Genomic DNA, 144,179 nt, shown 5'->3' with positions numbered 1-144,179 from the left:
AAGAAAATCGGATCAGCCGCCTGATGCCGAAGACTTTCAAGCGTATGGTTGAAATATCAAGTTGCAAACAATCCATACCAATACCGTGCGTACGGGCTGCTGCGTCGATCAAAGCTCAGATCGCAGAAGACAGACAGCTGATATGCGGCGCCAAAAAGGCGACATCACGGCGATTTTTGTGCATGTCATCGCCATCTGATTCCATCTAGCATTTTTATGCATTCTGCAATACTTGTTCATTATAATGCTTAAACTACGTTTTGTTATTTTTTAATTATTTTTTAAATAATTCTTGATAACTGTCAAATAGCCTTTCTTATATAATTTTCTCCACATAAAAACGAAGAAAAACAAGAACTAATTCGATGCCACAGCTAGATCTACACACAATTGGAAAGTGTCATTTCAGTATCTTTGACAGCTTTCCTGTGGTCTCCTTGTTTATGCCTGCATGGTGAACATTCTATTATGGTGCACATGCAGGCAATTTCATTGGGTTTTATCAATATAGGTACGCAAAGCAAGGATTTAAACCGTAACCGAAACCGAAAACCATTTAGGAACTAAAATTTTCAGTAACCGTAACATTAACGAAATTGTTATTTGAAATTAAAAAAAAAACGTAACCGTAGGCGTAACCGTAAAGTATTTACCGGTAACTGGTTTTAACCAATATTAGACGAAAAAAAATTTCTCAGGTATGACTTGGAGGACGGATCTTGAAATATTGTGGCGATTTGACAGAGTTACTTTCAGCGAGTGGTGCATCTGGTAATACAATTTCCGTTCAATCTAACTTTGGGATTAAGGATACGTAGTTGGAATCAGTGGTCGCGCTTATAATAAAAAAAAAGTATTTCTAAATCTATCACACTCCCACATCGCTACATGTGTCAGTACGTGTCGCCTTCAGTGTAATAATTAATAAGTTAGAATTCTCAGATGTCCATCCAATTCGGTTCTATCAAAACCACCAATGTTCCTGACATGCGGTAGCCAGGATGAAGAAACGAGGTAAATTGACTGTCATGCAGAGCTGTCGGAAAAGAAAACCTGGTATTCATTTAGTCTGAAACGTCGCTAGTGACGATTTTGAGACAACACAGAAAGAAAAAACAATCTGACAAATTTGACATTGGCGTTAAGTGTATGTTTCATATTAACCGTGATCCAGAATTTATTTGAACAGAAAACAATCACAAAAATTAAAATTATTTTGTGAAGTGAAAGCTAATATGTCCTTTGATGGCCAGTATTTACACTGAAGTTCAGTGACTGGCCGGCATCGGCGCTTTGCTGTTCAAGCTGGTGAGCCCCGTCATGGAAGATCCGTTTACTGACCGGCATCGTTTTATTTTTTTTCGCCTTTTTCACTATGAAGTCAAGTCATTGAGATTCTGACAAACTGTGGCAATTCATGGATAGCGAGTGGAAATGTTTGCTTTGATTAATCCTTCCTAAATGACAGCCGACGCTAGGGTATTTTATCCCAGCATGGGATAAAACATCCTAGCGTCGTTTTTACTCGCGAAAACGCAAGGAAAAACAATACGGTCAAGAAAATTAGCTCCAGAGGATTTGAGAATATGACTGCCTATGCCACGAAAAATAAATTTTACAACGCCGAACATTACTTTTTTCAGGAAGCTAGTTTAATTTGATGTACTATACTTAAGGTCCGGTGGTATACGCAGGTGTTTGGCCCTGATAAAAATAAAAAGAAGTATAACGGAGCATAAAAATGAAAAAAAAAAAAAAAACGTGGCATGATTGAGCACACGCTTTGAGTTACAAAAATAATAAACATTACTTTCCAGAGACTAGAAAAGTAAGAGATGTGTTTATTGGTTATGACGCTACGAAATTGAGTGCGAAAATATGCTATTTCAGGCAGGAATCAACTGCTTTTTGTGGTAGTTACGATTATCTAACAGAAATATTTCGAATGTTCCCATAGCCAAACGATATCTGTCGCTTTGATAACTTATGTTATACGACATACCGTTCCAGAGGAACGCGAATATAAAAACTTTTTTTAACGCAAAAAAGCGAGAAACACCACTGCGTTGTGGATGTTCACACTGCCGGGTTTGTGAATGTGACCCCTTGACGCCTACGAAAAATAATTGTTACAACGTTGAACGATGCCATTTCTGAAAGCTAGTTTAATTATCCGTGCTGCACTTGAATCTCAGGAATAAAAACGTGTCTAGGCCTAATAAAAACGTAAAACTGCGGAGCGCAACCTGTATAAATAAAACCTGGCGGCACGCGGGGAATAGCACTGATCTACCAGAACAAATTAAATACTACTTTCCGGAGGTCAGAATATTAAGAGATGTGCTTAATACGTAGCGCGCTATGAGCTCAGCTAAATTGCTGCCTTAAAATGACGGTATTTTTGATTCGACAGTGGGTGAAGATGGCCGCTTTTAGACAAACTTCGACTGAATTACTGTGGCACTTTTACCACTTACACATTTTCCCATTTCGCTCACAATATGCTCATTATGATTACATTTCTTTCTTCTTTGAAAGGACTTGTACTGTTTGCCTACGGTTATGAATTATCCCGGCAAAACAAGAGGGCCACTGTTTGTGCTTTGCAACGATTCGAACTTAGGCTCGCACTTTTTGTTTTCAGCTTCTCCGTGATTATTACCCTAAAGAACGGTGCCGACGACTGCAAAAACATAGAAAATATTTAAAATAATAAAATATAATACAGAAAGGTGAGAAAAATATTTAAAAATATAAAAACAAATACAAGAAGGTGAGAAAAATATTTTAAATAGTAAAAACTAATACAAAAAGGCGAGAAAAGAAATATTAGAAATAATAAAACTAACACAAGTAGGCGAAAAAAATATTTAAAGTAATAAAAACTAATACAAAACGTAAAAGAAAATATTTAAAGTACTAACAACTAATACAAGAAAACATAAAAAGAAAAGAGTGTTTCCGGGATTCGAACCAACGTCCGCAAGCTCAGCAAGATAGCGCGTTAGCAAACTACACTAAAGTCCCTTTTTTTTTCCTTTATTGCCTGGAACAGGACAGTGACATTCACCATCACTCCGTACTTAAAACAACAGGGATAAAAACGAGGACATCAGTCAGCTCGGCTGGTGTCAGAAATGCTAAAAGTCTTTTAGGGTAGTTAGCTCCTCAAGAGCAGGCAACCAATCAGGTCGTGGTTCCTGCGCCTTGTACACTTCAATCAGAAAACAGATATTTTCAACGAAATACTTGCGAACAGGGCGTACATCAACATCTGCGTGGCGTACAGCCATACGGCACCGCCATATACTGTGCAGGCCCAGGAGCATTATCATGTCATACGGCACATCGTCCGCTCTTTCTGTGGGTAAAAACCTAATTCCCTGAGGCGTTATTGGGAGGTAATTTTTGAGAGTCCTCTGAAGGACGTCCCAAAAGAAAACCGCGTTTAACAGTCGATGAAGACGTGTTCAATAGTTTCTCGCTTTTTACACAAAAAACAGTTATTGGACCATGGGACCGGTATACCTTTCTCAGATAACCAAGCTTTAACGGGGAGTGTTTCGCTGTGTAACTTAAAGAAAAAAGTCTTGGTGTAGGCGGGAACCAGCATTCTTTTAACGAGCTTTAAAACATCTGCCCTGGGCCTGCACTGTACAACAAACGATACAAAGGCATGGGGAAAAGCGCATCCATCAGGTCTCTCGACAACCGTTTACGCGACACACCGGACAAATGCTGCAAAGAAAAACGTGCTGTTAAAAACCGATACGCACCAACAACCTCTTTCAAGTATCAGCGTAAACCAGGGCAGATGTCTACATTCGTCGCCACCACAAAATCTGGCAGGGCACTGCGCAGCCGCGTCTGAATAACTGTACGCAAAAAAGGGTCTTGCTGGTCTCTAAGAAACATAAACCTGCTAACCAGTTGTCTTATAAACAGGTGTGAAAGACCTATACCACCAGCTTTGACCCTACGAAAAAGATTTGTGCGGCTGGTTCGTTCCCAGGCCGAGCTCCAGATAAAAACGGCGAAAACACGATGGATCCGCTGAATGTTAATACGTGAACAATACAAAACCTGCAACACATACCAGACTTTTGCAGCCAGAAAGAAATTGCAAACAGTTGCCCGCGCAAAAACGGATAAACCTTTTTCCCCCCATTTCTCGGCCTTTGCACGCAGAACTTCAGTCTCATCCCTCCAGTACTGATCATTGACGCGGTATTGATCTAAGGGTACTCCAAGGTAACGCGCCGGCGTGTCGGACCAGACAATACGGTCAAAAATAGCGGGTGCTGAGGGCCAGTCACCGTTCCAAAAACCAATACACTTCTGCCAGTTTACTGCACTACACGTCTGGTCACAAAATAGTTCTGTTAACTGTACAGCCTTGCTCACGCTTTCGTGGTCAACACAAAAAATCGCTACATCGTCCGCGTAGGACAAAAGACGGACCTCAGTTTCCTGTAGTCTAAACCAACGTATCTGACTGCTATGAATGATGCTCAAACAAAAAGACTCCGGAAAGACACTAAAAAGTAGCGGTGAAAGCGGACATCCCTGCCGCACGGAAGAAAGTAGGGGAATGCGCTCACTAACAGATTTATTCACTACGAGACTGGTGGCGCAGTTCTTATACGCCATACGGATGCCGTTGTATAAGAGAGACCCTACATTAACGTGTTCTAAAATCGAAAAAAGAATCTCGTGCGACACACGGTCAAACGCTTTTTCTAAATCCACTTGTAGCACCGCGACCCTACGGTGCATGGCGTCACATCACTCTAGAATACTGCGCGCGACCTGCACATTTGTTACAATACTTCGGCCTCTAATGCCGCAAGTTTGGTGCGAACCGACGATGACGTTAATACCCATTTGTAGGCGTTCAGCCAATACCTTCATGAAAATTTTATAATCAACGTTGGTGAGCGTTATCGGTCTATACGCTCCAACAGAACGAAGTCGCTCGGGGTCCTCGCTCTTTGGAATAAAAATCGTATGCGTACACAAAAAGGAAGGAGGCAAACAACCAAGGTCGTACGCCTCAGCGAAAACGCGTTGCAATAAAGGTGCAACTTGATCTTTAAACGTTTTGTAAAAATCTCCTCCTAAACCATCTGGACCGGGCGACTTTCCAGGCTTTAAATTATCTATCGCTTTTTCAATCTCCCACAGCTCTACTGGTTGTTCTAACCTTTCTCTTGCTTCATCATCGAGTTTCGGCATTAACGGCAAAAAGGACGTTTGGAACTCTGCTATCTTTGAAGCACGATAATTGAAAATCCCTTTGTAATACTCAACAAAAGCACGCACGATGACTTGTCTTTCACTCGTCAAAGACCCTTGATACTGTATCTCGCTTATTTCATTCTTGCTAGCGTATCTCTTTTCTAACCCTAGGGCTCTTTTCGTGGGTAACTCCCCCCGTGATAAACGCTGTAAACGTGCTCGAACCATGGCCCCTTGATAACGTTCGGTGTCAAGGGCCTCAAGGCGTTTCTTTAAAACACTGATGTCATCGGAAAACAGCCCGGGTGATATGCTCTCCGCGTTAAGCAAATCTTGTAGCAGCCCCTTTAGCTCCGTAATTTCTTTTCTTTCCCCATGTTTTAAGGCAACAGATGTTTCAATGGCGCTCATCTTAACTTCTTGTTTTAACAGTTCCCATTTCGCCCCAACATTTTTTCCTTCTTTTACTTTATCTAGTTGTTCGAGACTTTTACGCACCTCACTCGCAAAATTATAGTCTTGTAAAAGCTTTGAATTTAATTTCGACAGATCCCAACTGAAATTATTGGCTTTTTCCTTTGAAGAGCCGAATGTAAAAGAAACAAGACAGTGGTCGCTGAAAGACACTGGGTCCACAGCATACGTTTTACAGGACCTGACGAGTTCCAAAGAAACATAAGCTCTATCCAACCGTGCGTGACCAGCACCTTGGAAGTGAGTAAAAAACCGGCAGGTAGGACTTGACCCACACTGACCTACGTCTTCCAATTCACACTTTTGGACCATATCGCTTAGAAAAATGGTACTCGTATCTCTATATTGCGTGCTGTTCGATCGGTCACGCGGCTCGCAAACGCAATTAAAGTCCCCTAACAAAATGACAAGCCTATCGGTTTGGACGAACTCGAAAATGTTTTAAAATAATACTAATCTTTCTTCCGCCTTGTTAGGGGCGTAAACGCACAAAATACGAAACAGTTTACTTGAAATGGTCAAATCGCACAGGACCAGGTGACCAGACTCGCAACTAACAACTCTGGTCACAGACCCAAGAGACTTCCTGATAAATAAAAGGCATCCCCCCGACTTTCCCACTGCGTGACTGACGCACACATTGTAACGTGACTCAAAGAGCCGCACCATACTCTCCGTCCGGTCTTCGCTCTCTATCTTCGACTCTTGCACGGCAATTATGTCGAGGTCTTTCTCAATAAACAAACGGCTCACTTGGCATTACCTACGCCTCGCGTTTAAACCTCGCACGTTTAAAGTACCTATTCTCAAAGGTCTTTGAAACATAAAGAAGGGCTAGAGAAAGACCAGGCGGGGAGCACGGTGCTTACAGTGTGAAACAGGCAGCAACGTGCCGAGACGACTCACTGTGGCTACTCCTTGTGGCGTACAGGAGACGCGGGCCGGCTCTTGAACCGTCCACCTTCCCGCACCACTCACGCTCGAGGCGTCTCAGCTGTCCTTCCCCACCCCTGGACGGCGCATCATCCAGACGGCGCTTCACTGTAGTGGTTTCGACGACCATAATGTGGTCGTTGTCGTCGTCGCCACCCTTTGCGACCGCGGGCTCCCTTCCTTGGACGGCATCCACTGGTGCTTCCGGAGTTGCTATTCCATCCCTCGCCGAAGCACCACTGGTTCTTTCGGGAGTCGTCTTGGGCGATGGCTCCGTCTGAGAAGCGGCGGTCTCCGTCTCGCTAGGGCCTCCCTTGGCTTCCTCCGAGTCGGGCTGCCCTTGAGGCACTGTCGGCGTCGCCGGTGCAGCTGCCTGTTCCGCCCCTTCTTCGTCCATCAGAAGCTCTGTGGACTCCGCATTGGTACTGCCGCCGGCTGCACGGGCGTACGTCTTGACGCAGTCCTTGGGCTCGTGTCCGAAGCCGTGGCACTCAGCACACCAGAATGCCCAGCAGTCACGGCGGATATGCCCAGTGCGACGGCACCGGAGACATTTCGCCGCACGCCCGGGCACCACGACCAAGACGTTTCCGCCGCAGAGACGGAGCTGGTGGGGCAGGCTCTCCAGCGAGACTCCCTCGTTGAGGGTGATCCTCACGACGAGGGTCGTGGACTCAACGTCGACGAAACCATCCACCTTCCACTTTTCCCTCACGACTTATTTGACGGTCCCAAATGGTTCGAAGGCGCGCCGAATAGAGTCCACCGGCGCGTAGAACGAGACCCAGTGAAGCTTAACGCGAAGCTCCCTCCGGTTCGGGTCGACGAGCTGGCACATCAAACCTTTCACCTGAAGACTCCCTGCTTCCAAAAGCTTTGCTTTCGCTTCCGGAGTTTTCAGTTTAAGCAGCCAGACGTGGCTCATCTGGTAGGCGCCCAGACCAGCCACGTCTGACAAAACGCCCACCTGTTGCAACGGCTGCTTGAAGTCTTCAATCTTGTACGGGCGCCCGTCGAGGTCAGCGTGCAAAACGACGCTGAGCTTTGCAGCATCACCGGTGGGCAGTGTCGGCAACTGCATACGATATTCCTTAGCAGCAAAAGACCTGTTATCACCGCGGCCGGGCACGGCCGCCACCGCTTGCAGGGAGCGATCCATATCACGTCCGTCCGCTATCGCGACCGGCAGTGCAATCCCAACTACACTAAAGTCGCCCGGTTATTGCAGTGCGTTTTCTGGAAGGATACATGTCTGCTGAATTCGTTTCGAACCGTTGTACACTTAGTTTCGGATTTAATATTTTGCTACGTGTTCAGCACTTATTCACAATATTATGGCAATGATGACGTCTGCAATAATTTATTATTGCTGTGTCTTTTATGAGCTTTATAATGCGGTTTGCTTATCCTTTTATTTGAAACTTTCTGAAGATACGAAAACAATCTCATCGAATCAACAGCCTATGTTTCGCACGGTTTGCCGGCCGTATCGGCCATATCGGCCGTGTGCGTTTGAATGCTTACGTTCACGACCGGCTAACGGTTAAATTTCCCGATTAGTCGTGATGCGTGGAGTTTGCCTTGGTTTCAAGCATGTCCAAAAAAGACGGAAGCGACTGTGAGACGTGGAACTTCGTCAAATCGGCTCAACAGCCAAGATCATGGCACGGGAACCGAAGTAAGTTTGTTTCTTTGTTCGTTAGGGCTAGCTTATTTCCTCCGTTCAGAAAGCTTGTTATTAGGGAGTCTTAGAATAACGTAAGCAATTTTAGCGCACGCTAGCGCTATATTTAGCGCTTGTATTAGCGCACGCGACGCAAGAGAGTTTCAGAATACCGTTTCTCCGTCGCGACGCAAAAGCCCAAGCAGCTCGAGCTTGCGACGCCACCAAGATAGACACAATTTTTATTTCATACACGAAATGCTGTAACTTTAGAAACAAACAAGCTTTTTGGTTCAGAGTACTGTTTTAGATTTGTTTACACATGAGAATGCGACGCGAACGGTTGACCGGTCCTGTCCGCTTGCGTCGCCTCGGCAAGAGAGGTCTCGTGTACTGACCTTCGCACATCGTACCTTCGCCGAGAAATGTTTGCGCGTTGCAAGCATCAAGTTGCCGGTGATCGCTGCCAAACCGAGTACAATGTCGTCCCGTACAGAATATCGCAGTCGCGAGGATGCCGCCGACGTCGCACTCAAGACGCCGCCAAAGCAGCCGCCGACAAAATCCTGGAAGCCGCAATTTTTTAACTCTGCTTGTCTTGGCTTTAGCCAATTTCTCATCACGAATCCTCCTTGGAGAAGTGCAAAGACCCTTTGCGCACGCACGCTATTTCCGCGAAATAGCGCACGCTAAAATAGCGCACGTAAAGCGCAAAACCTGGTTTGCGTTCGGAGCATGCGCAGTGGCGACGACGCTATTCTTTGCGTACGCAAAGCTTTCGCGTGCGCTATTCTAAAACTCCCTATTGTCTGTAGATCGCTTGCTTTTACCAGTATTATTAATTGTGCGCGAATGGTGTTATGCGAGGCTGTTTTTCTTCTTTTTTCCCCGATGCAGAGACTGTACTCGCTCAATGGTCATCAGTGGCGGCGGAACTCTGGGAGACGGGGGGTGCGGGGGTGGGGGTCAAAGCGGATGGGGGAGGATTGGCTCCCCAAAGGCCTCCCTCTGCCGTATTGTTTACTGGTAAACTAGAATGTCTGGAAGCGCGCGGTGCGGTGCTCTTCCATCGCCGACGCCATTGCATGCGGAGAGCTGGACCCGACAAAAAGCTGCGATTGATTGATCGAGCAAGCCCGTAGCTTCCACCGCCCAGTCGTCTCCAAACGATTTCTATTTTCACGATTCGTAATCAGAAAAGAATTGCCAAAAATTGGTGCCGCTATGAATTTACCTCATGGGTATTAATCCATAGCATACCACTTCCGATCGCAAAAATTTGTGCCCGCGAATTAATTTTTGACGCCGGCACTTATTCCTCGCGAAATTTCTAGCTCTAAATATCATTTGCTGTACACGTGTTTTGTATGATCCAACGCACGTGCAACGAATTTCACAGCTCCAGAAACACTCAGGCTGCTTTAAATGGTGAAGCATTTATTCTTTTCCTACTGCTGTTTTTAGAGGCTATCAAGTATTAATTACAAGCTTCTAGGGAAATTTATAAGCATGTCCTGAATTAAGGTAGTGTCTCGCCAGTGTTTGGTATCTATATTGTTTTCAGTGTAAGTATATAGTGTTAGACATACCTCACCAAATCCCTGTTTTTTCGTTTGGTATTGCCTTTAGCGAATGGTGCAAGTTGTAATTGTTTTTACTTGTTGCATGATTGTAGTAAGGTGGTGAGCTGGTACTAATTGAACATCTTGAAAAATAGTTCGCAAAAAATCAAGGAGACAGGGAAAGTAACACATAGACCTCATGCAAGCGCAAACTGAACTCGCATAAATCAGAGGAGGGAGAAATATAAATGCGGAAGGGCTCGAGCACAGGCCCAAGTGGAACGCGCTGATTTAGCTGTTAGCAAGAGCCGATTAAAAAAAACAAAATAACAAAACAAAAAAAAAACAACATAATTTTCATGTCAGTGAAGGTAACAGATAGATGGCTATTACATAAGGAGAGCCCAATCTCTCTCTAAAATCTACGATGGATTGTCACATACCAATGCACTGTTTACACAACTCGTGTATGTCATCCTTAGGAAAAACGTCAATAATTAGCAGATACTATAAAAACATAGAAGATAATTATTTAAGGCCTTTCTTATTCGTAGTATGGGGCAACCAGTGGTGTCCGCACATTCGTCGGTTACCTGAGCTGCCGAGGAAATGTTTACAGTATTATGCATATGGGTGAATTAGCACGGCCCACTTAGACCTGTTCGAGCTTTTGTTAAAGCTCCTAACGCATTCTTCTTTTTTCTTTTCTAATGTATGTGTGTTGGGAGTCTGCACTCGTATGTAGTGTAGGTATGCCTAGCCTTTATTCCTTGTTTTTTGGGTACTATATTTTAAGATGTTCAATCAGAATGAACTCACCACTTTACTACACGGAAAGGCTGTTGCTAGTTCTAGAGTGTCTGTAAAACAATCTACCTGGCATCTTTGCCTCACATCCCGGTTCCTGAAGCTCACATTCTCCGAGTACAGCCTTTCTGATTTCTCTCATCCTCTTATTTTCTTTTGTGTACAATCAATCGAGTTGTGAATGTACACCAGTCTGCGTCCTACGTGTTCCTGTCTTTTTGTCCTTGTTTTTTTGTGCACTTTTTTCAAGTTGGTCTATGATATTTTTTATCATATATTCTAATCTGTGTTTTCATCTTTGTACTTACTGCAGCCTTTCCCAATTAGATGTTGGCATTCACTTTCGCCATCCTGAAGTGAGTGACCTGAGACGACACAAAATGAGTCTCCCCTGCTGAAGTCCTGGCTTCATGGAAGACTGCCAAGGCTGTTCATGGTAAGGTTCTCTATATATTTAGCAATATAAGAGCAACTTATTGCTGCTAGGATTGTTTTTGACACAGACTGAATTTATGGGCTGGCTTTTAGCATTTCTGTTGCCACTCACGTGGGATGGAAGCCTTTAGGGAAACTGCGCATTTCATTCGTAAGCGGAATGCTGAGTTTACAACAGAAGTGCATTGCGTTGCCTTGCGTTGGGGGTCGGTGGCCGACTGGGCGAGCGGACACCATTTGGAGCACGTGGAACGAAAGCTTGCGCTGCAGAACCCTGGGATCCTGGGTTCAATCCGAACCCCTGCCCATTTCGATCTAGAAAGCATCGTACTGGCATGCGTATCACTACTGCTTGGTGCAGGTTGTAAATTCCAGGCTAGCAGTCATACTGCACTGGCTAAATTGCTCACCTACAGCGAGCAACTCATCGCAACTTTGAAATGGCTCACCAACTACACACTGTAAAAGTATCCACAGAACCCCAACAAAAGTGCGCCACTAATTGCATCCAGTATTGCTGTGTGTCGTATCTGTATTTTGTATTTGTTTATTTAGTGTTCCCAATAATGGCTGAAGCATTCCCATTGGTGCGCTTGTTAGTAGCAACACACAAACACAAACAAACGGCGGGAGTTGTGAACACCACCACTTTTACCGCTCGCCGCCGCGCCCATTGGTTTTCGGAGGAGTTTGCAGTGTTAGTCCTTGTGGCATTTGGTCATATATCGCATATGGACACAACCAGGGCACTGTACCTACAACTCAACACTTGCAAGACTTGCCTGAATACACCCTGTAGGTGCTCGCACTTTCAGAGTCATTTTAATGTTGCAGAAATGATAGATTGGATGCTTGGGCGAGTTGATGAACCATATTCTATGGTGACAGCGCAGAAAAACATTCGCACACCATATACTCAGGAAGACAAGCACACGCGCTGAACTTACAACTCTCCTGTATTCAACTACTTCGTTCTTCTCTTCAACGTCTAGATTGACTTTTCAGAGTGTGATAAGGATAATAGCACAAAATACAAGGAAAGAAGCAAAGAACAGAAAAAAAAAGAAACGGAGGAAAAACAAAAATAGGAAGCCCTTACAAGTCATCCCTCTCCCTCACTACTATCCTTAAGGTAGAAATTGGAGCTTTTTGGTCGACAGCACAATAAAAGGACTGCTTACACACTTGTTCTTCAGATGCTCTATTCTTTGCGCTTCCATTATTTCTCTTGGCAATGGGTCTCGACTCTTAACTATTACGGAACAATTTTCAAAATGTGCTACACAACCACACTCCGGACAGTGGGTTCCCAAATGTCCAGCGGCGACTCGGTGGGTGTTATAAAAATGCTCCTTTAAACCATTATTTAAACACCTGCCAGTCTGGTCTACATAAGTAGTGTGGTAAGACGTATGTAGGCCAGACAGGCAGGCGTTTGAATGATCGTTTAAGGGAACATTTTTATAATAACCACCGAGTCATCGCTGAGCATTTGGGAGTCTGCTGTCAAGATTGTGGTTGCATAGCTCATTTTGAAAATTGTTCCATGATAGATATGATTTGAGACTAATTGACAAGAGAAATAATGAAAGCGCAAAGAATAGAGCATCTGAAGGACAAGTGTGTAAGTAGTCCTTCTATAGCGCTGTCGACCAAAGAGCTTCAATTTCTATCTAAACAATAGCGGTGAGAGAGAATGGTGATTTATAAGGGTTTTCTTTCTTCTTTTGTCTTGTCTTTCGCATTTTTCCTTGTATTTTGTGCTATTTCTTCTGCTTATCACTTTTTGGAAAGTCAATCCAGACGTTGAAAAGAAGAATGAAGTAGTCGAATACACAAGAGCTGTAAGTTTAGCGCGTGTGCTTGTCTTTTTGAGTATCTGTTGTGTGATTGTTTCCCTGCACCTGTCACCGTAGAATATACAAAAATGAATAATGCCATTGGCATATTTGTCACGCCAAAGCCTGTCAAACTTCTTCCGAACTTCGATCTCCACGAGATCACAATACCATCGTTTCTGTTGTAGTGACACTGCAGACTCTTTACTTGTTTTCCATCAGTCTTTGTAAGGGGGACGCTGTAGTCCGATTCTACACATCTATGGTGTACTAGACAGCACCATATTTGCAGAGCTAGTCTTCGGTTTTTGTAGTTCCATCGAAATATATTTAGGCTTTTAAGTTATTTGTTATTTGGCATGTAAATTTACAAGCTTATCTAGATTGAAGGCAGCAAATATTTTGCCAGCACTCATGGTACGCGTTTGAAGTATATTGCGTTAACATAATTAACCCAACCTCTTACTTTTATTTGTCAGTGCCTCTAGCGAATTGTGCATGCTAGGATTGCTTTTGTTTGTTTGTTTCACATAATCTACGGCACATTTTTCACCTTTCTACTCGGTTCAGCCCTCGCCGAACAGAAGCTAGCATCGACCAGGCCGAGCTTCAGTCCATGGCAGTGTGCAAAGGTTGTTGATGGGTAAGCTGCCTTATATATACAGCTGTGTAAGAGCAGCTTGTCTTGGGCGACAATTTGAAATGCATTTTTATGTTCTAGAAAGTGAAATTTGCATGGGCATACTTGCAATCTGAAACCTTACGAAGCCTGTTCTGAACTTTCATCCTCTTGAGATTTCAATACAGCCGTTTGTGCTGCACACTCACTGGCTACTTCGGCCAGACAAAGACTTGGTCCATATGAAGGTAAACAGGCGAGTATCAACGGCTCAGTTCCGTGTGTGGTGACGTTCTCTCCTTATCAGTCGACTTACCACACTTGGTTCGCAAGGCATTTGAAAAGGGAGCAAGTCAGCTGCTGGATGATGCTCCCAGTACTGAGCAGTCGACGATTGCTTGTTCAACTTTGTATAGATCACGACTGTACTTCAAGCTCGGCAAGTGTGACACTTATCTGATTCAGCCTAGCAGTGGTGTGCTGAGCGGTATGTGTAGAGCTAGTTGACTTGTGTACAGACAGTGGCTGTGCGGTATAAAACAGACCCAATTGGGAACTTTAATGCATTTTTTTTTACTCCCATTGATGTTATGATTATGATTACACAACGTTTTATGGTGCAAAAAAAAAACGCCATGTAATTGTTTTTTGAGACTGCGTGTGCGACCTCCAAGCTTGTGTTCGTACGTTCTGTGCGGTGAAATGCCCTGTGTAAGCAAAATTAGAGAATCCTTGAGCTATATGCTGCAAGGAGTGAAAACAGCCGTCCGCCCGCATTCTCCCCTCTTCTGTATACTGTGCAAATGCAGACGGACGTGTACTTTGGATGCTTTGCACTTAAAGGCCCCACATAAAGCACACTGCTTAATACGCATCAATTATTGTGAAGTGTTCGCGGATTTGGCTTTTAAATGTCGTGCACATAGGAAGCAAAATGGTGATACAAAGTGTGCTGAAATCGTAATGGTGCACTTTAAGTTTTTACCGGGTATGTTCTGCAAAATGCAGGGCAAATTGTTTGTGTCAAAACTTTACATCGCCCAAAAAAAGGTCTTGTGTTGCCCTAGGCGAGGGGCCTAATTAGAAAAATTATTACAAAACAATGTAGCTAACAATGTGTATATCTGCTGATTATTGTTTTTTTTTCTTCCAATTACAGCATACACGGAGGGTATTTTTAAGGAGAAGGGGTGGGATTACGTAGAGAAGCTAGTGTTTGTCTCTATGGGTACAAAGCTGTCCGAAATAAAGTCAGAATGGAAAAAGCACCACCAAGTTCCGCCTGGTCCTGAGCAGTCACAATAATGAACACAGAAATCAGAAAAATAGTAATATGAAGCACCTAGGCAGGAAGCCACACGTTTTGAGTTCGCAATGACATTTGATTATGATCACAAATATTCCTGCTTTGCTCAAAGTCGCACAGTTTACACACCATATTAGTTATGGTAAGCGCAGCAGGAATGTTTTTTTTTATCAGACTTAAACGTCATTGTTAATTGAACAAATGTGGCTTTCTGTGTAAGTCCTTTGTTTGTTTTTTTTACTCTTTTTTATTTGTGTGTTCGTTATTTCATTTTTTTCTTATGATTTAGTCCGGGTTTCTGTTACTTATGTGTTCATTATTTATTTATTTTTTCTTTTATTAAGTTTTAGTTAAAATATGATGCCCTCATCATTTTCCAGTTTGGGAAACGGTGGTGACCTCGTCGTGTTCAAGGAGCAGTAATGAACTTTTTGCTTCCGGCGAACAAGGGTGTCTGTGCGTTTGTGTTGGTCACAAGGGATGATTTCGGGACTGAACGGAAAAACAAGGCCAGCGAGGAGCGACTGGGGGACTTTGAACATCGCACGGTGCAAAGAAGGACTTCAACGACGAGGCTAGCAAGCAAGCCCATGTCAAAACTGCTGTGCTCGACCGGAGAGTTGAATCAGAACTTTACCCTGTGAGTAAGGACCAACGACTTTGAAACTTTCGTATAGTTTACAGCTTAATTGTTGCCTTCCTTTTTTTTATTTTTATAGGAGTTTGTGTGCTATTACATTTTTAGTTTATTTTAATGGTTGTTCGTGTGATATTACTATTATTTTTTCTTGAACGGCAGAAGTGCTTGTTTGGATTGACGCTTTTATGTATAAAACTTTTTTGCAAACCATATTATCTGTCTGCTCCCTGGACAACCAATCCCGCCAAAGGGCTGTGACTTTCAGACTTCGAATAATATGTTACAATATTTGCTAACTAGCGATCGCCTGCATTTTATTTTTGTAGCATACATATTTGTCGGAATTACAAATTTCGAACCAGGCCAATGAAAATTGGTCAGTGGCCTATTCTGCCGATGTGTCTACGTAAACACACGTTTGGCAGTGTGGGATAGCTGTAAAATGTATATTTTACTGCTATCCCACACTGCCATGGCAATAATTTTAATGTGATGCTAGCATCACATGAAAATTGCTTTATATGAGGTGGGTACCCTATTTGCCAGGCGCAAACACGGGATCATATAAAGCAGTCTATATATGGTATATAAGGAATTGGGCAGATATGGCTATATCTATCCATATACGGCTTGATTATGGATATGTGGTCATATCTGCCCAATTCCTTATATATCAATATCTGTATTTTCATTATAAGTCTAGATATGACATTTTTGTAAGGGATGGCTTGTAGCATCAGCTGCAGTACATCGGAAGGTGAAACAGTAGGTGTGTCACTCTATTAAACTATTTCTATTATATTCAGGTGTTGCCTGATACGGTTTAATATACGGTTAGACCCACTCCGGTGAAGCTCTACGGATTGGCCAGAGACGGTTCAGCTTCCGCTTCGACCAATTACGGTTGGGTTTCTGGACTGGGTATTTCCGGTTCATTTACGGTTTCTAGAAATCCGGTTTGCTTAGGGGCCCATATGACGGAAAAAAATTCCGGATTCATTCCGGTTTATTTTTAAACCGTTTTTTTTTTGTAGGGTTGCATAGTATCCCAATGGCTGCAGGATCGTAGGCTGGAGTCTCACACTCCATTGTGCCAATTCGCAATGCAGGAGAGATCAGCTTAACTTATACAGTTCCACCGTATATATTATATAAAGAAAAAAAAAGTCACCCAAACTTTAAATCTTCGAGTTTATTTCTTCTCGAAAAAGTCTGAAGATCGTCGTTGTCGGATGGAAGAAAAAGAGAAGGAAGAAAAAGAAAAGCCGTTTTGAAGATGTTGCGGGCTCATTCATGCATCGCATTATGACAGAGGTGTTCACGTGTCGATAACTTCCTGAGGTGCATAATACCTTCTTCGTCAGTTTGAAATTTCTGCGTGTTTGTGTGTGTGTGTGTTTGGGGGGGGGGGGAGACCATTGGCGCTATGCCTTGCTACTTTGTCCTCATTCCAAGAGCGTCTTGAAGAAAGGCTTAGCTGGTGCGATGAAGCACGCCGGTCTCTGCACATCGCTCTTGCTAGGCTTTTTTCTTGTGGGGGAGGGGGATGGCTGTACTGTAGGCCTGAGGTGAAAGAGAGAGAGAAGAGGAGTTGCTGGGTGTGCGCAAATTTCTGCTTTTCTCCTGGAACTCAACATGATCGATATAAAGCAGTTTCCCGACGGTATCTACCTCTATCCGCAAAGATTAATGAGGATGACGAGAATTCCACTGAAGCTGACTAACTTCTGTCAAACAGGGCCGGCAAAACAGAAAAGAAATACAAACGAATGTTTCTTTTTTGTAAGTGTTGGCTGAGCGATGCTTTTTTTTAAGTGGCTTTATAGCGCACTCTCGGCTTCTTAAAGTCCTCGTCTGTCTCCACCGCTTTATACAGGGTGTTTGATTTTATTTCGAGCATACTTTTTAAGAAAATGAAGAGTGAGGCGAGTACCGTCCCACGCGAAGTTCGCTAATTAGCTGAACTGTTTTAATTACCTTCTTGACTTGTTGTTTAATGGGTCATGTTGCAATTGCAGTATTCTCAACAATTATACTGAGAGGGCAGACCAATAGAAACCATTTGCTATAATTTCTGTAGTTTTATATCATCCAGTTTTCACAGAATGTAGATCGATTTAAAAATTGGGCACAAAAGGCGCGCCGCAAGCTCTGTCCACAGTGACGCTAAAAAAAGTGACGTAGCAGATTCAATTTTGACGTCACTATCTCGGCATCGTGTCCTTGGTGAGTACCCAGACATCGCAAGATAAGATGTAACTGATTTGACTACGTCACTCTTCTAAATGTCTTCTAAACGTCATTGTGGACAGGACTTATGGCGCCCTTTTTGCGCGGCATTTCGAAATCGGGCTAAAAAAGCGCGAAAATGCGTCCAATATTACTTAGAACGATTTTATATTTTGTTAATTATTTCATTTGGTCTCGTCTTTACAATTATTTGCCGTCAATAGTGCAATTAAAACATGACACCTAAAACAGATCATTAAAAAGTTCATTAACAATTTTATTCGAATGGCCAGCTCATAATGACGATTGTCCTCTTACCTGATGTCCGCCGAATTTGATAAATGCACTGTGAAGACGGCATTCGTTTAACTCTTAACCCCATTTATAAAAAAAGAAAGACATGTTCGAATTAACATCAAAGACCCTCGATATTTAGTTTAGCACCGCCTTTAAGAAGTCTTGACAACCAATACGTACGACAAAGAACATGACTCCTTGAGCGAAGAGCAACTAACACTTTATTCATTTTGCTACTCGACGCAATTTTGAACACCAGAATAGTCATAATCTTTGGCTTCGTAAGAAAATAATATTGGGACTGGCTGATAAGCTCATAGGGCAGCTTTAGAAGCTTATAAGACAACGACTAGAAGGCGATCATCCTTGCAGCAAGATAATTATTGTGGCTGAGTCAAGCTTGTCTACCCCTTGGGCAGTCAGTATTACGCGTCAGCGGAAAAACGGATTCCTTAGTTGTACATTTAAATAACTATGTTCTAATGTAATGCGGATTGACTCTTTGCAAAACTTGCATTCGAGTGATTATGAAAAAAAAAACATTTATTTATACGTTTCAAGCGGTTTTACAACTATAACGAGCCTGAAACTTTGGAGCTTTCACATAGAACACTGAAACGTTCACCAAATGTGCACTGAGGAGTCCAGTCTTACCATGTGAAATCTCACGGTGTAGATATTTTCCTGTAAAAAAAGTAGAGCAAACATCTTTTGAGAGTACACGTTTAGGCGCGTTCACAGACGACCCAGTTAATGACGCTATTAACGTGTGGCGCCATCTCCTGATAGGCGCAGGGAGCAGACGACACACTCTGTGGCCTGCTCGCTACACCTAGCGGCGAATGGCGCCATAAGTTAATAGCGTCGGTAACTCGATCGTCTGCGAACTCTCCTAAGCTGGACTTTAACAAATTAACACGTTTTTCTTCTCTTACTTTTTAATAAAAACTACTGCGCCTTGAAATTTGATACTGTAAAACTAACCTGCTCAGTGCACATTCGTTGATATATTTCGCTTGCTATGTGAGGTCGCCAGTAGTTTTTTTTTTTATTCGTTTTACAGCGCAAAACTGGCTCGGACAATCTCGGCCATAGAACAAGCGTAGCACTCAACTTCTCACCTCCGCCCTGTCAAGCCAATCTCCGAGAGGCGTCGTCTCTGCAACGATGGCGACTAAAGAAACTGCTAAAGCAAATAGTGAGTATAAAAAAATAGATGGGCGACTTTGCTCAACAGTCACACGCCCGTAGAAGATTAGAAAGAATTGTTTACGCCACAGGGGTTTGAATAAAAGCGGAAGGCGGTTGCAACAGACTGTTTGCAAAACCTGTCAAAGTGACCAGAGTTGGCCGAAGTCGAGGTGCTTATGAAAGTTCGCTGTATCAAACAGACATAGACTCGCGCGTGCAGTGACGCAAGCGAGATTCTCTAGACGAGTAAGAAAATAAAAATAAGAGAAGAGAAGTGAGGAGGGTCATCTTCGATTTCCAATGCCCTCTCCAAATGCACTCAGCGACGGTGGCATCTCAAAGAGAGCTTGCCTTCAAGCACCTCCATCTCTCAGGGGAGGCTGTCAACGTGGAGCATATCACGGTACCAAGCAAAACAAAAAAAAATCAATGAAGCAACTTGGGTTGGCGGTCTGACTCTTCGCGGAGGAAACTAAATCAGGAGTAGGCAACGAAAACATAGAGGTGCAGTAGGACCCATCGGTTTTGAGTAGCATGTATCGGATAAAGACTGTCTGGTAAAAAAAAAAAGAAGTTAAACGCATTGTGTTTTTTTTTTTTTCTGCTACCTCGCATTTCTTTTTTGATAAGAATGTTTCTGTGTTTATCTATTTATAAACCCATGATTCCCACCGTCTTCTCCACTGTGTTAGCCTATCGTACCCTCAGGTCCTATATGATTATATTTATTTGGGTGACAAAGAAATGCGAGGAGAAACACCCTCAAGTAAAGACTTGACAAGCTCTTAGCCACATACATTGACAGCTTCAACGAAAATCTCACACATAAGCAAAATAACAAAGAGAATTACACTAAGAAAAACAGATCCGGAATAACAGAATGGCCGAGGCAGGAGGGAGAATACAATCCGCACTCTAAACTGGAGTTTATTCGCATTAAGGTGGATATTAGGGCCAATTGGATTATAAGAAAGGAAAACAGCAGCGGAGAACATTGACAATTATGACAACTACTGCATTTTTGGCGCTGTTATTTTTAGCTATGAACCAACTGGCACGAATAACTAACTACCATACCAAAGCATTACACAAACACTGTACATCGTTTCGCCATACATCGAAGCGCAGCCATTGCTATAGTAGCATGATTAGTCAATTAATTAGCGCTAAAAGTGCAACGTTACGGTGTTTGTAATGCTTATGCTCTTTTTTTTTTGTAGCTTAGTTAAATGCAGAAAGTGTTTTGTGAGGTGCCGGTTTTTTGTTTGCGAAAACTTTGTATATGTGTATAAAATTCACTCGGTTTAACTCCACGCAAAAGGGAATACATTTGGAGAAAAATTGACGAATTTATATAAACCTTCGTATATTTTTCTTTGTGGGAAACAAGGTATTCGGAAGTGAGGAAGGAGAAGTTACTGAAAGTAAGTGAGCTCCGTTAGCCCCTCCATAAGTAACAAACTGTGTTTGTTCGCGTGTCTAGAACATTAGTGGGTTACTTTACTTGAGGGGAAATTCATAGCATTTTAAATTGGATTATCTGGTGGCTGACATAAAGCCAGAAATAAAATGTGTTTAAAAATAATTCAATGTGCTTGCTTCAGCATGTAAGATGTCAAAGTACCCCCTTTCGCAAAGCTTACATTTAACAAGGGTAGTTCTCGATCACATACCCAATCGTTAGGCGTTTGTCGAATCTCTTAATTGAAAACTAGCGAAAAGTATTCTTAAACAAAAATAGGCTAGAAAGATGCGTTCCGCGATTCTGGGAGTTCAATATCCAAACGCGCAGTTTTACGATTTCACCGTATAAAGCGATAGTGGTTGGCAGGGGTGCAGGAGTGAGGAGTGACATAAACCTCGCGACATCGGGAAACATGTCACGCCAAGAAAAAATGCCCAAAGGAGGGAATTCTTTTAAGAGATTTGTTCAGATCAGCGACTGTGAGAATCCGAACCCGAGTACCGCATCAGAGGCGCTCAGTTTGAAAAGAACGCTTTGAGTAAGTTCATGCGTCAGTGTGATCTTGATGCATCATATTCTAAGGGGCCACCCATTGCGTCTCAAAACAAGGATGGTGCGCCCCCACCTTTGAAACAGTTTGAGTCATGTTTCCAATATATGGTACAAAACACATGAATAACATATACCCGCCCAAAAGGGGGAAAAAGGAAATTTGCTTATCGCGGCTCTCAGATGGTTTTTCTAGCTGCTTTCCTGGTCAATCTCTTATATCCCGATACCCTTCAAATTCTCAAAGGGGGATTTGAAGGATGAATGCCATAAATATGGCTAAACTTTTTAATCGCGCGGCGGTGTGCGCGGCCGAGCCAGTTTTGAATACTTCAACAATTCATGTCTTGTTTTTTTTACAACTTAAGCTGTGGACACGTTACTACTACATCATACAAAGGACAGCCTGCACACTGTCTTAAGCGTGTTTGCTTCCTTGTTTGAAGTTCCTGACAGATTGGTCATCAGACACTGTCTGCGGACATGTTCGAAGCATACATATATACGTGAAGCAAACCCGCTTATTTCGAACATGCCGGAGGTAAACCCGCTTAATTTGAACATGCCTTAGGCGTGCCCTTAGATAATTCTGCCATCGCGTCTGCCGAGAAACTCCTGTGTATTTTGCATGATGTATGAACAGGGCGACTGGGTTTTTAGGGGAGTGACAACGGATGCATGCAACTTGTCACACTGCGAAATAAAAAAAATAAAAATCTTTATTTGTGTTTTGATGCGTTCCAATCATTTGATAATATCTGTTTGGTTTTTTCTGCCCTTAAACTATCCGCTAGCTTCAATAATAATGAATCCGTCTCGGCTTTGGGTGCTATAGAGTGACGCAGACTTTCAAGTTCAGCGTGAAGAAAATGAAGCGACCTTTTTAAACAGTCGCAAAGAAACTCGATTTATCGCAACGCCCCCCCCCCCCTCCTCTCCCTCCTTTACCTCGAGCCATAGATAACAATCTTACCAAACCCAATATACACTTTAGAAAAAAAGTCAAAATTTTTGTTGATGCAAAAGGTAACAAATTTCGAATCCCATTTATTATTTTTTCTTTTGTTTTTGAGGAACGAATTCGCCGACATGGCAGGAGCGTGACATTATTTGTTAGAAATGAAGTGAAACTTATTAATAGGAAAATTCGTTCATGCAAGAAAATTTCGAACCTCGCTTGAGACAAAAATTGTGAATCAAAAATATTTTAGAGTGTGTCTTGCCTCTGTCTGAAAAGCTTGCCTTGCGCTATGGGCGTTATTACAAAAGGCTGCAATATAACCATAATAGTGCTGTGCGGATTTTGCGACCGTAAGCCACATCACCGCATTCTAAGATTGGCTTTCAGATGGAGCCTGGTACAGGCTTGTCATGTTTTTCTTCTCTGATTTTTTGTATAAATTTATTACTTCACCGATTTCTCTTGTTCAAATTAAATACAAGTGAAGAAATAAAAATGACCCATATATCACTACAATTTTACTCTCAGCTATCTATGCATTTTATTTATTTGCAGTGCCTTATATTTTTTTTTACTTTTTGAAATGTAATAAATGTATACTTTTTGCACTTTTTTCAGTAATCCAATTCTCAGAAATGGGTTTAGCTAAATTAGGGGAGCGCAACTTGATATAGAACAAACACGCTATGATAAAATTGTTTCCCTTGAAATGAAAAACGATTCGCTAAGCCTTAAACGTAGCAACACAAATTTTCAGGACTATTCTAAAGATGCGTATAAACTGAATCGAGGAAACTAATACAGTTGCAAATATTCTAGAAAAAAATTTTTATTTCGGAAAGAAAATACAAAAATAGTTATCAAAAGTCTTCGATCGACACTCCAGCAGTATACAGGGTGTCACAAAAAAAGTTTACGGGTATATTTTCAACGCAAAAATAAACTAGGCACCGCCGAACGCTCATTCTCCGCCCAAAGGTAGAGCTAGAGGTCACAACCAGATGCCAAAAGTTTCAGCCCGATCCGATACCTTATGCAAAGAATATAAGTGATTTTCTGAAAAGTTTAATCGGAAAATGGAGCCCATTTTCGCCACTTTTTGGTTTCTGGCGCCATAGAGCCCCATGTGTTTGAAAACTCCGACGGCCGCCGTTTCCCCATTGAACTTTTCAGAAAATCACTTATAACTTTTGAATAAGATATCGGATCGGGCTGAAATTTTGGCATCTGGTTGTGACCTCTAGCTCTACCTTTAAAACCCTGTACATTTTCTTTTGTGACACCCTGTACTATGGTTGTTCTGGCATTATTCCTCCAACGCAAAATGACGCTGCAACAGCCAACGTTGTATGTAGAAACTGGTATACTTATGCGAAACAAACCGCTGTTAAATATCCATATTTTAAGCCTCACTAAAATCAAATACGCTTTCAGGTTTCTTTTTATTTTTAAAACCAACAAAATAAATTCAGCTTTCGGTGTTACGCTCAATCGTGTGGGGAAATCTTTGAGTTTTCTTTCCTGTTGACGTTTTCAGCGCAAAATTAGCAGGATAAATACGGTAATATAGTGTGATAATATAGGTAATGTGAGGCCGCTCAAGTGTGTATGCTCCTCAGAAATTATTTCTATACCCGTAATAAAAAACAAACACACCCTACCTTATTTCCATAACAAATAACAAATTACATATTCACATTGGTGATCACACAATGTTTGGCGGTGTTTTCCGGCCAACAAAGTTAAGTGCAACAAAGAAACCCTGCACAAATGGAGAGATGACGCTGGACGAATGTCCCCTCTCGGAAAGCTAATTCCGAAACAGAAGCACTTCAACAATCAAACACAACACTCACGCATCCATGCCTTCTCAGACATCGTGCATTGTTCCCTCTTGCGTGAGAACAGCCATATGTTGCACCAGTCTGGTTAAAACCGACATTACGAAATTCTTTCGCCATCCCCAATCCCGACCCTACCACCGCCACAAGCCTTAGATCAAAAGAAGCAGCTTTCCTTCAATTTCCTTCCCACCCTTTCCCCAACTCGACGTTTACGAGTTCCCCACGCGGCGAACGGGCCAAAGATCTTCGCTACGCCCGACGCTCTCCCGATCAGATCCCTAATCATCCTTTGCTTCCCTATAACTCCGCGCGCTAACCCATTCAGGTGCAGCGCAGCCCATTACTCGCCCGTTGACACCACTTTGTTGACGCGTGAAATGTCGTGCTAGCTTCCGTAACTAAAGAAAGATAAAGAAAAGGGAATAGAAGGAGAGTGTAGAAAACAATATGGAACCGAGAGTGCGCGCGTTTGTGCCGACGATGCCGCGTCATAATACGGGCATGGCAGGGAGCGACTGTGCGGGTGGGTGGCACCGCTGATCTCGCGACCTAACAGCGCAAACGATGATCGTAAATTGTGCAGCCCTGTCTGGATCGCATCAAGCTTGGCCTCATAGTTACAAAGCGTTCGCCCAGGTGCCGTTTTTTTTTTTTCTTGTTTTTTTTTTTCTACATTAAACGCGTGAAGCAATACTTCCGCTTCGCGGGTATAGGCGAATGTTTTACCTTCCAGGTTATTTTCTATTTTTTTAGTCTCTCCAGTTTTGATGCGCATTTCTTCTTTATACGTTATGCCTTTAGACTGGAGTTACTTTATTTACAGCTTACGACCCCATAATGACGGCGTTTTATTCTTACGGAAGAGGATAACGGTGATCTGATAGTTAGCGGTGTCGGGCTTTGCAAGCTTCGTGGCGAATAATAAAGGCGCACAGAGTCAACATTTCGCTGACAATAATGTGAAATTAAACGTTAGTCGGGCTAATATGATATAGGTTGTTAATTTTATTTGATAAGTGCACTTACGCGGGTGATGATAACTGGGTGGTTTCATATGACATTGAACACGCGTGTTGGGGCGGGGGTGTTTTGGTTTGCCTGAAGAAATACTAGATTATCGTCCCCTTTCCGCAATAAACAAACATAGTTTTTTTTCTAGAAAACAAATTTATTCTTTTACAAAGGGGAGTCAGGTGGAAACTCTATTTTGGCTGCTGAAACCTGTAGCCAGTTCTCTCAGTGGTTATTAGAAGGTGAAAACGAGATCACTCACCGTAGTTGCCTGCGTCGTGTTCACAATTATGAGCCCGTGTATTATACTGACTGTTTTACCCCACTGCGCTGTCTATGACATACACGCCCAGCTTTTTTACTCCCACATCTTATTAGACCGTTCACCCTGCTAAACAAACGGGAATTTAAAATAAATGTATTTAGTTTGTACCGGAAGCGTTGAAACGAATCCTATAACAACAGGATGTTTCAGGAGGAGGGGGGGGGGGGGGGGAGAGGAAAAGTATGCACAAAGAAAGCATGGCGGACGACGATCATGGGCCAGAAGCGGCGAGGTGCCGATGCTTCATCGCACAGAAATCCAAAAAATACCAACCACAAAATACAAAATGCCTTTTTTTTATGTTTGTTTCGGGTTTCTTTTTTTTTTTTTTTTTTTTTTTCTAAAAGCACGAGTTCGACATAAGACTGAGAAACAATGGAAGGTTGAATTCACGGAGTTTTTCTCTCTGATTTGTTCCCTCGTGCTATTTTCGGGTCCCGATATGTTGACGAAATACCGAGACAATCTGGGAGTGGAGGAGACGAATGGTAATGTCAAGTGGCTTATGATAAAAACCGGGGTCTAACCTGTCCACCTCACCCCTCTTCCTATGGTTTGAACCCCCCCCCCCCTTTTTTTAAGGTGGTCCACGTCCCTTCTTCTATCATTTATAAGAATAAATAAAAAAAAATTATTAAAGCAAAGTATGAAGGACATATAGGATCCGTCCTTGTCACAAATTACTATTTGTTTCTCTTCCTCTATCACCCTTTCACCCTTATTCGCCTAGCGCAGCTTTTTCTTTTCCTTTTTTTCCTGCCGTGACACACGTACCATCAGCGCGTTTTTTTTTTTTTTTTTTTGTTACGAAATTGTACACTGTTATTAATATTACCCGAGAAAACCTACTTCTACCTTCTAAATAAATATGACAAATATTAATAAAGCTAATTTTACGCAAGCAAATAGGTCGCTATATCGTTCGTGGAAACGAAAGCAACATAAATGGGTAAAGTTCACCTTAGCAACTTCTAGCAGCATAAGAAAAAGTTTCCATACAAAATGTAAAGAACCGGAAATAAGGTTTTAATTAAATGGAGTTCTCTTTGACTCTCGTGGAAAGAAGCAACAGAATCTATTTGTTCGCCTACTTCGTAAGTCTCATTCAGTCGATTACTCAGGCGAGGACAGATCTGCTCTCTTTTGTTCTCTTATGTGAACAATAATATAAATAATAACAAATAGGTTTCTTTCGCGAAGAGTTCAATGTTTCGTACAGGGTCAGTCAAAGCCTGAGTTGGCCTGCATGACAGAAACCCAGCCGCCAGCGAAACTCTGGATAATTAACACAATATAGTTCAAACAAGATACAAGTGTCAGTTACACTTAAAGGTTTCGGTTATGGGTTACTGTGAAGGTCAACTTAAACAACAACCGTAAATCCAGAGGCGCGACATGCGCAGGGTTTCGGTACAGTGGCTGTAGTTTCGGTTTCGTCTTTCTTTTCGCTCAGTGATGACTTTAAAGTGAGCGACGCGGCTGTGACTCGAGCGAGACATAAAAAAAGAGGAAGAGAAGGAGACGCGTGAGGGCCGTGAAGAACGCCGGTCGGGCAGCGATTCGATCTCTACTGTAAATAGACGTTTCTTTTTTATATTTCTCTACTTGATGGAGTCCTGTCAGTCATTTTTATGATAATCAACATCCGCAGACCATCGGCGTTCTCAGTCATCGGGTCCCTGACGCAATCGTAAGAAAACAACGAACTTTCACTGGCGCAGTCGACAGGATTGCGTCAGCGGGCCCCGCCGGCTGGAACAACCCAGCAGATTCAGCGGACAGCGACTCCATTCAACAAGAAGAGAGGCGCAAGTTCCTGGGCCTCAGCAGCGTTTTCAACGAATAAGACTTGGAACGCCGAGACTTCGCGTCGACGCGGCTTCGGAAGTGCTGCGGACTCACACCCCTGCGAAGCGTCCACACTACTCGGACACCGTTATCGGGCCGGACTGTTCCGATCGACAGACTGCGCGTGCTTTCCATAGGGACTTGTCAACCTTCAGAGGTAAGGTCATTATTTTGACTGGTGCCCGCCATGGAGCTACGTAGTGGGGAACGGCGTACGCCGGTTACCTCGTTGGATCGGGATGGAGCTAATGATAACGATGTCGACGAGCGAGGTGAACCGTCACCTCAGAGTACACCAGCGGCGACCGTGCGGACGCACGAGGAAGGAATCCGGGATGGCCGTTCGAATGGCTCACTGATTGAAAGAGAGATTGAGCTCGTAAGAGAAAAAGAACGGCTAGTGCGTCTAGTGATTGAACTAGAGCGAGTTCGTGCGGAAAACAGACCCGGAACCAGTGGAGGCGGCGCAGAACTCAAGCTGAAGGAAGAGGTACTTCGCTTTTCCAGGCTCATGAGGGGTGTCTTAACACAAATGCCGTCGTCCGAATTGCTCGTACCAAGCTGGTTCGACGGTGTCGAAAATGTCTTTGCGACATATGAGGTGCCTGAGCGCCTGAGGGGCTCGCTTGAGCGACCTTATTTTACGGAGCGCATGCGGGCGCTGGTGAATAGGCTGCCTGTCGGCGAAGCAAGTGATTACGGTGCGGTTAAGGAGCGAGTTCTCTTGGAACTCAGACTGTCGCCGGCTGAGTACAGGAGGCTTTTTCTCAAAACCACTAGGATGGAGAAATAATCCTGGACTCAGTTTGCGACACGGGTTGAGAGCTGTTTTGAGTATTATGCTCGAAGTCGCTCGATCGACTCTCTTGAGGACTTGCTAGCATTAATGGTTTCTGATCGCATTAGATAATCCTTGCCCGTCGATATGCAGACCTGTGTAACGCTAAATGAGTCTAAAAAATGGCTCAAACCAGCAGAGGTGGCTGCGCTGGCTGACCGTTTTGAAGAGGGAGAACGATGCAAGCAACGCAACAATTACCCTGGATATGCGAAAAACCGCGAGTCTGAAAAGAAAAGAGGGTCCAGTCCTGTCGGGAAAAAGCATGATAAGGTAGGGCCGGGGTCAATGTCAAACCAATCCAGGGTGAAATGTTTCAATTTCAAGGGTATGGGACATTTTTCCCGTGACTGTCCTAGTAAACAAGCGCGGGACCGAGACTTGAAGAATAACTCCGTGGTGGATTACATCTCAACAAATTTAACACCATCCCAGCAGAGTATATCCCAGGACAAAAATGTCAATCAGAATGGTATGCGCTCTGATTTGCGGAGAGTGAAGGTGAAATGCGGACCGAGGATGGTGCAGGCAATCATCGATTCCGGAGCAGATGAGTGCCAACCCGCACGACTTGACGCTCAGCATCGAGTGCTACAAGAACGACTGGGACGTTCCGGGCAAGCTTTTGCTTGCCCGGAACGTCCCGTCATTTTGCAGGTTTGTTCTAATTTTTTACGTTAAATACCTCAAGCGTTGTCACCGTTGCTGCTGCCACAGCTGTTGAAAATTACGCCTGTCTGCTTTCTTTGTTTGTTTTTGAGTGATCCCTTATGACGAAGGAAATCTCCAAAATACTAAATGAACTTAAAGATGAACTTCGCCAGGAATGGAAGGCTTTTAGGGAGACACTGGAACGAGATATTAGAAGTGATATACGTGACTTGCGGAATGATGTTAAAGAGGCGAAGGAAAGTATGGATTTTATGAACCGCGAGTTTGAAGACATAAAGAAAAAGCTTGATACAGTACTTAAGGAAAACGCTCAGTTAAAGAAAGAGAACGGAAATCTCTCGCAAAAGTGCGATGAACTGGAAACATGCTTGAGGAACTGCCAGGATCGGCTTACGGGCGCTGAGCAGTACTCGAGGAACACCAATCTGGAAATTAAAGGAGTCCTCAAGCGTGATGCCGAAGTACTTCCAGATGTGATTCGAAAACTGGGAGAATCAATTGGGGAACAAATTACTCGAGCGGATATTGCCATCTGTCATCGTGTACCGACGCGGGACACTGAGACTACAAACATAATCCTGCAGCTTGTAAACCGCAGCAAGCGCTACGCAATACTTCAGAAAGCAAAAAAGAAGCGCCTTCCAAACTCGGATGTAGGCCTCGACACAAATACGCCGACATTTGTGAACGAGCATCTTTGCCCGTCATTAAAACGTATTCTTGGAAAAGCGATTGCTAAGAAGCGGCAGTTGAACTGGAAACATGTCTGGGTGAGCAATGGAAAAATATTTGCTCGTCAAGCCGATGGTTCCCCACTCGTTCCAATCAAAAATGAGGCGGACATCGTGAAGATTAGTTAGCTTATCTACTCGGTCTCTTTGTGTTTCTTTTTTTTAATTTGCAATGGGATACACGGAGTTAGTTTTGCCTGTGGACCTTGGTCATTGCTTGTCATCGAAAGATAACACTCTAATCTATCACCTAAATGCCCGTTCCGTAACAAATAAACATGACAGTGTCATATTACATTTAAATCAGTGCTGCGTTTCTTTTGACATAATAATGTTTACGGAAACCTGGTATCAGCATGAAGCTGACATGCTCATTGTACCAGGTTATAATCACTTCTGTTTGAACCGAACAGATAAACGTGGTGGTGGTGTTTCTATTCACGTAAAACGTTCTATTAAATGTGAGTTGCTACATGCGTTTTCTCAAATATCAAGCGATTGTGAGATACTAACTCTAAAATGTGGTAACACTATTTTTACTGTTATGTACCGCCCCCCTTCGGCAGATTTTGGAAACTTCATTTCTTTTCTTGAGCGCTTCTTTGACTATGTCTCGGTAAATAACTATCGCCTTGTTCTAGGCGGCGATTTCAATGTTAACATATTAGATGACTCCTTTCATTCAAACTCTCTCAGCAGTACACTCAACTCTAACGGCTTTGTAAATGTAATTACGTCTGCTACTAGAATCACCCAAACCACGTCAAATGCAATTGATCTTTTCATTACGAACGTTACAACCAAAGTTAAGGTATCTGGCACTATGAGCTGTTGTATCAGCGACCACATTCCCATTTTCTTGTCGATACAAAATTATGAAATACCGAAAAAAGTAAAAAAGTACCGCCACCTTCCGTAAAATGTCCGATGACTGCCTCCTGGCATTTAGGAATGCAGTTCTTAACTGTGACTGGAGCTTTGTTTATTCTAGCTTAAACGTCGATGTCTCTTATAATACTTTCTTGGACGTTTTTAAACAACTTTATCATTTGCATTTTCCTTTAAAAACCGTAACCGTAAACAAAAAGATAAGGAAACCCTGGGTGACCGCCGTACACATTAAAATGATGCATAAAAAAGACCGCCTATACACGGCTTTCCTAAAAACGAGAGACCCAAACAGGCTCGCATCTTTTAAGAAATTTAGGAATAATCTAACTTCTGAACTTAGAAAAGCAAAATCTTCATACTATAAGCAAATGTTCCATAATGTCACTAGAGAGCGCCCTGATGTGGTTTGGAAAACAATAAATGAAGTCATAAATCGTACAAAAGTGTCCCCCTCTATCGGTGAATTAGAAATAGACGGTCAAGTTATGTCCGATGAAAGTCTGGCGGAATGCTTTAACACTCACTTTTCGGTTGAACAACCCACTGCTTTTAATCCTAGTCCCCTTTCATATGTAAGGCATAATAACGATACTTTTTTTCTAAATCTAACTGACGAAATTGAGATATGTAATATATTCTTAGGACTAAAAAACAGCAAAAGTAGTGACGTTGATCAATTGCAAGTAAAGCCGGCTAAATATGTAATAGATATAATCGCCCCATGCTTAGCACACATATATAATTTGGCATTATCATCTGGCCAATTTCCAGCAAACATGAAGTTGGCAAACGTTTCTGCTATACACCTTTCCAAAAAACACTCGACCCCAGGGGCAACAAACCGTTTGTGAGCCCAGTCACTGAGTTTGAGGCTAGACTCTCACCGGCGTCCCTCCTAACCCTAACCGAGTGGACTGTGATTTCAATAGGCGCAGCCTGCGTAGGCGCAGCCTGCGTAGGTTCAGTTTCGAACGCTGCTGGCGGCTAAATTCTCGTCTTTTCCCGCTATATTTTGTGTTTCATGGTACATGTATTTTCCCGAGGACATTGAGAAAGCATTGTGCCACATTTAAAACAACAAAAACAGTAAAAAAATAATTAAACTATTCTTGTTGGGTACACGCGCGACGGAACGAATGCGACTGGAATGAATAGTTCTAGTTATTTGTTTTTTTCTTGCGATAAGTTTTGACGGCACCGCGGGATTCGCCGCATGTGAAACGACAAAGGGCTTTGCTGTCAAAAATAAATTGCAACAGAAGAGGGCCGAAAGGCATGCATTTTTCACGCTCACAAATAACGTGTTTACATTCGTACGTACCACACGATGCAGCGTTATCCGAATCGAATTTATTTGAGAAAGATCTCAAATAACACAGTCACAGTCGACGACAGTCACATCTTGACGATCGGACGGAATCCGGGATGACTTCGTTTTGGGGCACGTCTTGGGGAGAGCTTCCTTTTTTCACAACCGCACCAAGGCAAAGAAACAAACGTGACTGACCCGTTTCTCACCCCAACCCGGACAACTGTTTTTGGAGATGGCTGAGGATTTTACGCGGATTAGCTCTGGGAGGGGGGAGAACAATGTTCGCAAAATCGCGTCGAGGGTCGTTCGACGTCCTTCACGTCTTTCGTTTCCCGTGAATGTCGAGCAGAAAAGTTTGAATGGCAGGCACTTACCAGCCTTATTTCTCACAATGGAAGATAACACCGAAAGGGTACGCTGCACGCATAAAAAAAATTAAGTGGAAACTTTCAAGAAAGGCGAGAAAACGTCGAATGCAAAACCGCAAAAACGTATGTAGAGAACCGCGCTGAGCGGGTCTTCACAGTCCCAGAGAGTGGCAGAAAATTTCTAGCTGATAGAGGGCGTGAGAGTCGCACCAACCGCATCAGCATCAGCAACATGGCGGCGGCCTAGGAGCGGTTTTTGGAAAGGTGTATACATAAAGGAGGCGATAAGAACGTCCCGAATAATTACAGGCCTGTATCAGTATTACCTATCTTCTCTAAGGCACTTGAAAAAATTATACTCGCACGTCTAAATTCGTTTTTTACAAAACACTCTATACTATCGGACTGTCAATTTGGTTTCCGACAAGGTAAATCCACTGAAGCCGCCTTATTACTTCAAAAAGAAATTATATTGCAAAATATTGAAAAAAGGCTTCTTACGTTAGGTGTATTTATAGACTTCAGTAAAGCGTTCGATGTTCTCAATCACCACATTCTTCTTGCTAAACTTGGCAACTATGGTGTCCGCGGAGTACCCCTTGCTTAACTTACATCATATCTACAATGTAGGAAACAGTGTGCGGTAATTGACGGTCATTACTCTTCCTTTCATAATGTTAATATTGCTGGTGTGCCGCAAGGAAGCATACTTTGGCCTCTTCTATTTTATGTATACATAAATGATATTGTTAACATCGATCACCAAGTTCAGTTTGTCATTTATGCTGATGATACGAGCCTCTTTGCTTCTGCTACTGATGCTGATGTTCTGATATGTAAAGCGAATAATATCTTAAGTAAATTTGACATGTGGTCCAAAGTTAATGACCTTAAAGTAAACACCCAAAAATCTAAGGCCATTTTATTTTGATCTATTAATAAACCAGCTCTGGTTAAAAATGAAATCAAGCTTGGTGATTCACAAATTGAATTAGTTAGCCACCATAAAATTTTAGGAGTACTTTTTTCCGAGTATGTGATGTGGGACTGCCATGTTAACTATCTAATTGCTAAACTTTCCAGAGTTGTTGGCATTATTGCCCGCTGTCGTCATGTTCTACCAATCAGTATTAAGTTAAAACTTTACTACGCACTATTTGAGTCCAATTTAAATTACTGTAATCTTGTATGGGCTACGACAACTAAGACAAACCTTCAAAATATACTATTATTGCAAAAAAACGTTCTACGTTATATCGCGGGTGTCTCATATACAGACCATACAGAACCATTATTTTCTAGATATCAAATACTTCCCGTAGAACGCGTATATAATTATCGTTTACTCTGTACCCTTCGTTTCTCATCGCCAACACTCATAGAATTTTTGTATTTTATTTCTGAACTTGAGAAACGTGAAAGTAATCTAAACACACGCCGTGTCGACACTTGGCTCCTTCCTCGGTGCCACACAAATTACAACCTCCAATCACTGCATTACAAAGTACCGTACGTGTTAAATAAATGTTCCACGAACAACATAAACATCTACACAATTGGCAAAAAAGACTTACGTACCTACTGTTTTAACTATTCATAGCTAATTTTGTTCTTCTGCTACTCCAACGTTATTTGACCTTGTTTTATTTTTCTTATCACCCTGGTAAAGTGTTTTATATGTTTGTTGTACGAGCTGCTGCCATGTATAAGGGGGACCCAGACCCAGTCAAGCTGTTTTTAACAGCTTTTGTCTGGGGACCCCTCCAGTTTTTATGGAAAAATAAAGTTTATTGTATTGTATTGTATTGTAAGCTGAAACGGGAGACCTTCGAGACCATGTCCACCGAGCTGCTAGCGCGTGCCGAGCGTACCATGGCGTAGGCGCTGATGGTGGCCGGGCTGCGGCCGTCAAACGTGGAGTCGGTGGATCTAGTCGGGGGCGGTACCTAAGTGCCGGCGGTCAAGCAGCTGGTTTGCAAGGTGTTCCAACGGGAGCCCTCGACAACTCCGCACCAGGACGAGGTGATGGACTGGGGCTGTGCCCTGCAGTGTGTCTTTCTGTCACGCATCTTCAAGATGCGAGACTTTGCGGTGGTGGACGCCCAGCTTTACTCCATCGAGCTGTGCCACGACCCGGGCAAGGGAGAGGAAAGTCGGGCAGAGGTGTTTCCCCGCTGGCACCAGCTGCCCTTCAGCAAGATGCCCACCTTCTACCGGAGCAAGCCTTTCAACCTCGAGGCCAAGTACCTGCAGGAGGCGGCGGTGCCCCACGCGGACCTGCAGCCGGGCAGGTTCACGGTGAACAAGGTCGTCTCCGCGGCCGGGGGCGAGGCGTTCAGGATCAAGGAGAAATTGCGTCGCAACCTGCGGGACATCTTCTCGGTGGTGTCCGCCTCGGACCGCAAGCCCGACGGTCGACAGGCAAGTGCTGGGTGTGCAAACGATGGCGACCTAGCGGCGGCGGGGGCGGCGACTGGCGAAGAGGCACCCCCGAACCAGGGAGGAGACCCCGACAAAGTGGCCGAGGACGAACCTGTCAAGAAGGAGAATTGGCCCAGCCCAAAAGACAAGCAAGCCAAGGCCACAGAGCTCCCGGTGGAGGGCCGGGTGCCCCAGCTGAGCGCCTTCGAAATGGACCAGCTTGTGAAGAGCGAGGTCAAAATGGTCCACACGAACCGCATAGAGAAAGAGCGACTGATTTGTCAAGAAATGGGTTTTGGTTCGTCGCATACGCGAACCGAAGTTTTGGTATTTTTTAAATGGATTGTATATTTTAAGTTGGTGAGTTCTTTTGTTTTCTTGTTTTGGTATGACTGAACGGGCAGTTGCGTGATTGTGAAAGTAGCCTGGCCTAGAGAGAGCATATGTTCCGCATACGCCTTTGCTGATTTTTTAGATGCACGTTTCAGTTCATATGATGTAAGTGTTAAGGCACTTTTTTGTAGCAACGGGTGTTTAGAGCCTTGGCGGGCACATTCAAAATCACCTTACCAGAGCGAAAGTGACCAGCGTGTGACGGGCGGACATTTTTCTCTTTTTGTTTGTGTAATAATTTTTTGACATTGAGGCCCCAAAATTATACTTGTTGGGAGGTGTGAAGGTCAACGTAAACAACAACCGTAAATCCAGAGGCGCGACATGGGCAGGGTTTCGGTAGAGTGGCTGTAGTTTCGGTTTCGTCTTTCTTTTCGCTCAGTGATGACTTTAATATGAGCGACGCGACTGTGGCTCGAGCGAGACATAAAAAAAGAGGAAGAGAGGGAGACGCGTGAGGGCCGTGAGAACGCCGGTCGGGCAGCGATTCGATCTCTACTGTAAATCGACGTTTCTTTTTATATTTCTCTACTTGATGGAGTCTGCCAGTCATTTTTATGACCATCAACATCCGCAGACCATCGGCGTTCTCAGTCATCGGGTCCCTGACGCAATCGTAAGAAAACAACGAACCTTCACTGTTGCATTACACAATATAAATGAAAGAAAAAAAACATCTAACCCTGACTACAAAAGAAGCAGAAGAAAAATGTTATTGTACGGTTCCAAGCGTCCACTGGGAAAGGATGAAAGTAAATGTTGCTTGCATATCAGAGTCCCTATAACAGTCTGAGGGTTGTTTCCGTTTTCTTCTTGAGTAAAACTCGAACATGCTGTCAGATAGAGACTATTGAAAATGTCTGGCACATAAAATTTTAGCCCCAGACATTTCTGGCACGACGATTCTACACCAGTCTGAGTGTTCTAGGTGCAAAGTATGGAGTTTTGAAACTGGTGCTCTGAAATATTTTACGATATTCGCTTCAATAAAAAAGAGATGGACATAAAGGACGATCCAGTTCAGCAATTTTTCCTTGGTATGTTTCTGTGTCAGAGCTGTATACGACACTTTTAAATATTCCGTGCAAACTATTATCGATCTGTTTGTGCCATAATTCCGAACATCCTCCAAAGATTTTGAATCCATATTTGAGGTCACTGTATGCTAATGCGTTGATAGCTATTTTTTTCACTTTTCGAGGGGCAAAAGTTCATATATTATACATCACACTAGTGACATGCCTCAGTTATTTGCAAACCGTTGCTCTATGGGGGTTCTACGGCAAGTCACTGTCACATTTAATACCTAGTTACATCACATTTTGAACGTAGTTAACAGGGGCCCAGTTGCATAACAAACACTATGAAGAATGTACGAATAAAGCTATATTAAGCAAAACAATATTCAAAGGATTACGCAAAGCATACCGGACGTGTTTTCGAGTTGTTTATTTCTAAAGTATTTACTTTAAACAAGAAAATGAGATGTTTTGCTTCGTTCTGAAGAAGAAAAATGACTTTCTCCTATTCTGTATGACGTGATAATATTACAGTATCATTGACACGCTGGTAAAGTTTACAGCTCAATAAAGAGTTTGGCATATCATTTACAAATATCTTGAAAAGTAATGGCGACAAAATAAGACGTTGTGGAGCTCCGGATTTTAAGGTGACTTGAAAACTCCCCGTTTTTTTTAATGTAAACATGTTGAATGCCTTCATTTAAAAATTGTTTTGAGTAGTTCCAGAAACGGGCCGCGGAGGCCTTCGTAATAAAAGTTTTGTAAAAGAAGGGCGTGGCAAACACTATCAAATGCTTTTGACTTATCGACGAAGAGCGCAAAGTCAAATTCATTCTTCTCAAATGCATAACGCAACTCTGCTGTAAATTCTTCAAGCAATTTTTGTGTTCCTCTCCCCCTGACAAATCCACATTGGTTGTCAGATATTATCCAAAAGTTACCAAGAAACTGACTGATAACTTGAAAAATATGTTTTTAGAATACCTGACTTATGCAAATTAAAATTGTAGCATTGACAGTGCTATGACGACATTTGTTTTATAGGCTACTTTTTTTTCAGACAGCCCGTGCAGTGTGCAGTGGGTCCTACAAAAGCCTTAAGTTTAGAGCTGCTTGTTCACGCTGCGGCGAGGTTCCAATAAAAAAAAAATAAACGCTGCCGCGTGGCTCAATCGCTATAGCAAACGTTTTGGTCAGGGGTCGCCACCAACCTGGACAGCCGCGCTTCCCAATGCAAGTTTCTATATACCTTTCAATGTTTGCGAGGGCGACAGTTTGTAATATTTTTTAGCTTCAAAGATTTTGTACATTTTGACGAGCAATACACCCTTCCCGATCGAATGTCCTGAAGTTTGATGATATTTTCCCTTGGTTTATTTGGAGGTCAAGCTGGGCACCCCTGAGGAGTGATAACATTTTTCATCGGGTGCGCCATAGGGTACTAGAACTCTCACATTTGTTTATTAAGCAACTCGTTTCTCCGTTTCTTTTTTTCTGGGAGAACCGGTCCACCCTTTTATATCTGTGTCTATTTAACTCGAGCTGTCACCCCATTTCCCTTTTTTCTCCGTCTTTTCCTTGTGGAAGTTAGTTGAGCAGACTGTTTGGCTTCCAGAAAGAAGTCGCAGACGCAGTGAAGTTTTTGTCTGCCCGTTTTTTTGTTTTTTGTTTTGTTTTGTTTCCAAGTAGTCGTTTTTAGCCAGCAAGGAAGCGCCCACAAGATATTTGGTGGTCAATTTGTTCCCTACGCCCATTTATTGAAGTTTTGTTTTTTTCTGATGGCGGCCAAGATGTATTTTAGGCTCTGAAGCGTATGTGTGTACCACCGTCCTTCAAAACATTATTAAAAAAAATTACATACCAGTTGCCCATTAAATTGTGGCTGATAGAAAAAGTGTCTTGTTGTGCCTTGGACTGTTGACTGCGTATTGTGTAAGGCACCTGAGACAATCAAGCAGGCATTTATATTTTCTTTAGATGGCATGTTCTTCTGGGATGTGCCGAAACGCACGCTGAAGAAAGGGTATTTTATTCCCTCCTGGGGCATCTTTTTGTTTTTTAACGTGAAGAACGATGACGGTGTTCCCCATGATATTTTTTTTTCTTCTCGGCATTTGCAGCATCTGGAGGTCGCGTATGGCTGTCAGGTATGCCGACCGCAATACCCAAAAAGTACGCTCCTATTTTGTTTTGTAACTTGCTCGACAGGTGGAAAGTGTGTTTGCTCACCGTGAGCCCATGCTCGAGTGACTGGGCGTCTGTAAAGCTCTACTCGAGGTTCGAGTATATTATTAATTGCTGCAACAATTTTGCAGTTTTTCATGTGAACTGATAGTCCTTGTTGGTCTTGCAACAAAAAAAAAAAACTGTGGTGTGTTTTAGTGGAAACGCGCCAGCATCACATGTAGAGGACCCGGGTTTGTTTCTAGTGGCGAATGCCCTACATCGCTAACTACAACATCAACTACGACAAATGCTACAACGTCAAGAACGAACGTCATCTTCAGTGGTTGGAGAAGTCCATATCAGCCATCGCAGCAAAATCCATAGAGTTATTATGATACGCGCTAGAAGTTCAACTGGCGCTACGGTCGGTGACAGGTTAGTAGTACAGTGGAAGCTCCTCGCACCTCTTTCCATGTTAGTAGAGCGAACGCTGGAGAGGAGGTGACATCCTCTCCTGCGTTGGCTCTGCTAAACGAAAGAGAGGTGGCAGGAGCTTCCGCTTTACTCTTAACATGTCCCCGACTATAGTGTCTGTATGACTTACAAGAGGCAAAGTGAAGCAGATAGCGACCAGTGTACTTTCGCGGTGCTCCTGTGCATTCCTGTAAGAAAACGCACGTGCATTTTCTTCGCTTCTCCAAATATTAACAGAGATCACCTTTATTATTTGCATCCTAGCGAGGGGTATCTGCCTTTATCGACACTCTGAAGTGTAATTGCTTTAGTTACATCATTTTTCTTCCTCAGTGATCCAAGTTAAACGTCGCTATATTTAAGGCCCGACCCACCGTTGCAGGTGTGTAAAAACGAGCTGCCATTTCAAGTAAAATAACAATAAAAAATGACATGGAGTGTGTTCAGACTTCACCAGCACTCCGGTTACACTTATATATTGCTGATATGCCGGTTCTGTCACTACACGAAAATAATCCCCGTCATGCATTTTGATTAGCGCTAAAAGACGTTCAAAACGTAAAGAATAAAGTGGTTGATTAAAAGTTTTTATTTTTATATTTCTTACGCTGGACAGATTTTATCGGGCACCTGTTCCCTGGTTTCTCTTAGTTTTTAAGGATATCGAGCGTGGGAATGATGTTTTAAAACCAAAGCAAGCATCTTCGCGCATATGCAAGATCGGAATGTATAAACAAGTGCTTCTTTATTGCAAATTGAACTATATTATGTGGCCTTAACGTTATCTTGAACATCTCCATCCACAGGGAGTTACTGATCCAGTGCTACTGAGTAGTTCGTTCCAGCTCTTTTGGTTTTCCGGATGTCCTTTGTTCGTTTGGCACGTATATCCCCCAATGACCCCATGCTGAAAAGCACCGACGCCGTGTTCGCGCTAGTAGTGCTCGCTAGTACACATAAATGCATGCACGAAGCTGTATCCGCACTGTGTTAAATGCCGTGAATTTAAAAAAAAAGTAACGCCATAGCTGACCAATCCGTTCATCTGCGTGACTGAGAAAGTTTCCAAGCTACCTAGTACGTAAGAATTATTCGTGATATTTGCACTTATAATCGAGCGCCGGAAGAAAATGCATTCACATCTTCCTATAGAAATGACTTGCCGGAAGTTAATTTTAGACAGCTTGCTGTCTGCTTGAATGTGCATCAGCACACTAGCGCCAGTTGAACCTCTAGCATACATTACAACTAGGGCTCCGTGTTTTCGGATAAATCCGAAAAACTTTGAAAAACACCCGCCGGTAAAAGTTTTGGCAATTTATCCGATAAACTCCGAATTGTTATGTGCCCCTGCCACCCCCCCCCCCCTTTTTTTTCCCCACAAAAAAAAAGTTTTTCTTTTTTTTTTTTTACAATTTGAGCAGCGCAGGACCAATGGTCCTGGGAAAAAGACACCATAATTATCTTTCAAGCCTCTAACCGGTGTCAAAAGGGGTCTTACGGCTTGTCTCGTCAAGGTTGGTTCAGGGAAACAGGTCATTGTACCATTCGTGTCACGACAAAAGCCACTCTTTTGGTTTCCAGTTTGGGCCATGGGGTTTGGTATTTAAAGAAAGGAGAGGGTATGTTTCTGGGGGTAACTGTGAAAGCTATGGACCATAGAGATTGTATAATATAGGGAAGAGGGGCAGTTGAAACTTCTCTATTAAGTCCTTAACCACTCCACCTCGCGCGGCCGCGGGAAAGATTGATACGATGACTAAGAGCTTCCTTGCGGCTACCTCTGGCAGTTTATTGATTTTAAAGTATCGACATCTATCGAAGCCACACTTGTGTGCGACTTTTTTTTGTGGGACAAATTAGTTTTGCCAATGACACCAACACCAAATTCAACTGAAGAAATCTTAATTGATACAATCGCGTTTTATTTTTTATCTGGCTTAGGTTTATATCCGGTTATTTATTATTTTTTAAAAAAGAAACACTGCGAAATTCATCTCCGAATTTCGGAGAATTTCGGATTTACGAAAAATAAACTCAGATAAACACCGAATTTTCGCTAAAAAATAAACTCCGAAGAACACCCTCAGAGTTTCATGAAAAATAAACTCCGAAGAACACCCTCAGAGTTTCACGAAAAATAAACTCCGAAAACACGGAGCCGTTATTATAACTCTTTGGTAAAAAAAACAAAGCTGCCAAAACTACCAGCACTTACCTCCCACACGCGTTTCGTTGCCTTTCGGCGGGCTTGGCGACGTGTGCGCCGAGGATAACGCACTCTATGCTTCGTTCCCCCTTAAGCTGAGACTGCAGTCAAAGACAAGAGTTAGCCTGAGCACTTGGCTTTGAGACGTGCATTTCTAGCGTGAGTACTCGTTGTCCGAAATAACGCTTCAAAGCAGTGAACTCAAGCTCCCGTGCTTGTGGCACTGGCTGCAGTCTCAGCTTAAGGATAAACCGAGCATAGTAACAAATGTTAGATTAAACAAATCACCAAAAGCACGTCTAAAAATGAAGCCACTGCTGATGATAGATAGGTAAAAAACATGAACGACGTTTACAAATCTTTTTAATGCGAAATCAGAGCGCAGCTCTTGAGAAGGAAGAGGGGAGGGTACGGAGTGGAAAGAATGCCCCTCCTCCTCCTCCTCCGTACCCTCTCCTTCTCTCATCCTCCTTCTCTTCCGAAGTCTCCTCTTGCCTCCTCCTCCAATTCAGTTTCCCCGCTATATTTAACTGGTAAAATGACGTCACATGACTAGGTATCACGTCACCTAAGAACAAATTCAGTTTCTCCGCTAGATTTAGGGCGAATATTGACGTCACGTGACCTTAACACCAATTCAATTCTCCGCTATATTTAGCCGGCAAATGAATTGGTGTGGAGGTCACGTGACGTCAATTTTCCCTCTAAATATAGCGCGGTTACGCCGACGTCGCCGCCGCTGCCTCCACTGCCGCCGACGTGGACCCCGACGCCGACGCCGACGCCGACGCTGAGAGACACAGAAACGGGCGCCTGCGCTCTAAAATATTAACGGCGTTCTGCTCCTTGTGCTAGATGCATGCAGCGTGTTCCAAAAAAAAAAAAAAGGAAGTCTGCTCTTATTTTACGGCGGCACGTTTTCGCTCCCCTCACAACTGACGCAAATACCGCAAGTCGCGTTATCAATGACGTTGACGCCATCGTCGCCCGTGACCCACGAAGTGTTCGCAGCCGACACGACCCTAAACTGTCACGCCAGATATCACCTTCACCCCATTTCGAGCCCCCAGCACGTGTCGTTCATGGCGAGATGCCGACACGCTGGAACTGTCAGCCCAACGCGCTTACACATCGACGGACTCCCCCAGTGGTGTCCTTAAACTCCAACACAGGCCATGGAAAGATATCGACCCTTCTTGTCCCGCGTCGGGAGTCACGACAGTCGGCAATTTAGTTAAAAAACCGCGTAATGAACCAAGATGCAATAATGTGCACCCTTAGATTTGTAGGTTGCGTGCAGAGTGGCACAGTGTGAGGATCGCTCCAACGCTGAAATGAAGTTTGTCGCAACGAGTAAAGGGTGGAGTTATGTCTTCGTTTCAGCTGGAATTTGGACAAAGCCGACGCTACGAAATAATGGGATCTCTGAGGCAGCTCGAAAAGCTCGAGTCACGGGTTGTTTTATGCTTATAATTGGTTCAACGATGATTCTCTGTAAAAATACAAAAGTTGTATAAAAATAACAGAAATTGTCTGGCAGCTGGCCTGCCAGAAAATTTCTTTCAAGCTTTGTTCCCTGTTTTTATTTTTTTTCTTTTGTTATTTACCATGCTTATTTTCTTTCCAACTAACAGATAATATATGTAAAATCACATGTTCTGTGGAATCAGTTACAGAAAAATCCCAGCAAAGAAAGTTTATGTAAAATCAAAAGTACTGTTAAAGCGATTCAAGAAAATTCCCAGTACGGACTATCTATATAAAATAACAAGTTTCGTTAAATCACGTACAGAAAAATACGAGGGATGATAATTTCTGCAAATTACAAGTTTCGTAAGAGCAATTACGGTTAAAGCCCATGAACAGTTGTTGTTTGGTTTAGGTAAGTAATTTATATTTTCTTTCGTTTGAATCAATGGTATATTATGCTGTGCTTTCATTTATTTGTCACAAGTATTAGATGCAATATTCAAAGATGGAATAGGGAATAGGCAAAATATGACCGAACTGCAGAAACCTATTATGATAGGGCATTCTTTTAAAAGTTGAGCAAAACGTAATACAATGTTTGAAATTTGAGAAAAACTAAATTCAGCCATAATTCGAGTTTTGCGTGTGTGTAGATGTGTGTGTGTGGATGTGGATATCAATTGAATTTTATATGGGATTATTAACTAAAAGATACCAATCACTAGTCCCGGTATAGGGCTAAACGCGAACGGTATTTCGTAATGAACACGAACAATGTACCATTCTGAAGTAAAGCCAAAACCTACGGCAATTACCACTTTTGCAGACACACAAACACACACACACACGTACGCAAGCACGCACACACGGACACAAACAGACGCTCACACAGATTCCAGTGCCTGTGTTTGTTTAAAAGCTTCCTTACCACAATACAAGTGTTAGTATAAACCCATGGAAAGATAAGACGGTGGGCAAATATTGTAAAAATTATCAGCAAGACAAATGTTTTTTTTTAATAAAAGAGCCTCCATTCTCTACTTTAGATTTTTGAAAATTATTGAAATTAATAGTGCACGCTATTTTTTAATTCGAAAAACAGCATTAGTCAACATGCCACCCATAGCTCCATCTGTTTATAGCACTTAGTAAACCATGCTTATATGCATTACTTCGATTGGAAATATTTGAAAATTAAAACAACGCGAAGGATGATGGACCAGATGAAAAAGACAGACTGCGTGAACCAAACCAGCAAAAATCACTTTTTTCCCGATTCCAATGTCTGGGTATATGTTCGACCGCTTCTACAGAACACGCAACAAAAAGGGGAAATGAAAGTAACTCCAATAGGAAGGTAACACAATAAAAATAATGATGAATATTTGAATTGAAAAATATTTATTTACTGTTCTATACAAGCTCGTAAATGAGATACGAGCTGCGCTAGAGTCGGACCCTATGGACTCCAAGAGACGTGAAAGTTTGCGTGACATACTGCTCGCTAGCAACGAAAAGCTTCGGAAGGTCAATGAGGAGATAGAGCCCCTCATCGACGACAACGACTTGGAGGAGGACTACAACACCGTGGCTGGCTTCGAGGACGAGGTCGCAAGGATTATCAGTGAGGTTCGAGAACAGACGACACCGCAACCGCCACCCTCCGGAGGCGACAAAGGCAGCAGCTCCTACTTGACTGGAATCAAGCTCCCGAAACTACAACTGCTGCACTTCCAAGGTGAGCTTTCAGAATGGCAACCATTTTGGGAGCAATTTAACGTCGCTTTACACCGCAACACAAGTCTTTCTAAGCCGGAGAAGTTCCAGTACTTGCGCTCACTTCGCGTTGGACCAGCAGCCAGCATGATTTCTGGACTACAAGCCGCTGAGGCATGTTACCAAGATGCGGTAGAGATGCTGACTGAGCGGTTCGGTAATAAACAACGAATCAAACGCGAATATCTGGGAAGACTGCGTAGGCTACCAGCTGTGAAGTCTGAGCGTGACGTACAGGGACTACGGAACGTCTACGATCACGTGCAGACAAACATCCCTGGCTTGCGTTCCCTGGGTATTTCGAGTGATACATACGCAACTATGCTGGTTGATATACTTCTGAACAGCTTGCCATCACACATCGTAGTGGAGTACTACCGCATCAAGAGCTATATGCCACAACTGGCTCCTCCTACTCTCCCCAAACAGACTGCAGCCACTTCCAGTAGTGCGACGCGTTGTGAGACTATGGTTGATACATCGAGGAATACGGGAGAAGAGCTAGCTAAGCTGCTACAATTTCTACGGGTGGAAATCGAGAGCCGCGAGCGATCATCACGTGACGAGCGTCCATCGGCGAATCTTTCACCATGGGCTTCCAGACCTCGACAGGCTATCTCGATTCCTTCAACAATGGTGCTGCAAAACTCAAGTCATCTAGAGGATGCTTGTTTCTTCTGTGGAAAGGAGGATCATGCTGCCAGCACATGTTCTTCCGGGAGCTCCTTAGATGAGAAGCAAAGGCGCCTTGCACAGGACAGCCGATGTTTCCGATGCACGAAAAGAGGCCATCGCTCTAAGAATTGTCGCACCAAGGCTCGATGTACCACGTGCAGCGGGATACATGCCGTCTCTATGTGCAACCCAGAGTGGCGGTCAAACTCACCTCATCGCGGAGCTACGGCCAAGCGCGGAGAGGCCACCGACGTCTTAACGGCAGGTTCCACATCTTCACCTGGCGGCAACGGCGTTCTCCTGCAGACTTTCAGGGGCTGGATTGTGACTGACAAGAAACCTGCATACATCCGCGGCATCGTAGATGGTGGAAGCCAGAAAACATTCATCCGAGAAGATGTGGTCACAAAGTTTCAACTGGACACTATAGGGCACCTCGAGCTGAAATTTCACACTTTCGCAAGCACAGAAACAAACATTCCCAGCCAACACTTAAAGGTCGTGCGTCTCCATCTGCGAAGCCAGTACGCTACGGCGAGCCATATATTGGAGGCCGTGGTTGTCCCGTTCATATGTAAGGAGCTTGCAGAAACACCGGTCGACCACTCGTTCATACGAACCATCTCAGGCGAGCTCGCGGACGAGTTGATGTTCCCTTCAGTGAAATCAGAAGCTGGTATAAGCCTTCTGATAGGGGCTGACCAGATGTGGCGACTTCTTACGGGAGAGATCCGACGTGCTGAAATTGCCACCGAGCTGGTGGCCATTTCAACTGTGCTAGGATGGACCTTCCAAGGGCCGACCAGTGCAGCGCAGGTGCTATCATGTTCTATGAATGCGGTTGTGTGTGCTCTCAGCGTTAGGGCTAGTGAAGAAAATGATTCCATCGCTTTGCAAAAGTTTTGGGAATTAGACAGCCTTGGCATCATGGACGAGCCAACGACGACAATGCAGGACCATATATATATATATAGATATATATTTATCCACAACCCATTTTTTTTTCTCATAAAGGTCAGTGGTCGCGGTCGTTTGGCGGAGAGGAATTTGCTCGGTGGGCACTGGAAAGTTGTTTTCCTTACGGGCGGAGGTCCTCTGGTCCGGCCTAAATTCACTGTCTTCCCTACCTGCTAAGCGGACACGAACAAATACTAACATACAAGCGACCGAACCCTCAGAAGGCGATTGGCTACTCAGTCTACGTTGCTACGGAAATCGCCATTTAGGTCCATTCAAATCTTCGAAGCTTCCAGAGGGTCGTTCTAAACCAGTCGCGCAGAGATCACCATGGAACATCATCGTACTGGAAGCGTTCCTCGCCAATATAAGCGACTTTGGCACTGTGTATGCAATCGACTTATCAATCACGCCCATCTCCATGGATCTTTTACAGTTATATTGTTCTTGTGTATTTCAAAACAGTAAAACTATTTTCCAGTGCCTCCAAGCACCGACACAGCGTGAGGTGGTGGTACGAAGATGTACGCTTGTTTCGCCGGTGTGTGGATAGCAAAATTTCGGTATACGAGAACAGTCTCCATAAAGCTGCCCGCCACCAGCGAATTTAGATCGGCTTACCAAGAACGGAAAGGTCGTGAAGGAGAATTGGCTCATATCACGGACCAAAATGGCGACCATATGGGGAGCTTGGCGCTGCTCTCCCAGAATCAAGTGACTTTATCCGGGCTCACCAAGGACAGCGGGATATCTCGCAAGTGCTCGAAATAATTTGGAAGAACACGTGACCTGGAGACAAAAGGCTAAGGTTTACCTGTCCTCGTGGTAGGACCCTCGGATTCGTAGTATCAAGCGGCGCGTGGCGTCTGATATGCTGGAGCGTCTTGGCTCCACGTTTTCCCGCCAGTGTCACTGTGCATTTAGGTACCGCGGAAACCCATTTCGATTTCGTGCTTTAGTTTGTGCTGGGGCCCGTAAGGAGGCTATAAGCAAAACGGAACAAAGCAGTGCCTTCACTAAACCGATAAGAATGCGCAGCACCCACCTTACGTCAGAAATGATCCAATCGGGGAAAGCAACGTCCACAAACAACCGTTACCCGACATCCACCTTGGAAAATAAACTCCGCACCAAAATTAAGATCGAAGACAGAGCGCGCGTTGATCCTTGCACAATTACCACATGCAATATTACCATAAATAAGATTTTATTCTTGAAATACACAAACAAATTATTAATGTGTTAAATACGTTCTCATAACCGCTTTTCGTGAAGTGGGGAAAGACCTGATTATTCAAAAGGGTAAGAACAAAAAATGTATATATATATTTTTCTTGAACAGGGTTCGGTTAAAGACAATTAACAAATATTTTCTGTAAGACAACAGGAAATTTTGTAAAAATTCTTGTAATTTCACACATATTTTGTTACAGTGTAGAACTCGCACAGAAACACGACGAACACCAAGAGGGCGCGTCTTTGGTGCGTTCTGATTGGTCCCACCAGTTTGCAGCGTCGCCTGCGGCTGAACATACAGTGAAACGAAGTATACCTGCTTCAGTGACTCTCCCACGAGAAATCTGCGTGCCTGCAGCCGACGTGAAGGTGCTTGTTTTCTTAGGGGGTTTGCTATTCCATGCTGAACTAATCACGCAAAGAAAAAGGCGCAAGACCAAGGAACATTCGTTGTGCGTTATCGGCTTAGTTGGTGATAGAAAACGCACAAGGATGATGAGTCCCGTGACGACGCACTTTTGGCGCTGCTTGATCGGTTCCATCAGATAGTAGCGCCTTCCTCCGGCCGGACCAAAAGTGAAGCAGAGAAGAGCAGACGTGCTCATGGCTCTAGAAGATGGACTCCATGGAGCCAATATATGCGGCGAATGCCCGACGAAATTCACCTGGCGGCGTTCAGTCTTGCCCCAGCGTCAAAATACTGGTTGTTCGCCGCATATGTAGCAAGGCTAGATAGTGTTCCCTGGCGAACACCGCTAAAGGAAGCGGCCGGCGCGCGGTGAAGGACACGGGCTAATGCGGACTTGCGGAATGCGGAATGCGGTTTTGGCTTCCACGTGACTCCGGAGTTCGAAGGTACGAGCGCGCTTTGTGATTTTGTAAGCGTGTGTTTTATGGAGTCACAGCGCGTTTCGTCGATTTTTCGTTTTAAAGCTTTTTGTGAATATGATGCGTTTTAACGAAGCTTTGTAAGTGGTTGGTTTCGGTGGATATTCATTTTCTCCATTGGCGACGCTGACAGTCGCGCTGTTGTCGTCGGCGGCGTTCGCAGCTTTTTTTTCTCATGGAGTTCAGGGGTCAACGCATACGCGGCGGTGCGTCGTTGTAAATTTTTGCCGCGTGAATTTCGCCGTGAAATTTTCGCTTTTATGCCGGTCCTTCTTGGCAAGAAAGGCGCTGGTCGATGAGTAAAAGCTGAGGCTTAGATGTCATACGTAGTAAGTCTAGAAGAAAATGTCCGCCATTTTTTCCCACATTAAGGCTCCCGCAAGCGGCGGAGCGTGGAGCCAGACCTTTGGAGCCCCAAGAAATGGCCATCAATGAGCTTTACGTTTTATTAACTAGATCTGACGGTCTTTATAACAGCCATGGCAACATTTTTGCTGTCAAAACTGCATCAGGGCTTCGTCCGCTGCATACTTACCGGCGCAAAAAAATCGCGTTCCTATCCAAGTTTTTTTTTTTTTTTTTTTTTTTTTTTTTTTGCACAGCGAGCAGGTGTACGGCGTTCGTCAACGCCCCGAAAAAATGAAACCACGTAACCACCTTATTTCCGAGATTTCAAGGACTTGTCTCGTATAAAACTATACCAGAATGAATTGAGAGAGAAAGAAAGAAATTACTTTATTTTAGAGAAGAGACTGCAGTGTAGGGAGTAAATTAGTTTTCATTTCTTTTTTTTTATAAGCGTGAAAATAGCAAAACATTTAAACTACAACGTTAAGTTGTCACTGTAAGCTTTGCTTGAGAGTTTTCAACATTTACGATTATCATTGCGATTTGTTGCCCATCGCCTGGCAACATTGATTTCACTCTCGTGTATTCTGTCGCGCTATTCCCCATTTTTTACTCGGTACGCTAGATGCCAGTGCACGAGATTTGGCACTCTCCATTCACCTTTACTGTCCTGGGCTGAGAGCTTCATTTTTCGTGTGCTTTTTCCTGACTCATGTTAATTGGCAACAATAAATACGGGATTTTAGAGCATGTTTTACTTGAGTCTATTATTGTAAAAATAAGAATTGCTTCCAAAACACCGACCATTCCGGCGTTCTACTGTGATGTGGGGCAGCGGCAGGAAGGAACGTGATAACGCCGTTTCAGAATGCACCATCAGCCGGTCAATCTGCGGTGAGAGTTAGTATGTACAAGTGTCCGAAATCCTAGTCCCCAGCGATAAAAATAAGAAAATAATCTCAAACGCAGGATCTTGTAAAGAGAGGGGCTGTGCAGGGAACAAGATTTTTTTTTTTTTTTCAGCACACTTGACATCGTTGTTGTTCTTGGAGCTTCGTTATTTTGCATTTCCGAAGTTCTTCCACTACGATATGTGCGAAGGTTTCTACAAAAAACAGAGTCCTGTAGAAAGTGCAGCCCCCGTACTGTGTTTTGGCGTCAGCATAAATAAACATAGCGGCGCCAATGGAACAGAGCAGACAGGTCTATACGGCGAGCAATTGTTCTAAAATGCACCTTCGGCACATCGGACTGCAAAGATTCGCATGTCAGTCAGAGGGAAGTATGCAGAAAACGTAGCGAACTTGCGATGATGAGGGAAACGAACGTGAGCGCATTTGGGGTGTAAATAAAGGAACCACGCGCGCAAGGAGCAGAAGAACTTGAACGTTATATACGGCGTTCAAGTTGGTTTGCTTCTGGCTTACCTAGTGCCTTTGTTAACCCCCAAATCCGTCCATGTGCCTTTGTTTCCCCCGATCATAACCCATGGCGGCGCACGCTTGGTGCCTTGTCATCGTGCGTCCCCTGTGCGTTCCGATACACCAAAGGTGCATTTTGGAACACTCGCTCGCCGTATAGACCGTATTACTGAAAGACGTCGGGAGGGTCTGGGAGAGGGTTGCCGAGCGCTTTCCTTTTTACTGGGTTGGGGCCACTTGAGCCACGGTAAAGAAACACATTTAGGTGATGACTCTGGCCCACGGTGGAAGAAACACACTTAGGTGATGAGTCTGGCCGCTCTTCCTGCGTTGAACGAGCAACCAGACAGTGTTCGGAGCTGAGGTCTCTCCATGGCGGCCACGGTGTCGAAGGCGTAGCGTACTCGCCCTTTTCGCGGTGTGGTAGCGTGGTGTGGTGGTGATGTGGGGCCTGTGGCTGCCTTGTGTTTTGCTTTTGTGGAGTGTCGATCACAGGTGCCACAATCTTGCACGAAATTGAGCCTTAACCCCAAGAAGAAGAAGAAGGAAGAGAAAAAAAGATTTACGGACTCTAGCGACTTGGTGCCAGCGGGGCGGCGGTGAGGTACAACAAGAAGCGGTGAGCGAGGGAATGGCGGGACCACCGCTGGGAGAAACAACCGGAGCGGTCGGTTTGGGAGGGATCGCATTCTTGGGTGCCATTTATTCCCGTGCGAGTGAAGCGCTCGGCGCGCCGAACATAATGTGGTCGCCGCGTTAGACAGACAGTCATCGCCTAAATTTTCTCTCCACCGTAGTTTGGGCAAACGGGAAAAAGATCCGGATCAGGACCGGATGCGGTCATTAGACTATTTTATCGAAGACCGTCACTTTTGCACGTCAGTGGCATGTGAGAGAGGCAAGTTTCCGCTTACATCAGCAAAACGAAAGACACACGCAGAAATAATGCATTGCTTAGACTGCCTGCTCGACTTGCAAGTTACACAACACATGTGACGTCATCCCACTGGAATGCGCGGAATATGAATACTGGTTTTGGTGACCTTCATTTGTTGTTTTCAAAATGGTTATTTTGAATTGGAAAATACCAAAAAGCATGCCGGCAAAAAGAAAAAAAAGCAAAGCCTGGGTGTGCTGCATTTTGTCTTTAAAAATTAAGTAACAATAAGTATAAAAAAGAACACCTCGGCTTTTCTTGTTTTAATTTGCGTTTGGTGATCGATGTTTTCAAAAGTTTATATGCACATGCATAACATAGCGCTAAATCAGATTGCGATTATAAACTTTTGTTCGATTGATTACGATGGAACCAAAAACATAATAGAGATGGGGGATGGAGGACAATTTTCGTTCTCTTTTTGTAAGAACGACGAAAACAAAAATCAAGTTTTGAAGCGACTAATTGTTGCGCTCACAGAAATAATAATAAAAAATGTATTTTTTACTCTAACTGTAATTGATTATTCTATTTTTGATCTAACTGTCTAAATATTTGTGGGCAAATTAAAGTGTAGCATTTCGTTTGAAAATAAGGGAAGGTTCATTTTCCATCAAGTCGTTCTTCGTAATAAACGACCCCTGGAGTTGCTAATTATATTAAGCGCCTACAGGCACTCCAGCTCGTACGCAATATTGAACAACGTTGCGAACATTTCCGACGGTCATAAGTGCGGTATGGATCTGCCAGACGATGGTGGGATCCATTGCTCAAAATATTCGAGGATGTACCAAGAAACCAAACGACACATAGCGAAAAAAAACTCAATTCCTTAATTAGTCGTAGACCTGAACGGCCTCCCAGTATAACCAAGGCGCAAAAACCAAGACAGCTTGCGCAAGGAGTTGCTTCATACAAAATCAACGTAATTACCGAGGGTCATTAGGAAATCCGTATTATTTTTAGGTTTTTTCCTAATCGTTCTTCGGCGAGTTAAGTAACCAGGGTAGTCGACATCGACACCGCCCACGTGGTGAAACTAGGGAGAACATTTATTTCTCTAACTGGAGCTTTGATTGCTTCCGAGCACCTAATCAAAGCCAGGCCAATTTTTCTGCAGATTTTTTCATGCTTAAATAACGTGAGCGGTCTTTCAGCAATTTCGATCAATTTCAACCGTCATACTTAAAAACGCCAATAATGTTTTTTTTTTTTTTAGCCGGGAGTGTGTCGAGTCAGATATTATGCCCCCTAAATGTTAGGCAATATATAAGTTAATTGTAGTTGAAGCCGTAGTTGAAGTCGATATTAATCTTGGCACGGGGATGATCCAGGTGAAAGCGCGGACATTTACTGCGGGAGATATTCACAGCTGCAGAAACTCGGGTGCGTGGCTTCGTCCCGAGCATGTCATTATGACTCCACAGCGAATTAAATTTCAGCATTAATCAAAGGAACGCAGAACAACCCACCTACAAGAAAGAAGCCTTAACAAAATAAGCCGCAACTCGTGTTTCTTAAGCTGTCGGTGTCTGTACTACAAAGTAATCACCGGACACCACATTTGAGCCCGTGATTTGCAGCCCGTGGTCAGAATAACTATAGATCTATTATCAGGTAAAAAATTATAATTTTCTGAGAACGCTGCTTCGTTATGCATATTAATAATACCAGATTAGGAGTCCAACAGCACTGACCCAATTCTTTTTTTAATAATCTACAGTGGTATGAGAAAATGCCAAATTTCGAAGGCTGATTGAATTTGTGTTGTCTAAACACGTAGAACAACCTACAAAACTACACGGTAATTTCTTCTTTTCTTTTGTAGTTCGCGATTTGTGAATTACAAAATCAACTATGGCGGTCACGCATTTTTCCGCGATGCACGTCCTTCAAATTTAGTTTTTGTTTTGTGCAGGTGATAGCTGTCCCTTCCCGAAAGCAATACGCAATGCTAATATTACACTTTGTGGGGATATGGACACTCGAAGAACTTTGGCGTCGATGCAACAAGCGCGCGAGTCGGCACATGAGCATTTTACACTGGAACGTTACAGTTTAGTCAAAGCGGCCTAAGCCGCCGAACGTCGGGCTCGAAGTACAGAAAACTCTTCACCAATACTGTCACACTTTCTCCGGTTTAGCGATGAGCGAAAAAATACACGACTTTAATAAAAAAAAAAAGCTAAGTATACCGGGTGGTTCTGCGAAGACCTTCGGACGTCGTTAAAAATGTTGTTTTTAAACATCCGAACCACTCTCGAACCTCATCTTAGGCAACGTGACCTCTTTTCCAAACCAAAAAAACAAAATCCCCCCAAAGTTCCGGTGGTATGGTGTGCAATTTAAACTTTCTGGACTGTGTCGCGTCGTATATTGTGGCGACCGGCAGTAAGTGTTGCGCCCGAAGGAACTAAAACGGGATGTGGCGAAGGACACACATCCCAGGAAGGCAAAGGCGACTGACCATTGTTGAACAGCAGTTCACACTTTTGACTTCGAGAATGTTTCACCCTTGGCGCGTGTACAAGGCTAGTGCCCACGAAGATACTTAAACCCATGACACATCTGAGTGATTCATCGGCTTGCAACTGCAACCGCGGCCCCTTTCCCAAAGTGTACGCCAACCTCCTTAAACAGGACTATTGGTTGATGAGGTTTTTTTTCAATAATTACTGCAAAGTTGGCATCACTGGTGATGTATCCTGTATTCCAGACAAACCGTCCGATTAAATATTTAGTTTTGTTATGCAAAGTCACCATAGTTTGTTTCGTCATGATGAGTCCCTGCTTCTGGAACATTTTCGTTTATAACTCGTGATCTGTGGCGCTACACCCAATGAGCCGCAGAGAGCGCTTTTTTCAATACCCTTGACACAAATCGTACCCCAGAGGCTTCTGCCGCTCACCTCGCTGACAAAGCACGCTGTACCGCCGCTTCGTCGTCCGTCAAACGCGCCACATATTTCCTCCCTTTTACCTCATTTCTTACCAAAACACACGGGAAACTTCTCGCGTTCTATGCAAATACGTTCTCTCCCGCGAGCGCCACTTCGGAGGGATCACGCGCGCTTGGCTGGGAAGGGAACGTGGCTTAGAATTATCGCCCTCATTTGCATGCCGATGAGACGCTGTAACTTTCCTAGCTCACGTTCCTACGGAGTGCCACCACCGAGGACGAGACGAGTTCGCCATTTGAGGCCGTTACACAGACTCCCTTTGCATACGAGCACGCACTCCCTCTTTGTACTCGCTCTACATACACATTCTTGGAGTGGTGTCCGAGAAAAATGGTCCAGTGCATGAACGGGCGGCAACCATACAAATGACCGCGATTGTGAACTCGCCGCAGCTCGGATCACGTGGAACAAAACCTCGAGCTGCTGCAGAATCCAGGGACCCTAGTATCAATCTGCACCCATGCCCGTTTCGATCGGGATGGGCGTCGTACCGTTGCGCATTTGTGTACCACTGCTGCGTGATGTACGTTAAAGACCCCAGGCAAGCAGTGTTACTGCACTGGCCAAATATCTCATCTACAGCGATGGCATCAAAAACCCAATGAGGCTGACTCATATCATTCTGCGTAACATACACAGGTTTGTTCTCCACTCATCGCTCTCGCGCGAGTCAGACGTTCACAGCGCCTGGCGGTCAAAAAGCGAAGCCGTGAAAGGGGGCTCAAAAACACGCGATGAAAATCGCCAATATTCCACCGTTGAATTGAAGATCAGCAAGAGTAGCAGCACCTCGAAGACTCTGGGTTGTATTCCCAACAACCATCTTGCTTAAGTTATAAAAAAGCTACACAAAATGGAGCGGGCCCAATCCACTCGGTGCGTGAGAGCAGGCCCGCCTCATCTTCATTCGCACTTGATCAATTTTTGTCACGTATTTTCAGCGTCTCTCGCTTAATAAAACAATCTTCTTTTCTCGGCTAACAGCTTTCATTTGCGCAAGAGTATATTCTGACAGTGCGACTGTTATGCCCCCTCCCCTTCAATTTGCGACAATTAGTGGATGACGGGGACTTGGCGAAAAATTATAAATACACAAACAGTCGCCACACACATGAGTGCAAAAAAGTTATGAAATACATACGAAAACTGCACAGATGTCGAGCCCCGCGCGACAGTGCGATGTTTACGAGACGTGCCGCCATTTTTAAAGGTCATTACGGAAGTGGCGCACGTCTGTACAGCTTTTAGCGTACGGATTAATTAGAGCGTTCACAGGCCAAGAAATGTTTGTTCAATACGCCTTATTAAAGCGTAAGAATTGAAATGCAGGAATTTGAATTTTGTGTGTGAGACAAGCTGAGCACGCCGCGAAGACACTCCGAGTCATAAGGAAACAATCCCACACAATTGTTCCTAGCATTTGCCGTGTTGTCGGGTCACCCCCATTCAATGGATATTATATTTAATCTTCGCCAGTACATACACGGAAGGTCCAAGCAAGCAGCAGAAAAGACACTTTTCAAAAATGCGCGCCATCTAGTAACCTTTATGGCAACTTTCCGCGCCTGGTATTTCTCGTGCAAAGTCTGTTTTATTTCGAACATGAATGCTGCGTCAGTGCTCGGCGTAAATTTATCTTAAGCCGCATAAAGAAACGACATGTTTGGAGATAATTTGGATACAATCACACGCTTTGTGCTAAGTGGGAAGATAAATCTTCATTTTTTTTTTTATAAAGAGTTACAAAAGGTATTGAAAATGTGGTGCTTACGAAATGGCATTTAAAGTGTATCTTTTTCTTCACTTTAGAATGACGCATTTTATTTTTTCATCTTCATCGAGACCTTATGCTTACAACAGAAAGTGTGAATGTGTAAGCCAGTCTTGTAGGGACGTCGCTATTTGTAGATACGTTGAATACCATCCTTCTGCTTGACATTTATGTTTTTCGTATAACTGACGTTTTTTTTTCGTTTTTTTTTTTGCAAAGTTTGTTTGCTTAGAATTTTCGTATTGTTTTCTGTTGCAAAGTATCTTTTCATAAATTTGTTATTTTTTGTTACAAAATTGTTTGGGTGGAAGACCTACCCCTGGAAAGTATTTTTATGGCATGCACAATGAAGTTAACCTTCTTTGTATGCACTCTTTTAGCAGACGTATGCGTGTTGTATTGGTGATAACCTCTGTGTAAAAACAAAATGTTGTGTAGCCGAATTTTTAAATATCTTGCTTTGTAATTTTGACGATGAAGTAAGTCTTTTGCGAGTCTGTTAAATTAGTCAAAATACATACTTTACATGTCTCTTTTCTCGCTTAAGTGACATGTTTTATTAAAATTATATCTCTGGCGTCTGCAGGGCCACGTCATACAAGCCTTCAAGACTTTGACGGGCTCAAATATATATATTGAAAGTACGGAAACATAAAAAAATCATTATTATTATTATTATTATTATTATTATTAACATTCTGATTAATATTATTACCATTGTAATTTTTATTATTATTATTATCATTATTATTATTGAAATGGCAACTGCACTGTTGCTTGATGAACTTTTGAAAAGGATCTACTTGTCAGCGGTTGACTGTGTCATTCGAAGTACATATGTTTTCTAGCCAGACTTAGAATGCGTGGTGCGCCTCCTGCCAAGCTACTTTAGTTGCCCCTGCTTCATAGAGAACAGAGCTGTCTTGGCAGCTCGCGGTCGTATCTCGACGTAGCTCAGCAAAACAAGCGGTCGAACACTTTTGTGAATGAGTATTGATAGCCGATTCACGCGACGGACCGAATCACGATTTTCGTCCGCGGACAGTATATCACGCGATCGTCACGTGACAGCGTCTTGCGATGCGCGCCTCGTCCGCGGACCCGCGGACTGGTAAACTCGAGCGCCTTTGGAATCGCGGATTTTTGGCGGATGATTGACTTGAAAAGCGTTTAGACTGGCAACGGTGTAATTCTTTCTGTTTTTTTTTTTCCTTTTGCCGATAAAAAAAATAAAAATAAAAGTAGGATTGTTGTATTTTGCGCGTTTGCTGGTTCGCTTTATCACAGGATTCTTAGTTTTACGCGAAAAGAAACTGCATAATCTTTGCCTGGCTGATGCGACACACGCTCCGGAACTCCTACGAGTCCTTCTCGAGAAGATTCTGTCAAAACGCATCTTGAGCGGCGCAATATTTTTTTTGCACGCCCAATAGGCCTTTCACCCAGCAAGACCTTCCTTGTGGCCGTGGTATACCGATGTCTTTTGCGCTCGAGCGCGGGGTGCGTGGAAACATTTACAAACGCTCCTCCGCCGAGCTCAGGACTTCGTCGCTTCTACGCCGAAGCCTTCTTTTCGCAGAACCAAGCACTTGTACCTGTTTCACTGTCATGTATTGGGTTAGTAAAGCTAGTTGCGCTTTCGGGCTAAGCCTTACACGGTGTTCTTTCTTGCTCTGTACGAAACAGCGGCGCCTGATTCATTATCGCGATATGGTAATTCCATGAAAGATGAGGGGCGACAACTCTTTCATTGGCAACAGAAAGAATAAAAGAAACTAGGGACAAGGAATGTTCGCCGTTCCTTCTCACAAGTTTGTTTTATTCGTTATGTTGCCAGTCAATGTTATCAACACGCTCTTCAGTTAATATGAACTCTTTCATGTCTGAATTATATGCCAAAAATTAAGTTGGATAAAAAAGTTTCTGAACCCCAAAGAAACATATTATTGTAGAAAGGTACATTTTTATTATGCTGATTGGAGTTTCGGTGCTAGCTACAATACCCCTTTTCCGTTTGTTCTTATGGAATTGATCATTTAATTGTATGAGTTAGATGTTCAAAGTCTCGTTTGGTTGCATTTTAATTAAATAACGAAATCTCGAATGTATGCAGGTAAGGCCATATTAAGATTCAAATAAAAAAGCAATGTGGGCTGCGGTGCACGGAACTTTCGAAATAGCCAAAAGTTCTGTCCACCTAATCCATTTAACATACAAGAAAATTAGAAAAGTACTTTCGTTTTTCCTCAGAAATTATTTTTGTAAAGATGAGCCTTTCTGACCATGCCTCCAGGCACCCGCCTCGTAGGCGGGTGCGTGGAGGCATGTTCGGCAACGTGGTGTAAACGGTGCGAGACACCGCCCCAAGGTCTTCAACGCTCTCCTAAAAACACGTTGTATTGAGTTGATGTGGACATCATCCTGACTTCCATGCATCCGCGTCCTCTTAACATTACGTAGTGACTCTGGTGTCTTAATTTCACTCTACTGCCCAGGCAACTGCCGTCAAGCGCAGGATTGCGTCATCTACTTCCGGAGTTTGGGAATGCATAATGAGCGTCGGCCTCGTCTGTACTATATCCATATATAAAACAGTTCATTTCGGGTAGCTCTTCGCCGATGTGCGCGATATTGAAATCGGAAGTAGAAACGCAAAAAGCCGACCAATAAACATCTAAGAAACCGTTACCCTATCTCAAAATTTGTAAATTAGTCAAGCCTCAGATAGTAGTTGGCGTCAATAATACAACTGCAACATGAGCCATGAAACTAATAATTAAAATCTTAATCAACAATATGTTTCATGAACCGAATAACCGTGAGGATCATTACCTAATCTACAGTCCGCCTAGATTGGCACTCAGAGTGCGAAGACGGCACCCCAGTAACTCCCCCGTTTTATCAAACTCGCGTCCTCTATTAGCACTAGTGAGCTCAGAATTCAATACATGTTCTGCTGGCCCTCCGTGTATTCCGGAGCCTAAATTTCTGCACATGTACGGAACCTCATGGGTGTGAGGAGTCCGCCGCAAAGAGTGGAACGCTTTTCCCATCCATTACACAGCTTTTAGTAGCAGTTTATTTGCTACCAAAATACATTTATTAAGTGAAATGGAGAAGCAATATCACCGTTATAATTTCTCATCGGTGAAGAGCTATGTCTTTATATTTGGATATAAGACAAACAAGGGCGTCGCACAGTATAAGTTTCCAAACTCGAGAAGTGGAGGGTGCAGGCCTGCGTTCGTCTCCAATTACCTGCAGAGCAGAAAAGTAAACCCAAGGCGCCAGAATCACTACGTAACGTAAAGAGAATACAGATACATGGAAGTCATGATAACGTCTGCTTCAACCGAATAAAACGTCTTTTTAGGAGAGTTAAAGACCTTGTTGCGGCGTCTCAAAACGTTGACCCCTCACTGGCGAACCCCGGGGTGCGGGCGCTTGGAAGCATGGTGAAAGAGGTTCATTTAAATAAAACAAAAAATTTGAGCAACAACAAAAAGTAATTTTCTAATTTTGTTTATGTTAAACGGATGAGGCGGATTGAACTTCTGTCTATTTCTAAAGTTCTGATACCACCGCCCACCTCGCTTTTTTTTCTGGCTAAGAATTTTGTCATTTAATTAAAATGCATACAATCTAGACCTTGAAAATTTGACTCATGCAATTCAATTACCAATTATATAAGTTCAAACTCAAAAAGTATTGTAGCTAATTCCCAAATTCAAGCTGACTAAAATATATATATCTCATGAAGTCGCTTCTTTTTTAGAGCTCCTATTTGGGCACAAAATGGTTGCTTTCACTGTTTGTATTTTACTGCAAGATTGTGCATGTTGTTAAGTAATTATGCGCCCACCTAAAGTTGTTTCGTACGAAACCGTTTTTCTTTTTTGAACAACGTGGGTTTAAAGAAATTTCGAGAAATTTAGAGCATGATATCAGCGAAAATAAGATTTAATTTTTTCCATAATTTTTTTTTTTTTAGTTCAGAGGCGTTTTTACTTAAACTAACTTTTTCGTGGATATCCCCGACATGAAAAAAATTGATGTGTGTCCTTTGGCATGGAGTGACCCGGTTGCAAACGTCGATATCCCTCGTATACAACGGCGCCACAGTGCGATGTTTACGATTCGCGGCTTTTTGGGCTCGCGAACAGGTTCGGTCCTTCCTCGCCGTCGCCTACTCATCGTCTCCTTCGCGTGCAAGCGCTTGGGAGACGGACGATCCGCGAACGCGTCGTCAACGCGATCAATCCGTCCGCCGATCACTCCGTCGTGTGAATCGGCCATAAACAGACCATACTATACGGTGAGAAAGTGAGAGAGACGAGGAAATAAAAGCGCGTAAGGGCGCCAGAGGGCCGAGTCCTGATTGGAAGGATTAGCGGGTTCACGCAAATGCTGACTGCCTTTGTCTGTACTCGCTCTCTGAACGCGTTCAATGAGTTAGTTCCAACGGGTTTGATTGGAAGTAAAGGTGGTTACGTGCATGTGCAAATTACTTTCGGCCAATACTCGAGCCATGGCCTTGACACCTTTGACACAACCTGTATAAGAACAAGCCTTTTTTGACGGGCCAATGTGTATCAGACGTCATAAAAATCGAGAATACTGGCAACCATCTGGGAGTTTGAAGAAAATACCTACGAAGAAGCTGAGGCAAAACCGTCTCTACTCTTTGCTCTGTCATTTTGTAGCGCGTGCCCCATTGCATTAATTGCACCTTATCTTCTTTATGTTTACTGAAGATACGCTTTTCTTTTTTGTCCTCACAGCGTGCCTGCCACCAGATCGCTTATGGCGAGCGAAATTAGAGGAGCAAAAGGCTCGATCCATTGAAGGAAAGTCTCTTGATTTTGTGAACATGTCTTAATAATAATAATCAATCAATCAATCAATCAATCAATGTTTTTATTCGTGCCCGGGAACAACCTTGCGGTCTTGGTACAGGTGCACTGTGTTAACATGTAAGGCAGAACAGGGTATAAAGCAATAGTACGGACAACACAAACAACGGACAAGCCCTAGAAAAATACACTTAAAAATTATAAAAAGTAAACACAAAGTCACAACATACGATAAGCTTAAGGGTACTACCGCCAACACCAATTGCTAGAAAGAAAGAAAAAAAAAATGCATTCAAAGTGGGGAATTTCGGCGTGAACGCCGCAAGTTAGTGCATACAGTTCTAATTTAAGTGATGGCCTTTAACGTTTTTACAAACTGCAGCGTGTTATTGTTAAATATGTCGAGTGTTTCAGAAAAAGAAGAATTATAAGTATGCCCAAGTCTGGACACAGGATCGTGGAGGTTGAGTAGACGCCTGTTGCAGAAGGACGCATTTTGCCTTGTTGTTTTTAGAGGAATTTTTAAGAGTACTCTTGACGTCAATACCGTGCAATCAGTGACGGCGTGGACAAGTTTGTATAAAAATAAGATATCGGCAAGTTCTCTCCTACGAAGCAGGGTAGGTAGTGCCACGCTACGCTGAACAGGGACAGGGACATCAGTAGTGGTGGGTACAATGCGCGCTGAGCAACGATGTCTATAGATGGAAAGAAACTTGTTCTGAACCCGTTCTATTTTCAAGGAATTTGTGGCACAAATTCCATTCCATACAACAGAAGCGTATTCAAGCTGTGGTCGACACAATGCACTGTAGAGTATAAGAAATGTGCAGGGGTTAATAAACTCTTTAGTGATGCGGCACGCACTACCGAGCGTGCGTAGAGCTGCGTTCACGATGTGATCCACATGACTGGAGAAGATTAAGGTGCTGTCAAACACTACGCCAAGATCTTTGATTCTGTTCATACGTTCCAAAAGGTCTGTCTGAATAACATATGGGAATACAATGTTATGTGTCTTACGAGTGTACGACACGACTTTCGTTTTAGAGCTATTTATCTTTAGGTCATTCCCCCGGCACCATTCTTCAAAAGCATCAACATCTCTCTGTAGCAAAACACAGTCTCGGTCTTCTCGTACCTCCATAAACAAATAATAATATTAATATTAATAATAATAAAATAATAATAATAATAATAATAATAATAATAATAATAATAATGACCTCATTTCCATCGAACGTTGATGAACGATTAAGGGAAAAACCTTTATGGCACAGCTTGACAAGTCCTTGACCGCCTTCGGGAAGTTCCTTGCAAAAGACATGTTCACAAACAAGTAACGCGCATGACAACGCACATTTCTTTTCAGTAGAATAGAAGGGAATAAAATAAAATAGAATATAACAAAATAACATAAATAGTATTGAATAGAATACGGATATAAGTTTTTTTTTATTGGAAGCTTTGGTTTTCAATATACAAAATCGAGTCATCTTCGGCCTTAGGGGCTTCAGTGCCTTGCTTGGCGAATGACGTAAAAAGGCATTATGTAAATAAAACAAAACATTCACATTCACAAAACGACACTGTTAAAGATGCAGAATAAATTGAAAGCAACAGTAACAAAAGAAATATATATACAAGAATGTCAGAGAGAAAATCAAATGAATACAAAACAAGGTACCTGGGAAACAATTTTACTGTGCTAAGCTTCTTATCGCATTTTTAAGGTTTTGTTTTAAAGTAATATATATTGAAGGGTTTGATAGGTTCTTCAAAATATCATATACATAATATGCTCGCGTACGTTCACCATATTTGTTTTCAATACACGACCCATCAAATCAAAGTGCAATTTTAAGTCGTCGTTGGGTATGCGGCGTTTTAAAACTTCTATCCCAGTAGTGTCGTAGCATTCCCGTTTTTTTTCTTGTTTTTTTTAAAGCCCGCAAGAGAATAGTAGGCAAAGTGAACAACATATAAGTCCCTTTATATCTCAGGCCTATTAGATACATTACTTTTTCAAATGAATTTCAACAAAAAGGTAATTCTTGTGTGCCAAAACAGCAAAAAAAGACACCATAAAAAAAAAAAAAAAAAACGGTTGTGTTGTATCGCGACTACCAACACTCCACAACTTGTGTTAATATTTTCGTACCAGAGAAATGCGGGAACATTTTAATAGTACAGAGACTGCATAAAATGCTTCACAATTGCTAACGCAAATACGGCATGTTCGTAGACCATGGTAAAGCACTTTGCAAATAATAATTCCATGTATTTTACAGATTTTACATATTTAATGGGATTCCAATCGCACGCTCTTAAGCTTTAAATGTACCACGCCACTGGGCATAAGAGCCCGCCCGACTCGCCAGTGTGAACTTTGGAAACGAACAAGTTATTTCTTAAAAGCATTTACTTTTATCAAAGTTTGAATTAAGCCAATTCATCGCGCGATTGGTGTTGTTTTGAAGTTTTTGAACAGCAACGTTATAATCTGCGTCACACAATAACAGAAACGCAGCGTCAGGGTGCCAGAAAACTTTGCCTTTTGTATTAACAACAGGAAGGTCATTCACATTTAAATTAAGAAAGTAAAGGTAACGACAGAGAGATTTGCCGCACTCCAGCACTAAAGTCTCGATCACCCAGTGGCGTCGACTGCGTTGCGCTGCATTGCGTCGTGCAGCAGAGCGCCTCCGTACTGGCTCGTCGGAAGAGTTGCCATACAACAGCAACAACCATAGGAACACCATAGCAAGCGGTCTTAAAGACCGACGACCAGTTCGCGCTTTCCACTGTTCCGCCGCTCCCTCCTCTCCCCCCTTCTACCCTATCCACCGTTGCCTGTTTCCTCCCTCCCCATGGTGAGGAGGATCTTCCGCCTTGCAGAATCTCGGGTCTGGTCGTCGGCCTTTAAGGCCCGTTCACACACGTGCAACCGAGTACGACTGAGGATGGCAAGGCCGGTTTTTAAGCCTCTTGCGACGGCGTAGGACCAGATGCGCTCCTGCGGAGCAGGTCCTAAGCCGTCACAACATGCTTCAAAACCGGTCTTGACATATCCGGTGCTTCTCAGTTGCAAGTATGTGAACGAGCCTTTAAAGGGGCGGTGCAACGATAATAAATTGGAATATTTTTCACATTACACGAGCTTACTGGCACTTGTGGGACCCAAGCATAGTCGCACACAACGCCACTAACCAAAAAACGTCTTTGTTGCGGTGCAATTGCGAGGAGAAAAGCGAACGTTTCCTTACAATCTCTCCTTCGCTAAACTGAGCGATGTATCTTGCGGGTCGCAGTATCCCCCAGTGACGCCATTTGAATGCGGCTTATAGATTGAACCCGAGCATTGCGTGAGCACTCGGTTTGGGCTCGTGATATTCGATGGCTTGAGAAGCATTCGGGTAGTGCCCCGTGTCCAATCACGGCAACGACGACAATAGCCGAACCATAAGAATGTCTGGAACTCAGCGCGTGTCCTGCGCTTTGGCAACCCCAGCGCGTGGCTATGATTAACATTGGCGGTATATAATTGGCTCCAAATCACGTGGCCTGTTGTATTGGTTGCGAAATTGAGGAAGTGAATGCTGCTCTTTTTCTTTTTTATTATTTGTTTTGCGATTTCGATTCCGTGTGGTAAAAAAAGAAACACGTGTTTCATAAGTCACTTGCGTCAGAGATTTGTTCTAAGCGGTATGTGCGCTAAGTGTAAATACCGCTTCTTCGCTCATTTAACACGGTTAAACGCAGTCGAACGCACCTGTGTGAACGAGCTTAACGCAAGTTTTACTAATTTAATAATCTTTGAACACACAACCGGGGACGTCCTCAAAGTTACCCTTTTAGAAGCGAGAAAAATTGGCCCCTAATACCGAACCTGTTCAGCATAGTACAAGACATTTTATGATCTATACTGTCAAAAGCTTTTGGCACGTCCTGAGGCACTGCACAAGTAAATTTATTGTTATCGAATCACGAATATTGTTGCCTACCTCGATCTTCATTCTACTGTTGCGCGCCAACATTTTCTTTTTAAGTGTTTCCAATGTCGTGAAAGTCGGTTTAACGAAACTGTGTCTTCACGTTCAAGAAGCACATTATAAGTGTACCTTTTTTTCTGAAAAAAATGTAGGTAATACGCATTCATTTAAACGAAAACCTAATATGAACATTTCCGTTCACGTGGGTAGGTTTTACGGAACCAGATGTACAGTTCTCTGGTGCTTTGCGGAAAAGGACACTTGTGAAGTCTCTTAATTTCAACTTATTTGGACGCTTCCCCGAACGACGTCAGTCAGTTAAATCGTCCGCCCCTTTTGAAGCGAAAGCATACATCGGTTTCTTAATGTATTCCGCTAAGGTTTTGCACAGAGGTGGCCGTAGAGTGCGCATTGCTTCTCTGTGCCTACCTAAATGCTGTTCACTCTTTTCCGCGTTTTATTGCAACGACAACAAACAGGCTGAGTCCCGGTGGGCGGCCGCTTTTGTTCCGTGAATTCCTCTACAACCCGCGCCTTTCTTTTGCACGGCATTTTGAATCGGGAGAGGGGCTGCTCGATCGAGATGCTATCGTATTTAAAATCAAGCGACATCGAAACTAGAATCTCGAGAGCTTCTGACTCGTAATATAACTCTCCTTGAAACTCAATCCGAGTTCTATTCTTCCTGGAGAGCTAGAGCGCGTCTCCTCCGATTCTTTTCAGCGAGGGCGGACAATTGTAGATTGCTCCAAGCTCTATCGTCTAAGCCTCCCCTTACATTCATGTCGCTACATCAAAGGCACACCGCTTTTCTTGAAAAATCGGCCTCCTATTTTTTTTTTAATTTCTGAATAAGGAAAGCAAGCGTAGTAATACATAACAAAAGGACACAAATGAAAAATGGCGACGACACGGCAGGAAGTACAACGTCTAAAAGATTTTTTTTTTGGTTTGTCGCTTCTCTTTTTTTCTTTCTTTCTTTCGGTTTATTCGATTTTTTATACATTTATGTTTTTGTGTTAACTTCTCTAAAAATTTCGCTTCTTGTAGCTAGGTCTTTTTTTCTCCTTTTTGGGGGATCGGTGGCCGAGGACGTGAGCAGACCACAGCTCGAAGCGTGTGGAGCGAAAACTGGCCCTGCAGAGTCCGGGCATCCTGGGTTCAATCCCCACCCGTGCCTGTTTCGATCTGGATGAGCATCGCACTGGGGTGCGATCCTGTATCACTAGCCTAGTCCTCGTTAAATTCCCCAGGCTAACGGTTTTACTGCATCAACTAAATTTCTCATCTAGGGCTGAGACGCCACTGGTTCATTTCAGCTGTCTGAGTTCCAGTTGTATAAATATGACCAAAACACAATTAGAATTACAGCTACTCGCATCTTCTTTTTTTATGCTTGTTTTTCGTTTCTGCAGCTTCTTTCCTCTCGATTTTGGAATCGTACTTTTCGTCTGCACGTAATAGATTATCCGGACCTATTTATTTATTTTTTTTTTTACTGAGAGGAAAGCAACAGAGGGCAGCACAAAGCGGGATGACTCGTACGCAGTTATGCAGACGTAGCTGAATAAAAAGTAACGAAATACGTTACAGGTATACTTGCAAATAAAAGAAACGCATTAACGTTTTGCGCTACCTCAAAATAAATGGAACACGTTAGAGTTACCGTATCCGATAAAAAATAGCGTACTTTGATTATGCGTTACTGGTTCAATTATGAATTATGACGTTTTATTGGTTTTACGTACATATCTCACCCCATATTTCAAGAAACATTATATCCAAGAAACATTATATCCTTTACCCCATATTTCAAGAAACATTATATCCATGAAGAAACCGAACATAACTTTTTTATAGTTTGTATGGTTTCACCTAAAAGCTCAGGAGAAGAAGACGCGAAAATGAAAACGCGAAGGAAGTGTTTTATTTTGAGCGCGTTCTCTAGCTTCCAAAGCACGCGCCATGCTCTATTCTTTTTGGCACCGTGGTTGCTTATTTTGTTACGCAGCACAGAGACCTGATATTCAATCGCATCGAGCGAAACGCAAGTACTACCGATGGCTTATTTTTTGTGTTTTGCAGACCCTGGCACGATCGCTTTACCATAAAGGCCTGTTAACACATGCAGCAGAGAGCTACAAGCATAGCGCTAACCTAGCGGTAAGCGCGTGCTGACGGGAGCTTTCACCAACTTTGTATCGCACCGTCAAAACTGTTGCTCATGGCAGACGAAAAGCAGCTCACGACACGCGAGCAGCGCTACTTCAACGCTTCGCTGCGTGTGAGAACCTGCCCTAATGGAGACATTTATTCGATTGTACAGACTTTCGCGTTGATGGCGGAAGCTCGTTCCATCACTTCGAAGCATAGTTTGAGCACGCAGACGCTGGGTCTGTAATTCGCAGCGAACGGTTTACTAAAAATATAATATTGCGCTGGTCTGCTGTCAACAGATCGCATGTTAGATGTGAAACATTATAGCACGTTTGTAGCCTATTTGTTAGTTTAATATGTGTGTGTTATGTCTCATACTTTTGTTGAGCGATCGGGTAGTTCACGCTGCCCCTGTTAGTAATAATCCAAATTCCTCGCAAACAGGCCAGAAGCTGCAGGTGCCCCAATAAACAGTGCTTGGACCACAACCGGTTTGGACAGCCGTCCCAGTGTTCAAGCCATCGTCGAAGCAAGTGCATTCTTCGGAATTTGGCCTTATCGTGGAGTCTACCGCTCAGGAACTTCGACTTCAGTCATCCTTGAATGCGATGTGTATCTACGAAACAATAAAGCTACGTTTAGCCTGAACTGCACAATTTCGTTTTGGAGATTTGTGGCTCGGGATCAAATGCAAAGGATAAACCTTTAGTCCCAGGGGTCTAAATCCAAGGGCGCAACGTTTAGACCCAGGGGTCTAAGTGCAAGGGCCTAACAGTTGGTCCTCGTGGTTCATTTGAAACGGTGTAACAGTTAGTCCCAGGGGTCCAAGTGCAAGGGCCTAACAGTTCGTCCTCGGGGTGCTATTGAAACGGTGTAACAGTTAGTCCCAATGGTTCTAGTTCAAGAGACTAATCGAGGGGCGCAACTGTTACTCCCCTTCCCGGTAGTCATCGAGGGGACTAATGGTTGGGGTAACGCACTTGCTCCCTTCGGGGACTAAGTTGCGCTCCCCTTTTTCTTAGAGTGTAGAAATGCGACAAATGCTCTTACATACACGATTAGTGCATATGTGGCGTGGACGGCTTAACGCCCAGAAGAGCCTTCTCGGTGCGCAAAATCTTTCCCCACCAAGATACCGACGGGTACCCGGCGAACCTTGTTCCTAGGCTGAGGCACCGAGACAAAAAAGCTCTTCCAAAGGCGATAACATTTAGCTGCGTGTCTTTGAAACCAGGGTCACGCATATCGAAGAGAAAGCGATGAGATCGTACCCAATCAATTAGTCGCTCAGAGTCCATGACTCTGGATCGCCTGCCCGACTCTTTGCTTGGAGAGCGGCTCTGTTACTTCCTCTTTTTTCAATGCAGTAAAGTTGACATTTGGGCTAGTTGGTAGTCTAACATATTGAGGTATTAAGCGTACAAGGTAGAGAAACGAAGGACAGGACAGAAGGGAGCGCTCTTTTCTATCCTGACCTTCTTCTCTCCACCTTGTGCGCTAAATACCTCAATATGTTCTTTCAATGCCAAAGGAAAAACAACAACAAAGGAATCGCCGTGCACGCGCTATTCCGCAGCAGGAAGAACGGCACAAGGAGTGTGAGAGCGCTAACAAACCGCTTCTTTAGCGCTAGCAGAGAGCTAACAAAGCGCTTCTGAAGCGCTAACCGAGCGCTATATCACGCGCTAAAGCGCCACATGAGCGCTCCTTGGAGCGCTCACGCAGCGCTAACTTAGCACTCCGCTGTGTGTGAACCGGCCTTCATAGGGCCTTAGGGCGATAAACTTGCAGCTGAAGGTGAACCTAGATTGGCCGCCACCATGTTGCACATTTTTAACCACTAAACGCGTAGCCTTATAGCTTTACATCTAGATTTTAACGAAGTACTGCGCACAACTATTTTCTCATCGATATTTAATCACAGTACCACGAGATACGTTATGTTTAGGGCTCCGTGTTTTCGGATAAATCCAAAAAACTCCGAAAAACACCCGCCGGTAAAATTTTTGGCAATTTGGATTTATCCGATAAACTCCGAATTGTTATGTGCCCGACAACAACTTTTTTTTTTTCCTCTTTTACAAGTTGAGCAGCGCAGGAAGAATGGTCCTGGGAAAATAACACAATAAATATCTTTCAAGCATCGGACCTTTGTCAAAAGGGGGTCTTAAGGCTTGTCTCGACAAGATTGGTTCAGGGTGGTTATATCAGGTCTGTTCTCGAGCACGCGTGTACAGTCTGGGACCCACCAACTGCTGCTGATTGAAATAAACTTGAAAGAGGTCAAAACTTAGCGGCTAGATATGTTCCCAGGAATTATAACAGGCGACTCAGCATGACGACTCTGAAGGAATTTTTAGGCTGGGAATCTCTTGAAAAAAGAATTAAAAAACTACGGCAAAAATTACTTTGTAACATTTATCACTGCAGAATCGGTATACAGCGCGAAAACTACATTCCCCCCGCATTATATCTCTCATCGTGTCGATCATGAACGAAAGATACGTGAATATAAACGTAACACAAACCAGTTTAATTTTTTTGTTTTTCACCAAATCTAATTGCGAATGGAATCAATTGCCTTCGGAGGTTGTTGACATTTTGGACAATTACGCTTTCTTTGCTGCATTGTGAGAAGTGTTTTCTTTTTTGTTTCCCGTATAGGGGGTATGTATGTGCGCGTTCTGTTATGCTCCTTTGTATTGCTTAAATGTATAACATTGATGAAAATTTCCCCCCACTGTAATGCCACCCTGGCGCTGTGGAAAAGTGAATAAATAAAAGGAAACAAGTCATCGTACCGTTCGTGTCACTACAAAAGCCACTCTTTTGGTTTCCCGTTTGGGCCATGGGATTTGGGATTTAGAGAAAGGAAAGGGTATGTTTCTGTAACAGTGAAAGCTATGGGCCATAGACATTCTATAAAATAGTCATCCCATCAATCAAGCTCGCGCGGCCGCGGGCTTGATTGATGGGATGACTACGAGCTTCCTTGCGGCTACCTCCGGCAGTTTATAGATTTTAAGGCATCGACATTTATCTTGCCACACTTGTGTGCGACTTTTGTCGTGGGACAAACTAGTATTGCCAATGACACCAACGCCAAATTCAACTGAAAAAATCTTAATTGATACAAGCGCGTTTTATTTTTATCTGGCATACGTTTGCATCCGGTTATTATTTATTATTTTTAATAGAAAACACTGCTAAAGTAATCTCCGAATTTCGTAGAATTCGGGATTCACGAAAAATAAACTCCGATAAACACCGAATTTTCGCTAAAAAAAACTCCGAAAAACACCCTCCGAATTTCACGAAAAATAAACTCCGAAAGCACGAAGCCCCAGTTATGTTTCATTTTTTTTAAAGTCGAAAATGTTCTTTTTTGACGAAAACTCGGGCAGCTTCGCAATGCCTCCGCTAGAGGCCTTCAGCGGAGGTGCTGTATTCTGGGTTTTTATCGGAGCTAGACACTGATCTCTGGCACTAACGGCATAGAAAAGAATAGTTTCCCATTTTTCTACAGCGATTGTCCTAGAAATCTAGGCTCAGTTTTAGTAAAAGCCTCATGATTTAATGCGGTCACGTGTCTAGTGCTCAAAATTGTACAACATGGCTTCAGCCAAGTAGCAGAGCCGTATACGGCTCTGCCAAGTAGGAGTCACTTTCGTCTGGTGAACGGGATACCCGTTTATCGCTTTGTGCCCCTCTACCTCGTTGAGTTTATCAACGCGATCTACTACATGTACCATGACGTTTGTCGCCTTTCGGTATGGGTGTTATTGCCGGCTGAAGCAATCAGGCCCAGCGAAGCGCTATGACCTTGAACTTTAGTCTAGATGCCTGTACGTGTTTGCGTACCGTCTCCGTCTAGCCTTAGAGTGTACTCTGAGTGCTCTGAAATAAGATAAAACGAAGTATAACACGACCTTACGGCGTCGCTCTCGACACCCTAACTTTTTCACGCTACATTTTTCTCTGCGTTCCTTTGCTTTAGACTATATTTTGTTGCGCCGTCAGTAATATCAAAGGGGGCGCTTCGAATCCGTATGGTCAATCAAGCAGCTTGGCAAGTACAGCTCCACGACTTTGCCCGTCTTTTAGTGCGCTCTCATCCGCCGGCTCATTCAAACGCACGCAAGGAACTTACCGTGACGTTGCGCTTTTATTTTTTGTGTTTGTCTGATTTTACGTGTCTTATAGCGAGTTAGTTTTACACGCACTGACACCGTGCGAGTTTTCTCCTAGAATGCATCGCACTCGCGGAGTGTCGCACGAAGAACTGGGGCCATATGTTGCGCTTTTTGGACTTTCATGGCGACTAGGGAGAAGGAAGTGACATCAACAATGCAGCAAACGCATATTGGATGCTGATTGGTGAGAGTCGCTGATGACGAATTTCTTCAGAAGAAAACAAAGAAAAAGTGAGCTTTGTTTATTTCTGCAGAAATTTGTCATCAGTGACTCTCACCAACCATCGACCTGGGGGGTCAGGTGAAGGATACGATTGAAGCGCGACTAGGAGAGGTGGGGACAAACATTATTAAAAATTATTTGTTTGTAACTAGAAGTATAATCATTTGTATTTTTATACAAGCTAAATATAATTATTAGCTATTATCAATCATATTTGGCGCGCTATAAAAATCAAAACTGTCTTTGTTTTTGCTAATATTATGCGTACTTCTTATTAGCGTCCTCTGTACGCCACTAGCAAAAAAGGCCGGCAAGCAATAGCGATATTTGCAGTTCTTTGTAGACCTCCTGGTGCGCGGAAAGGCAGGCTGCTGACGTCCGTCTGCTTGCTTGTGTTTGGGCCTCCACGTGCTCTTCGCTTTTAAGTGTTTTAGCGGCAGTTAACTCCGTTAGGGAAGTTTTCTTGTTTGCTCGGGAGTGATTAGCCCAGTCACTCGCGCGGGAACTCGGCAGTTGCGCGCTTAGACCTTGGACGCTACTGCGTCCAAGGGGCTCAACGTCCTTTGCGACGATGAGCACAGCGCGATACGCAAAGAAACGGTGCTCCGTGGAAGTGTGTGGACGCGACACCCGCACGACTGGCGTCTCGCTGCACCGGTTTCCCTTGACTCTCGAAGGTGAGATTTCGCTACTGTCAGTAACATGCCTGCTGTGTGATGTCATGCCCCCTTGTTCGGTCTTCTCTCAACTCTTGTTAATTTTACCTAAAACTATTAGGGTTGTCTGGATGTGCACAAGAAACTACGCATGAAGGCGTAATATGTTATACTAGGAACGTTTTAACTTCAATATCACCCTGACTTCACTGCGTTGTGTGCCGTCATTTTAAAAGTGCCCACGATATTCAAATTTACCTTACCGGCCTGGCTCTGAGGAGCCTAGTGTCCTGATCATCGGCGTGGTTATCAGTGTACAGCACAGATATATAATAGACCATCTGTGCGTAAGACTCATGTTTTTACTCTTCAAAATTTGCACAGAGCGTTGATGTCATGCATTTGTTAATGTCCTTGCTCTGATTTCCTTTGGTTTGTGGGCATTTTGGCTACATTTCTTTTTCCTAAGTATTCACGGCACTCACATAACACCATGCTTTATCTGCAGGCGCGAAGCCTGGGTTCGGTTTTGCAGCAACCGAAGTCTACAGGGGAAGATTCCATGGCAGCTACGGCACAGGGTAGTTTGTTCTTTACATTTCGAGGAGTCAGCTTTCCTGCGGCCTGGACACATCCGTCACAATGCGTTGCCAGGTGTGCTTCTCAGAAAAGGTGAGCAGACCAATAAACTTTCCGCGCACTTTGTGACTAAGCATGGTTAACCTGCTCTTAGAAACACAGTGAATATTTCAGCCACATGGGGCTGAAATATTGCTTCTGTAGGCTCATAAAACTTTTATATTATTTGCAGAGACGACGCATGGCGACATTTCTAGCAAAAGCTCTCCTGGTTTAGACGTTGTGCATGGCGAGCTTTTTCACTGTAACTAACAGAAAGTAGCAGCAACTGCCAGCACTACTGCATTACCTCATGGTCCTCATGACCTGAGCATTTTGCAATAGAACTAGGTGAGATTAGCTGAAAAAAGCTGGCAGAACATGGTCAGAGGTACCGCTAGAAGTTCATTTCAGGCACGTTAATAATTACATGTTTTATTTGAGGCGACATAATCAACGTCAATATAGGTCCACAGAGCATCTTTTTCCATACCGCCACCCAGTCTTCCAAATTAAAGCTGCCCATGAAAAAAAGTTATTTACATTTTGTGTTAAAATAGGTGAATTCACCATAAATTTGCAGAGCTGAGTTCGTCACTCTCATGAAGCTGCACATACTTCAGCAGTTCAGACTCACGGAGCTTCTCTGGTCACGCTGACGACCAGTCTTCCGAAATGGAGCTTTCGTGGGAAAAAGGTGATTTTCCTTGTCGTGTGTTAGAATAGACACATAGGAAGGAACTCAACAACTATTTCATGACTAACTTCACGCTAAATTTTCAGAGAGCAGTTCGCCAGCCTCATCGCGCTGCACATATTCCGGGCGCTCAGACTGGTGGACTTTCTGCGGTCACCCTGACAACCAGTCTTCTGAAATAAACCTGTCATGGAACGCAGGTGAATTTCCTTTTTATGCGTTCAAATAGGGGAATAAGGGAGGACTTATTCTTCTCCTTCGCTAAGTTCACGTTAAATTTGCAGAGCGGATTTCTGCGATTTCGTTGGACCACACATACCCGTGCACCGAGCAAGAGAATAGTCCACTCGTGGACTATTCTCTTGTGGTGGCCGAATATTGTTTGTGCTATCCTTTTAGTCTCATTGTTTTTGTGAGCTTGCTTTCTGAGTTGGTAGAAACAGCACAATTTGACGAAGGACAAGAAACAAAGACTGCACAGACAGGCGCTGTAAACATACACAGAGAGGCACTGTTTCTGCCAGCTAAGATGAACAACCAACTCGCCCAACTTTCCGCTCTGTTGAACTTGCTTTCTTACCATACAGTTTTTGTAGAAGCCTTTATTTATTTCATTTTGTTTGCAGTTGATCACAGCTACGCTCTACCTCAAGATGCTGCTTCTGCCCAAGAATCCAGCGGGGACGCGGCTGACTTGGAGATTTTAGTTTCTTCACCCTCGTCTAGAAACTCTCTCTCTCTGGGTGTGCTGCTGGGTCTTCTCACAAATGTAAGTTCTTTTTATGATGCGAACTTTTTTTCTTTTGCAGGTTTTTTTTTCTGAAATTATTAAAGGTCAGACCGCAAAAATAAAAAGGCCAAGGCTCGAAAAACACCAGCGGATACTAAACTTTATCTTGACAGCTGATGGCGCAAGGGGTCACATAACACAAGACCGGGTAGCTGGCAGCTACAAAACGAAGTTTGTTCAAAGTTCAGCATATTTTTGCGTTTCATGGTATTTTCATTGTCAAGCACACAAAAAGACAAAAAATGCTTCTCACGCAGGTGTTAACGCTATCGAATCAAAAGAGCTCAACCGGTTTCACTGAATCATAAGTCTTCCCGCAAAACCTCACGTAAGACATGATTTTATAGTTATCGAAAAGCTGCCCTGGTCATATGTGCCTGATGCTGAGCCTGTCATGGTCGCTTGTCCTATCTGATAAACTTTAGTTGCCTGTTTTTTTGCGAGCGTTTCACTATTATTTACGCCATGGGCGTAAGTAAGGTATGGTCAAGCTTTAAGAAAATGCATTTTACAGTTTGGATGCCTATTCTGACTTGCATGCTTCTGTGTGCGCCCCTGTCTCTTTGTAATATCAGGCCTCTGGCGAACATGAAGCGCCTAGACCGACATAAAGATGTACTGCTGCTTTCCTTAACTTGAATTGCATATGTGTAGTCTGTCATTCTTGCTGCTTATGTTTAAAAACACTTTAAATCGTTGAGGAGCATTCTTGAGTGTGAATGGATTACACATTTAATAAATTGATGGCGAATGCAAGTTTTTCTTGGAGACCTGAGCTGGGTCATTTGTCAAATTGTAGCACCCGGCAAAAGCCGCAGCATTTACGAGAAGACGATGAACGCCATGAGAGCCAAGGTGCGACAGCTTCAAGAGCGTAACAAGACGCTCCAAAGAAGGCTGCAACGACAACGTCAGATGAGGACTGTTGCCGAAGTTGTTGAATGTGTCCGCGCTCATGTGTCTCCTGCTCTCGCTGCACTTGTTGAAGCCCAGCTTAGAATGAACAATGTGAGCCGGTTTGGCCGGAGACGGTGCAGCCACAACAAAGCCTTGTCTTTAGGCCTCTACTTTCATAGCCCCAAAGGCTATAAACGTAGAGTAGAGAGTAGAGAGATTGCAGGCGACTGCTCAGGCTGCGATCTGTAATGTCACTGCAGCTATGGCTTCAGCGTGTGCCACTGAGTGTTGGATTTTACCCTGACATTTTTGAGCTCATAAAGAGGCGGGCAGCTTCTTTTTCTCGAGCCTATCGGGCCTGCAGCATAGTGTTTGATGAAATGCACTTTAAAAAAGAGCTTTCATACAACCTCTCGTCTGACAGGTTTGAAGGACTTGAAGAACATAGCGGACATCAAGGCAAAAAGCTGGCAAACAAGGCCCTCATGTTCATGGCAAAAGGAGTCGGAACACCGTGGAAGCAGCCACCTGGCTATTTTTTCTTTTTTTGCTCACAAAGGCACACCTTCAGATGTCCTAAAAGATCTCCTTTTCCAGTGCTACAGTGACCTTGCGGACGATGGCCTGGAGCCGGTAGCTGTTGTATGCAATCAAGGGAGCCAGAACGTGTCTCTCTTTTCAAGCATCGTAACTGCCGAAAAGCCTTACGTAGAGATCAATGGCAAGCCAATGTTTTTTTTTTCCTTTTCGATGCTCCGCACCTTTTGAAGTGCCTTAGAAACAGGTTATTCAAATACGACTTCAAAGTTGGTAATTACCTAGTGAAACGTTCCTACATCAAGGAAGCTTATGGAAACCCTGTTGGAAAATTTCGATGATGGAAAGATGACGGAAAAGGCTCATACAAGCGTAACCGTAATATGGGACATCCTATACAAGCGAATCGTCGGATCCAGTATAGTGGATTAAGGCGGAACGATACAGGTAGGCGGAACCACACAAGCGTGTCGTATTATGGGACATCCTATACCAGCGAAGTGGAATATGGCGGAACCGTGTGGAACCATACATGCATAACGTAATATGGGACATCCTATACCAGCGAAAAGGCAATACCAGAACTGTGGAGCCATATGGCTCCAACATGCTGGTTTCGCCTTTTCACTGTTGTACAGGGCGATTTAGTTTTGAGCTTTACATATATGTTTAGAAAGGTCGTGAAAGCTAAATTAATGTGGTTTGTGCAGGCGAGTTATACGGCCAGGCGTACGTAGTATAGGGAGCTAATCGTAACAATCAGTCAGATAATTAAATACAATTTGTTGATTAACTTTTTCATTAGTGAAAATGAAAATGTGGTTTCAATTAGAAACTTGCTGAGTCATTGAAAACCACAAAATCAACTCTTTTTAGAAGGATATAATGCAGGGGTAGCCTTTTACGCGTTCTGTAAGAACGCTTTATTTGGACGAGTTTCTAGGTTTCAGTTTCTTATCAGAGCTCATCTCTGCGCCCAAGGTCCTGTTCCCCCTTAGACACGCAACGCACGTGCGCCTTGCTTCCCTCCATCCTACGAGGGAGGCGAGGGGGCGGCTTCGCACTGTGGCCATTGGGCAGCAGTACCACAGGTGCAAAGATGCGCTCTGGTAAGAAACCAAAGTCTGGAAACGCGTACAAATTGAGCATTTTTTTAGAACGCCATAAAATGCTGCTCTTGTTTTATATCTTCACAAAGAAAGTTGATTTAGTGTGTTTTGATGATGCTTAGCAAGTTTCTAATTGGAACCATGGGTCTATTTTCACTGATTAAAAATTTCAGGAACATACTATACTTAGAGAGAGGCTGAAGCGGTTTTGTATTTGAGAAAACACTTTTAAATCTTCATATGACCTCCAGAATCTCAAATATGCAAATTATTTGGTAATTTTATGAATCGAGGCTGCATAGAGTCATTTTTAAAGCGCTGTGAAAGCACTTCCCTGGAGAGCGACGCCACAAAAGTGGCTTTCGAAATCTTTGCTCATGCATCTTCAGCACCTATCAAAGCTATGCACGAACGTGCTATTTCTTAAAAGGGCAGAAAAATGTGTCACGACTGGTGCCAATGCGGGAGAATATACCTAGAAAACTTGAGATTGGACGCGCGGCCCTTAAGCGACACGCTTGGCGGCCGAAAGGTCTTCTTACGATGTCACTATTGGTAGGATGTTTTTTGTGTTTTCTCACTTTTAGTTATATCTTTGTGGAAAACGAACGGGATATTCAGATTCGCGGGATAAAACTATGCTAGGATGAACCTCCAATCTAGTTTTCTGAAAGAAGACTGGCACATCTCTGTAATAAGTTGACTGATCATTACAAATTAGCCTTTTATACTATGCCGCCCTGGCCTTATAACTCACGTGCACAGACCGCGTAAATGTAGCTTTTACGGCTTTTTTAAAAAAAATCTGTAAAACATACAAAAAAACACTCTCTAGAATGTCCCCCAATACGATACGATTGAATGGTTCCTTTCCCGCTTGCATTGTTCAAGAAAGACCTGTGGACATCCAGCGTTTCATTGGAATGCTGGATGTCAGCGAGTCTACATTAGTGAGTGGTTTCAAACAAGCATGATGTTTGCACACCAGTAAGCTCTTATCCGAGGCTCACCAGGAGCACTAAGAGCAGAGGCAAAATGTCGTGACGTGGTAAATTTGGTTGCAGGTATTTATTTTTAGAAGAATTGCAAGCAGCAAAGCTTAACTTTGCTCAAAAGAAGATAATTAAAAATTCAATACTGAACAATGGTGTCCCTTGAGCTGTCAGACCAAACTCTCACTCTTGCCACTCAGGAGTTCCTAACTTGTGCGTAGAGGATCAGCACAACCCAGATTTGTGCTGGAAGCGCACCTGCAATATAAAAGTTGAATAAACATGAGATGAAATATGAGACGTTTACAATTCTCTGTAATTGGAAACTAGAGCACAGATCTTGAAGAGGAGGATGGGAGGGTATGACCCCCCACCCTCTAACCCTCCTACTCTTCTGCTCCCTCCCATTTAGCGAAAAATTTCCCTGAATTTAGCGGGAAAATTTGCCCACTAAATTTAGCGGGTTAAGTTTTCCACAAAATTTAGCGCGGAAATTGATGTCACATGACCTCAACACAAATGCAGTTTTCCCACTAAAAGTAGCGGGGAAAATGACGTTGCATGACCGTGTCATGTCATCCATAAAAAATTCAGTTTCTCAGCTAGACTTAGCGGAAATATTAACGTCACATGACCGCAACATTAATTCAATTTTCTGCCAAGTTTAGTTGGGCGGTTACGCCGAGGGCGACGCCGTGAAACGCGGAAACGGGTGCTAAGAGCTGCGCTAAAAAAACTAAATGCAACAGGTGAAATAAGATGAAAATTAGAGATAAGAAAAACAGAAGAGAATCTAAGATACCGTTCTCAGATCCTTCCTTTTGTCCGTTCTCAAATGTTTTGATTTCAAGAAATGTTTATCTCTTTATTCATACCCAGAGAACCCCTCCCAGTTTCAGCATGAATGCAATAAATCAATGCAGACTAGACCTTGTAAACCATAATGCACATGAAAATGAATGTTCGCCACATAGTCATGTATGAGTCGGTGGCTAAGATCTCTAAATACATTTGTATTGAGGAACATTCTTGAATAAAACTTCTGGGCTTTGAATTCGACAGTTTGTACTTCCATAAGGAACACTGTATGGCACTGATTTTTTTTGTGACACATCAGAAACAGCAGTGTCATCCTTGCATACCTAACAATATTTTTTTTTTAGCATGGCATGTGCTATTTTAATGCTTATACAGCCTCCTTTAACAAAATTTCCTTTGTAGAGCTTTTTATTGGTTCTTATTTAACTCGCACGACAGATTCGGGACCTTGAATTCTCACTCGGCATCAACAGTTTTATATATTAATGTAATAGTGAAAGACAAGATTAATGGTCTTGAGTACGGCTCAACAAGCACAGATGTTGAGAAAAGTACTGAGGAAAACTCAAATGTCAAAATAAAAATAAGCTGGAATGTGGATACAATTAAGGACATGGTCATGAATACAGTAGCAGATTCAATATGAAGAATACGTGTTGGACGCACACTCAAAGAAACCTGTTGCATCTATATTCATGCAAATTACTTCGCAGAACCCAGCGCTGCAGTCTCGGGTGCGAGTTCGCTGAATGAGTCCACTGAAAATGAGTGCAGACGGAAAAAGCAGTTTGATCTGTGACAATGAGCATTACATAGGCAAGTGACATGTCATTGTTACTGTTACAGTGCCGAATCTTTCAAACTGCCAGTCGTATCATTCTGCGAGTTCCATCCGTATATTACAGGGTTTGGCTCTCTTGAATTCTTTGCGAGAAAAATTATGAACTGGAAATGTCTAGCGTAGTTCTAAAAAAACTACCTCCAGAATCCTAACTCAGCATCGTAAAGAATATAAAAAGTTTCTAGAGATAAGGTTAGTGCAGGAGTTGAATAAACTAAACACTTAGTTTTGTGAAACCATCTTGCCGTAGTAAACGTATAAAGTTCCCCTAGGTAGAGCTAGTCATTACGGATGGTTGTGCCCATTGCATACCATAAAAATTTAATTTGCGACCTACACTATTTACAGACTCAACCAACTCTGAATAAGTAGAACACTTGGCACTAAAGATTGGTCTCACCATGACTGTCTGCAAACATCCAGATAATAATTTCCATAAACCTATGCATTTCATGAAAATATTTGGAGCGAGCTGTTTAAACTGCCATAACACTTTTTAACACTAATAGAAAGCCTGTAGTGGGCCACAACTTAAGCAGTTTTTACTTCATTATGAAGGGCAATAACAAATATGTTAACCTTAAAACTAGGACTGCACTGAATTGCTTTCTTAAGTTGAACGTGCTATGCTCGGTTCAATATATTATCTTTGCAGAGCTGACAATGTGCAAGTTCCCATTTTTTTTATATTGCACATCTCCCGACTGCTGGGTGGGGTAGGTACATAAGATTAATGACACCAACGTAACACAATGATTATTTTAAGAATTTGTTTGGGTATGGCACTAGCGAAGCCATCTGCGGGAAGTTATTTCTGTGACTCCGTCGAACCTACATCCGTGGGCTTTAAGTTCACATGTGAATCATGTCTGCAGACGCCTTTTTGTAATTGGAATTCCATCCAAACCGAGATTTCAATGTTTTTTGCATTTTAGGCTTAGTAGTGCTTTTGCTGTTTCACTTCAAGAATAGGTAAGAATGCTTATTTCAGGTAGCATACCTAACATTTGGTGGCATGAGGACTCCCTTGTTGTGATGCTAATCGAAAGCCACAGGCAGGGAGATACTGTGATGCTCTTGTTGCTGGGATTACCTCCCCCATGGTCCTGGCCGGACCACAGAAGAAGATTGAGTCCAAGCTTGTGGCCACTAGGATCTCCAGATCTTGAGGCAACCAAGTAGCTGGAAATAAAAACAAATCACAATCATGTACTTGGCAGAGCTACATTAGAATGGCTAGCATATTCTTTCATGATCAGCACATAGATCCTTTTGTTTTTATACTTTGTACTTGTACCTATTAAAGAACTGCTCCTTCACAGCCACAGTCATAAATACACCACAGGACAAGGCCACACAGGCTTTGAAATGATGGGTACCGAATTGAGGCGAATGATCAAATGCATTCATTTAACCCTCTTTCACCCCAGCCTGGGAGATTTCTGTCAAATATTAACATTTAACTCTAAAGACTATAAAAAAAACCTACTACTGCAATGCAGAGCCGTATAGCGGGAGAGTTTAGCCAGTGGGTGTGGTGACAAAGGTGCCGGAGAGGAGGAAAGGGAGGAGAGTGCCGAAGGAAAGAGAGAGAAGGCAGCAAAAAGGAGACGACCGCTATTTTCACGCAATGCTGTTGGCGCGGAGCACTGCTGAGGCTATGTGTCGTCTGCTACTGGCTTCATTCATTTTTGCCTTTATAAAAGTTTGCGTTTAAACATGGAGAAACTTCTTTCTTTAGGTTTTTAAGCCACCGAGGAATAACACTATATTATTTTATTGCCAGAGCCTGCCAAATAAAAGCAAAGGGCAGCTATCTGGATAGAAAGAGTTTAGTTGGCGCACCAAGAGGCTAACCAATAAAAATGGGTACCACTCTGCGGAAAATGACCAAAAAGCGTGCATCTCTACTTGACACTAACAGCGGCACACACTATATATTTTACTGACTAAAGGGTACTAGATCATTATTTTCACCTAACTAGTCAAAATAGATATTCTCGCCGACTTGCTTTTTAGGAAAATTTTTAAATTTACAAGAACTATTAAGACAACGGCTAAAAAAAAGCAATGGCAATACCAACAATCGAATTCGCCTGCTCTCCAGTAGCACGACATCTATAGAAGGCAGACCTGCAGAATGAACAAGCAGTCTAAAGAAGAGTATGTCCCATGTATAATTTGTTTCCATGCTGCAAAGCAAGTGCTGGAAAGAGGTATCACGACATTAACAAAATTTCTTGCAATCAGTTGAGAACAAGTTAGAGCAGTGAACTTGTCCTTGCCCTTGGCATAACGTTTTAGTGTTGCCCATGGAAACTCAAATAAATTTGTGAATAAAAACAAAAAAAAGACTAACCTTCATAAAAAAAAATCTAACTTTCGCAAAGAAAAGTTATCTTGAACAAAATATGCGGGATACAGTTGTACAGCATCCATTTTTGTGCTGAACCAATTTTGAGGCAAATCAGCGACAATGAAAAGAAAACGCCTGAGTACATTAGGGAAAGACAGAAAGAATGCATACCTACAACAAAAAAATTTAGAACGACCACGGGCAGGAACCTCTGATGAGGCTCTCGGAGTGACTCCCTGCAATGGGCCTACGGAGACCAGAGAACAAGATCTGTCAGAGCTTGCAGCCATAAGGTGCTTCCTACCATGAAGTTCCAGAAGTACCTGCAATTGCAAGCAAAGTGCATTTCATTTCTCTGCAGAATGGAGAGTTTAATATCTAGTATGCATTCATAAGGTGATACAGTCACGAATGCAGATTTTTCAATGCAGCACTATATCACCAAATTGTTAACTGTGCCGGGCAACACTAAAAACCGGGAGCATTATTCCAAAGTATCTCAGTTTAAAGTTAACCACGGCAGAAGCTGGAAGCCATGTGACCTTCTAGTTGGATGCCATGGTACGTCGAGCTTATAATCATCTCTCACACTGTTTTTGCTGCAATGGCTTGTAGTGTCAAAAGTGGTCCAGCTTAAAGAGATGCAAAGTATAGACGTTTGTGAGTGGGGCCTTGACCTAGTCTTGAGCTACATTGCGAGGAAGGACGTTTCAACCGGGATGTTTGCTGTCTGCATCCACACGACCAGCTTGTGCACAGCGATTGCTCGAGCCGAGTACATGTCCTCGACAGTGCCATTATTTGACAAGCAGTTTTATGAATGTTAAACATGACTGACTTGCAGAGAGACTGCATCTCAACGGCTAATGACTTGGGATACCTAACTGAATACTGATATATTAACTGAATGCAAAACAAATTACCTAGCAGGCATTAAATTTATCAACAGGGTGGGTCGACTCCGCATTAAGTTGGAGTCGATGCGTCAGGCACGTAGCCAGGATTTTGTTTCACGGGGGGCCCCCTCATAACAAAACGCTGTATGAGGGGGAGGGGGGAGAAGGACCCATGCAAAATGGAAGATATCGGGGGGGAGGGGGGGGGGCTGGGCCTCATAAGCCTCCCCCTGGCTACGTGCCTGTGATGCGTAATAGGACAATACAAACAAAGATATGCCTTACAATTCCTTTTGCACCCCCAAAATGTTGTGTTTTTGAAGGTAAGATACACAATGTTCTTGATTCAGAAAGTGCCTCAGCTGTACAAATGCATATGCAGTAAGGGCACTCGCCAAGCCTATTCTCCTCAGCTCTGTGCAGGTTAAGCTAAGTTAGAGTATAGAGGTACACGCTCACTGGCAGCATGAGAAAGGCAAGGAGAAGTCTCCGTTGTTCCACCACCGGCCCGTCTGCTACCTTCGATGACGTTTCAGCACCTCGTGAGCCTGGAGCAAGCACATCTGTCCAAAGTGGGGTGAAAAGCACAAGCACGTGCTGGAGGACGCCCAGCCATTCTCTTTTTGTCATCGGCTATTCTACATATTTTAGTATGACATATTTTTAAGTGAGAAAAAGTATTGCAAATATGCAGTCCAACTTTGACCATAATACAGAAGTCTGATAAAGATAACAGTTGCCATTCACCATTTTCCAAATAAGTGCTCCCACCTATCGGAACATCTACACATGTGGTGCGTGAGTGGGTTCAGGACTGAGACGCTAGAAAATGAAGCGCTCACAAGGCTTGTCTGGCCCTTCCAACCATGCGGGTACATTCATCGCAAATCCCAGATTTTTAGAAAAAATGATTTAGAGTAAGCAAATCTTGTCTACGGCCGAGGTAGAACATTGAATTGTGATTCCCCCATATTGTGCCAACCATCCTTCAACCTGCGGTACCACCTGCAAATGAACTGTGTTGTGCTGCGGCACGCGTCCATGCTGCCTGCTTGAGAAGAAAACCACTGCTCATGTTGAAGACGACATCTCACAATGTACAGGCAACAATGTTTAACGAACTAAAACAAAGTTGATATCATTCAATAGACACAGATAGGCTTACAAAATGTCGACACCATGATTGTTGTTGTTGGGTTTACTCCTGCATACAAACATAAGTGACTTCCTCTTTCCTCCGATGTACAGTAAAACCCCCTTATCTTCGTGGCCCCTATTTCTTCTCGAATCGGTCACAGAGGACATAATCGCAGCCACTAAATTCTGCAAAATTAAAGGGCGCGAAAATTAAAGGTTCGCCAACATTAAAGAGTTTACTGTTCTTCCGTGTGTCACATGATGTTAACATTTCAAGGAGACTGAAGGCATTAATTTAAGAAAAAATTGACCTATGAAAAAAAATGCCCTTCTCCAGGTTAGACACGCGAGGTTCTCCTCCACTACCTATAAGGCGGCAAGTTTGTTTCGGCAGAGCCTTTGGTTAAACGGAGTCACAAAAGTAGCTATACTTGGAGTCAACTATTTTGTGCTGCATTATAAAGCTAGAGTAAATTCCACTGTGCTTCTGCACAGCACTGTTTGTTGCGAGAGCAAATGTGGTTTAGTGTTGCATCTCATTTGCATGATCTAGAGAAACTAGCGCTGACAGACTTGGAGCACTCAAAAAAAAACAAAAAAAACAGCCGACTGTGGGAACATTGAGAGATGCACACATGCGAACTGTGCATTTCTTAAAAGTGAATTCGAGCAAAGGTAAAGACAATATGTATACTTACGGCGGCCATACTTGCCTTTCCATAGCATGACCACTTCTCCCTCGGTAGCACCATCCAGTAAGCACCAGCAACACGCCCATAAGACGCCGCCGACTCATGGATTGAATGACGACCCGCCTGAGGTCTTGGAAGGAGATCCGGAACACTGCTTTAGGCCAGATGTTGTATCTGGAGGGGGCAGGGACTAAAAGTAAAAATTAACAAATTTATCTGAAGCGCTACATTCCTATAGCATAAACTCTAGGATAGCAGTATTTTTTTTTTAGGTCAGTGATGCATTTTAATTAAGCACAAATGGTTGGTTTATATGATGAACCTGCAGCTCCTATTTTCCTTAAGTGTAACGGAGTGTCTAACGTTACGTCCGACGGAACCCGAAATAAAAATTAAAGTTACGCCCAACGTAACTGTCAAGCATTCGAGTTGCGTCTGACGTAACCCAAAATAAAAATTAAAGTTACCGTATTTACTCGAAAATAGGTCGAACCCTATTTATTGGATCCACCAAGAACAAAAAAAGAAAAATTCAAATCTAGGTTGACCTTTTTTATTTTTAAGAACGGGAAATTTTGGGCAAAAGAAAGAAACAAACCTTTATTTACATCACTCTCAGCTAAATCACGGGGCGATGCCAAAAACTTCATCACCGTCAGAACTTCTGGACATGTTATCATCGTCCGAAGCTTCGTCAGCTGGGTAGACATCCTCGCAAATTCGCAGCAATACTTCACTGACACCGTTGTAAAATGACAAGAAACGAAAAAAGGTGCGAAGCGACGGAAGACAAACTACAAAGACGCAAGCAAAGCCGCCCTGTCGCCATGAGCAACACGCGAGCCGAGCCGCCTCAAGCAACTAACAAAAATAACATCTTTTTTTTTTTTGTGCGCGTTTGCGAGGATGGAGGGTAAAGTGCATGGCGCATCGCGTTCCTCTCCTTACCCGTTGCCCAGCAAGGGGAATGCTAGAGGCGCGATGTCGAAATCCGACGCGCACCGCGGGCGGCGAACCATTTCGGCAACCAAAAGCTTTTTGAAACAAGAAGCGGCGCGGCTCTACGGCAACGCCGGCTCGGTGACTCGATAGCTTCATACCTCCGGTAGGGTCGCAAAATTTGGTCGCGAATGTAGGTGTCAAAATTCTTTAATCACAATTTCCAAGAGAGAAAAAAAAAAGGAAAGGTCGATTTGTATTCGAATAAACACGGCAGTCAGCCGCGCGACGAGACACACATTATGAAAGCGATTGGTGCGAGCGACCAAGGCGATGAGCGACGTTTTCTAGAAGCCCAAGAACCGAGCGGCGCAAGCAGCGAGAGTGAGAAATCTTCGGCGCTCGGCAGCGGTTCTCGTAGCTTCTCGCCGTCGCTCGTCTCGTTGATCGCTATATTACTAACATGCCGTTCAGAAAGGCGCTCTAAGTGCTTACCATTGCATTGGGACCAGCCTCGCATCCAACCGTAACCAGTCTTGACTTCTTCTTTTTTTTTTTAGCCGCCCAGGTAGAAGTTAACATCGTACATACACCGTTTTCAAGCATGGCTCCTCGTTCATTGCTCGATTTACATTTTCAGCAAATGACCGCAATGAAGCACAATTATTCTAGTTCAAAATTCTCACGAACACTTGGCACGCATGCTTATACTGTAGCGCACCTAACGTAATTTAAAAGTAGAACGAAAACGGAACGAGATTCACTTACCGCTTCACGGATCCTAGGCCTTCGGATCCTAGGCCTAACGGCCGTACTTGGAAGTCGCCTGCGGTCCGGCGATCGGACGAGTCGAGCCGGCCTTACGCAGGCTGACCACGCCTGGTTGAACTATGAGAGGCGCCGTCGAGTTTAGAGACAGAGACGCAGTAGAAACGGACCGCAAAACATCTGTCCCGTAATCGTAAACGAGCCAACGACCCCCCACACCGCTCTATCTTCGCCATCTCCGCGACGACCGGAAGTGGAAGCCGCAAAGTTAGAAAAGCCGCGGCAGCGGAAGCCACTGGGCGGAAGCTTTAAGTTTCGGTTTCGCTTTTCTCCAACGCAGGCTACGGTCGCAACGGTTTCGGGCTGGTGGGTTTGTCGGGTTTGTGGCTGGTTGCGACGACGCGAGGGGCCACGAAAAGACGCCAAGTTGGCCGAGAACGAGTCACGGCCCACGATACGAGCAACGGGCCGTTTGCCGCTGTCGACCGGCGATGCGGTATCCGCGGCTTGGTGTCACGATCGGTTTGTTGCCGTGCGCGTTGACTCAAAGCTCGAAGTTATGCAGTTCCGTTCCGGCACCAGCCGCACAGCGTTTTCCGGTGCATCGCACGTGGAGGCCTTTCGGCGCATTCAGTGAACGTAAAGATCGTGCCCGCTGTCTTCGGTGCTGTGGAAGAAGTTGGGAGACGGAAGGCGTCGAGGACTCCAGGCCGGGCCGCCGGTTCACTCTGAACGAGAGGCGACGTGTGTGTGCACGCTTTGAGGAAGCCTCCGCGTTTCGCCGCGCTAGACCTCGCCGATCGCGACCGGACCAACCGGACCCCGAGTCCGAGAGGCTCTTACGGACCCAGGAACCACACCGAGGTAGGAGCTGCTCGTTCTGCGCTACCATGCAGTGCTCTACAGTGCTCGGAGCTCTCGGTGTCATTCGTGCTTGCACCGAAGCCTTTGTGACCCCTTCGGACGCGCAAGTCGTACTTCGCAAAGGTTTGGACGGGGCCACCCTCACCGAGCAGCTCCGCTATATTCCGCTTACTTATGATCGCAATAAAAGCTTGCGTTCTCGGGAAAAAAAATTGCGGGACCGCTCTCCGCGCCGCCGACGAGGTTGGCCGCCGCCATGTTCTCAGCTGTTGACTCGCTCCCGCAGCGAGCGCCTTCCGATAATCCTCCCCGTTCCGAAATGCGATGCGCTTTGCGCATTGTGCCGTTTACATGACCGCATATTGAATGCGGCAACTGGATTCAATGCGACTAAGTCGCATTCGTGTAAACGTGGCTTATGTTCTTTTTCGACATGTATGGTGTATGTAACGATAGCGGTGGTGAACGATGGACGGTTTTGTTGGAAGATGGTGGTCGTCTTTCTGCATGTATAATTTGGCTATACCGGTGGTCTTGTGGTATAAGCGTTTTGGTGGAAAGACGGCAGTCGCCTACGTCATCGGATGCAAAATCATACCAGCCACACCGAATCATATCGGCAAGCAAAGTGGCTGCCAGTATAGACAGACCCGGAGCCATAGCGGTGCCGGTATCTCCAGTTATGCAGAACGCCAAACCAAACTAGCTGCATGCGTAACACAAAGAAATTATGGTGGTGTCATACCAGAACTGTACAAGCAGCAGGTTTGTTTCTTGTACGTTTTTCCAATAGGGAAGGACCGTAAACTTGAGATCCGTTCTATGCCGAAGCTGAACGATAGGCATTTTAATTTGACCTTCTCGTCGAAGATGTCGGTGAAGTTAGCAGCTCAAGTGTTCAGCAATCACTGCGCAGCTGCAATATATGCCCTTTCTACTTTTCAGCAATTGCCAGTTGTTCACACAGCGAGATTCGTTGAAGGAATCGACCGTCTCTTTGACAGCCTAAATAGCTCTCAGAAATTTGCAAAGACGCCATATGCCTCTGCAATGTGTAACGGCTATATCCATGAGGAGTTTCTGAAAGAGTGCATTCGGGTGTTTTAAAGCCTGCAAGTACTCGGGTGTAGAAGGCAGCCGCACTGCATTCGTGACTTCTCCTTGACAGTTAGGTCACTGCTGCTGCTCAGCAATCACTTCAGGGTTAATTATGGTTTTTCCTACCTTGTAACCGGCCATTTGAACCAAGACGCCATGAAAACACTTTTGCTGTTATACGTTAAAAATCCGGTGCAAACACAAACTCCACTTCACATCAATTTCAGGCTGCGTTCAGGCACCTTTTGATTAGCAACCTATTCAAGCTGTCGGAAAAGTCAAACTGTGCTGACGACATTATGTCTCTCCTTGCTACGTTCCCAGCAGGCCTTTTGGCACCTTCTCCTCCTCTTGCCTTAGGAAGCACAGTTTTTCTTGACACGGCAAACGATTCGGATTCAAACTACCCTTCGGCAATAGAAGAGAACAACATGGTTTATTTTGCTGGGTGGCTGTCATCGAAACTCCTCAAGGTTCATTCCTGTGTAGGAACATCCCAGAAATGTGACCTGAGGATAGAAAATGCGTGTTTTTCTGAAGGAAATCAAGTGCTCTTGTATTTGAGTGTGAAAGGCACTGCCGACTCCTACTTTGAAAACCTCTCAGTCCCTTCTGCTTCTTTAAGATTATTTGTTCCAGCTTGTGAGGAAGTCTTCGAGACAAGTATCAACAACCTAATTTCAAAAGAGAGCGTAGGGCGTACTCTGTGTGTCCGTTTTCACCAGAAGGTTCCAAAGTCTCTAACTGTATGTAACGAAAGTGTTTATGATGATTTGATTTCTCTAATTGCCAGAGTCAGGCTGCACTGGTTCACGCGGAAAAGAAATGCTGAACTATTTGATATAGCAGCAGCAAAGTGTGAAGCCAGGCAGCTAGTGCACAGGCTACGTACGTGAGATCACCCAGAGTATTTTTAAAGCAATGTAGGCATGTTCTATTCGAATCTTTCATTTTCTTCGGTTTCTCGAGGAGAAATGTAGTCCTCTAACTGATCTACTTATTAGCGTTTAAACCTGTGAAGCAACACTGGCTTGTGAAGTGCAGCATACCACAGGGCTCCAAGATGGTTTACTCCACTCTACCTGGCCTCCTTGACCTGCACCGAAGAATCGTAGCGTTGAAGTGTAGCAGCACCAGCAGATGCAAGTTAAAATATTTTCAGCATTATGGTACCTTGCCCAAGGATTGTGTAGACAAGTGTAGTTTTTTTTCTTCTGTGTCCCTATTGGAAAAACGTACAAGAAACAAACCGGCTGCTTGTAGAGTTCGGGTATGACACCACCTTAAATTCTTGTTATTATGCATGCAGCTAGTTTGGTTCGGCTTTCTGCATAACTGGAGATACCGGCACCGCTATGGCTCCGGGTCTGTCTACACTGGCAGCCAGTTTGCTTGCCGATATGATTCGGTGTGCTGGTATGATTTTGCGGCCGATGACGTAGGCGACCGCCATCTTTCCAACAATAAACGCTTATACCACACGACCACCGTTATGTCCAAATCATACATGCAGAAAGACGACCGCCATCTTCCAACATAACGTCCATGGTTTACCACCGGTATCGTTACATACACCATACATGTTGAAAAAGAACTACCCTATTGGAAAAACGTACAAGAAACAAACCTGCTGCTTGTACAGTTCTGGTATGACACCACCATAATTTCTTGTTATTATGTATGCAGCTAGTTTGGTTTGGCGTTCTGCATAACTGCAGATACCGGCAACGCTATGGCTCCGGGTATGTCTATACTGGCAGCCAGTTTGTTTACCGATATGATTCGGTGTGGCTGGTATGATTTTGCGTCCGATGACGTAGGCGACCGCCATCTTTCCAAAAAACGCTTATACCACAGGACCACCGGTATAACCAAATCATACATGCAGAAAGACGACCGCCATCTTCCAACAAAAACGTGCATCGTTCACCACCGGTATCGTTACATACACCATACATGTCGAAAAAGAACATAAGCCGCGTTTACATCAATGCGACTTGGTCGCGTTGAATCCAGTTGCCGCATTCAATATGCGGGCATGTAAACGGCATAATGCGCATAGCGTTTTGGAACGGGGATGATTATCGCAAGGCGCTCGCTGCGGGAGCGTGTGAACAGCTCAGACCATGGCGGCGGCCAACCTCGTCCGTTGCGCGGAGAGCGGTCCCGCAATTTTTTTTCCCGAGAACAAACACAAGCTTTTATTGCGATCATAAGTAAGCGGAATATAGCGGAGCTGCTCGGTGAGAGCGGCCCCGTCCAAACCTTTGCGAAGTATGACTTGCGCGTCCGAAGGGGTCAAAAAGGCTTCAGTGCAAGCACGAATGACACCGAGAGCTCCGAGCACTGCATGGTAGAGCAGAACGAGCAGCTCCTACCTCGGTGCCGTTCCTGGCTGTGCAAGAGCCTCTCAGACTCGGCGTCCGGTTGGTCCGGTCGCGATCGGCGAGGTCTGGCGCGGCGAAACACGGAGGCTTCCTCAAAGCGTGCACAAACACGTCGCCTCTCGTTCAGAGTGAACCGGCGGCCCGGCCTGGAGTCCTAAACGCCTTGGTTTTGATGTTTCTTCCGTCTCCCAACTTCTTCCACAGCACCGAAGACAGCGGGCACGATCTTTACGTTCACTGAATGCGTCGAAAGGCCACCACGTGCGATGCACCGGAAAACGTGGTGCGGCTGGTGTCGAACTGCCGGAACGGAACTGCATAACTTCGATCTTTGAATCAACGTGCACGGCAACAAACCGATCGTGACACCAAGCCGCGGATACCGCATCGCCGGTCGACTGCGGCAAACGGCCCGTTGCTCGTATCGTGGGCCGTGACTCGTACTCTGACAACTCGGCGTCTTTTCGTGGCCCCTTGCGTCGTCGCAACCAGCCGCAAAGCCACCAGCCCGCAACCGTAGCGACCGTAGCCGGCGTTGGAGAAAAGCGAAACCGAAACGTAAAGCTTCCGCCGAGTGGCTTCCGCTGCCGCGACTTTTCTAACTTTGCGGCTTCCACTTCCGGTCGTCGCGGAGATGGCGAACAATGGCGAAGATAGAGCGGTGTGGTTCGTTGGCTCGTTTACGGTTACGGGACAGATGTTTTGCGGTCCGTTTCTACTGCGTCTCTGTCTCTAAACTCGACGGCGCCTCTCATAGTTCAACCAGGTGTGATCAGCCTGGGTCAGCGCGGTCTGCTTGCCTCGTCCGATCGCCGGACCGCCGGCGACTTCCGAGTTCTTTAGGCCTGGGATCCGAAGGCGTCTGTCTCCGTGAAACGGTAAGCGAATCTCGTCCCGTTTTCGTTCTACTTTTAAATTACGTTAGGTGCGCTACAGTGTAAGCATGCGTGCCAAGTGTTCGTGACAATTTTGAACTAGAATAATTGTGCTTCATTGCGGTTTGTCATTTACCGAAAATGTAAATCGAGCAATGAACGAGGAGCCATGCTTGAAAACGGTGTGTACGATGTTAACTTCTACCTGGGCGGCTAAAAAAAAGAAAAAGTCAAGACTGGTTACGGTTTGATGTGAGGCTGGTCCCAATGCAATGGTAAGCACTTAGAGCGCCTTTCTGAACGGCGTGTAAGCAGTATAGCGATCAGCGAGACGAGCGACGGCGAGAAGCTACAAGTGCCGGCGCCGAGCGACGAAGATTTCTCACTCTCGCTGCTTACGCCGCTCGGTTCTTGGGCTTCTAGAAAACGTCGCTCATCGGCTTGGTCGCACGCACCAATCGCTTTCATAATGTGTGTCTCGTCGCGCGGCTGACTACCGCGTTTATTCGAATATAAATCGAGCTTTTTTTTTTTTTTCTTGAAATTGTGACAAAAGAATTTTGACTTGCTTTCGCGACCAAATTTTGCGACCCTACCGGAGGCATGGAGCTATCGAGTCACCGAGCCGGCGTTGCAGTAGAGCCGCGCCGCTTCTTGTTTCAAAAAGTTTTTGGTGCACAAAAACAATTGATATGGCCCGCGCGCGTGGTGGCCCTTGCCGCTATCGCGGGCATCTCGGGCGTCGGGTTTCGCCATCACGCCTCTAGCCACTAGCGTTCCCCTTGCTGGGCAACGGAGAAGGAGAGGAACGCGATGCGCCATGTATTTCGCCCTCCATCCTAGCAAACGCGCAACAAAAAAAAAAAAAAAGAAAAAAAAACAAAAACGGAGGTTACTTTTGTTTGTTGTTTGAGGCGGCTCGGCCAACGCTCCGCTCGCGTGTTGCTCATGGCGACACGGCGGCTTTGCTTGCGTCTAGTTTGTTGTAGTTTGTCTTTCGTCGCTTTGCACCTTCTTTCGTTTCTTCTTATCATTTTACAACGGTGTCGGTGAAGTATTGTTGCGAATTTGCGAGGATGACTGCCAAGCTGACGAAGCTTCGAACGACGATGACATGTCCAGAAGTTCTGACGGTAATAAAGTTTTTGGCATCGCCCCGTGCTTTAGCTCAGAGTGATGTAAATAAAGGTTTGTTTCGTTTGCCCAAAATTTCAACTGTTCGTAATAATAAAAAAACAAAAATCGACCTATATTTGAATTTTTTTTTTTATTCTCGGTGGGTCCAACAAATAGGGTTCGACCTATTTTCGAGTAAATACGGTAACTTTAATTTTTATTTTGGGTTACGTCGGACGTAACTCGAATGCTTGACAGTTACGTTGGGCGTAACTTTAATTTTTATTTCGGGTTCCGTCGGACGTAACGTTAGACACTGCGTTACACTTAAGCAAAATAAGGGCTGCTGGTTCATCATATAAACCAACCATTTGTGTTTAATTAAAGCGCATCACTGGCCTAAAAAAAAATACTGCCATCCTATAGGAATGTAGCGCTTCAGATAAATTTGTTAATTTTTACTTTTAGTCCCTGCCCCAGCAGATACAACATCTGGCCTAAAGCAGTGTTCCGGATCTCCTTCCAAGACCTCAGGCGGGTCGTCATTCAATCCAGGAGTCGGCGGCGTCTCATGGGCGTGTTGCTGGTGCTTCTTACTGGATGGTGCTACCGAGGGAAAAGTGGTCGTGCTTGGGAAAGGCAAGTATGGCCGCCGTAAGTATAGATATTTTTTTACCTTTGCTCAAAGCCACCTTTAAGAAATGCACAGTTCGCATGTGTGCATGTCTCAATGCTTCTACAGTCGGCTGTTAATATTTGGAGTGCTCCAACTCTGTCAGCGCTAGTTTCTCTAGATCATGCAAATGGGATGCAACATGTTGGCCCTTTATTCCTCTACGAGTTGTAACGCCACCACACCTATGTATTTTATTTTCAAGTGCATTTTATTGTGTATATCTCCTGCCTTGGCTGCGTATTAGCGGCCGGCAGTATCAATAAATAAATAAATAAATAAACCACATATGCTCTCGCAACAAACAGTGCTCTGCTGAAGCACTGTGGAATCTACTCTGGCTTTATAATGCAGCACAAAATAGTTGACGCCAAGTATAGCTAGTTTTGTGACTCCGTTTTACCAAAAGCTCTGCCGAAATAAACTTGCCACCTTATAGGTAGTGCAAAAGAACCTCGCGTGCCTGGAGAAGGGCATTTTTTTCATAGGTCAATTTTTTCTTAAACCAATACCTTCAGCCTCCTTGAAATGTTAACATCATGTGACACTCAGAAGAACAGTGAACCCCTTAATGTTGGCTAACCTTTAATTTTGCGGAATTCAGTGGCTGCGATTATGTCCTCTGTGACCGATTCGAGAAGAAATAGGGGCCACCAAACTAAGGGGGTTTTACTGTACATCGGAGGAAAGAGGAAGTAACTTTTGTTTGTATGCAAGAGTAAAACCAACAACAACAATCATGGTGTCGACTCTTTGTCAGCCTATCTGTGTCTATTGAATGGTATCAATTTTGTTTTAGTTCGTTAAACATTGTTGCCTGTACATTGTACCACGTCGCCTTCAACACGAGCAGTGGTTTTCCTCTGAAGCAGGCAGCATGGACGCGTGCCACAGCACAACATAGTTCATTTGCAGGTGGTACCGCAGGTTGAAGGATGGTTCGCACAATATGGGAGAATCACAATTCAATGTTCTACCTCGGGCGTAGACAAGATTTGCTCATTCTAAATCATTTTGTCTACAAATGAGGAACTTGCGACGAATGTACCCGCATGGTTGGAAGGGCCAGACAAGCCTTGTGAGCGTTTCGTTTTCTAGCCTCTCAGTCCTGAACCCACTCACTCACCGCATGTGTAGATGTTCCGATAGGTGGGAGCACTTATTTAAAAAATGGTGAATGGCAACTGTTGTTACCTTTAAGGTGGACTGCATATTTGCAATACTTTTCTTCACTTAAAAATATGTTTTACTAAAAATATGTAGTATAGCCGATGACAAAAAGAGAATGGCTGGGCGTCCTCCAGCACGTGCTTGTGCTTTTCACCCCGCTTTGGACAGATGTGCTCGCTCCAGGCTCATGAGGCGCTGAAACGTCATCGAAGGTAGCAGACGGGCTGGAGGTGGAACAACGGAGACTTCTCCCTGCCTTTCTGATGGTGTCAGTGAGCGTGTACTTCTATACTCTAACTTAGCTTAACCTGCACAGAGCTGAGTAGAATAGGCTTGGCAAGTGCCCTTATTGCATATGCATTTGTACAGCTGAGGCACATTCTAAATCAAGAACATTGTGTACCTTACCTTTAAAAACACATCATTTTGGGGGTGCAAAAGGAATTCTAAGGCATATTTTTGTTTGTATTGTCCTATTACGCATCGACTCCTTCAACTTAATGCGGAGTCGACCCATCCTCTTGAAAAATGTTATGCTTGCCAGGTAATTGTTTTGCATTTAGTTGATATATCAGTATTCAGTTAGCTATCCCAAGTCATTAGTCGTTGAGGTGGAGTCTCTCTGTAAGTCAGTCATGTTTAACATTCATAGAAATGCTTGTCAAATATTGGCACTCTCGAGGACATGTATTCAGCTCGAACAATCGCTGGGCACAAGCTGGTCGTGTTGTTACAGGCAGCGAACATCCCGGTTTGAACGTCCTATTTCGCAATGTAGCTGCAGACTAGGTGAGGGCCCCACTCATAAACGTCTATACTTTGCGTATCTTTAAGCTGGACCACTTTTGACACTATAAGCCATTGCAGCTAAAACAGCATGGCACATGATTATAAGCTGGACGTACCATGGCGTCCAACTAGAAGGTCACATGGCTTGCTTTGTGCACTGAATTTGCAAGGATGGCTTGAAGCCTCTTGTCGTGGTTAACTTTAAGCTGAGATAGTTTAAAATAATGCTTTCAGTTTTTAGTGTTGCCCGGCATGTTTAACAAGTTGGTGATACAGCACTGCATTGAAAAGTCTGTGCATTCATGACTGTATCACCTTATGAATGCATACTAGCTATTAAACTCTTCGTTTTTCAGAGAAATGAAGTGCACTTTGCTTCCAATTGCACCCGTTTCTGTAACTTCATGGCATGAAGCACCTTATGGCTGCAAGCTCTGACCGATCTTGTTCTGTGGTCTGCGCAGGCCCATTGCAGGGAGTCGCTCCGAGAGCCTCACCAGAGTTTCCTGCCCGTGGTCGTTCTAAATTTTTTTTGTTGTAGGTATGCATCCTTTCTGTCTTTCCCTTAATTGTACTCAAACGTCTTCTTTTCATTGTTGCCGATTTGCCTCAATATTGGTTAAGCACACAAATGGACGCTGTACAACTGTATTGTAATATTTTGTTCAAGGTAACTTTTCTTTGCCAAAGTTACAGATTTTTTTTATGAAGGTTTGTCTTTTTTGTTTTTATTTGCAAATTTATGTGAGTTTCCATGGGCAACACTAAAACGTTATGCCAGAAGCAAGGGCAAGTTCACTGCTCTAATTTGTTCTCAACTGATTGCAAGAAATTTCGTTAATGTCGTGAAACCTCCTTCCAGCGCTTGCTTTGCAGCATAAAAAAGAATTATACATAGGACATAGTCTGTTTTTTAAACTGCTTGCTCATTCTGCAGGTTTGCCTGCCATAGATGTCGTGGTACTGGAGAGCAGGCGAATTCGATTGCTGGTTTTGCCATTGCTTTTTTTTTTTAGCCGTTAATAGTTCTTGTATATTTAGAGATTTTCCTAAAAAGCAAGCCGGGAAGAATATCTAGTTTAGTTATGTAGCTGAAAATAATGATTTAGTACCCCTTTGTCAGTAAAATAGGTACTGTGTGCCGCTGTTATTGTCAAGCCGAGATCCACGCTTTTTTGGCATTTTGCTCAGAGTAGCACCCATTCTTATTCGTTAGCCTCTTGGTGTGCCAACTAAACTCTTTCTATCCAGACACCTGCCCTCTGCTGGTACACTCTACCCTCATGTTCAGCGAGTGTATGAACCGGAGTTGTATCCCCAGTCGACTCTCGCTGAGCACGGGGGTAGGAAAATCTTTCATTGCAGCAGAGCCATATATGGGGAGAGTCTGGCAGTCTATGATTTCGCTGCCGTAACGTCTCCCTTTCGAGTGAGCTGATCAGCCCGCGGCACAGAGCAAGAGGTGTGAGCGCATGCGCGTGAACTCTAGGCTGCTCCCAGCTGAGCGGGGAGGGCCGCCATTTTCATTCAATTGCCCGGCATGAGATCGATATTCAAATTTCGGTTCTTTCCTTTTATTTGGCAGGTCCTGGCAATAAAATGATTTAGTGTTATTCCTCGGTGGCTTAAAAACCTAAAGAAAGAAGTTCCTTCATGTTTAAACGCACTTTTATTCAGGCAAAAAAAAAAAATAAATAAGCCCGTAGCAGACGACGCATAGCCTCAACAGTGCTCCGTGCCGACAGCTTTGCGTCAAAATGGTGGTCATCTCCTCTTTTCCTCTTTGCTGCCTTCTCTATCCCTCTTTCGGCGTTCTCCTCCCTTTCCTCCTCTCCGGCGCCTTCGTTGCCACACCCACTGGCTAAACTCTCCCACTATACGGCTCTGCATTGCAGTAGTAGTTTTATTTATAGTGTTTACAGTTGAACGTGAATATTTGACAGAAGTCTCTCAGGTTGGGGCGAAAGAGGGTTAAATGAATGCATTTGATCATTCGCCTTAATTCGGTACCCATCTTTTTAACGCCTACGTGGCCTTGTCCTGGGGGGTGACTATGACTAAAATAAGAGGATCTGTGTGCTGATCACGAAAGAATATGCTAGCCATTCTAATGTAGCTCTGCCAAGTACTTGATTGTGATTTGTTTTTATTTTCAGCTACTTGGGTGCCTCAAGATCTGGAGATCCTAGTGGCAACAAGCTTGGACTCAATCTTTTTCTGTGGTCTGGCCAGGACCATGAGGGAGGTAATCCCAGCAACAAGAGCATCGCAGTATCTCCCTGCCTGTGACTTTCGATCAGCGTCACGACATGGGAGTCCTCGTGCCACCAGGTGTTAGGTATGCCACTTGAAATAAGCATTCTTCTTACCTATTAATAGAACAGCAAAAGCACTACTAAGCCTAAAATGCAAAAAAACATATTCAAATCTTGGATTGGATGGAGTTCCAATTACAAAAAGGAGTCTGCAGACATGATTAACATGTGAACTTAAAGCCCGCAGATGTAGGTTCGACGGTATCACAGAAATAACTTCCCGCAGATCGCTTTGCTCGTGCTATACCCAAACAAATTCTTAAAATAATCATTGTGTTTCGTTGGTGTCATCAATCTTATGTACCTACCACACCCAGCAGTCGGGACATGTGAAATATAAAAAAAATACAGGAACTTGCACATTGTCAGCTCTGCAAAGATTTATATAGTAAACAGAGCATAGCACGTTCAGCTTAAGAAAAAAAATTCAGTGCAGGCCTATATTCATGGTTCACATATGTGTAATTGCTCTTCATAATGATGGGAAAACTGCTTAAGTTGTGGCCCACTACAGGCTTTCTATTAGTGTTAAAAAGTGCGTTAGAAAACATGATTGCGCTTGGAAGACGGGGACATGGGAAGGACAGACACAGCAGAGCGCTAATTTTCAACTGATTTAATTCAAGAACCTCAGCGTAGAAACACACTGCGTCACCACACCACATCTCAACCAATCCGTGGCCCTGCCACGGACCGCAAGTACGCCAACTCCTTATCCGCCAAGTCAATTGACGCCACACTGACACAACTTGTGCCGGAACTATTTATAGCGTCAGCCTTCATAATCTCGCTAACAGTCCTATCTTTGTGCCTCTCAAGAACAGTAGACGAAGCATAATGTTTTTCACCCGCAGTCATGACAGTGACAGGACAGATCATGACTGCGAGTGCAAACCATTATTTGCTTCGTCTACTGTCCTTGATTGAAAAGGTTTACTCCGACTTAACATAACAAATTAGTAACAAGAGGTACAGACGTTTCGCCATCTATGCTGGTGGCATCTTCAGTATACACTGACACAAATGAGGTGAGGTCGACCAGTCTACTTTTCACACACATCCCCGTAAACGTCCGGCAGGGGGCCACGGTTGGTGTTGCACACCGACGAGTCACGGCGAATGAACCAGGACTCGACGAATTTTCTTTGCCCCCACCTTTGTTCTCGGGCCAGCGTCGTCGCATTGTCCAGGTCGAAACTGTGTCCTGTCGTCCAGCAGTGTTCGACAAGTTCCGTCTTGGACCGCGTGGCATGGGTGGCCTTGGCAACGTCCCTTTTGTGTTCTGTCTTGGCCACGCAACGTCCCTTCTGTGTTCCGTCTTGGCCGCGCGGTCCAAGACGGAACTTGTCGAACACTGCTGAACGACAGGACACAGTTTCGACCTAGACAATGCGACGACGCCGGCCCGAGAACAAAGGTGGGGGCAAAGAAAATTCGTCGAGTCCTGGTTCATTCGCCGTGACCCGTCGGTGTGCAACACCAACCGTGGCCCCCTGCCGGACGTTTACGGGGACGTGTGTGAAGAGTAGACTGGTCGACCTCACCTCATTTGTGTCAGTGTTTACTGAAGGTGCCACCTGCATAGGTGGCGAAACGTCTGTACCTCTTGCTAATAATTTGTTATGTTAAGTCGGAGTAAACCTTTTCAATCATGAATTCACCCAGCTTTTGGAACATTTTTGCATCTACTGTTCTTGCTAGGCACAAAGATATGATTGTTAGAGAGATTATGGAGGCTGACGCTATAAATAGTTCCGGCACGTGTTGTGTCAGTGTGGCGTCAATTGACTTGGCGGATAAGGAGTTGGCGTACTTGCGGTCCGTGGCAGGGCCACGGATTGGTTGAGATGTGGTGCGGTGACGCAGTGTGTTTCTACGCTGAGGTTCTTGAATTAAATCAGTTGAAAGTTAGCACTCTGTGGTGTCTGTCCTTCCTATGTGTCCGTCTTCAAAGCGCAATCATGTTTTCTAACGTACCCTACCAACTTGCCCAACAATCAGCACTTGTTAGAAAGTGCTATTGTGTTTTAAGCAGCTCGCACCAAATATTTTCTTGAAATACATGGGTTCATGGAAATTATTATGTAGATGTTGGCAGACAGTCATGGTGAGGCCAATCTTTAATGCCAAGTGGTCCACTTATTCAGAGTTAATCGAGTTTGTAAATATTGTAGGTCGCAAATTAAATTTTTATGGTACGCAATGGGCACAATCATCCGTAATGACTAGCTCTACCTAGGGGAACTTCATACGTTTACTACGGCAAGGTGGTTTCGAAAAACGAAGTATTTAGTTTATTCAACTCCTGCACTAACCTTGTCTTTAGAAACTTTTTATATTCTTTACGATGCTGAGATAAGATTCTGGAAATAGTTTTTCTAGAACTGCTCTAGATATTTCCAGTTCATCATTTTTCTCGCAAAGCATTCGAGAGAGCCAAACCCTGTAATGTACAGAGGGAACTCACAGAATGATGCGACTGACAGTTTGGAACATTCGGCACTGTAACAGTAATAATGACATGTCACTTATGTAATGCTCATTATCGCAGATCAAACTGCTTTTTCCGTCTACACTCATTTTCAGTAGACTCATTCAGCGAACTCCCACTGCAGTGCTGGGTTCTGCAAAGTAATTTGAATGAATATAGATGCAACAGGTTTCTTTGAACTTGCATCTAACACATATTCTTCATATTGAATCTGCTAAATGTATTCATGACCATGACCATAATTGTATCCACATTCCAGCTTATTTTTATTTTGACATTTGAGTTTTCTTCAGTACTTTTCTCAACACCTGTGCTTGTTGAGCCGTACTCAAGTCCATACATCTTGTCTTTCGCTATTACATTAATAAATAAAACTGTTGATGCCGAGTGAGAATTCAAGGTACCGAATCTGTCGTGCGAGCTAAATAAGAACCAATAAAAAGCTCTACAAAGGAAATTTTGTTAAAGGAGGCTGTATGGGCATTAGAATAGCACATGCCATGCTAAAAAAAATGCAAATTCTTGTTAGGTATGCAAGGATGACAGTGCTGTGCTGTTTCTGATGTGTCAAAAAAAAAAAAAATCAGTGCCATACAGTGTTTCTTATGGAAGTACAAACTGTTGAATTCGAAGGCCAGAAGTTTTATTCAACAATGTTCCTCAATACAAATGTATTTAGAGATCTGAGCCACTGACTCATACATGACTATGTGGCAAACATTCATTTTCATGTGCATTATAGTTTACAAGGTCTAGTCTGCATTGATTTATTGCATTCATGCTGAAACTGGGAGGGGTTCTCTGGGTATGAATAAAGAGATAAACATTTCTTGAAATCAAAACATTTGAGAACGGACAAAAGGAAGGATCTGAGAACGGTATCTTAGATTCTCTTCTTTTTCTTACAGTATCTCTAATGTTCACTTTATTTCACCTGATGCATTTAGTTTTTAGCACAGCTCTTAGCACCCGTTTCCGCATTTCGCAGCGTCGCTGTCGGCGTAACCGCCCAACTAAACTTTGCAGGAAATTGAATTAATGTTGCGGTCATGTGACGTTAATATTTCCGCTAAGTCTAGCTGAGAAACTGAATTTTTTTATGGATGACGTGACACGGTCATGCGACGTCATTTTCCCCGCTACTTTTAGCAGGAAAACTGCATTTGTGTTGAGGTCATGTGACATCAATTTCCGCGCTAAATTTAATGGGAAACTTAACTCGCTAAATTTAGTGGGGAAATTTTCCCGCTAAATTCAGGACAATTTCCCCCTAAATGGGAGGGAGCAGAAGAGGAGGAGGGGAGGGGAAGGAGGGGCATACCCTCCCATCCTCCTCTTCAAGATCTGTACTCTAATTTCACATTACAGAGAATTGTAACCGTCTCATATTTCATCTAATGTTTTTTCAACTTTTATATTGCAGGTGCGCTTGCAGGACAAATCTGGGTTGTACTGATCCTCTACGCACAAGTTAGGAACTCCTGAGTGGCAAGAGTGGGAGTTTGGTCTGACAGCTCAAGGGACACCATTGTTCAGTATTGCATTTTTAATTATCTTCTTTTGAGCAAAGTTAAGCTTTGCTGCATGCAGTTCTTCTAAAAATAAATACCTGCAACCAAATTTACCACGTCACGACATGTTGCCTCTGCTCTTAGTGCTCCTGGTGAGCCTCGGATAAGAGCTTACTGGTGTGCAAACATCATGCTTGTTTGAAACCACTCACTGATGTAGAGATCCGCTGACATCCAGCATTCCAATGAAACGCTGGATATCCACAAGTCTTTCTTGAACAATGCAAGCGGGAAAGGAACCATACAATCGTATCGTATTGGAGGACATTCTACAGAGTGCTTTTTTGTATGTTTTTTCAGATTTTTTTTTAAAAAGCCGTAAAAGCTACATTTACGCAGTCGGTGCACGTAAGTTATATGGCCAGGGCGGCATAGTATAAAAGGCTAATTTGTAATGATCAGTCGGCTTATTACAGATATGTGCCAGACTTCTTTCAGAAAACTAGATGGAGGTTCATTCTAGCGTAGTTTTATCCCGCGAATCTGAATATCCCGTTCGTTTTCCACAAAGATATAACTAAACGTGAGAAAACACAAAAAAACATCCTACCAATAGTGACATCGTAAGAAGACCTTTCGGCCGCCAAGCGTGTGTCGCTTAAGGGCTGCGCGTCCAATCGCAAGTTTTCTAGGTATATTCTCCCGCATTGGCACCAATCGTGACACATTTTTCTGCCCTTTTAAAAAATAGCATATGCGTGCATAGCTTTGATAGGCGCTGAAGATGTGTGAACAAAGATTTTGAAAGCTGCTCTTGTGACGTCGGTCTCTAGGCAAGTGCTTTCACAGCGCTCTAAAAATGACTCTATGCAGCCTCGATTCATCAAATTAGCAAATAATTTTGATATTTGAGATTCTGGAGGTCAAATGAAGAAGATTTAAAAGTGTTCTTTCAAATACAAAACCGCTTCAGCCTCTCTCTAAGTATAGTATGTTCCAGAAATTTTTAATCAGTGAAAATAGACCCATGGTTCCAATTAGAAACTTGTTAAGCATCATCAAAACACACTAAAACAACTTTCTTTGTGAAGATATAAGACAAGAGCAGCATTTTATAGTGTTCTAGAAAAACGGTCAATTTGGACGCGTTTCCAGACTTCGGCTTCTTACCAGAGCGCATCTTTGCACCTGCGGTCCTGGTGCCCGGTGGCCGCAGTGCGAAGCCGCCCCCTCGCCTCCCTCGTAGGATGGAGGGAAGAAGGCGCACGTGTGTTGCGCGTCTAAGCCCCTGGGGAACAGGACCGTGGGCGCAGAGATGAGCTCTGATAAGAAACTGAAACCTAGAAACTCGTCCAAATAAAGCATTTTTACAGAACGTGCAAAATGCTACCCCTGCATTATATCCTTTTAAAAAGAGTTAATTTTGTGGTTTTCAGTGACTCAGCAAGTTTCTAATAGAAACCATATTTTCATTTTCACTAATTAAAAAGTTAATTAACAAATTGTATTTAATTATCTGATTGATCGTTACGACTAGGTCCCTATACTATGTACGCCTGGCCGTATAACTCGCCTGCACAAATCGCATTAATTTAGCTTTCACGACCTTTCTAAACATATATGTAAAGCTTAAAACTAAATCGCCCTGTACAACAGTAAAAAGGCGAATCCACCATGTTGGAGCCATATGGCTCCAACATGCCGGTATCGCCTTTTCGCTGGTATAGGATGTCCCATATTACCTTATGCATGTATGGTTCCGTCCGCTTACATGGTTCCAACATAATCCACTAAGCCGGTATAGGATGTCCCATAATACGACACGCTTGTATGGTTCCGCCTACCTGTATAGTTCCACTGTAATCCACTATACTGGAGCTGCCTTTTTCGCTTGTATAGGATGTCCCATATTACGGTTACGCTTGTATGAGCCTTTTCCATCATCTTTCCATCATCGAAATTTTCCAACAGGGTAAAGCCGCGTTTACATGAATGCGACTTAGTCGTATTGAATCCAGTTGCCGCATTCCATATGCGGTCATGTAAACGGCATAATGCGCAAAGCGCATCGCATTAAAGTCGCTAGACAGAGGTGAATCGAGATGTCGAGTGCGCATTCATTCAGCCCATGTAAACGGAGATCGCATCGCATTTCGGAACGGGGAGGATTATCGGAAGGCGCTCGCTGCGGGAGCGAGTGAACAGCTGAGAACATGGAGGCGGCCAATCTCGTCGGCGACGCGGAGAGCGGTCCCGCAATTTTTTTCCCGAGAACAAACGCAAGCTTTTATTGCGATTATAACTAAGCGGAATATATCGGAGCTGCTCGGTGTGGGCGGCCCCGTCCAAACCTTTGCGAAGTACGACTTGCGTGTCCGAAGGGGTCACAAAGACATCGGTGCAAGCACGAACGACACCGAGAGCCCCGAGCACTGTTGAGCACTGCATGGTAGCGCAGAACGAGCAGCTCCTACCTCGGTGCCGTTCCCGGCTGCGCAGGAGCCTCTCGGACTCGGGGTAAGGTCGCGATCGGCGAGTTCTGGCGCGGCGAAACGCGGAGGCTTCCTCAAAGCGTGCGCACACACGTCTCCTCTCGTTCAAAGTGAACTGGCGGCCCGGCCTGGAGTCCTAAACGCCTTGGTTTCGATGCTTCTTCCGTCTCGCAACTTCTTCCACAGCACCGAAGACAGCGGGCACCATCTTTACGGTCACTATATGCGTCGAAAGGCCTCCACGTGCGATGCACCGGAAAACGAGGTGAGGCTGGTGCCGGAACGGAACTGCGTAACTTCGAGCTTTGAGTCAGCGTGCACGGCAACACACCGATCGTGACACCAAGCCGCGGATACCGCATCGCCGGTCGACAGCGGCAAACGGCCCGTTGCTCGTATTGTGGGCCGTGACTCGTACTCGGCCAACTCGGCGTCTTTTCGTCGCGCCTCGCGTCGTCGCAACCAGCCGCAAACCCGGCGTCGGAGAAAAGCGAAGCCGAAACATAAAGCTCCCGCCCAGTGGCTTCCGCTGTCGCGCCTTTTCTGACTTCCCGGCTTTCACGCTTCCGGTCGTCGCGGAGATGGCGACGTAGTGGTTTTGGCGGTTTTAGCGACGCTGGCTCGTTCTGCGTTTTGGGGGACAGATGTTTTACGGTCTGTTTCTACTGCGTCTCTGGCTCTGAACTCGACGGCGCCGCTCATAGTTCAACCAGGCGTGGTGAACCTGGGTCAGGCCGGCTCGACTCGTCCGATCGCCGGACCGCAGGCGACTTCCCAGTTCGGCCGTGAGGCCTAGGATCCGAAGACGTCTGTCTCCGTGAAGCGGTAAGCGAATCTCGTCCCGTTTTCGTTCTACTTTTAAATTACGTTAGGTGCGCTACAGTGTAAGCATGCGTGCCAAGTGTTCGTAACAATTTTGAACTCGAATAATTGTGCTTCATTGCGGTTTGACATTTACGGAAAATATAAATCGAGCAATGAACGAGGAGCCATGCTTGAAAACGATGCATGTACGATGTTAGCTTCTACCTCGGCGGCTTTAAAAAAAAGTCAAGACTGGTTACGGTTGGATGCGAGGCTGGTCCCAATATAATGGTAAGCACTTGGAGCGCCTTTCTGAACGGCATGTAAGCAATATAGCGATCAACGAGACGAGCGACGGCGAGAAGCTACGAGTGCCGGCGCCGAGCGACGAAGATTTCTCACTCTCGCTGGTTGCGCCGCTCGGTTCTTGGGCTTCTCAAAACGTCGCTCAGCGCCTTGGTCGCTCGCACCAATCGCTTTCATAATGTGTGTCTCGTCGCGCGGCTGACTACCGTGTTCATTCAAGTATAAATCGACTCTTTTTTTTTTTCGGAAATTGCGATTAAAGACTTTTGACCACATTTTGCGACCAAATTTTGCGACCCTACCGGAGGCATGGAGCTATCGAGTCACCGGGCCGGAGTTGCCGTAGAGCCGTGCCGCTTGTTTCAAAACGCTTTTGGTGCACGAAAACAACCGCGGTGGGCGGTGCCGCTATCGCGCGCCTCTCGGGCGTCTGGTTTCGCCATCGCGCCTCCAGCCACTAGCGTTCCCCTTGCCGGGCAACGGGGAAGGAAAGAAACGCGATGCGCCATGCACTTTGCCCTCCATCCTCGCAAACGCGCACAAAAAAAAAAAAAAAAAAAGTTACTTTTGTTTGTTGTTTGAGGCGGCTCGGCTCGCGTGTTGCTCATGGCGACACGGCGGCTTTGCTTGCGTCTTTGTAGTTCGTCTTTCGTCGCTTCGCACCTTGTTTCGTTTCTTCTTGTCGTCATTTTACAACGGTGTCAGTGAAGTATTGTTTCGAATTTGCGAGGATGTCTACCAAGCTGACGAAGCTTCGGACGACGATGACATGTCCAGAAGTTCTGACGGTGATTAAGTTTTTGGCATCGCCCCGTGATTTAGCTGAGAGTGATGTAAATAAAGGTTTGTTTCTTTTGCCCGAAATTTCCCCCGTTTTTAAAAATGAAAAAAAGGTCGACATATATTCGAATTATTTATTTTTTATTTTCGGTGGGTCCAACAAATAGGCTTCGACCTATTTTCGAGTAAATATGTTAACTTTAATTTTTATTTTGGGTTACGTCGGACGTAACTCGAATGCTTGACAGTTACGTTGGGCATAACTTTAATTTTTATTTCGGGTTCCGTCGGACGTAACATTAGACACTGCGTTACACTTAAGCAAAATAGGTGCTGCTGGTTCATCATATAAACCAACCATTTGTGTATGATTAAAGCGCATCACTGGCCTAAAAGAAATACTGCCATCCTATAGGAATGTAGCGCTTCAGATAAATTTGTTACTTTTTACTTTTAGTCCCTGCCCCACCAGATACAACATCTGACCTAAAGCAGTGTTCCGGATCTCCTTCCAAGACCTCAGGCGGGTCGTCATTCAATCCAGGAGTCGGCGGCGTCTCATGGGCGTGTTGCTAATGCTTCTTACTGGATGATGCTACTGAGGGAAAAGTGGTCGTGCTTGGGAAAGGCAAGTATGGCCGCCGTAAGTATAGATATTGTTTTTACCTTTGCTTGAATCCACCTTTAAGTAATGCACAGTTGGCATGTGTGCATCTCTCAATGCTTCTACAGTCGGCTGTTAATATTTGGAGTGCTCCAACTCTGTCAGCGCTAGTTTCTCTAGATCATGCAAATGGGATGCAGCAATAAACCACATATGCTCTCACAACAAACAGCGCTGCGCCGAAACACTGCGGAATTTACTCTAGCTGAATAATGCAGCACAAAATAGTTGACGCCAAGTATAGCTGCTTTTGTGACTCCGTTTTACCAAAAGCTCTGCCGAAACAAACTTGCCGCCTTATAGGTAGTGCAAAAGAACCTCGCGTGCCTAACCTGGAGAAGGGCATTTTTTTTTTCATAGGTCAATTTTTTCTTAAAGCAATACCTTCAGCCTCCTTGAAATGTTAACATCATGTGACACTCAGAAGAACAGTAAACCCCTTAATGTTGGCGACCCTTTAATTTTCGGGGCCTTTAATTTTGTGGAATTCAGTGACTGCGATTATGTCCTCTGTGACCGATTCGAGAAGGAATAGGGGCTACCAAGATAAGGGGGTTTTACTGTACATCGGAGGAGAGAGGAAGTCACTTTTGTTTGTATGCAAGAGTAAGACCAACAACAACAATCATGGTGTTGACACTTTGTGAGCCTATCTGTGTCTATTGAATGATATCAATTTTGTTTTAGTTCGTTAAACATTGTTGCCTGTACACTGTGGGATGTCGTCTTCAACACGAGCAGTGGTTTTCCTCAGAAGCAGGCAGCATGGACGTGTGCCGCAGCACAACATAGTTCCTTTGCAGGTGGTACCGCAGTTTGAAGGATGGTTTGCACTATATGGGGGAATCGCAATTCAATGTTCTACCTCGGGCGTAGACAAGATTTGCTCATTCTAAATCATTTTGTCTACAAATCGGGAACTTGCAACGAATGTACCCGCATGGTTGGAAGGGCCAGACAAGCCTTGTGAGTGCTTCGTTTTCTAGCCTCTCAGTCCTGAACCTACTCACGTACCATATGTGTAGATGTTACGATAGGTGGGATCACTTATTTGGAAAATGGTGAATGGCAACTGTTGTTATCTTTAAGGTGGACAGCATATTTGCAGTACTTTTCCTCACTTAAAAATATGTCTTACTAAAAATATGTAGTATTGCCGATGACAAAAAAAGAATGGCTGCGCGTCCTCCAGCACGTGCTTGTGCTTTTCAGCCCGCTTTGGACAGATGTGCTCGCTCCAGGCTCATCAGGCGCTGAAACGTCATCGAAGGTAGCAGACGGGCTGGAGGTGGAACAACGGAGACTTCTCCCTGCCTTTCTGATGGTATCAGTGAGCGTGTACTTCTATACTCTAACTTAGCTTAACCTGCACAGAGCTGAGTAGAATAGGCTTGGCAAGTGCCCTTATTGCATATGCATTTGTACAGCTGAGGCACTTTCTAAATCAAGAACATTGTGTACCTTACCTTGAAAAACACATCATTTTGGGGGTGCAAAAGGAATTCTAAGGCATATTTTTGTTTGTATTGTCTTATTACGCATCGACTCCTTCAACTTAATGCAGAGTCGACCCAGCCTCTTGAAAAATTTAATGCTTGCCAGGTAATTGTTTTGCATTTAGTTGATATATCAGTATTCAGTTAGGTATCCCAAGTCATTAGTCGTTGAGGTGGAGTCTCTCTGTAAGTCAGTCATGTTTAACATTCATAGAAATGCTTGTCAAATAATGGCACTGTCGAGGATATCTATTCAGCTCGGAACAATCGCTGGGCACAAGCTGATCGTGTGGTTACAGGCAGCAAAAATCCCGGTTGGAACGTCCTATTTCGCAATGTAGCTGTAGACTAGGCGAGGGCCCCACTCATAAACGTCTATACTTTTAGTCTCTTTAAGCTGGACCACTTTTGACTCTACAAGCCATTGCAGCTAAAACAGCATGACACATGATTATAAGCTGGACCAGGGCCGTAACCAGGGGGGGGGATAGGGGGTTCTGACCCCCCCGAAATTTTTTTCTGGGTACGGCCCTGGTCGGTGCACTTGCAGCCAGCCGATTTTAATCTCCACCTCTGCGCACGCGCAGTGGCACCTGTCGGCTACCGGGTACCAAACCGGGACCGGTTCTCCAGTTTGCTATAACTCTCCATTATATGCCACCGATGCACATGATTCATAGGTGAAAATAAGACAATAGACATTTTCAAAATGGCCGCCGTTCTCCCCGAAACCCCCCCGAAATTTTTTTCTGGGTACGGCCCTGAGCTGGACGTACCATGGCGTTCAACTAGAAGGTCACATGGCTTGCTTTGTGCACTGAATTTGCAAGGATGGCTTGAAGCTTCTGTCGTGGTTAACTTTAAGCTGAGATAGTTTAAAATAATGCTCAGTTTTTAGTGTTGCCCGGCATGGTTAACAAGTTGGTGATATAGCGCTGCATTGAAAAGTCTGTGCATTCATGACTGTATCACCTTATGAATGCATACGAGCTATTAAACTCTTTGTTTTTCAGAGAAATGAAATGCACTTTGCTTCCAATTGCACCCGCTTCTGTAACTTCATGGTATGAAGCACCTTATGGCTGCAAGCTCTGACCGATCTTGTTCTGTGGTCTGCGCAGGCCCATATCAGGGAGTCGCTCCGAGAGCCTCACCAGAGTTTCCTGCCCGTGGTCATTCTAAATTTTTTTTGTTGTAGGTATGCATCCTTTCTGTCTTTCCCTTAATTGTACTCAAACGTCTTCTTTTCATTGTCGCCGATTTGCCTCAAAATTGGTTAAGCACACAAATGGACTCTGTAGAACTGTGTTGTACATATTTTGTTCAAGGTAACTTTTCTTTGCCAAAGTTACAGATTTTTTTATGAAGGTTAGCCTTTTTTGTTTTTGTTTACAAATTTATGTGAGTTTCCGTGGGCAACACTAAAAGGTTATGCCAGAAGCAAGGACAAGTTCACTGCTGTAATTTGTTCTCAACTGATTGCAAGAAATTTCGTTAATGTCGTGAACCTCCTTCCAGCGCTTGCTCTGCAGCATAGAAACAAATTATACATAGGACATACTCTGTTTTTTAAACTGCTTGCTCATTCTGCAGGTCTGCCTGCCATAGATGTCGTGCTACTGGAGAGCAGGCGAATTCGATTGCTGGTTTTGCCATTGCTTTTCTTTTTTTAGTCGTTGTCTTAGTAGTTCTTGTAAATTTAGAGATTTTCCTAAAAAGCAAGCCGGGAAGAATATTTAGTTTAGTTAGGTAGCTGAAAATAATGATTTAGTACCCCTTTGTCAGTAAAATAGATAGTGTGTGCCGCTGTTAGTGTCAAGCCGAGATCCACGCTTTTTGGCATTTTGCTCAGAGTAGTACCCATTCTTATTCGTTAGCCTCTTGGTGTGCCAACTAAACTCTTTGTATACAGACACCTGCCCTCTGCTGGTACACTCTACCCTCATGTTCAGCGAGTGTATGAACTGGAGTTGGTATCCACAGTCGACACTCGCTGAGCACGAGGGTAGGAAAATCTTTCCATTGCAGCAGAGCCATATATGGGGAGAGTCTGGCAGTCTATGATTTCGCTGCCGTAGCGTCTCCCTTCCGAGTGAGCTGATCAGCCCGCGGCACAGAGCAAGAGGCGTGAGCGCATGCGCGTGAACTCTAGGCTGCTCCAAGCTGAGCGGGGAGGGCCGCCATTTTCATTCATTCGCCCGGCATGAGATCGATATTCAAATTTCGGTTCTTTCCTTTTATTTGGCAGGCTCTGGCAATAAAATGATGTAGTGTTATTCCTCGGTGGCTTAAAAACCTAAAGAAAGAAGTTCCTCCATGTTTGAACGCACTTTTATTTAGGCAAAAAAAATAAATAAGCCCGTAGCAGACGACTCATAGCCTCAACAGTGCTCCGTGCCGACAGCTTTGCGTCAAAATGGCGGTCATCTCTTTGCGTCTTTGCTGCCTTCTCTATCCCTCCTTCGGCGTTCTCCTCCCTTTCCTCCTCTCCGGCGCCTTCGTTGCCACACCCGCTGGCTAAACTCGTCCACTATACGGCTTTGCATTGCAGTAGTAGTTTTATTTGTAGTCTTTACAGATGAATGTGAATATTTGACAGAAGTCTCTCAGGTTGGGGCGAAAGGGGGTTAAATGAATGCATTTGATCATTCGCCTAAATTCGGTACCCATCATTTTAACGCCTACGTAGCCTTGTCCTGGGGGGTGACTATGACTAAAATAAGAGGATCTATGTGCTGATCACGAAAGAATATGCTAGTCATTCTAATGTAGCTCTGCCGAGTACTTGATTGTGATTTGTTTTTATTTTCAGCTACTGGGGTGCCTCAAGATCTGGAGATCCTAGTGGCCACAAGCTTGGACTCAATCTTTTTCTGTGGTCTGGCCAGGACCATGGGGGAGGTAATCCCAGCAACAAGAGCATCGCAGTATCTCCCTGCCTGTGACTTTCGATCAGCGTCACGACAGGGGAGTCCTCGTGCCACCAGGTGTTAGGTATGCCACTTGAAATAAGCATTTTTCTTACCTATTAATAGAACAGCAAAAGCACTACTAAGCCTAAAATGCAAAAAAACGTATTCAAATCTTGGATTGGATGAAATTCCGATTACAAAAAGGAGTCTGCAGATATGATTAACATGTGAACTTAAAGCCCGCGGATGTAGGTTCGACGGTGTCACAGAAATAACTTCCCGCAGATCGTCTTGCTCGTGCTATACCCAAAAAATTCTTAAAATAATCATTGTGTTTCGTTGGTGTCATCAATCTTATCTCCCTACCACACCCACCAGTCGGGACATGTGAAATATAAAAAAACAGGAACTTCCACATTGTCAGCTCTGCAAAGATTTATATAGTAAACAGAGCATAGCACGTTCAGATTAAGAAAAAAATTTAGTGCAAGCCTATATTCATGGTTCACATATGTGTAATTGCTCTTTATAATGAAGTGAAAACTGCTTAAGTTGTGGCCCACTACAGGCTTTCTATTAGTGTTAAAAAGTGTGATAGAAAACATGATTGCGCAAGGAAGACGGGGACATAGGAAGGACAGACACAACAGAGCGCTAACTTTCAACCGATTCAAGAACCTCAGCGTAGAAACGGACTGTGTCACCGCACCACATCTCAACCAATCCGTGGCCCTGCCACGGACCACAAGTATGCCAACTCCTTATCCGCCAAGTCAATTGACGCCACACTGACATAACTTGTGCCGGAACTATTTATAGTGTCAGCCTCCATAATCTCACTAACAGTCCTATCTTTGTGCCTCTCAAGAACAGTAGACGAAGCAAATAATGGTTTGCACCCGCAGTCATGACAGTGACACGACAGATCATGACTGCGAGTGCAAATCATTATTTGCTCAGTCTACTGTTCTTGCTAGCACAAAGATATGACTGTTAGAGAGGTTATGGAGGCTGATGCTATAAATAGTTCCGGCACGTCTTGTGTGAGTGTGGCGTCAATTGACTTGGCGGATAAGGAGTTGGCGTACTTGCCGTCCGTGGCAGGGCCACGGATTGGTTGAGATGTGGTGCGGTGACGCAGTGTGTTTCTACGCTGAGGTTCTTGAATTAAGTCAGTTGAAAGTTAGCGCTCTGTGGTGTCTGTCCTTCCTATGTCCCCATCTTCAAAGCACTATCATGTTTTCTAACGTACCGTACCAACTTGCCCAACAATCAGCACTTGTTAAAAAGTGCTAGTGTGTTTTAAGCAGCTCGCACCAAATATTTTCTTGAAATACATAGGTTCATGGAAATTATTATGTAGATGTTGGCAGACAGTCATGGTGAGGCCAATCTTTAATGCCAAGTGGTCCACTTATTCAGAGTTAATTGAGTTTGTAAATATTGTAGGTCCAAATTAACTTTTTATGGTACGCAATGGGCACAATCATCCGTAATGACTAGCTCTACCTAGGGGAACTTCATACGTTTACTACGGCAAGATGGTTTCGAAAAACAAAGTATTTAGTTCATTCAACTCCTGCACTAACCTTGTCTTTAGAAACTTTTTATATTCTTTGCAATGCTGAGATAACATTCTGGAAATAGTTTTTCTAGAACTACTTTAGATATTTCCAGTTCATCATTTTTCTCGCAAAGCATTCGAGAGCCAAACCCTCTAATGTACGGAGGGAACTCACATGATGATGCAACTGACAGTTTGGAACATTCGGCACTGTCACAGTAATAATGACATGTCACTTATGTAATGCTCATTATCGCAGATCAAACTGCTTTTTCCGTCTACACTCATTTTCAGTAGACTCATTCAGCTAACTCCCACCTGAGACTGCAGCGCCGGGTTCTGCAAAGTAATTTGAATGAATATAGATGCAACAGGTTTCTTTGAGCGTGCGTCTAACACATATTCTTCATATTGAATCTGCTAAGTGTATTCATGACCATGTCCATAATTGTATCCACATTCCAGCTTATTTTTATTTTGACATTTGAGTTTTCTTCATTACTTTTCTCAACATCTATGCTTGCTGAGCCGTACTCAAGTCCATACATCTTGTCTTTCGCTATTACATTAATATATAAAACTGTTGATGCCAAATGAGAATTCAAGGTACCGAATCTGTCGTGCGAGCTAAATAAGAACCAATAGAAAGCTCTACAAGGGAAATTTTGTTAAAGGATGCTGTATGGGCATTGGAATAGCACATGCCATGCTAAAAAAAAAAATACAAATTCTTGTTAGGTATGCGTGGATGACAGTGCTGTGCTCTTTCTGATGTGTCACAAAAAAAAAAAGAAATCAGTGCCATACAGTGTTCCTTATGGAAGTACAAACTGTTGAATTCGAAGCCCAGAAGTTTTATTCAAGAATGTTCCTCAATACAAATATATTTAGAGATCTGAGCCACTGACTCATACATGACTATGTGGCAAACATTCATTTTCATGTGGATTATAGTTTACAAGGTCTAGTCTGCATTGATTTATTGCATTCATGCTGAAACTGGGAGGGGTTCTCTGGGTATGAATAAAGAGATAAACATTTCTTGAAATCAAAACATTTGAGAACGGACAAAAGGAAGGATCTGAGAACGGTATCTTAGATTCTCTTCTTTTTCTTACAGTATCTCTAATGTTCACTTTATTTCACCTGATACATTTAGTTTTTAGCGCAGCTCTTAGCACCCGTTTCCGCGTTTCGCGGCGTCGCTGTCGGCGTAACCGCCCAACTAAACTTGGCAGGAACTTGAATTAATGTTGTGGTCATGTGACATTTAATATTTCCGCTAAGTCTAGCTGAGAAACTGAATTTTCTTATGGACGACGTGACACGGTCATGCGACGTCATTTTCCCCGCTACTTTTAGCGGAAAAACTGCATTTGTGTTGAGGTCATGTGACATCAATTTCTGCGCTAAATTTAGTGGGAAACTTAACCAGCTAAATTTAGTGGGGAAATTTTCCGGCTAAATTCAGAGAAATTTCCCGTTAAATGGGAGGAAGCAGAAGAGGAGGAGGGGACGGGGAGGAGGGGCATACCCTCCCATCCTCCTCTTCAAGATCTGTGCTCTAATTTCACGTTACAGAGAATTGTAAACGTCTCATATTTCATCTCATGTTTATTCAACTTTTATATTGCAGGTGCGCTCGCAGCACAAATCTGGGTTGTGCTGATCCTCTATGCACAAGTTAGGAACTCCTGAGTGGCAAGAGTGGGAGTTTGGTCTGACAGCTCAAGGGACACCATTGTTCAGTATTGAATTGTTAATAATCTTCTTTTGAGCAAAGTTAAGCTTTGCTGCATGCAGTTCTTGTAAAAATAAATACCTGCAACCAAATTCACCAGGTCACGACATTTCGCCTCTGCTCTTAGTGGTCCTGGTGAGCCTCGGATAAGAGCTTGCTGGTGTGGAAACATCATGCTTGTTTGAAACCACTCACTGATGTAGAGGCTCGCTGACATCCAGCATTCCAATGAAACGCTGGATGTCCACAAGTCTTTCTTGAACAGTGCAAGCGGGGAAGGAACCATACAATCGTCTCGTATTGGGGGACATTCTACAGAGTGTTTTTTTCTATGTTTTACAGATTTTTTAAAAAAAAAGCCGTAAAAGCTACATTTACGCGGTTGTGCACGTGAGTTATATGGCCAGGGCGGCATAGTATAAAAGGCTAATTTGTAATCATCCGTCGGCTTATTACAGAGATGTGCCAGACTTCTTTCAGAAAACTAGATGGAGGTTCATTCTAGCGTAGTTTTATCCCGTGAATCTGAATATCCCGTTCGTTTTCCTCAAAGATATAACTAAACGTGAGAAAACACAAAAAAACATCCTACGAACAGTGACATCATAAGAAGACCTTTCGGCCGCCAAGCGTGTGTCGCTTAAGGGCCGCGCGTCCAATCGCAAGTTTTCTAGGTATATTCTCCGGCATTGGCACCAGTCGGGACACATTTTTCTGCCCTTTTAAAAAATAGCATGTGCGTGCATAGCTTTGATAGGCGCTAAAGATGCGTGAACAAAGGTTTTGAAAGCTGCTCTTGTGACGTCGCTCTCTAGGGAAGTGCTTTCACAGCGCTTTAAAAATGACTATGCAGCCTCGATTAATTAAATTAGCAAATAATTTTGATATTTGAGATTCTGGAGGTCGAATGAAGAAAATTTAAGTGTTTTCTCAAATACAAAACTGCTTCAGCCTCTCTCTAAGTATAGTATGTTCGTGAAATTTTTAATCAGTGAAAATACACCCATGGTTCCAATTAGAAACTTGCTAAGCATCATCAAAACACACTAAATCAATTTTCTTTGTAAAGGTATAAGACAAGAGTAGCATTTTGTGGCGTTCTAAAAAAATGGTCAATTTGGACGCGTTTCCAGACTTCGGTTTCTTACCAGAGCGCATCTTTGCACCTGCGGTCCAGCTGCCCAGTGGCCGCAGTGCGAAGCCGCCCCCTCGCCTCCCTCGTAGGATGAAGGGGAACAAGGCGCACGTGTGTTGCGTGTCTAAGCCCCTGGGGAACAGTACCGTGGGCGCAGAGATGAGCTCTGACAAGAAACTGAAACCTAGAAACTCGTCCAAATAAAGCTTTTTACAGAACGCATAAAACGCTACCCCTGCATTATATCCTTCTAAAAAAACTTGATTTTGTGGTTTTCAACGACTCAGCAAGTTTCTAATTGAACCCATATGTTCTTTTTCACTAATTAAACAGTTGATTAACAAATTGTATTTAATTATCTGACTGATCGTTACGACTAGGTCCCTATACTACGCACGCCTGGCCGTATAACTTGCCTGCACAAACCGCATTAATTTAGCTTTCACGACCTTTATAAACATATATGTGTAGGGGAGACCAAGAGATGGCGCCAGGAGCGCATCGTGATCTAGATAAGCGCGTGCGCCGCGAGACGCGGGGGACTTTTCGCCACTTGATGCTAGGGTAATAAACGTTGTGGGTCTGCTTCGTCTACCCTCGTCTGCTTCGTCTGCCCGGCTGGCGCGTCGCGCCCAGAGCACACAAGCTCTGAACATGGTGTCAGAAGTGGGGTACACCTGCTCGTAGTCAGCGCTACCGCCATGCCGGACGAAGAAAAGAGCGTCCACCTCGGGGCCACGGGGCTTCAACCGCCGTCGCCGTTCGTCTTCACGAGCCCAGGCGAATGGACAACATGGATTCAAACCTACGAGGACTACGCCTTCGCCACCGGTCTACGTTCTGCAAGCGACGAAACGCAAGTAAGAACGTTGCTTTATTGCATGGGTCCGCAAGCTCGTACCGTACTAGCTTCGCTTGGCGTGCCAACCCCGGAGACGCAACCGTTTGCCGCCGTCAAGGAGAGGCTGACTCAACACTTCGTTCATCCGGCGAACGAAATTTACGAAAGCCGAAGGTTTCACCGCAGGACTCAGCAGCCTGGGGAAACAGTCGACGCGTTTTTCACGGAGCTTCGAACCCTAATCAGACGCTGCAACTACAACAGCCCCGAGATAGAAGACCGCCTAGTGCGTGACAAGTTCGTAGTCGGCTTATTGGACGAGAAGCTATCGGACCAGCTGTGCCGTTCCACACGACTCACCGCTGACGAAGCACTTTTACAAGCCCGCCAGCACGAAGATGCTGAGAGGGAGCGCGCTTCTCGTTCGGCGCAAGCTGCAGCGGCCTTGAACGTCGACGCGACGAAGAAAAAGACTGCGTCATCCGCTCCGTCGTCGCGCGCACGTAACCGGCAGCAGCGTTTGGACAACGCAGTTTGTGGCAATTGTGGGCGTTCTGCGCATGACCGCAAGGATTGTCCAGCACGGAAGGCAACTTGCAATTTCTGTAAAAAGCAAGGTCATTTTGCAGAAGTTTGTCGCGCGAAGAAGCGCAAGGAGAAGTTGGGCTCCGTCGAACTCTGCTCGGTTCGTACGCAACGGGCAAGATACGTCGAAGTAAGCGTCAACGGCCACGTGACAAGGTTCAAGGTGGACTCGGGAGCAGACGTCACCGTCGTTCCGCCGTCGCTTCCAGGCGTTCCTCGCAAGCTCGACGCAGTAGAGGGAGAGCTTATCGGCCCGGGGAACCAGCCACTGCCTGTTTTGGGCACTTTCCAAGCTACTCTGGCGTGGAAGGACAAGCGCACCGTTCAACAGCTTTACGTCATGCGGGCTCAAACTACACCGCTTCTAGGGTTACCTGCGATAGAAGCTCTCGGCGTGGTAAAGTTTGTGAACACTACCTCCGCCGAGTCCGGAAAAACGGATGGACGTGTCCCGTCTTCCGACGCTCGTGTCAGCTGTGTTCCATCTTCTGACGCCCATATCTTTAAAGGACTGGGCGAACTCCAAGAAAAGTACACCATTCGTCTGAAGCCAGGGGCTCAGCCGTACTCGTTGAGCGTTCCAAGACGAATACCGCTGCCGCTCTTCGACGTCGTCAAGAGAGAACTTGATGCCATGGAAGCTCAAGGTGTCATCAGAAGGGTTGACAAGCCGGCAGCATGGTGTTCCGGACTTGTCGTCGTCCCCAAGTCGTCGGGTGGGTACAGGCTGTGCGTCGACCTGACCAAGTTAAACCAAGTCATCGAGCGGGAGCGATACGTCCTGCCGACGGTTGACCAGATCCTGGGGCAGCTAGGCGACGCCAAAGTGTTTTCAAAACTCGACGCGACCTCCAGTTTCCACCAAATCAAGCTCAGCGACGCAAGCGAAGAATTAACGACGTTCATCACGCCGTTTGGTCGCTACTGCTACCGTCGTCTGCCATTTGGTCTGGCGTCTGCACCCGAATATTTTCAACGTCAAATGTCACGGGTCCTGGAGGGGTTGCCTGGCGTCGTGAATATGATCGACGATGTCCTTGTTTACGGTAGAGACCTTGAACAGCACGATCAACGCCTTGCTGAGGTACTCCGACGACTTGAGCAAGCCGGGGTCAAGCTCAACGGCCAGAAGTGTGAATTCCGGGTTCCCTCGGTCAAGTTCCTCGGAGTCGTCGTCGATGGAGATGTATCTCGCCGGATCCCGACAAGCTTCAAGCCATTCGGGAGCTACCTCCGCCAACGGACGTTGCAGGCGTTCGTCGTCTACTGGGGATGGTGAACCACATTGGACGCTTCCTGCCGCACCTTTCGGACGTAACTGCCCCCATCCGTTCACTTCTCAACAAGTCAAGCGCATGGTCCTGGGGAGCAAGCCAGAATGACGCGTTCAAGCGGTTGAAGGCTATGCTGAGCTCGGAAACCTGCATGGCAAAGTACCATCCACGCTATCCTACGATACGGTCCGCAGATGCAAGCTCATTTGGCCTGGGAGCGGTACTGCTGCAAGATCAGCCGTCCGGAGCTCGTCGTGCTGTGGCCTTCGCTTCAAGGTCCTTGACTCCGACTGAAGCACGCTACAGTCAGACAGAAAAGGAAGCTCTCGCCGTGACCTGGGCTGTTCTTCGGTTCGACCAGTATCTGCGTGGGCTTAGTTTTACCGTGGAATCAGATCACCTGCCTCTCGTCGCCCTGCTGGGAAGAAAGGAGCTGGAGTTGCTGCCACCGCGAATTCAGCGAATGCGCATAAAGCTGATGCCCTACCAATTCGACGTTCGGCACGTACCAGGTAGACTTCTTGCCACGGCGGACACGCTGTCACGTGCCCCTTGCGATGTCCGGTCTTCTTCTACAGTATTCTCCGTCGAAATTTTCGCTAGCGAGATATTTAAAGGTCTTCCACCTCCCCTCGCTAACAGGCTGGAAGAGGTTCGTCGTCGACAAGCTGAAGATGGAGAATGTTCTCTCGTCGTCCGCTACTGCCAAGAGGGATGGCCAGACAGATTTTTTGAGTCGGGGCTCTTGTAAAAAATTTAAGAAAAACTTGTCCCCTGCCCGCTCCCGCTTTCGCACCGCAGGCTTAACCCAATTCCAATAAAAATGAATAGGATCATGTGATCAAGTGAAAATTTCAGGAAAAAGCCAATTGGAATTAAGGGGTTATAAATGAAACCAACTATTGTATTTTACAGCCAGTGGAACGGCCCGGGAAAACCAGTGGTACTAAAAGTACCCACTTGCTCGACTCACTGTCCGGCTCCGCTACTAAGACATGAGTGCGTCTCACAGCGGGTCCGACGGTCACTGAATGGCAACCATGAACCATCCAGCCCCGCCGATCAGTGATCACTTTTATATCCCTCGGCTCCCCTGGAGATCACCCCCGCCACCATGCGGGGGCACCTCCCTACGTGGGAGCTGCCTCCCAACTTGGTGCCGTATTGGAAAGAGAGAGGAAGGTTGACAGTCTCGGAGGACCTTCTTCTCTGTACTGCCGCCTCGTTATTCCTGCTGCTCTGCGTAGCAACGTCCTGGCCCTTCTGCACGACGGCCATCAAGGACTTCGCCGCTGTAAGGAGAGAGCCAGAGAAAGCGTCTGGTGGCCTAACTGCAACAGCCACATCGAACATTTGGTCACCAGCTGTGACAAGTGTGCAGAAACGTAGCAACGTAATGGCCCTTCTGCACGACGGCCATCAAGGACTTCGCCGCTGTAAGGAGAGAGCCAGAGAAAGCGTCTGGTGGCCTAACTGCAACAGCCACATCGAACATTTGGTCACCAGCTGTGACAAGTGTGCGGAAACAAGGGTTGTACACTCGGAGCCCTTGATGTCAACGCCTACACCAGATCGGCCATGGCAACGCCTAGCCATTGACTTGTTTCAGCTGAAAGGCCGTGATTATGTTCTCATGGTGGACTATTACTCTCGGTTTCCGGAAGTCGTCTCCTTGAGCTCTACGTCAGCCTCAGCGGTTATCGCGGCTATCAAGAGCTGCTTTTCCCGACATGGGATACCGGACGTTGTACGGACAGACAATGGTCCGCAGTTTGCTTCACAGGAATTCGCAAACTTTGCTCTGTCATACGGTTTCCAGCATGAGACCAGTAGCCCTCGGTACCCGCAGAGTAATGGCGCAGTAGAGCGCATGGTGCGCACGGTGAAGGATCTTTTTTACAAGTCCGAAGACCCATACCTAGCGCTTCTCACCTAACGGGACACTCCGGGCGTCGCGGGAGTCTCTCCTGCCATGTTGCTGATGGGTCGGCGGTTACAGACGCGTCTTCCTGCTCTGCCGCAGCGACTCGCACCAGTTCAACCAAGCCACGAGAGGTTCCGGGCTCAAGACTCCAGGAATAAGGTCCGGCAGGCGAGAGACTTCAATCGCCGGCACAACGCTCGCTCTCTTAATCCTCTCAAGCCAGGTGACAGCGTCTGGGTCGAGGATGCCAGCTGTCAAGCACGCGTCCTGAGCCCTGCCCAACGACCACGGTCGTACGTCGTAGAGACTCCCAAAGGAATCCTACAGCGAAACCGCCGGCACCTGGTGCCCTTCTCGCCGACCGCTACTGCGAGGGAGTCTGTCGAGCTTCCTGCTGCCGAAGAGCCTCCAGGACAACCACCCGAAGAAGGTCAGCCTGGGGAGTTGCCCACTGCGGGCTGCTCTTCACCCTCTCTGGATCGTGCATCTTCCCCGCAAGGTGTTACAAGATCACGCTATGGACGTGCCATCAAGCCACCAAGACGGTTGGACTTGTAAACATCGCTTTCTTTCGAACTGTGTAACTAGAGTGCAGTAACGAGCTCCGGGGGGAGATGTAGGGGAGACCAAGAGATGGCGCCAGGAGCGCATCGTGATCTAGATAAGCGCGTGCGCCGCGAGACGCGGGGGACTTTTCGCCACTTGATGCTAGGGTAATAAACGTTGTGGGTCTGCTTCGTCTACCCTCGTCTGCTTCGTCTGCCCGGCTGGCGCGTCGCGCCCAGAGCACACAAGCTCTGAACAATATGTAAAGCTTAAAACTAAATCGCCCTGTACAACAGTGAAAAGGCGAAACCAACATGTTGGAGCCATATGGCTCCACCATGCTGGTATCGCCTTTTCGCTGGTATAGGATGTCCCATGTTACGTTATGCATGTATGGTTCTGTCCGCCTACATGGTTCCGCCTTAATCCACTTCGCTGGTATAGGATGTCCCATAATACGACACGCTTGTATGGTTCCGCCCACCTGTATCGTTCCGCCTTATTCCACTATACTGGAGCCGCCTTTTTAGCTTGTATAGGATGTCCCATATTACGGTTACGCTTGTATGAGCCTTTTCCGTCGTCTTTCCATCATCGAGATTTTCCAACAGGGGTATTACAGTGGTGACCACAGTTGTCCTCGGAAAACCGTGAAACATCTGAGTTATTAGTTTTCTGCCTATAAGCTGTCAATGTCCTCACAACATCCAGCCGATTGTACATTGTCTTATCATGCATTATGTTATAATGTGCCTTATATACCGATCTACTAGTTTTCTTGCACCATGACACTTTCAAAATAGTGGATACCGATTGTATGATTCTAGTAAGTGATCTGATTGAATGATTGTAAGTGAATAAAACAAATAAAGCGCGGCTGTTAGAACGACGTTGGACTTGCATTACAGTTACTGTTGCGTATTTCATATGCCTAACACACTCCAGCAATTTGATTCACTCTTTTTCTCTGACATTACATCATTCGCTTTAAATTTTCTCACATATTTCCGGGGAATCCTGAAGGAACAAAGAGCAAAACACTGCGGCTCGAGTTCAACCGCAGTGCAAAGACACGATGGTGTGACTAAATGAAACCACTCTCATAGCAGGTCGGCTAACAAAGTCGGCTGCAGAAAAAAGTTTCGCACAAAATATAGACCGTTCCATTAGGGTCATAGCAGAGAGGGTAAAAGAGAAAAAAATGCACTTCCCCTCTCACCCCGCATATCGTCCGCTCCGCCGAGTGGGCTGTAGCTAGCGTCCGGCTGGCATGCAAACTCTGTTTAAAATCGCGTCATTTTGGAACTTTCAAGCGCGGATGCGCAGATTTTGGTCTGCCAGTTGTCGTGTAATATTATGCTAGATAAAAAGACTCACAGGGTCCAATGGCGCTGTTACCTGCGTGCAAATAAAAAACAAAAATAGGAAAAACTGTGTCTGATTGGCCGGTTTCTTTGGCGAAAAGTAAATCCGGTTGGTTTACCTTTTTTACTATACAAAAGCTCGTACTAGTGTAGGCCTTTAGCGACCATGAGTGGAAGTCTGAAATAATAAATAAAACGTGCTCTCCTGCCGCAATACAAGCAGTAGATTAAGGTAGTACTGCCGGCTGGCTCAACTGCTATTTAAGTAACAGAAAAAAAGATATGCTAGTTGATCATTTTGCAAAATAGAACAGCAGAGAGCTATACTGATTTTGGAGTACCACAACATTTCTAAGAACGCGAACCACTTCACAACGGCAGTAACGAGCGAGAGTTCGAGGTTCCGTACTGCCCGCCGATACAGCCCAAAGATGGAGAACGGCAACCTCCCGGTTTGTCGTCTGCTAGCGGAGTCGGTCGCGTGCCCTCTCTCTCGTTTTACCCCGCCGAACCCGCTGAACTTCCCGGATGTGTGGAGAGGGCGCTGCGGTCGAACAAAATGGTGCCGCCCAGGCAGCGCTAAATGGAATGGTCTATAAGAGCAAGGGCAAATAAGGGAGTGAACGATCCAGTATAAGCACAAGCTGTAAACATCCCAAGAAAATTCTGAGACTGCAGGTAAAAACAACGACAAACACTAAAAAGTGTCAATCATAGCTGAAACACGGAGCTATGTTTGAGAATTTTTAGTGTCTATGTCGTTTATTTAACCTGTAGTCTCTGGAATTATTTTTGTTTAATTTTCGCGCCAAACCGCACGCACCCATGATGCCACGTTTTTTTTTCCGGAAGTGTCGTCATTTGCTGTTTTTTTTTTGTTTCGCCGGAAGTGTCCCCACGACTCATAGATGGCGCTAAAGTAGCCCCATGGGCCGCCATTTTTTCGACACTTGGGCTTCTATGGAAGCTTCGGCCAACAAACTCGCCAAATGCACCGAGTGCAGACTGAAGCTGTCGCCATCAGTGTTGTAGAAAGAGCACCGACCTCAAAAACCGAAGCAAGCGTCTTCCTGTCAGACATGATGGTTGTAAATACGAGAGTGCAGCCGCTAGCAACGTTTATCTATAAACGTTGTTCACTGCGACCTGTAGTTTATATGTGGGATGACTTCAAGCAACTCGGCTATTGTAAAGGTGTTTAAAGACGGCGTAAACTACTGCAACCAGCTGACTACAAAGCAGCTGGTCGCAATCCCTCAATTCGTATAACCATTTACACTGCCGAAAATTGATGCTGCTGCTGTCCACGCAAAAAACTTGATCCGTTTAAGCATGGTATTATGCCTGACTCACTGAAAAAGTACGCCTTAAAACTAGTCGGTTGCAATATACAGCAAAACGTTTCGTGGGACTTTCGATTTCGATCGTGCTTACAGCTGGATCAGATTTTAGCCTTGGTGAGGGCGTCGAGAACTAGAGCTTTCTCAAGCAAAATACGTCTGGACAAGGTAGATGACGTCAGTAAAGATTAAACATGATGTTGGTGCCTAAAGCTCGGGTAAAGTCACTACGATTATCTTTCTCGGATGCTTTTTGGGCAGTCACAGGGGGAGCATTGTCGACAAATGTTCAATTTTTTACCCGCACACGAATGGTGAAAAATATTGGGGGGGGGGGGGGGGGGGCGTTGGTGCGTTTGTTATCGCCATTTTTTTTACATACTGGTATATTTCAGCGTTTGTACGGCAACAGGGCGACTAAAACTTGGAAATAGAGCACGGGTTGTCAATTGCTTTCTTCATGAAAGAGAATTGACACTCGCAAATCAAGCTCGCGCTTGATTCCGTTGCCCGCGGGATACGATTTCTATAAAAAAATCTACCTTTCCTTTCGGTTCCGTTCAGCGAAGGACACATCGTAGCAGACGAACCTTCGTCCTCTGCTCCCGCTCCTCTACGGAGCGAGGCATGACGAGATTGAATTTTGGCGCACGCTCGATTTTCTCGATGTAGCGAGTGCATGCACCCGTGGGGTGCTGGCGCTGAAACAAACTCGAACAGTGCAACCACTCGTGGAGTGCTGGCCAAAACTCACCCGCTCCATGCTGCAAGTGGACACGCGTGGGCACGAGTGTCGTAAAATGAACTTGAAATGACGTGAAAACGTCTGGCTTCTCACCGGTATTTCTTGGTTTCTTTCTGCTGAACACCGCGAAAATGAAGTTTACTTCGAGCCACAAACGAAAGAACTGCTTTCGCTGCAAAAAATAAATAAATAAATAAATTAAATACAAAAAAGAAAACGGGAGGAAAGTACGCAGTGGATCGCCTTTGCCCGTCGTATGCCAGACGCCAGCCCTCTTTGACCTCGGCAGTCACCAAAAGCTCCCTCAGCTCAGTGCAACTTCAGCTAAGACCGGAATCCGTCGTAACATTCTTCGCCCCCATCGCGACAGAACATCGAACGCGCCTTCATGCAACACCATCTGAAACAACGAAGGCCTCTGAACGCCCCCTCTTCCTCCATGGAACGTCATAACATTTGGGCACCAATTCAGCAATTGCCCACCAGCCCGGTGCCATGCGTCCTTCGACGCGTTGATTGGACACAAGACTCGGCCGAGCAGTGACGAAGCGCTCGTATCCAATCTGTGTCCTCGCTAGATCTCACTGTGATGACGCCAGCATCCTAGTGTGCAGGTTTTGAATACTTCAGGTGGCCCGTTGCTACACCCCGAGTGTGTTGTATCAACAAAACTAATATTCGTCGTTACAGCGCCGTATCGATTTAGAGTACAAGCATCGCGAAGCTTGCGTGCACCCTTCGAGCTTTGTCTCGAGCGTCTATCACTATTTTCTTCAAAATTTTACGTGTTTGCGATAATGGAGAAAAATTCAGGGAGAGGAGGAGATTAGAGTTAGGAGATTAAAAATGGTTAGGGAGTAGACGCCAAGGTCAACCGCTTTTTGCCTCGGTCGCATCGTGCGATTTTACTCGCAATATTGCAGCTGCGACGTAAAACGTGTAACCGATAATTAAAAAGTTAATTAACAGATTGTTGATAATTATCCAACTTAGATGACGATTATTATCTCCGCTAATGTCAGCTCAAATCTAGAAACGAAGAGAATATAGCATTAAGGTAGGAGTCTGCACCTTTGTTTTAGTTTTCGTTTTCATTAAAACATATCAGCATGTAGAAGACGTTATAGGTCCTATTATAATCGTATGTTACCTCGTACGTTTAAATAAAACATCAATATATTGTTCATTTTTGTTCCCTACGGTAACTGGCAAGGTTAGAACGACAAGGTGTCTCTTTGAAACAAAGAGATGCGCAACGGGCGCGGCCTCCAGCACGCGCCCGTTGCCTTCCGTTGTGCTTCGGCTGCACGCGCAGGCTCAACACTCACGACACGCCCAAGCATTATCGAAGGCAGGAGGCTCGCGCTGGAGCGGGGACTTTTTCCTGCCCTTCTCTTTCCTTCCGTTCTCATTCTCTCAAAAACATAAACACCTTTGTTTCGTTCTCATTCAACCTGTGGCATGACCTTCTTCCTGTCGTTTTCATTCTATGAATTATTTAAACTGTCATGTCGTTTCTATTCTATCACTAATGTAAACGTCCTGTCATTTTCATTCTATCAGTAACTTAAAACTCCTTCCTGCCGTTTTGATTCTTTCTTTGTGTTACGTTCCTCAAGTGACGTTTAAAGCGGAAGATGAAGAAGCGGGAAAGCTCGAGGACAAAGGAAAAGGATACGCTCGCGGGGGAAGATGACATTCGACAACTGAACCTGAAGGGCGGCAGTTGACCCGTTAACGCTCCCGGCAGACCAGGCTTCGCTCCTGGTGAACCCTGGCTCCGCTCCAGGTCTTTTCGCCACCATCGAGCCGGAGCGACGTCGTGCTTGCTGCTCGCACCAGAAGCTCGGAGCATCAAATTTTTAGCGCGAAGCCTGGTTCCGTCCCAAGCAAGATCAACTCTCGAGACTCTGAGTGTTCTCAGCTCCCATTTAAAGACAACCGAGACTGACTGTAGTGACTGTAGCTATTTAATCACTCTATTTTTTTTTTTCGCTTCTGCTTATATTCTTTTTCCTATTCAGTTTTTTTGTACTTGTTTGTAAATTAGTTTTCGTTCGTCAACTTATGTGTCGCTTCGTCTTTCGACCTGCCCTCGCCCCCTTGGAGGAACATGACACTTTAACTATGGAGAGCCGGCCTCGCCCTGCACCAAGAGAATGATCAAACACAAAAGACGACCCTCTTTTGAGCTGTCGTATATACCTCCGACAGAGGCAGGCGACGAAGCGGAAATGTAGTATTGCCTAGAATTGAGCAAAGTAAAAGTACTCTAGATAACAGGCGTGCTGCAGATACCAGTTACAAACGAAAGAACAAATCCGGTCATGCTGTAAAATCCGTAGACGTTTCAAGAGAAAGATTTCTTTTTTTTGCGAATACATTTACTTTTTGTATTCGTTGGTTCGCGATTTTCATGGGGATATACTTCAGTCAGCTGTAATTATATATATATATATATATATATATATATATATAATTACAGCTGACTGAAGTATAAAAAATCTTGTTTCTTGAAACGTCTACGGATTTTACAGCATGACCGGATTTGTTATATATATATATATAAAGAAATTGCAGAAACACACACTCATACAAATAAAAGACACACAATCTAATAAAAAATGTAGATTCGGATGTCAAGCTTTGGAATATTCCCAATCGCCTACGGTGCTCTTGTTGTTATCGCAGCATATTTTTGCGCCATGTATGGGTTGCTTCATTCCAAATTATTGCCGCTGTCTTTACTCGTGGGCAAAACTGTTAAGAAAAAATTGCTTTAACTCTTTTTTAATATATACTTTACATTAGATTTTCTTGTTTCGTGTGTGGGCCACGTCTGTGGAAATTAAAATTTAAACGCTCCTGGGGATGTCACCACGTTTAGGTGCCTGTCGCCAGAAGTCGCCCGAATTCACACTGAATAAAAAGAAATACTAAACGCAACTTTAGTGTTGCGACAAACTTGCTTGGGAATGTCTGGAAGAAGTAAAAATTCTCTGCAACGCAATAACCTGTTCCTCTCTCCTCCCTCCTTGCCTCCCTCATGCGGTGAACCCAAATATATAATCACAATGAATTCGGAATCGAATACTGATGTTTTCGTTCATGCCTCCGGTACTAAGCATAAAATACCAAGTGCTAAAAATGTGGATTTTTTTTTTATGCAGCATGAGAATTTGTTTAGATCCTTTTCAATTTGGACATTCTCGGCGGGACATCTGCAGCGGCCCTCTTTCAAGAAGCTGTCCTCACATGTGGATTCCTTGTTCACTTGGCGGCAAGAGGTCAAACAATGGTTGGTGTCGGAGCTGCGCTAACTCCAAGGTCGTAGAGGAGGCAGGAAAGGTAGTGCAACCATCCGGACGCCAAAGGCACTTAGAGGTTTCGCCACGTGGTGTCGTCTTTATGTGGAGAAGGACCAGTCCAGACGTTCCGCTTGTTGACAAGTGTAGCGCGCTGTTTACTGTAACAAATGTCCTCGCATTTGTACCGGCTCTCGTGACTTCGCCCAGAACGTCATTAATCATGTACGCCGACACAGGTTCCGTCCATTTCTGTATTAAAAGTAACAGTTGAGCAAGTTGGCTACACATCTTGAAAACCAAAAAGCGCAAGGACAAGGTCAAGTGGTAGAACAAGACAAAACAAGCGCTTCTCCTGTCTCTTCTATCACTTCTCTTTGCCCTCTGCGTTTATTTTTTTTTCAGCCTCCATTTCAAATTAAAACAAGAGAAAGAAAGGGAAGGCGAAGGGATTTGGAGTCGGGTCGCAGGACGAGAACGCGATTTGATGTCGTGTCGCTTCAGACGACTTAACGACCCTGCAGAAAATATCTGCACCTAAAATGACATTTTGTTTGATGTGCATTTCGCGTGTGACGGTGGCCGCCATTGTGAAATCTGCCGATTTAGTGAAAAAAAGACAAATACATGTGGACGTAATTATGCAGAACGCCCGCCAACGTGGAACTCTGCCCGTCTTTTTACTAAAATAACTACTCGCAGCCTTAAAAAAAAAAATTAGAGGGTCCAATTTACACCGTGAAGGCGGTTGACCAGCAAAATTGTAGTATCACGTGAAACGTTTGCCCGCTGCACCACATAAAACGATTGACGAAAGAAAAGTAAATGCACTGTACCCAAACTTTTTTTCATATCCACGGTGTTTCACGTAAGAGTGAAAAAATTCCTAAACCTAGTGATTTCAAGGTAAAAGGATCATTTTGTCGGATCCTCAAACACTCGTTATGGCGGAAGACATAAAATGTGCGATACTTACTGATTGGAACGCTAAAGACCTAAACATGAATAATTAAAATTTCAATTAGTGAAAATAGACATACGGTTCCAACTAGAAACTTGCGGAGCGTCATCAAAAACCCCTATGTCAGTAATTTTCACAAAGACGTTGAGTGCATGAGATGCGAAGTAGCGCACTAATGTTACCGTTCCTGGAGCAGGTACAAGGCTGTCGGTTGCGGTAAAGCGCCCGCGCGATGTTTCCGTCTCTTATGAGAGCCGTAGCCTTGTAATTGCTGTGGTAACTTTAGCGCACTAGTAAGCTTCTCACGCGCTCAAAGTCTCCTTGAAAATTACTGATAACAAGCTTTTTTATGACGCTCAGTAAGTTTATAATTGAAACCATATGTCTATTTTCACTAATTAAAATTTTGATTAGTAATGTTTAGTTAATTAGCAAACTAAATAGTAAGTAGCGCGCATTTTCTGACGTCCGCCCCCACGAGTAATGCGGTCCCGACAGGATTATCCTCTTACCTTCAATACACTAATTTGGGGAATTTGTGTCACCCTTACTTGAAACACCCTGTATGAAAGGCTAGTGACGTCACTTCCCACGTCGCAAGCTGTCGTCACCGCGGCGACTTGCGCAACAGTAATATTTACCGCGAAACGCATGCGGTGAGTGCTACGTGCTTCGCATTGTTATCAGAAGCGCCTTATTATCAATTATGTAGTTCGGATGTTTGTTTTGTGCTTGTCCTTTATTGAAACGAATTCTGTGCTGTTTGTTGTATGCGTGATATGCACTTTTCGTGTCAATCGTTAAAGGTTCTTTTTTTTCGTAAAGACGCCGACACAAAAATATCCGACCTGCTAATCATATACAACTTATCATATACAACTTACATATACAACTGCAAAAAAAAAAACTGGAATCTAAAGCTTATTAGTGGAGCTGGTGGTTAATTCTACGAACTAAAGAAAAGAAGACATACGTGCATGCGAAATATTACTTTGTACAACCCTGTTCAGGATAAAGTTAAGCACAGTCTTTGGAGATTCGCAGAGTAAGGGCAAAGGCGAATTCCAACAATTCTGGGAAATTCGGAATCAAGTGTCGTGTCGCAGCACTTGGAGCGCACGTGGAGCGGAAGCTCGCGCTTCAGAACGCAGATATTATACTGATAATAGAATAATTAAACTTAACTTTCATCAATTATGAAACGGGTTTGGGGAGGCAGGTAAAGAAAAAAAACTGCATTGTGCAGCTTGTCCAGTCTTTGTTCTCTTAATATTGTGAACTGCGAGAGAGCAACAAATACACGAAGCTTCCCTACACACAAATATCACAAAGCAACGATTTCAATACTTGCGTATACAGAGTTTACTATAAGCAAAAATAATCGAACACTTTGCCAAAACTTCAAGAACAAAATCAACTAAAGAAATACATGTGCGATGGTTAAAATCTAGGGTGTCAGCATCGAAAGTATTCTTAAAAAATATTCACATAGCTTTCAAATGTGGGACAGCACAATCAAGTATGCAGGAGCCGCAATTTGCGAGGTAAAAATCATCCATTCCTTTCTGTGAGAAAAAGAATAATTTAGTGATTTTGTTTTTCTAAAAACGCACGGTTTTTTTTAGGAAATACATCAAAATTTTATGTCTAAGATCGCAAAGACGGTACCTGCAGGTCAAATATAATACAGAGTTTTAGTAGATCGCGTTTTCAGGCCACGCTCTTCGTAGACGCAGCTCGCACTGCCACTTTGATGGATGCTCTGAAGCGCGCGCCCGTAGACGTAGCGGGCCTTTGAAAGCGATATACTAAAACTCCCTGACAACATAGATATTAATCGTACAAAAGTGCAGACGTGTATCAACAACCGTATAGTGCGCGTTAAACTTTCCAGGTTAGCAGTTGAAATGTACCTCTCAAGTTTCCATATCTAGAGCACTGAACAGGCATAAATTTGGGTAAATTTCATTTAATTTCATTTCATTTATTGACCCCCTAAATTCCCACGTGGGGCTTTACATAAGGGGGGGGGGGCAGTCAGTCTTTGTGTTATTCAGGTACACAGTACAAACAAAAAGAAACAAATACAAAATAAACGAACAAAAGATAAAACACAAGTAGGCTACAGGCCGTAAAAGGTGGCAAGTGCTTCTCTAAATTTCGAGATATCCAATATTGCTACTATTGAGTCTGGTAATTTATTTCAATTTTTAATAGAAAGCTGCAGAGGCGAAAATTTAAATATACATGTCCTAGGAATGGTTAAAATAAGCTTGCAGGAGTTATCTAAGCGACGGGAGGTGTGAGGGGCAGGTGTGGAGTATAAATATCTCTGCAAAGGAACATGATAGTAAACTTTATGTAGGATGGTTAAGACGGATATTGTCCTACGTGTTTTAAGAGAGGGGAGGCCAAATTGAGTTTTAAGAGCACTGACGCTAGACCTGAAATTATAATTTCTATGAATAAACCCTACCACACGGTTTTGGACTGCCTATAACATCTCCCCTAGATATAACTGATGGGGATTCCAAACCGATGAGGCGTACTCCAGCTGGGGACGAGCAAGTGAGGTGTATGCTAGAAGTTTACTTTCCTTAAAGGCAAGAAAGAGGTTGCGTCGCAAAAGACCGAGTGTCTGGTTAGCTTTGCTGATTATGTTAGTTATATGAAATTCCAATGCAAGACGGCTTGTCAAGTAAACTCAGAGGTAGCAAAAAGTTGATACATTTTCGATCCCTTTACCAGAAAGGTAGTATTGAAAGTCCATTGTGTTACGTTTCGTAGAAAAAGTCATTTGTTTAGTTTTATTTACGTGTATTTGCATCTGCCTCCTTTCGCACCAAGATTCGATAGCGTGTGAATCAGCTTGGAGTGGCGCACATTCAGAGGGATCGGACATCTTAGAATACACAACACTGTCATCAGCATATAATCTAATCGAAGACTTAATTAGGGAAGGCAAATCATTAACTTAGATGAGAAATAATAATGGACTCAGCACGGTTGCCTGAGGTACTCCGGATATAGCTACTATAAAAGACAAGCAACTGTTGTTAAGGGCGACGTACTGTGTGAGTTTGAAAAAAAAATAGTTATCCAGTTGGTCAGAGGTTTTTTTTTTAAATTTTAAGCGAACGTAATTTTAATATTAAATGGTGATGAGGAACCTTGTCAAACGCTTTTAAAGATTCAATAAAAATAGCATGCGTTTCAATATAAAGATGAAAATTTTTATAAATGTCTCTTGTAAATTAAAAAAAAATGGGTGTCACAGGACAGAGACCGCCGGAAACCGTGCTGGTTTACAAAATGCAGAATATTATCAACCATGCAGTTTATAATTTTTGAGTAAACAATATGCTCCATCAACTTACTTGCAACACAGGTGAGGGAAATGGGCCTATAATTCGTGGGGCAATTTTTGTCACAGCTCTTAAATATTGGGCTTACTCGGGCATGTTTCCAGTCAGGGGGTACTTCACCGGAATCAATGAACTGTTAGAATAGGTTGCATTGAAGAATGCTGGAAACAGGTTTAGTTAATTTGAGCAATTTAGTTGATATATCATCCGGGCCTGGGACAGAATTATTGGGAAGGTTATCACTCAGTTTGTCGATGCCAAACGGTGTAAGAGAAATAGAGTCCATATTGGTTGGGATTGTATATTGGGGCATGTAGTCGGGTAAGGGAAAAGACTCTTTTGTAAAAACATTGCCAAAATAAGACTTAAGTGTCTCACAGCTTTCTCTTTCCGAGAGCTCATTTCCACCCGAATCAGCAATGCTGATTCGGGAGGATGGTCTGATTTGCTTGGGTATTTTAATTGATTAGAATTTCATGGGGATTGTTTTCAGCAAATCAAAGAGATCTACGTAAATAACTTCTGCTTAGCTTTCTTAATTTCATACTTACATGTCGAAGCGCATTCTCAGTGTTTAGACCACGCTGATGAGGTCTTTATGAGCTTTGCGCGATTATAGAGTCTTTGCTTTTTACTGAGAAGCCGTTTGAGACGAAGAGAAAACCAAGGGTGCTCGGTACATGACCTGTTATGAACTCTCGGCACAAATGTTTGTAAGGCATTCCTGATTAGGGTTAGTGCATTCCTGATTAGGATCTAATATTCATCAACAGTTCTACTTTGAAAGTCCTCTAGAATGGTACGCATGAAACGTGACAGATGCATAAGAAGTGTATTTCGGTCAGCTCGAGGATAACTAAACGCAGTTTTACTTAATGGGCAGGACTAACACCCGTGCCACACGGGCAACTTGAATGCCATTTAGAACAAATGACATTTCAACGATCGGCCAATCAGCGCGCGACACTCCAAGCGTAGCGCATTTCACGCGCGGCAGATCGCGAGACGATTCGTCGATCACACGAATGTCATTCGTTCTAAATGGCATTCTAGTTGCCCGCGTGGCACGTGTATTAGTCGTTGGAATGGACAATTGGACGTAAATAGACAAATGGTCGCTAAGTGGCTCTAAGAGTTCGGCAGCTGTGACACATTCCGGGTTGGTACTGAGAAATAGGTCAAGAGTTTCGGAGCCGCCAGTTGGCTTATCGACTATTTGGGAAAGAGGGTGCGCGCTGCACCAGTCAACGAAACATCTGGCCTGAGTGGGAAGAGAACGCCACAAGTTGAACGGCATGCGGGCAGGTACAACAACAGGCCATGCGATTTCGGGGTAGTTGATGTCACCAGCGAGTATAAATACGTCTGCGAATACAACTCGGTGAGGGATTTCATACGTTTCTCGAGAAGGGACGGTAGTGTAAGAGGGTCTGGTGGTTTGTAAGAGGCAATGACCACTACAAAGGAAGAAGGCGTCTTTATTTGGACACACAGTGCTTCACTATCATTTTCTACTGGGATTTTTAGAATATGCAGTGTATTTTTAACCACTATAAAAACACCCCCTCTCCTGCGTCCCACCCTGTCTTTGCGAAAAATTTAATGCGAGTCGTTAAAAGTAATTCAGAATTATCAATATCTCAGTTTAACCAAGATTTTGTTATAATCACAATAGCAGCAGAACATGAATCAACAGCAGATTGTAGCTCTTCTTGTTCTGAGCACACGCTTCTTGCGTTAGCGATAAAGAAAGGCAGGCAGTGTGCTCGCGTCGAGATAATCTCTTTTCTTTGTGCTTTTATTGCTACACTGGAACAGCTGTCACGGAATTCGTTTCCTTGTCAAACGCATACCGAGTACTTCCAATGAAAAGCTTATCGTGCCTTAGTCGAAAATCACGACCTTGGTTTTCTGCAAGAGCTAACAATGGCCGCCTTACCACTCGTACGTCTGGAGAGAAATCTGCGCTTAGCCGAAAGATTGATCCCCTTAGTGCGGGACCCTTAGATATGACGAGTTTTTTTATCTTTGAAACAGTTAAATATTAGTGTAATACGCCTGGGAGGGGAGCCCTCATGTCGGACCTGAAAAATTTATATAACTGAGGCTACAACAACGTTCCACTCAAAGCAAATAATTACAAATAAAATTACAAGTGCTCAAAATGTAAATAATTTTAATTATTCATTTGATGAATTACCCGAGACTAGGACGAGAAACATAGAAACATCAACAATGAGAGTGTCAGAAAATGCTGACATAAAGACAAAGTCTGAAACTCATACGGTCTATTTGATAATACTGCAAAGTGGCTTGCTCAAGGGACATCATAACTTTCCAAGTTTATTAAATATGTACAGTCTCTTGGCAGTGAGTATTATATCAGTTTTAGAATGGCCAGCTTGTTGGTGTTTTTTTGCGCAGGCCATTTTGCAGTGTTTTTGGATCGACCTTATGAAGGCGTAATATTGGAAGGGTCTATAAACATCCTACCTTCAAGGTTGCTTTCCTTGTATACATCCTACCTTGTATACATGCCACCTCCAAGGTCGCTACCCTAATATGCATCCTACTCTCGAAGGTAGGGTTTGATGAATCCTACCTTTGAGAGGTTTGATAAACAAACTTTAGGTGAGTTGGAGACTTTGTCTTCTTGTCACCTTTTTCTTTCTCTTCTATGGTTGATGCTTCTCGGTTTTTCACTCCTGTCTCGGATTATTCCTGAAAATGATAAATACACACCAGCTCGCCTGCGCTCTAATTGTAAATTATAATTTTGCATCAAAGCAGATGTTTGGAGAGTGGCGTCTCCACGGACGCCGAGCCATGCGGGTTCGCCCGCCCACGTCTGGCTGTGCGTGGCTTTCCCGTGTCTGAGGAAAAGGGCACCCTGGTAGTTGGGCCGAGCCCGGGGTAGGTTTGGAACCTTCGGGGCCCCCCGGGTGAGGCAATACACCACTTCGGCCCCCGCTTCTCATAGACGGGAGTCCTGGTAAGGCCGGGCCAGGATGATTCAGTCTAGTCGCCTTTTCTTCTACTATCTCCTCCAATTTTTCACTTTTACATTTCGTGGTTCTTTTACTTCTCTCTCACTTACTTTACTCCTTTTCACCCCTCTTTGGCGGCAAGGGCTAACCTTGGGTGGCGATGGACCTCTGTCTTGACCCACACTTATGATAGTTTCCCGGCAGCACTGTTAACGTGATATCTCCAGCCAAGCCCTTCTTTTTATGGTGTGTTACCTAAACCCTTGTTGGGCTCGATGGTGGGCGGTGCACCGCGGATTCTGAACACTATTTGCCCTCCTATGGCGCCCCACCCCTCCGAACCCCGTTCAGGGCAAGCCTTTAAAAGGCGTTGCCCTGAACCCAAGACCATTGACAAAGATCCTGAAGTCGAAACATTTACAAAGTTTTTCATTGTTCATTCGCTCGATGAACATAAACCTGTTGCAAAGATGTCGCCTTTTGTTGTTGCCAAGGTACTGAAAAACCTTGTCGGGTTCTCCTACAAGGTTAAAAAGCAGCACTCCGGAGACCTCTTAGTGGAGGTAACCACCAAAAACCAAAGTGAAGCGATCCTGAAGTTGACTAATTTTCTTCATGTCAAAGTGTCAGTTAGCCCTCACCGCACGCTCAACACCATCCGTGGGGTCCTCCCCGAGGATGACTTCTTGCACACTAGTGAGGAAGAACTCCTCGAGGGACTCCAAGGTGTTGGTGTTGTTGCTGTTAAGCGCATTATATTCCGAAAAAATGGTGAGTAAATCCCTTCGAAACACATCATCGTTACATTTGAACGTCACACACTGCCAGAAACCATCAAGGCAGGATACCTTAACTGCCGCATCCGCCCCTATGTCCCCAACCCTCAGCGGTGCTTCCGTTGCCAGCGCTTTGGCCACGGATCGCACAGCTGTCGAGGGAAGGAGACGTGCGCAAAGTGCGGCAGCCACGACCATCTAGCCGACATCTGTGAAGATGCCATTTCCTGCGCCAACTGCAAGGGTCCTCACCCTGCCTACTCACGCTATTGCCCCTTATGGCGACAAGAAAAAGAAATCCTAACCCTAAGAGCAAAATAAAACATTTCCCCAGAGGCTAAGCAAAGATTCTCCTCTCTTTCAAAAGGTACGTACTCCGATGCGGTGCGCAGGGGCCCTCCACCGCGAAAGGAATCGAAGGCCACCCAGGTCTCGCCTGAAGCCCTGGCAGTGGCCCTTCGGGCCGCAACCCCCCCGCAGATGCAGCAGCTCCCCCCACCTTGTGGAGGGAGTACACCAGCTGCCCCCAAGTCTAAGGACAGGCAGGCAACGCCATTGCCAGTTCTTACTTCGACGCCCTCCCCCAGTGAGCAGGAGCGACACTCCCGCCCCAACTCACTGGAGAGGGCCTCCTCCAAAGAGCGGCACAACTCTCGTGCCGCTCTCCCAGTATCCAAGGGGCCGGAGCAGGCAGAGTTGAAAGACGCTCTGCCCAGCACCTCCGCTGCCTCTTCGTCTGGTCGCGGCCGGGGCCTGGCTCCCCGTGATTCAAGTCGGAAGAAAACGCTGGTTAACACCAGCGACACGACTCAAGAAGCAGACTTGTCCATGGAGTTAGACGATTCGGCTGCTCCTGCTTCTGACCCGGATAGTATGGAGTGGCAGACGCAGACCCGTGCAGGGAAGAACAAAAAACTGGTAACTGCGCCGAAGTAATCCAAGTTGTCTCTCTCCCTAGTTTTAATCTTTTTACTACCGAGTTTCATTGATTTACATTTTCCGATATAAACAAATTTTATAAATGGTAAAAGTAAATTTTATGCAATGGAACTGTCGCGGCCTTTTAAGAAATCTTGATGATATAAATCATTTCATGGATGAGCTTCGGCCGATAGCTCTTGCTCTTCAGGAAACTCATCTCCATGATCGCTCTCCTCGTATTTTAAGACGTCCCCGGGTCTTTAGGAAAGACCGTCTTAGTGATACTCCCTCTGGTGGCGTGGCAGTGGTTGTACAGGGTGGGGTCGCCTGCTCTGAGGTCCAACTCTGTGCACCACTTGAAGCCGCGACAGCGCGCCTTCTTTTAGACCGCCTTATAACTGTAGTATCACTTTATTTACCATCCAACACTCCATTACATCTTAGTGAATTGCACGGTCTTGTAAGTCAGCTGCCACAACCCTTTATCGTTCTAGGCGATTTTAATGCCCATCACCCCCTTTACGGTAGTATCTGTCAAGGCTCTCGTGGAGGTGTAGTTGAACGTTTTTTATTGGCATCTGGGCTATGCCTTCTTAATGGGAGAGAGCCAACATTTTTCAGTGCAGCTCACACCATATTTACATCCATAGATTTGTCGATTTCATCGCCCTCTTTGTTTCCTTGCTTTACTTGGAATGTTCTTAACAACCCCTTTGTCAGTGATCACTTTCCGATTGTTTTAGAGAGCGCTGTTCAGCTGCCCTCACTTTTGAAACGAATCCGTAGGTGGAAGCTAGATAAAACTGACTGGTCACCTTTTGGGTTATATTCCACTTTGGACCCTGCTCTGCTTTCTTCTATGTCACCCGACGATGCTACACTGTATATTACTGAGCAGATACTAAATGCTGGCTGAGGTGTCTATCCCACGAACCTCTGGTAATGTGCCAAAAAATGCAAACCATGGTGAAACAAGGAGTGTGCCACAAACTTAGCGGATCAAAACAGGGCTTGGGGCATCTATCGCAGATATCCCACATCACGTAATCTCGCAGAGTTCAGGCAGCAGAAAGCTAAAGCCCGTTGGACGAGGAAGCAGTCAAAATGGAAATCCTGGATGAACTATGTTTCTTCTATAAATAGTTTTGTGCCAGCCAAGGAGGTTTGGGATAGATACAGGAAAATAAATGGAGACTATAGGTGCTTTACAGTTCCTAATTTGATGACACTTCTTTATCTTTAGTTGAGATCGGCAATATCTTTGGTGAACATTTTTATAGCACATCCAGCTCGGCAGACTACAGTGATTCGTTCAGTAGATTTAAATCTCGTGCAGAGCAACAAAGCATCTCCATGTCTGGAGGAGACCCTGAGCGTTATAACCAGCCTTTTACGCAGTGTGAACTTGAAATGGCACTTGACATAACGAGGGTTTCTGCTCCAGGGCCCGACGCAGTTCATTATGAAATGCTTCGTCGCCTTTCTCTTGAGTCCCTGAAAAGCCTTCTCTTGTTCTTCAATTTATTGTGGGAAAAAGCCTGCTTTCCCGATGCCTGGAAGCATGCACATGTCATCCCGCTCCTAAAGCCACAGAAAGACCCTTCACTACCATCAAGTTACCGTACCAATGCTCTGACGAGCTGTGCCGGGAAAACATTTGAAAGGCTTATAAACAGGCGGTTAGTATACATATTAGAAAGGCAAAAGGTTCTTGACAAAAATCAGTGCGGGTTTCGCCGAGGTCGATCTACTCTTGACAATTTGGTTCGCCCGGAAACTCTTATACGCGAGGCATTTGTGAACAAGCAGCACTGTGTAGCAGTGTTTTTTGACTTAGACAAGGCATATGATACCACTTGGAGATATGGTATCCTGAAAGATTTGTATGCTTGCAATATCCGTGGTAGGATGTTGCAATGCATTAAGAACTTTCTAACAAACAGAACCTTTCAAGTCCGGCTTGGCAGCACCCTGTCTAAACCTTTTGTTCAAAAAAACGGAGTCCCACGGGGAGGCATTTTGAGCGTCACTTCGTTTGTACTGAAAATGAATTCTCTTACACGAATGCTACCTCGGTCTATTTCCTACTCTCTTTATGCCGACGATATACAGATCTCCTCATCTTCTTGCAATCTTTCTAGTTGTGAGCGGCAGTTACAACTGGCTATAAACAAACTTTGTAAGTGGGCGGACAAAAATGGTTTCAAGTTCTCTGTTGCAAAGACAGTCTGTGTGCCTGTTTCCCTACGTCCCGGGCTTTCCTTAGATCCAGCTTTGGAACTAAACGGTACTTTGATTCCTGTTAGGAAGGAGCACAGGTTTCTTGGTGTCATATTTGAGAAAAAACTTACCTTCATTCCCCACCTGAAAGTTCTCAAGGAAATTTGCCTTCTTTTCACAAACCTTATGAAAGTTTTGGCTCATAAATCATGGGGGTCGGATCGGAAATGTCTGTTGAATTTGTACACCGCGCTTGTGCGATCTCGTCTTGATATGGCCCCGTGGTGTACGGATCAGCTCGCCCATCTGCTCTCAAGATGTTGGATCATGTACATCATCTTGGCTTGCGTTTGGCAACAGGTGCTTTGCGGACATCGCCTGTACTTAGCTTGTATGCAGAATCAAATGAGATGTCGCTGTGTAAAAGACGTCAATACCTCAGCCTAACCTACGCGTTTAGAATCCTAGCAAACCCTGATCACCCAACGTATCAATCCGTACAAAGATCTCAATTCTATCGTCTCTTTGAAAATAAGCCAAGCAATGTGAGACCCTTAAGTTTTCTTATAGAGCAATTTTGTTCCTCACTTCAACTTCATCTGGACGAACTTAACCTAATTCAAAACACAGCCTGCGTTGCGCCGTGGAATGTGGTGCGTGTTTTTTGTGACTGGACTTTCACTAAGTTTAATAAGAACAGCATATCAGCTCTTGTGATTCAGCAGGAATTCCTTGACCCGGAAGAGAAATATAAAGATTATGCTCACTTTTACAAGGACGGTGCCAAGACTTCATCGTTTGTCGGGTGTGCCGTGCATTCAGGTTGTTTTGTAAGAGTTAAACGTCTAGAGGAATTCGCGAGTTTATTTACTGCTGACATCTATGCTGTGTCTTTTGCCTTGGATCATATTCTGAAGACTAAAACTAGACGGGCCATAACATTTGTGGACTCTCAAAGTGCCATTACTGCAATATGCTCTCTAAAAGCCACTAAGAATATGTTTGTGGAACAGGTGCGAAGTAAACTTAACGGAGCTTCACGTAAAGGTCACAAGATAAAATTCTGCTGGGTTCCGAGTCATGTGGGAATAAAGGGTAATGAGGAGGCAGACAGGCTCGCTGCATCTTCTGCATCCTTAGGCTCTCAATATCAAGCTAGCTTGCCCTATCAGGATATCAAGTCATTAATTAAGTCGTCACTTTTTTGACTATGGCAGGAAGAGTGGGCCATGGAGTCTAATAACAAGCTTCATGTAAGCAAACCAGTCCTTGGGTCATGGGAGAGCTCCTCACTTAAGAACCGCTTTCACGAGGTTGTATTGTGCCGGCTTCGAATCGGGCACTCCTTCCTTACACACAGATATCTCCTTTATGCGGAGGATCCACCAGTTTGTGAGCACTGTGGAGACAATCTTACTATTCTTCATATTTTGTGGATCTGCCCGAAATTCGACACTGAACGACGCGCTCATTTCCCTGAGTTTTTTAGATTTTGTATTCCATTTCATCCCGCTCTTTTGCTGGGAAAGTACCCTCGTTCCTCTTGATAGAGGTTTATCATTTATTACTAGTACTGGCCTTATACACCAGACCTAGTCCCAGTTGTTTCCAGGAGCGCCTTTTTGTAATGAGGTAACCATAGGAGTTTCTTCAGTTAATTTAGCCTGGCGCAGTATGACCTCCGTTGCTGTTGCGCCATAAAACCCGCAAACAACAACAACAAATAATTCTGCATCACTTTTACAAAATATTGCTACAACGTTATGATTACTTTCCGTTGAAAACAACCTGAATTCAATTACATTATTGGAAAAATTATTGTAGGTACTAAGATTTAGTTAGTCATCCCTCGTATGAACGCTAACTATTCCTAATGTTCGTGTTCAACATATTTCGTGTCATCATTTTACATCTTTAAACAATAAAATGATACAGAAGCCGAATTTAATGCATAATACGAACCAGTTGCTTAATTTTTTTTCAACATTCCCAATATTGCATTTAGTGTTTTTATCATGATAGCTCAAAATAACACTGATCGATCGGGGTTAGTAGGCAATGAGCGAACCTGATGGCAAATCAAAGTCCTAATGAATCTGGAAATGACAGACAATAGATCTAATAAGATGTTCGTTGCACGCATCGAAATCGCATCAATTATCTATGTCGACATATATATATATATATTTTCGTGCAGTCCAAGCGAAGCATTCACTCTTTATCTAGGACAATTTCTGTATCCCTCTAGGTATTATTTGTGTTTATTGTTTTCTATTTGCATAAATTTGTCGACACCTCTTGTCGTCTGTTTACCTCGGGTAATCAAGACCCACGCCGTAAATGTTGTTCATATGCATCCGTTTTCTGACGCTTTTCGCCGATAGCATATGACCATCACGCGGAATTGTGATACAAACAGAAGAGGTTCTCTTCTTTTTATATCACAGCACAAAATCGACATAATAACAGGAGAATCTGCGAACTGTCATGGATCAAGCACGTTCGAATTAAGAGGGTTTGCTTCATACGCATATAAGCTTCGAAAATGTCTGTAAACAGCTCATTCTAAAAAAAAAAAAAGAAAAGTTACGATAGGATGTAAAATACAAAGGAAAAATGTCTATTCTGCATCGTTTCGGACAGCACAGAATCCAGCGAATAATATTCGACTCAAAGCAATGAACTCTAGACCACACCTTCTTTTATTTCTAACGTTTGCTTTCGGTCCCTCCGCGAAGACTGGCCACTGGCGAAAACTCGCCATTCTAGTTACTGCATTTATTTTAGATTTTATTAGCTTTTTTCTTGGAGGCCGCAAGTTGTGCAGCAACGACAGCTTCCCGTCAGAGCGGTGCCCAGAGGCGAGCTCACTACAAGAAGATCCCCTCCATCGCTGAGTTTAACTGGGAGCTGGCTACCGGCATCGAAGACACCCACCGTGTGTTTCTCTCTTCACTCGTCTCGAGAACGGTGCGCGCGTTTGATCCACCCGAACCCTCCTGCCGCATCGTAACTTTGCCAACTCGACACCCTTTGACGGGTCTCGAAAGGAGTTCGTGGCGATCTCCTTCAGGATTTGTTTTTCTACCCGATGATGTATTTCTTTTTTGGCAATATTTACACGCAGTCTCTCAGTTGAAGGGCGTTTTTTATTTCTTCATATTTGTGTTGAGGGAGAAACGAAAGTATGGAGTCTCCATAGCCCTGTTGTGCTGTTGTACCTGTTTGAGATCAATGCACGAGGGTCCTGTTGTATTAAACTATATTTTTCTGTTGTTGTTTGTTCTTTTTTATTTCAACAAATACGAGTTAATTTAACTTCCTTAAAAAACGCGTTTTTTTTTTTAATGACGATTCCAAGTGATCTTACATACACCAGCGCACTGTTTCAAAACAAGCCCGCATTGCCCACAACAGGTGTGGGCACTGCATTTGCACAGAAACCGAATTCGGGAGGAGTAAAGTGTCTGCCCATGCGCAGTACCGACAGCAGCGGCACCACAGTGTCATGACTTCGGTGAGTTGAGTTGGTCTATGCTCCGTTTCACCCTAAGTTCGACCGCGACCGGAGCTACGATTAGATTAAGCCAATCGAGAGCTGCAAAAACAAAAAAAAGTGCAGAGTCAAGGCTCTCGTCTTATTGTGCGTTTGATATCAATGGCTATGACAAACACCCAAAGACGACCAGAGCCTTGACGAGGGACTCTTTGGCGCCTCTTGACACACTCCATCGGATATCGTAGTAGCGGGGGATGCGATCGGACTGAAAGGAAACTCAATAAAGTTTAGGGATTTCTTGACCGCGCCATTGAGGAGTACCCTTGATGCGGTGAGTTCCTCTCTGCGGCGAGTATCACAAGCTAGCTACTCTACCCAGACTTTCACGTAACGAGTTACGACCAACCGATCGTAGTCAATTACATTTTATTGTAGCTTTTTCGACGCTTACTTTTTTTTCGGTGACGTTTGCTGTATTTTAATTAGTTTTTTTTTTCTGTAATCAATTACAAGTAATCAAATTTATGTTTAAAAAAAAAGCGAAATTCCTATAAGACGTTGTTTTCCTTGTCCCTTCTTTTCCTTGTTTCAAGGTTTCTCATACGGATGTTTACCAGTTCGCCCGCATTTTTACTCTAAATTCATCGGGTGCATTTCTCCGAGAAAGCTAAATTAATTGAGCTGAATATTTGTTTTTTTTACGCTTAAAAGTGCTCTGTTTGCCCGGGCTTCACTCGTCTATATTGCGATAAAGCTGGACACATTTTTGACCCCTAAACAACGAAATAAACGAGACCAAGATACCAGAAGGAGCAAAATGTAAACACGCTCTGTGACGTTTTGAGTTTGAAACTTAACAAAATGTAAATGACAAAAAGGACAGGACATTTAACAACATTCGACATATGTATATATATATTTTTATTTCGTAATAAGAAGTTAGAGAAGTAACGTGAAACGTCATACATTACTTTCCAGTAGTTTTTTTAATTCCTTTCTCGATACAGCAACCGATTACAGTAATCAGTTACTTTCTTATTAAAACAATTCTATTTATAATCGGTTACATTTTTAAGTAAAGCGTACAAGACGTACAGTGTGTGACACTGTTAGCGCGAACAAGCGATCGCCGTTTGTTGTTTTTTTACTGCTTTTTCCTAAAAACAAACGTATTTCATCAACGTTATTTTTGCTTTGAAAAGTGCTCATTTGGCGCTCCAGTGTAGGCAAGAAAATATCGGGCACGCTAATATTCATGTGTACCAAAAATGCGAAAAGTGCACCGATATCCTGTTCACGCTAACAGTATCGCGATGTGCGCTATACCTAGAAACCTGCTATAGACGCTTTGCAGACGCCCCAGATTGCAGCCGCCATTGCTGACCTTCTCTCGTCTTACTGGGATACCGCACCAATGAGAAGGGCGCTGGCGAGCCTCCACAAAGGCCAACGCTGAGATGAAGGACGCAGTAAAATCTAGAATGGCAATAACCCGTCCTGCTATGGTAATGACGAAGTAAAGCGAACGAAATGAGAGAAAACGAAACCCGACAATCGGTTTTGGGAGCGCCCATGCACAGCTGCTGCAAGACGTCTGTAGACCTTGTTTTGCGGCGCATATACTGTTCAAGGTTCCGTCTAAATTAGCCATAGTTTTATACTGCGAACAAGCACAGAAGGGCCGCTCTAATTAAAGGACAATGCAGAGAACGAACAGGCGACGCGCGATAGCGATGCAGCCGGGTGGGAGGGGGGGGGGGGGGGGAGGAGAAAATGAGGGGTGTTTAAAAGCACGTGGGAGCGCGCGCGTTTGACGGGTAACCAAACGCTCGAGGTGACCATGATCCAGAGAAGAGGACGAACCCGCACACCGCATATTAACTGTTCACAGACGAAAGGCGAACTATTTGGGAGTTTTAGAGAACCGTTTCTGACAATCCGATACGGTATACAATGGGCTCATCTGTACGAACTGTGGATGTGCTACCGCAGAAGGTTCGAACAGGCGCAGTTCGTACCGGCGGACCCAGCGTACCGCATGGATGTGCAAAATCGGTTTTCTAAAACTCCCCAATGTCGTTTTTTACTTAGCTTTATTTCGCCTTATATGAGGGCGTTGTCAAAAGCTAGAGGACACACAGCCGCAAACGCAAAGAGTAAAACCGAAAGATCATGGCGCATTGACTGTATTTGAGGAACTCAAGACCCGCATCCACTGTAGACCAGCATGCGACTCGTGAGCCGCAGTTTCGCCACTTTTGGTACTAAAAAATCATAAATGCACGCAGTAGAACTATTACGCGCCGTCTTCTATCCCCAATAATCTTTTTTTGTGTAAGGTATTTTGATTATATTTACTCGCAAAGAATTATATTTGATTGTATTTACTCGTAAATTCATCGTGGGAACTTACAAATAGACATTAAAGCGTTCGGCGTTCACGAAACCAACTAATTTGTTGTGGCTATCCCGGCGACAGTTGGGTGTAGCAATTGCTTAACTTCCTTAGGATCCTAGTCACATCCCCGCGTCTTTTTACGCGAAAGGGTAATAAGAAAAAAAAAAAAAAGAATACGAGAAAGATTTAGAAAGGGTTAACCAAGGCGGCCTGAGGCAATACAACCAGATAGAAAAGGCTTGCACCTTTTCCCATTTTACGTCATCACTAGTTGATCCGCGCAGCTTCTCAGGGCTTGCATCAGCGTCACCGCCTGTGCGTCGTGCAGCATCTCACATCGAGCGAGACGCGACGCCAAGACGGACACGCTTGCCGTTGTTCGTAGTCCCTCGTCGAGCTTCGGCATGTTTGCCGCTTGGAGCGGGGCAAGGGTCCACAAGCGATGACGTCATCCAGAGGCCTTGCATCCTAGGTGGTTTGCGTAAGGTCACTTTATATTGGTTAGGGCAGATTCCGGGCCGACAGGAGAAAGACACTCACAACAAAATCTTTTCTCCATCCGTAACCTTCTGCCCCCCCCCCCCCCTTTTTTTTTCTTTTCCCCCTGGCCAT

The 144,179-nt window shown here is 44.3% G+C and overlaps 1 protein-coding gene and 1 pseudogene across 1 annotated transcript; both read left to right on the top strand.

Annotated features, from left to right (window-relative positions):
- Positions 1–34,123: 34,123 nt before the first annotated feature.
- Positions 34,124–74,855, top strand: LOC115324304 (heat shock 70 kDa protein 4-like). The gene is made up of 3 exons (XM_040500536.1): positions 34,124–34,766; positions 43,653–43,940; positions 74,845–74,855. The coding sequence occupies exons 1-3, from the start codon at positions 34,124–34,126 to the stop codon at positions 74,853–74,855; spliced, it is 942 nt and encodes a 313-aa protein (XP_040356470.1).
- Positions 74,856–74,866: 11 nt separating this feature from the next.
- On the top strand, positions 74,867–88,191 carry LOC120839180 (annotated as a pseudogene).
- Positions 88,192–144,179: the final 55,988 nt, after the last annotated feature.

This window comes from Ixodes scapularis, unplaced genomic scaffold, assembly GCF_016920785.2.
Source record: "Ixodes scapularis isolate PalLabHiFi unplaced genomic scaffold, ASM1692078v2 PGA_scaffold11__112_contigs__length_91849675, whole genome shotgun sequence".
Lineage (NCBI taxonomy): Eukaryota > Metazoa > Arthropoda > Arachnida > Ixodida > Ixodidae > Ixodes > Ixodes scapularis.
Note: the sequence above shows the minus strand (reverse complement) of the source record. Positions and strands in the feature narration are given on the sequence as shown.

What these genes read in the sequence shown, in the direction of transcription:
- LOC115324304 (XM_040500536.1), top strand. Translation starts at nt 34,124, where the DNA reads ATGCGAGACTTTGCGGTGGTGGACGCCCAGCTTTACTCCATCGAGCTG. An exon ending in TTGTCAAGAAATGGGTTTTG is followed by an intron (nt 34,767 to 43,652) that starts GTTCGTCGCATA and finishes GAGCTGCGCTAG; the next exon opens with AGTCGGACCCTATGGACTCC.